This window comes from Chiloscyllium plagiosum, unplaced genomic scaffold, assembly GCF_037043375.1.
Source record: "Chiloscyllium plagiosum isolate Xiang-an unplaced genomic scaffold, Cpla_swu_hap1 HiC_scaffold_15, whole genome shotgun sequence".
Classification (NCBI taxonomy): domain Eukaryota; kingdom Metazoa; phylum Chordata; class Chondrichthyes; order Orectolobiformes; family Hemiscylliidae; genus Chiloscyllium; species Chiloscyllium plagiosum.
This window is the reverse complement of record NW_028270153.1, coordinates 47,157,314-47,301,492: the sequence shown is the minus strand read 5'-3', so window position 1 is coordinate 47,301,492 and position 144,179 is coordinate 47,157,314. Positions and strand designations below refer to the sequence as shown.

Sequence of the window (144,179 nt, the reverse complement as noted above, 5' to 3'; positions counted from 1 at the left end):
GCAACAAGTGAAGTATGAGATTTCTATTTGGATGAGGAGAAAATGGTAAGCCCAAGTTTCAATAATTGAAGAGAAGAAAAGGAAGATTTTATAAATTCACACTCCTGAGTGAATTTCAGTCAGTAATATATATCAAAAAACTTGGATAAGGATATGGAGGTCACAGGACCTTGAAGATTTTCTACGCTTTTTTAAAACTCAGGTGGGTAATCCCTGCAGGATATTTTACAAGAAGATTTCCATTTTTTAAACTCATTCCCCTGAGAAATCATTGGTAGCTGTTCATTAAACACAAGACATGTATGAAGAATCTTTGATCAACTGAAATAGATAGCGTTTTATTTCCTTTATCAAAGGACAGAATGGGAGAGAGGACAGAGCCTGGAGAATGTCTGTCTGGATTGATGGAGAATGTATCATCAACCCTCGTTCAAATTAAAGGATTGGAAAGTAAACCAGATTGTGAGCCAAGAAACCATGTTTGGAAACAAACAGGCAATCATGAAGTAGTCTAGACTTTAAACTGGGTGCTAATTTGAGAGTTGGAAGCATCATTCATGATTTATTGACATGAAGACAATTTGGGAATTGATTGAATGTAAAAAGGATCAGCCTTCTCAGGTAAAGGGTGAATATTAGAACATTAACAAAGGAAAAACAAACTAGACTTGCTCAAAAATATAGATTAGCTTGGAAATACACTGGTCAGTACTATATAAAGCTTGAACCTGCTATTTTGAATTAGCTGATCATACACAGTGTAGCAGTTGTACAGTGTCCCAAATTACGGAGGGAAAATTAGTTTGGAAGTCTCCTCCTCCTCACTATAATACTAAGAGCTTTGTGGGAGATGTGTAAATGTGCAGATTAGAGGTAGTGCAGAATATAGCACTAACTACTTTTTGAAATGGAAACACTATGAAAGATATGTTCATGAAGAGAGTGCTTTAGCCTTGAAAAGAGACATGAAAGATATGTGATACTTGACACAATAGGGAAAATCGGCTCAAAAATAAAATTTCGTTCAAAACAGAGAGACAAGATGAGACAAGACAGGTTAGTGCTATACAAATATGAGACAGATCCCAGGGAGTATTTCACTCCGAGATGGGAACCAATAGCAATAATGGACTGTCAAGAAAGGAGGATGAGGCCAGATATCAAACTCATTTAGAAATTAATGTGAAATTGTGACAAAAAGACAGTATGGTTGCTCTTCTTGAAGCATAAGATCAAATGGGATGAAAAAGATTTTCTTCTGGATTTGTTATGAGATTGCTTTATTTTTGCAGCAGCAAAACAGCACATATATTTGGATCGAAATTGGAATCTAGCAGATCCAGTGGTAGCTGAAGCCTGAAAGTGGATCTTTAATGCCAACTAGAATATTTTAAATTAATTTTTCATTACCAATTTTTCTTTTTCTCACTCTGACACCTGTGCCTTAATTAATATCAGTCATTTCAGCAAATCTATTATGTAGGTAATCTAATTTGCTCTGTGGTAAATGCCAGACAAGGAAATCTAAAGGAGAAACAAAGTTATCGGTCTTGCACATCCCTCACCTGCATGGTTCAACTATCCGTGATTCAATATACATGCTGAGCCACAATCTGTTATATTGGCAAGAAGGGTGAGAATAAAAACAAGTCAAAAATAGCAAAGAATCTTCATCAGGAATGTAGCTTCACTGAATTTATCCTGTAATCTGGAAACTGAGCTATATCACCAGACCAATCATCAGTACAAAGAGATTGACTGACAACTACAGTTGGATCATTGCTGGTAACCAAGAAGTCAACTTTGCCAGTTTGAGAGGAAATGTGCAAAAGCATTTGACGTCTGTGGAATTGTATAATTTTCACAGCATGTTTTTACAGTCCACACAAATTTATCATTGATTTCTTCAAACATTGCAGTCACGCACAACTCTGTAGAAATCACTGCTGGTATAGATTCACTACAGGACCAGTAAAGGAAAATTAATCCATTGCTGAAATTATAAATTAAGGCAGAAGAAAGTGAGGACTGTAGATGTTGAAGATCAGCGTCAAAAAGTGTGGTGCTGGAAAAGCACACTGGTCAGGCTGCATCTGAGGAGCAGGAGAGTCAACGTTTCAAGCATAACCATTTCATTAGGAATTACCACACTTTTTGACTCTTAACAATTAAGCTGTGAAGAATGGTAACTTTAGCACAAGAAGCATTTCAGGGTTAGTGGTTTTTATTTGGTGACCTCTCAATGTTTTTAAGCAAAATTATCATTCAGTTAAGATTTTCTTACATTAAATGACTCCCTGTGTGAATGAAGGTGTTCCCTAAGTCATGCATGCCAGAAGATCCTAAGTTTGATTCCTAGTTAATGCTTAACTAACAAGAAAAGAACACAGTTGATTTTAAACCATTACGCTTTTGGAGAAATTTATTAACAGCTATTAACAGATTTTCTAGTACAGGTCATAACAAGAAGCCAGTTATAAAAGAAAACAAATTTCAGCATGCGTCATGATACTTAAGGATGTGAAGTGGTGAGATACAAGTCAACACATCACCAAATGTACTGAATACACGTTGCATTTCTGGACTGTGAAAATGTCCTGAATAAAGACCTGTTACTGCATCACAAATTGTCACTTCCTCATTTTTCCCACTAAAAATTATGTCCAGTTCATAGAAACCACTTTTTGAGTATTATTGCTAAAAGCATGAACTCTTTCTTCCCATCTTTGACACAGTTATGTATGTACATAAAGCCAAAAAGCTAATATTGTGTGATCCATGAAAATCTATTGAAAGCCTGCATGTGCATGTTATGGATTTTTTGGATCTTTTAAATAAGCAGACCACACAACAAGGATTTTAAACTGAACTGAATTGAAGCTGTACACTTTGATTAACTTGCTTATTCCTATTTGAGACCAGGGTATTTTACTCAGTCATAACTGGAGGAACTTATGCATGGGTATATTATTTCACTTGGACAACATGCTTGTTTTTTATAGAATTTACTTGATCAGGATAGTGAATTGGGGTAATGAGAACTAAAACATGACAGCTGAAGATATTACATCTATAATTAGTACTTTCAACCCTTTATTATACATTTAACTCTAACTTGCCTTTGGCAAATGACAAACAAGAAAATCTAAAGCATGTGCAATGTAATAATACGAATGAAAATATGCCTCTTGTATATATGTTAATGATTAACAAACAGATGTTGGCACTAATAATTGGCCTTAGTGTTCATTTAGTGCATAGAAGCCTTTTACAAATTTAATGATTTATAAATCTCATTTATACTGATGCTTTCAAAATATGGTCAATACTGTTTTCTGCCAGGGTTCTGCCATCTGCATTATAGTTCTGGGAAGTCTAGAGTCAATGCTTTAATAGTGCTATGATTACAGTGATCATTCTATAATATCTTTGTCAGGTAACTATTCCTTACCTGTGAGGTAAGATGTTGGAGTGATAGAGATCCATTTGAATGCAATGGCCATACAATCAAGTTCAACTTCATCATTCCCCAGTAACTACATGCCCTGCCTCAGCATGGTATCTGAAGAACATTCAAGAGCTACCATTCTCCTTGAGTGTGGAGGCCATTCATGCTGCTCTTATAGTTTAATCAAAATCAGCTTATGCAACGATTGCGACTATGGTCTTATTAATATGCAAAGTTTGGTTTACTTAAATTATGTTTATAGGTATTTTCCTTTCAAAAGATCTAAAGAAAAGAGAGTTTTACATAAGTGAGTTAGAGTCAGAGTCATACAGCACAGAAACAGACTTTTCAGTCCAACCAATCCATGCTGATCATAATCCAAAACTAAACCAGTCCCACCTGCCTATGTTTGGCTCATATTCCTTCAACCATTTCTTATTCATTTACCTATCTAAAAGTCTTTTAAACGTTGTAACTGTACCTGCATCTACCACTTCCTTGAAGTTCATTCCACACACAAACCACACTGTGCTCCTAAAAACAATTACCCTAATGCCTTTTTAAAATCTTTCTTCTCAACTTAAAAATATGCTCCCTGCTCTTGAAATCCCCTGACCCCAGGGAAAGGACACCTGCCATTCACCTTATCTCATTAGAGGGTGATGGTTTCATCCGAGGGGCAAAATTGAGAAGGTAGAAACTTCATGGCAATTTCTGTGGTATGGAAAATTAACCAAGGAGGAGGAAGTTGGCTGCAGTAGATTGGAAAAATACTAGAAAGATTTGATGGTAGTTTTAAAAATAGCGAGCATTTAAAGAATTAATGCTTGGTTTTCAACAAACATACCTTGCTTTAAATTAAAAATACTCAGGAGGTAAAGTAAAAGCACCATGACTATCAAAGGAAGTGAAAGGTAGCATTAAATCAAAGGAGGAGGCTTATGAAGTTATAAACAAGCAGTTGTAAACTAGAGGATTGAGAGAATTTTAGAATTCAAGGCAAGTCCAAAAAAATTGATTAATGAGATTTAAATATGAATATTAAATAGCAAGAAACATAAAAGCTCATATAAAATCATGTAAAATGAAAAAATTAACAAAGACAAGTGTGGGTCCAAAATCCTGGTTAGACCCCACTTGGTGCAGATCTGGGAACCACACTTTAGGAAGGATACATTGGCTTTGGAGGGAGAATGAACAAACTAGGTCTACAAGAATGATACCTGGATATCAGGGGTCAAGTTTGAGAAGAAATAAGTTTGAGGAGACGTAAGCTGCGCCACAATTGACATCATTACCTGCCTGGTTTTTGAACAACCGTGAAAATTTCAGATAAATAAATCACGGTAGCCAGATGTGTTATAATCAAATACGGAAATGCTAATTATGCTGTAAGTATTGATGGTACTCTGACATCAATAGAGCAAAGCAGAAGAGAACACAAGGAGCAGACTAGAGAGAAACATAGAGCAGAGCAGGAGGAAAAGACTATTAGGAAACACAAACTAACCATCCAGCCAACTGAGCTAACTGAACATTTAGTTGCCTAGATAGCTACCATACAATGCACAATGATGTCAGCAGCATGGGTTTAATTCCCGCACTGGTTGCCATGATGGACTCTCCTTCTCAACCTCTCCCCACACCTGAAGCATGGTGACCCTCAGGCTTATCCAGCATCAACTGTCTTTCTCTAATCATAGTGTTGTACTCTGGGACAAAGGTGACTTTATCTTACGTCTAAATGCAAAGTGTGGATACCAAGTACCTAAATCCCAAACAAGATAACCAAACTATACACTTAAAGGATCCTGGCAATAATGCAGGAGGTCAAAACTCATACAGTCCCCCCTGCAGTTAATGGCAAGCTGAAATCAGGGATTAAGTTCTCAGATGTTCAAAGGCAGGTGATGTAGATGACAAGCATTGGGATGTCCTTTTGCACAATTGCTAAGGCAGGAAGGCAGGCTGTATCTTAACTGCACAGGGCATTCCTGATGAAAGGCTTACACATGAAACATTGATTGTCCTCCTCCCTGGAAGCTACCTAACCTGCTGTGCTTTTCCAGTGCCACACTTTTTGACCCTTATCTCCAACATCTGCAGTCCTCACTTACTCCTCCAAGCTCAGGTCAGGGGCAGAGACATGGTCCAAAAACAGGAGGAGAGCCTTGATATCTGTCCTAGGAGCCAGATGTCTCTTTGACAAGGATAAAGAAGAAGCTGCTGCAGCTGAGGGAGTGGATGATATGGATGTAGCGGCAGATGCCATGGCAACAAAGCAGAGAGGCCTGTAACATCCTCACTGTCAGATTCCAGCCACGTGAGGCACCATAATATCTCTACCCACTAGCAATTAGCAATGTCTAGTAACTGAGAGCCTGAACTTCTACTGCCTGTGTAGGCATCCTTATTTCAGTGCAATGTACATTCATTTTGGTGGCTGCATTAAAGTCAATATTTTCACCTGAACACTGCTGGTACTTGGCAAGTAGTGAACAGTGGCAGAAAGCAAGATTAATCAGCCTTAGTTGGATGTTGGATATGACTGAATTGTTGTGGATGAATGGAAGTGAATGTGCGGGGAGAGTGTAAGACAACCGAGGCTGGCATACCAGGATGACAGCAGATCTCACTACAAGCAACAAACAGGCACTTTATGATGCTGTTATGCACCAATCTAAAAAGAAACACAGAGTCATATAGCACGGAAACAAACCTCTTGGTCCAACACATCCATAGCCGAACACAATCCCAACATAAACTAGTTCCACCTGCTTGTGCTTGACCCATTTCCCTCCAAACCTTTCCTATTCATATATCTATCCGAATCTTTTATATGTTGCAACAGTACCTACATCACCACTTCCTCTGGAAGTTCATTCCAAACAGAAACAGCTCCCTGTGTGAAAACGTTGCCCTTCATATCCTTCTTAAATCTTCTCCTCTCACCTGAGAAATATGCCCCCTAGTTTTAAATTTACCCATCCTAGGGAAGAGACCCTTGCTATTCACCTACTCTATGTCAATCCTGATTCTAAAAGGTCACCCCTCAACCTCCTACACTCCAGTGAAAAAAGTCTCAGCCTATCCAGCCTCTCCTTAGAACTCAAACCCTCCATTCCTGGCAACATCCAGGTATATCTCTTCTGAACCCTCTCCAGCTTAATGATATCCTTCCTATAACAAGGTGACCACAACTGTACACAATACAGGTAGACGCTGGAATAGACTCAAACAGCTGAATAGCCCCTCTCGCTCTCAGTTTCCATGATTTCAGAAGAGGGTTGGTATCATTGCAGCTGAACTCCCATCAAATTGGGAAGACTTTCAGAATCGGTATCAATTATTGGAGGACAATCTCAAATAGTTTCACAAAGAAAGCTGGACAAGGGCAAGTATATAATACTACAAAGTTGAAGTGGCATTATTTACATCTTTTCAGAAAACGTACAGGATCCCCCTCAGCGTTGTATATTCAGATACGCTGTTCTGGAGCCTCAATGACAGTCCAGTGCCAGAGACTGTCTGGAGTGTTAAAGGCCCAGTGGTGAGGAGTGTTACAGAATGGCCAGTGTAATTCATTGCTGACATCAGCTCTCCAATCAAATCAGCACCCTCCATAGCAGATGTACACAACATTCCCAGATTACTCCTTGGAGTTAGAGCACACTCGGTCAGGGACTCACCAATAGGACTTTCCTTGGAGGTTTCTCAGGTGGCACTGTGAACTCAGTTTCATAGCAGTTCTCATCCCACTGGAGCTAAATGTTCAGTCAAAATTGTGGTGTTAGTGCCGTCAGGATTAGATCTCTACCTATACAATATTTCCCACAACCTCTGGCACTTAGAAGTGGAAATGTAGCTGGTCCTTGGCTTTAGCAAGCCCATAGTCACATGCACTTGTAACTTGTCAGGAAGTCACACAAGTGTCTTAAAGATTAGATTATTTACAGTGTGGAAACAGGCCCTTCGGCCCAACAAGTCCACACCGCCCCGCCGAAGTGCAACCCACCCATACCCCTACATGTACCCCTTACCTAACACTACGGGCAATTTAGCATGGCCAATTCACCTGACCTGCACATCTTTGGACTGTGGGAGGAAACCGGAGCACCCGGAGGAAACCCACGCAGACACGGGGAGAACGTACAAACTCCACACAGTCGGTCGCCTGAGGCGGGAATTGAACCCGGGTCTCTGGCGCTGTGAGGCAGCAATGCTAACCACTGTGCCACCGTGCCATCACTGACACACTGTCCAGATTGGGGCATTGCCTCACAATAAACTCTGTCATGTAGGCACCAGCAAACTGTTAAATGACTGAGCTTTTGATATTGCTCAGGCAGCAGCCTCAATGATCAGTCATCTGCTTTTGATTCTGAAATGGAGTCTCCGAAGGATGAGCATCAGGTGAACACCACAGGCTGGATTATTAGACTTCACAAATGATACCGAAGGATTTACACACAAATATCAGGATACTCCAAACTGCTGACTCTCTTGACATGACACAATAAATGGCATGTCCACAAGCCCACATCTTTACAGATTGGTTGGAGATGAGGCGCACTAACCTTAAACATACACAACCATTGCTGCAACTAGCAACATAATGAAAATACAACATCCATGAATAAGGTAAAATTAAAAGTTGTATTTACATCTGTTTCAAATACAGTGTTACTAGTACTACCTTTGCTCCTTGATAATTTCTTCGTTTTTCTTTATAATGTCTAAGTGCTGCCCCAATACCTACAGCTGAGGTTGAGGTAACCTGCTGAATGCCATACCTTGTCGCCTCAGATGACCTTGACAAAAATCCTCCAGCCTTGACAGATCCAAGTTAAGAGTGTGTGCTGGGAAAGCACAGCAGGTCAGGCAGCATCCGAGGAGCAGGAGAATCAACATTTCGTGCATAAGCCCTTCATCAGGCCGATGGCTGGGGCTGAGAGATAAATGGGAGGGGGGTGGGGTTGGGGGGAAGGTAACTGAGAAAGCGATAGGTGGATGCTGGTGAGGAAGAAGATGATAGGTCTGGGGGGGATTTATTGTCAAGTCCGGAGGGCGGTGTTGAGTTGGAGGCTTGGGACTGGGATACCATTACCACCCGATGCCTGGAGGAAGAATGCCTCATATTCCACTTTGGGACCCTGCAACCACGCAGGATAAATGTGGATTTCAACAGCTTCCTCATTTCCCTTGCCCCCACATTATCCCAGTCCCAAGCCTCCAACTCGGCACCCATCTATCACTGCTCCCTCTGACCTATCACCTTCTCCCTCATCTTCATCCATCTTTCACTTTCTCAGCTACCTTCCCTCCAACCCTACCCCCCTCTGATTTATCGCTCAGCCCTGGCCCACAAGCTTCACTCCTGATAAAGGACTTATGGCAGAAACTTTGATTCTCCTGCCCTTTGGATGCTGCCTGACCTGCTGTGTTTTCCCAGCAACACACTCTTGACTCTGATCTCCAGCATCTGTCATCCTCACTTTCTCTAGTTGATTTTAACCTTGACAGATCCAAGGCCTAGAGTGCCTTGGCTTCCTGAGTGTCAACTGCAGGTGCTCCTGCTCAATCTGATCGACTGATTGTGATGGGAATCACTGATGAAGGAGAGGTGGAGATCCAGGGGACCGTTGAAATGTCCTGACATGAAAACCCTTTGGGTGGTTGCTGGCACACCTCATCCGTATGGGTACACTTTGATAGCAGAAGGGGCGCATGGACTGCATCCTAGCTAGAGTTCCCTTCATTGTGTTTTTCTTTCATGAAACCTTCAAGATCCATACTGGAAGTCAATGCTGTGATCCAGGTTGGAACATCAACCATCATATACACAGCCATGCAGCTTAGAAGAAATGTTGACCATGGCTACAGCGATGGAGTCCAGTCCAAACACATATTCAACAGCCAAGGTATATTCCACTGGATCTGCGTTTCCAAGGTTCCCTCCTTTCGCTGGAAGTAGCTGAGTACTCACATGCTGGAATTATGACTCCAGTCAGAGCTTGAGTATACTCTACCAAAGTTTGCTCAAGTGTGGATTTTGCCTCTGGTAATTCTGCCAAATGTTCTCTTTCCTATCTCTGCATCTCCAATAGGTCTTGAATAGCCAAATCCAGAGGTTTGTGGGCGGCATGGTGGCACAGTGGTTAGCACTGCTGCCTCACAGCGCCAGAGACCCGGGTTCAATTCCCGCCTCAAGTGACTCTCTGTGTGGAGTTTGCACATTCTCCCCGTGTCTGCGTGGGTTTCCTCCGAGTGCTCCGGTTTCCTCCCACAATCCAAAAATGTGCAGTTTAGGTGAATTGGCCATGCTAAATTGCCCGTAGTGTTAGGTGAAGGGGTAAATGTAGGAGTATGGGTCTGGGTGGTATACGCTTCGGCGGGTCGGTGTGGACTTGTTGGGCCGAAGGGCCTGTTTCCACACTGTAAGTAATCTAATCTAATCTAGTTTCTCATTTGCAAGGGGCTGATTCCATTTTTGTTCCAAGATTTAGTGACCTCAGTGGTCATCTCCTCCCTCAGTTGCAGGTGCATGACTGCAATTGCTTACTAGATTGTGACCCTGAATCTAGAATGTGCACCCACTGAGGTGAATCCCTGTCCTGGTGCAAGGTGCCTGGGAATAGTATGGCAAGTGCTTCCTCTGAGATTCTAAGTCATCACCCTTAGTGAAGCTTGAAGTGGACCTGGAGGTCATTCCTTCCTCTTGCTACATGAATATGCATTGGAGAATAAAAAGAATTAGCTGATGGTGATAAGCAACCACTGTTCTTAAATGTTGCAGCTGTTACTCCTCTGTCGTCATTCCTGAACACCAGACCTGAGTGATACTTTAAATTCTAAATCACTGTCATTTCTCCATTGCTTCATGCTTGGTGACAGTCATCCACAAAAATGGTACAGCCTCCTCCTTGGAAAGGGTCAGGATTGTTCCTCCTGCTTTGCCATGCACTATGATTATGAGGGGTTTTTTCCTGCAGTCAGACAGAGGGATTGAATGTCAATCCCATTGCTGTGTAACCAGTTTATCAGTTATCATGCCTATGCCTGCTCCAGTACACTCCCTAGTAGGTGTTCCATACCCAGTCTATCCTTCAATGTTCATGACTCTCAGATATTCAATATACACGTTCCTTCTCATAAAGAGCCTCCTACCTTATGTGTGTCACTTTGCTGCTTTAACTTGCCCTGGTGATGCACAGATGATCATTCAGCTGCATCTAGCACTGGACTAAGGTTCTGGATTTTGCCCCACAGCCACCAACCGAGCATGCACCCACCTTCCAGAATTTTTGGTTAGACGGGACGACCTCCTGTTACCATCCCTGGAAAACAATACCTTCCAGAAGAATCTCAGGAAAATCTCAGAACTCTTACAACACAAAAGGAAGCCATTTAGCCCAATCTGCTTGTGCCTGCCCTTCAAATGAGCACAATTACCAACCTCTCACTTTTTCCCTACACCTTTGCACAGTATTTTTATCCAAATAGTTGTCCAATATGCTCTTGAATGCCTCAACCAAACCACCAGATACCCATAATGCATTCATACCCTAACTACGTGGTGATTGAAGAAGGTTTTCCTCACTTCACCCTTGCTTCTTTTGCAAATCAGTTTAAATCTATGTCTTTTCTTTCTTATTTGTTTGACAAGTGGGAACAGTTTCTCCCTATCCACTCTATCCAGCCTGCTCATGATTTTGAAAATCTCCATCGGATCTCCTCTCAGCCATTCTCTCCAAGGAGAACAATCCCAACTTCTTTAATCTACCCTCAAAAATAAAGTTTTCCATCCCTTAAACCTGTTCTTGTAGATCTTTCTACACGTTCCAATGTAGTATATCATCATCATCATCTTCAGCGGTCCCTCGCAGATGAAGCTGACTGTCTTCCCCTCTCAGGGTGTGTCCATACATGGCTGTAGAGACTGATATGGCTACCACAGGCTCTGTTACATTTGGGGCAGGTAGGAGTCACGAGAAGGAGTGGGTGAGGTGTTGGTGTGGCAGTGCGCTCCTTACGCTGATTTTGCCTGGCTTCCACCTTTTCCCGAAGGCAGGTCTCAAGGTGCTTCCTGACTTTCTGGATGCCCCTCCTCCACTTGGGCCAGTGATTCCCAGGTGTCTGTGGGAATGCTGCACTTCGCCACTGAGGGCCTGAGGGTATCCCCAAAGCACTCCCTCTGTCTGCCTGCGGCTAGCCTACCATTTTGGAGCTGGGAATAGAGCACCTACTTGGAAAGTCTCATCTTGGTCACACGGACAACATGCCCAGATCACCACAGCTGATCAAGGGTGGTCAGTGCCTCAACACTGGTGATGATGGCTTGGTCGAGGACACTGGTGTTAGTGCATCTGTCTTCCCAGCTATTTCACGGGATCTTGCACAGACATCATTGGTGTTGCTACTCCGTGCCAGCTAAAGTCCAGTAAGCATTTTATCCAAATGCAACATCATTTCCCTGCTGTTGTACGCTCTGCCCCATTAAGGAAGCTCTATTCAATACACTCTTCATCTGTCCTGTTAACTCTAAATAGAGTCAGAGAGACACAGATGTACAGCGTGGAAACCGACACTTCAGTCCAACTCATCCATGCCGACCACATATCTGAACGTAATCCAGTCCCATTTGCCAGCACTTGGCCCACATCCCTCTAAACCCTTCCTATTCATATCACATCCAGATGTCTTTTAAATGCTATAATTGTACCAGCCTCCACCATTTCCTCTGGCAGCTCATTCCATACACGCACCACTCTCTGCATGAAAAAGTTGCCACTTAGATCTCTTATATGTCTTTCCCTTCTCACTCTAAACCTATGCTCTCTAGTTTTGGACTCCCCCACCCCAGGAAAAAGATCTTGTCTGTTTATCCTATCCATGCCCCTCATGATTTTATAAACCTATACAAGGTCACCTATCAGCCTCCAACACTCCAGGGATAACAGCCATATTCTATTCAGCCTCTCCCTATAGTTTACACCCTCCAATCCTGGCACCATTCTTGTAAATCTTTTCTGAACCTTTCAAGTTTCACAACATCCTTTCGATGGGAAGGAGACCAGAATTGCGTGCAATATTCCAAAAGTGGCCTAACCAATATCCTGTAAAGCCTCAACATGATCTCCCAACTCCTATACTCAATGCTCTGACCAATAAAGGAAAGTATACCAAACATCTTCTTCATAATCCTATCTATCTGCTATTCTACTTTCAAGGAACTATGATCCTGCACTCCAAGGTCTCTTTATTCAACAACACTCCCCAGGATCTTACCACTAAGTGTATAAGTCCTGCTCTGATTTGTTTTTCCAAAATGCAGCATCTCACGTTTATCTAAACTCCATCTGCCACTCCTCAGCCCATTGGCCCATCTGATCAAGATCCCATTGTACTCTGTGGTAACCTTCTTTGCTGTTCACTACAACTCCAATTTTGTGTCATCTGCAAACTTACTAAGTATACCTCCTATGTTCATATCCAAATCATTTATATATAAATGATGAAAAGAGGTGGACCTAGCACCGATCCTTGTGGCACACCAATGGTCACAGGCCTCCAGTCTGAAAAACAACCCTCCACCATCATTCTCTGTCTTCTACTTTTGAGCCAATTCTGTATCCAAGTACCTAGTTCTCCCTGTATTCTATGTCATCTCACCTTGCTAACCAGTCTCCCATGAGGAACTTGTCCGAATGCCATGTTGAAATTCATTTGGATCACATTTACCATTCTGCCCTCATCAGTCTTCTTCAAAAATGTCAATCAAATTTGTGAGACATGATTTCCCACACCCAAAGCCATGCTGACTATTCGTAATCAGTCCTTGCCTTTCCAAATACATGCACATCCTGTCCCTCAGGATTCCCTCCAACAACTTGCCCACCACTGATGTCAGGCTCATCAGTCCATAGTTCCTTGACTTTTCCTTACCACCTTCCTTAAATTGTGGCACCACGTTAACCAATCTCCAGTCTTCTGGCACCTCATCTGTGACTATCGATGATACAAATATCTCAGCAAGGGGCCCAGCAATCACTTCTCTAGCTTCCCACAGAGTTCTAGGGTACATCTGATCAGGTCCTGGGGATTTATCTACTTTTATGCGTTTCAAGACATCCAGCACTTCCTCCTCTGTATTATGGACATTTTTCAAGATGTCACCATCTATTTCTTTACATTCTATATCTTCTATGTCCTTCTCCAAAGTAAACACCGATGCAAAATACTCATCCAGTATCTCCTCCTTCTGTTGTGGCTCTACACATAGCATGCTTTGCTGAGTTTTCAGGGGCCCTATTCTCTCCCTAGTTTCCTGTTTGTCCTTAATGTATTTATAAAATCCCTTTCGATTCACTTTAACCCTATTTGCCAAAGCTATCTCATGTGCCCTATTTGCTCTCCTGATTTCTCTCTTATGAATATTCCTACTGTCTTTATACTTTTCTAAGGATTCATTCAATCTCTCCTGTCTATACCTGACATAGGAGAAAGTGAGGACTGTAGATGCTGGAGATCAGAGCTGAAAAATGTGTTGCTGGAAAAGCGCAGCAGGTCAGGTAGCATCCAAGGAGCAGGAGAATCGGTGTTTCGGGCATAAGCCCTTCTTCAGGAAATCTGACATACCTGACATACGCTTCCTCCTTTTTCTTAACCAAAACCTCAATTTCTCCAATCATCCAGCATTCCCTATACCTACCAGCCTTTCCTTTCACCCAAACAGGAATATACTGTCTTTGGACTCTCATTATCTCATTTCTGAAGGCTTCCCAATTTCCAGCCGTCCATTTACCTGCGAACATCTGCCCCCAATCAGCTTTTGAAAGTTCTTGCCTAATAACGCCAAAATTGGCCTTTCTCAATTTAGAACTTCAACTTTTAAATCTGGTCTATCCTTTTCCATCACTATTTTAAATCTAATAGAATTATGATCGCTGGCACCAAAGTGCTCCCCCACTGACACCTCAGTCACCTGCCCTGCCTTATTTCCCAAGAATGGGTCAAATTTTGCACCTTCTCTAGTAGGTACATCCACATACTGAATCAGAACATTTTCTTGTACACACTTTACAAATTCCTCTCCATCTAAACCCTTAACACAATGGCAGTCCCAGTCTATGTTTGAAAAGTTAAAATCCCCTTCCATAACCACACTATTATTTGGAGGAGCCAGTGTTTGACCGGGGTGGTCAAAGTCAAAAGTCATGGAACACCAGGTTTATTTGGAGGCACTAGCTTTCAAAGGGCTGCTTCTGCATCAGGAGGTTGTGAAGCAGGGTCATAAGACCAGATTTTATAGCAAAATATTATAGTGTCATGCAGCTGAACTGATAGTGTAATTTTTAACTTTGTCCACCCTATTAATCTGACAGTTAACTGAAATCTTGTTACAAATTTGTTCCTCAATTTCCTGCTGACTATTAGCAGTTCTACAATACAATTCCAGTAAGGTGATTGTCCCTTTCTTATTCCTCAGTCCACCCAAATAACTTTCGTGGATGTATTCCCAGGAATATCCGCCATAAGTACAGCTCTAATGCTATCCTTATCAAAAATCCCACTCCCCTTCCTGTCTTGCCCACCTTTCTACCCTTCCTATAGCATTTGTATCCTGGAACATTAAGCTGCCAGTCCTGTCCATCCCTGTGCCACATTTCTGTAATTACTATGATATCCCAATCTCATGTTCCTAAACATGCCCTGAGTTCATCTGCCTTCCCTGTTAAGACACTTGCATTGAAGTAAATGCAGTTTAATTTATCAGTCCTACCTTGTTCCCTGCTTTGTTCCTGTCTGCCCTGGCTGTTTGACTCACTCGGTTTCTCGGTGTACCAGTCTCAGTTTGATCTGTTTCCTCACTGCCTCCCTTGGTTCCAACCCCCCTCCTTACTAGTTTAAATCTTCCTGAGCAGCTTTAACAAATCTCCCTGCCAGTATATTAGTCCCGTCCAATTCACCTGCAATCCATTCTTCTTGTACAAGTCACTTCTACATCGGAAGAGATACCATTGATCCAAAAATGTGAACCTTCTCCCCTTCACCAGCTCCTCAGCCACACATTCATCTGCTCTATCTTCCTATTCCTACCCTCACCAGCTTGTGGCACCGGGAATAATCCAGGTACTACTACCCTCGAGGACCTCCTTTTTTTTAATTCCTGCCTAGCTTTCTATATTCTTCCTTCAGAATCTCGTCCTTTTCCCTTCCTGTGTCATTAGTTCTAATGACCTCCGGCTGGTCCCTCTCCCTTTTGCTAACATGCTGCACCTTCTCTGAGTTATCCTTATTCCTGGCTCCAGGGAGGCAACACACCATTCTGATTTTTCACTGCCAGCTGCAGAAAAGTCTGTCTGTGTCTCTGACTAGACAGTCCTCAAGTAATCGCTTGGAACCCAATGTACCCCTTATTACATTGGAGCCAGTCTTGATACCAGTCTTGATACTTGGCTGTTTGTGTTACATTCTCCTAAGAATCCATCACCCCTGCATTTTCCAAAAGAGCACGTGTGTTTGAATGGGGATAACCACAGGAGATAACCTCCTGCATTACCTGCAAACCCCTCCTATCTTTCCTGGAGTTAACCTATCCTCCTGACTGTTACTGTGGCTTTTTTCCCTTCCTATAACTGCCATCCATCACACCTCCTAGTTCCTGTAAGTTTCTCATTGTTTCTAACTGCCGCTCTAACCGATCCATGTGATCTGATAGGATTTGCAATCAAAAACATTTCCTGCAGGCATAATCATCAGTAACATGGAAACTTTCCATAAACTCCCACATCCCGCAGGAAGAGCACATCACTCTACTAAAGGCCATCTTTGCTCGTTCACAATCTACAGACCCAGAAAATAACACCTTCACATTGCTCTAAAAAAATGTGCTCCATGCTAACTTAATAATGATGCCTTATATTTTTAAAATTTAATCAAGAGACAGATCTCAATAAAACATACAATTAACAAAGGACCCACTCTACTCACTACTGTAGACTTAAGTAAGGTTACATGTTAAAAACTATGCACTTACTTGTTCCTGCACTGTGAGCACTCCCACACAGATTCCTACATGGTCAGCTGTGAATTTCGCTGTCTGTTACTTTTTCCTTGACACTGTCTGATGTCCAACAATACATGAACTCAAACAGCAGAGGTAGTGACTGTGGAGATTCATTGCTGTGTCAGTTAGCAGTGTAGGTTTCTTTCTCTCTCTCCCTCGCTGACCATGTGGTCGCTACGTTTTGTCTTTCTTCCTCCTTTTAAAAGTGCCGTTGTTTTGAGCTTTTTTCCCTAAAGCTCCAAAACAAAATAACAGCTTATAAAACAGTAATTCTAAATAGGAGAAAGGCTAATTTTGAAAGTATTAGGCAAGAACCTTCGAAAGCTGATTGGGGGTAGATGTTCGCAGATAAAGGGACGGCTGGAAAATGGGAAGCCTTCAGAAATGAGATAACGAGAATCCAGAGAAAGTATATTCCTGTTAGGGGTGAAAGGAAAGGCTGGTGGGTATAGGGAATGCTGGATGACAAAAGAAATTGAGGGTTTGGTTAAGAAAAAGAAGGAAGCATAAGGTATAGGCAGGATACATCGAGTGAATCCTTAGAAGAGTATAAAGGCAGTAGGAGTATACTTAAGAGGGAAATCAGGAGGGCAAAAAGGGGACATGCAATAGCATTGGCAACTAGAATTAAGGAGAATCCAAAGGGTTTTTACAAATACATTAAGGACAAAAGATTAACTAGGGAGAGAACAGGGCCCCTCAAAGATCAGCTAGGCGGCCTTTGAGTGGAACCGCAGAAAATGGGGGAGATATGAAACGAGTATTTTGCAATAATATTTACTGTGGAAAAGGATATGGAAGATACAGGCTGTAGGGAATTAGATGGTGACACCTTGCAAAATGTCCAAATTACAGAGGAGGAAATGCTGGATGTCTTGAAATGCATAAAGGTGGATAAATCCCCAGAACCTGATCAGATGTACCCTAGAACTCTGTGGGAAGGTAGGGAAGTGATTAATGGGCCTTTTCCTGCGATATTTGTATCATCGATAGTCACAGGTGAGGTGCCAGAAGACTGGAGGTTGGCAAATGTGGTGCCACTGTTTACAAAGAGTGGTAAGGACAAGCCAAGGAACTATAGACCAGTGAGCCTGACGTTGGTGGTGGGCAAAATGTTGGAGGGAATCCTGAGGGACATGATGTACATGTATTTGGAAAGGCAAGGAACTGAGTAGGGACAGTCAACATGGTGTTGTGCATGGTAAATCATGTCTCACAAACCTGATTGAGTTTTTTGAAGAAGTAACAAAGAGGATTGATGAGGGCAGAGCGGTAGATGTGATCTATATGGAGGCTGGGACAGTTATGGCATTTAGAAGCAACTGGATGGGTATGTGAATAGGAAGGGTTTAGAGGGATAACGGCCAAGTGGTGGCAAAAGGGACTAAATTAATTTAGGATATCTGATTGGCATGGATGAGTTGGACAAAAGTGTCCGTTCCTGTGCTATATATTTTTATGACTCTACGACTCTGTGACGTTGTGTAGCGCTCCCTTCAGCGTCGAGGATTTCTGACCCTTTCCAGAAATCTGAAATTGGACCTGCAGGGAGATTATGCTGAACCATGGAGCCACCCCTGTTGTCTTCTCAGAGACATTGCTTAAGGTTGGAGGGGGGGGTTGGAGGTAAGGGAGCAGTAATCAGATAAAAGGTTTTGCTGCTTTCTCAATGTGTTCATGCAGACATGATTTGGAGCTGCCCGGCTTTCAGGAAAATACCATACAACCTTGTCACGGTGGACGCTGAAAGACGTGTCAGAGTGTCAACATGGATGCCACCATTACGTGTGAGGACACCTCCCACCATGTACGTGGCAGGTACTTATGCGATTCAGCCAACATTGTCAACTCATACGCTGCAGGCAAGGATGCGCTGAGGCATGGTACATTGGTGAGATTAAGCAGAGGCTACAGCAACAGATGAATGGTTACCACACAACAATCAACAGACAGGAGTGTTTCCGTCCCAGTCGGAGAACACTTCAGCGGTCCAGAACATTCGACCTCGGACCTTCGGGTGACCCATCCTCCAAGGCGGACTTCGAGACAGGCAACAATGCAAAGTGGTAAAAACAATGACTGCAGATGCTGGAAACCAGATTCTGGATTAGTGGTGCTGGAAGAGCACAGCAATTCAGGCAGCATCCGAGGACAGGTAAAATCGACGTTTCGGGCAAAAGCCCTTCATCAGGAATAAAGGCAGAGAGCCTGAAGCATGGAGAGATAAGCTAGAGGAGGGTGGGGGTGGGGAGAGAGTAGCATAGAGTACAATAGGTCAGTGGTGAAGGAGATGAAGGTGTTAGGTCAGGGAAGAGAGGGTGGAGTGGATAGGTGGAAAAGGAGCTGGGCAGGTCGGACAAGTCCGGACAAGTCGAGTTGCTGGAGGTTATAAACTAGGATGAGGTGGGGGAAGGGGAAATGAGGAAACTGTTGAAATCCACATTGATGCCCTGGGGTTGAAGTGTTCCGAGGCGGAAGATGAGGCGTTCTTCCTCCAGGCGTCTGGTGGTGAGGGAGCGGCGGTGGAGGAGGCCCAGCACCTCCATATCCTCGGCAGAGTGGGAGGGGGAGTTGAAATGTTGAGCCACTGGGCGATTTGGTTGATTGATGCGGGTGTCTCGGAGATGTTCCCTAAAGCGCTCTGCTAGGAGGCGCCCAGTCTCCCCAATGTAGAGGAGACCGCATTGGGAGCAACGGATACAATAGATGGTTTTAGTGGATGTGAAGGTAAAAATTTGATGGATGTGGAAGGCTCCTTTAGGGTCTTGGATGGAGGTGAGGGAGGAGGTGTGGGCACAGGTTTTACAGTTCCTGCGGTGGAAGGGGAAAGTGCCAGGATGGGAGGGTGGGTCGTAGGGGGGCGTGGACCTGACCAGGTAGTGACGGAGGGAACGGTCTTTGCGGAAGGCGGAGAGGGGTGGGGAGGGAAATATATCCCTGGTGGTGGCGTCTGTTTGGAGGTGGCGGAAATGTCGGCGGATGATTTGGTTTATGCGAAGGTTGGTAGGGTGGAAGGTGAGCACCAGGGGCGTTCTGTCCTTGTTGCGGTTGGAGGGGTTGGGTCTGAGGGCGGAGGTGCGGGATGTGGATGAGATGCGTTGGAGGGCATCTTTAACCACGTGGGAAGGGAAATTGCGGTCTCTAAAGAAGGAGGCCATCTGGTGTGTTCTATGGTGGAACCGCTCCTCCTGGGAGCAGATACGGCGGAGGCGGAGGAATTGGGAATACGGGATGGCATTTTTGCAAGAGGTAGGGTGGGAAGAGGTGTAATCCAGGTAGCTGTGGGAGTCGGTGGGTTTGTAGAAAATGTCAGTGTCAAGTCGGTCGTCACTGATGGAGATGGAGAGGTCCAGGAAGGGGAGGGAGGTGTCAGAGATGGTCCAGGTAAATTTAAGGTCAGGGTGGAATGTGTTGGTGAAGTTGATGAATATCATGTTGTGGCTGTACAATGTGAACATAAATGTGGGTGCCAGCTCACCACCTCTCCCACCTAACCCATGCTTGGATACTCTCAGCATCATCTTCCCTCTCCATTCTCTTGCCTCATTGAAGTTGATTGTGCACGTCACACTCTTGCCCTTGTGCCCTTTGTGTTATTGTGATGGCTGTTGAGGAAGTGGCAGTGCTTGTGTGCCTAAACACAAGAAGGTGGTGAGGAAGCTTAGTGAAAAGGTGAAACTGTTGGATAAATTGCAAAGTGGTATGTCAACTAGTGCTGTAGGCCGAGTTTGGCCTCAATGAGTCTACCTTATTCTATATATATTGTTTCAACCAAAAAGGAAGAGGTGAACAGTCATAATCCTGGGGTCAACTCTCCATGCTTCAGGCTCTCTGCCTTTATTCCTGATGAAGGGCTTTTGCCCGAAACATCGATTTTGCCTGTCCTCGGATGCTGCCTGAATTGCTATGCTCTTCCAGCACCACTAATCCAGAACAATGCAAAGTGGCCGAGCAGAGGCTGATAGCCAAGTTTGGTACCCATGGGGATGGCTTCAACCAGGACTTTGGGTTCATGTCACAGTACAGGTGACCCCACTGCACTACACACACACAGACAGATGCACACACACACACACACACACACACACACACAGACACAGACACTCCTACATACACACACATACACTCCTACAGACCCAAACACACACAGACTCGCTCTCATATGCTCACACATACACTCGCACACTCACACATGCACCCTCTCACAGACTTATATCCCTTTACACTCACACTCACATGCACACTCTTTCACAGATACTCATAACCCCTCCCCCAATCCCACACTTACACACCCACATAAACACACACACATATATGTTTATGGGGCGAATTTGTATGTGCAGAATTACATTTTACTTTGCTCAAAAACTGCATGAATCCATGTAAGATTCTGTAAATCCATTTTTTAGATGAGAATCAGTCTGAACATTGTGGCACAGACAGTCTCACACAGGGCAGCTCACACCTTCAATGCATTATCTGGGCCAACATGACACCAATTGTTAAAGTCCACTTGAGAATGTAACTTTTAAATGTTCTGCGATATACGTATGAAAGAACTGAAACCAATATGTTCATTCTAAAAGATCAGAGACTTAACAAGAAATCCAGGTCATTTTCAATGTATAATTTCAGTTACATTTACATTTGCTATAAATTCTGTGTCTTATGATCTTATACTCCACAACCACCTGATGAAGAAGCAGTGCTGCAAAAGCTAGTGCTTCCAAATAAACCTGTTGAACTGGTGTTGTGTGATTTTTAACTTCGTACATACAGCCAAAGTGATGTTCCTGCCTTGCAAGAAATTAATTCTTGTTTGGATGACCTGCAGATATGGTGCTTGGACATTCGACCTTTACTGTGAGAACATTAATTTGCTCAAGCCTCTGAGCAAATTAATGTTCTCATTGTAAAGCTGGTTGTGAGATTTTATGCACTTGTCATCTGAGTATAACTAATTAACTGTTTCTTTATTGTTGTGTGCAGCCAGCCATCTTATCCCCAGATACAAGTGTTGCTCACTTCCTGTCCCATGGCTAGTAAACTGGCCACTACCAGAAGCTTTCACCCTACCTTTTCAAAAAAGTGGGAAAAATGGCTCAGGGAATATATAAACAAGTCACTCAGACTGAAGGGAAGAAATTGAGAATCAGAGGAACAATAATTCCTGTTGGAGGCCTAACTATAAGATAGATTTTCCTTAACTGCTCTCAAGAAATCCAGGACTAGATATGGCACAAAATATGCTATTTGAAGAAATTATTGCAGGCCACAACTAACGGATAAGATTTCAAACTATAATTACCTGAATGTGAAATTTAGAGACAGCATTGGTCTCAAACCGCATGCAAAGAATAGCAGACACTGCCTCTGCTCCATATCACCCACTGCTCTACAACTGACATTGCCCCATGTGCCCTCCTCAATCACTGGTATTATCACCCCAGATTGTCAATGTACTTTCCAAACATGACTGCTTAGTTTCCTCCATTTGCATACAATCATGGAGGGATTTCTCTAGCTACTGCTGCCTCCTCACTTGTCTTCGTGCAACACTAGGCTACTGTTGCTGTCCAAAGCTCTACAATTCCATTAAAAGACCCAATGTTGAGGGAGATTCAGCCTCACCATTCTGAGCAATCTTGATTTGCTCAGAAATACATTTCAATTAACATAAAATATGGGGCCATTTCTACAAGACGGATCAGCAAAGACCATGGATTATTACCTGAAAAATCATGAGACAAACTTAACAAAATATGTTATTGAAAAGAAAAAGATTCCATCAACACCAGAAAGGACACATTCATTGTCAGAATAATGAAGAGTGATACAGAAAATCACATAACCAGGATCTAAAATACCAGTGATTTTATGATATTATAATTTAGTTTTATACCAGTTGCACTGTTAAGATTTTTTGGCCATTAAATTGGGCGTTCTTTGGTTGGCACTGTGGGTGATACAAAGGTACTGTCTGCCAGATGCATTTTGCATGACACAGACCACATGCAGTCTTGCTGAGGACGTTAGTGCACATACTAAAGGAGCCTGAGGAAGTAAACAGGATAGGCTGATCATGGTGTCATCAGTGTGTCTAAACATGCCCTCACCCAACACTCACTTATTTACTTTTCCAGCAGAGAGCCATCAACAGCAATTAGGAGTAAGGGCCTTTCTTGTATATTTTTCCTGCAGTAGCAAAAGGTACTGACGTCGATTAGAGGTTTTTTAAAATCAACGTTGCCCATCTCATCAAGAACATCATGGAGAAGTTAGTGCTTTTCTATCTGTATGATTTATCGCCAGCAAAGTATCATCATAGTCATGTGAAATGTAGCAATGTTTTTCTAAAGATTTAAAATGTGTAATTTTCAGAGGCTTTTTGCAGTGCAATGTTTGTAGTCAAGACATTATGACATTGCAGTTTGCATGAGTTGGAAGTAAATTTCATACAAAAGCCCTTTGGCTAAATGACATAACAAGATTTGTATGAAATAAGTTGCACAGTATTCAAATCATGCCACTGAAAAAAAAACAAGAAGATAATTTGTGTGTTATCCAAATCCAAAACTTTATCATGTTTAAAAACCTGCTGAGGGGATCTAAGATGGCAGCGATCTGAGAAGATCACACTGTGGAGCTTCGCATCGCAGCAGGAGCAGGACGGTCCTTTAACCCACCCAACCTAGGTCATCAGGATTTCTTGGGGTGTTGGAAAGATTGTGGAGCCCCAAGAAACATTTAAAAATTACCTGTATTTTCAGCTGTCTAGAAATGCCTAAAAAGGGAGGAGGAGCATCTGAGGCCGGGCCTGCAGCTCAGCCTGCAGCAGCCTCAGAGCAGATTACTCTTCAGGACCTGGTGAACCAGCTCTCGAAATCTCACGAGATGTTGGGGAAACAGATTGAAGAGAAGCTGGCTCCAGTCTCTCTCATTCTGCAGAAGCATGAGCAGTAGCTGGGAGACCTGGAGAAGAGGACAGATGAGGTGGAGCACAGGGTCACAGTGGTGGAAACTGATGCCAGTTCATTCAAGGAAGAGATCCAAGCCCTGAAAACGCAGGTTCGTAATTTGCGTGACCAAGTGGATGATCTTGAAAACAGGGGCAAGAGGAAAAACATTCGGATCATCGGTCTGCCTGAGGGTAAGGAGGGTGAGCGGTCGCGGAACTTGTTGAAGATTGGCTTCCGAACTTCCTTGACTTGGAGACTGGCATGAGAGGATTGAAGATAGAGAGGGCTCACCGGGTCGCAGCACGGAGGTCGAATCTGGGTCAATGCCCTTGTCCTTTCCTGGTGCAGTTCCATCATTACCGGGATAAGGAGAGAGTTACAGAGGCTTCCAGACTCCAGGGGAAGGATCCAAAGGCCCTAATTTACGAGGGGTCTAAGATCATGTTTTTTCAGGACTTTTCAGCGGCGGTGATCCAGAAACGAAAATCGTATGATGGTGTCAAGAGAAGATTGAAGGAGCTTGGGATTCAGTACTCCCTGAGATATACGGCCCCATTACATCGATTAAAGAAGAGTCTGGAAACCTAACATGTGATTCTAAAAAGATTAATGTGGCGTTCCAGAGATTCTACTCTAAATTATATCTGTCTGAGAATTGTGAGAAGGGGCAGGCCAAAATGGAATCCTTTTTTAAGAGATCTTAAGCTCCCGGGTGTGACTCCCGAACAACATGCCCCATTGTCAGAGCAAGAAGTGCAGGAAGCTGTGAGGCAGCTTCAGAGTGGAAAGGTCCTGATGAACTTCCTAGTGAATTCTATAAGGAATTTATAAGTATACTGTCAGGCCCGATGCTGAATATGTTTAAGGAATCATACAGTCATGTTTGTCTCCCACCATCTCTGAGAGAGGCCAATATTTCACTTATCCTTAAAAAAGGGAAGGATCCGGAAGAATGTGCTTCATGCAGGCCCATCTCACTCTTAAATGTGGACTTTAAGATCCTCTCTAAGGCTGTTGTGTTAATGCTGGAGACTGTGTTACCCTCTATTATTAAAGAGGATCAAACAGGCTTCATAAAGGGTCGCAGGTCCTCCAATAATGTTAGGAGGCTGCTTAACGTAATTCAAGCATGCCAACAGCAGTCAATACAGGGATTGGTGATTTCTTTAGATGCAGAGAAGGCATTTGACCGAGTTGAGTGGCCGTACCTTTTCTATACTCTAGACCGGTTTGGTCTGGGCGAAGTTTTCGTAAGATGGGTAAAGGTTCTCTACCGTGTACCTCTCACTGCGGTCATTACCAACGGGGTACGATCAAGCAATTTTAATATTTCTAGGGGCAGCCGGCAGGGCTGTCCCCTTTCACCATTACTTTTTACGTTGGTGATTGAATCGTTGGCAGAGGCCATTCGTGGGGATCTCAATATATCAGCTCCAGAAGTGGGGTCAAAATTACATAAGATCTCACTGTATGCAGATGATGTTCTAATTTTCTTGACAAATCCAGCAGTTTCAGTGCCTTGCCTGATACAATGCATTCATGCGTTTGGCGCTTTTTCAGGGTATAAGATTAATTCTGGATTGGCTGTTCAAAGCCAATTTTAATTATTTGAAAAAATTAAACAAGATCTCCAAAAATGGGAGGCACTTCCAGTGTCATCGTTGGGTCGGATAGCACTTATTAAGATGAATATTCTCCCTCGTTTGCTATACCCTATACGGATGCTCCCCCTGATTTTCAATAAACAAACAGTCAGGAGACTGAACAGTTGGTTCAGCTCCTTTATCTGGCACCGTAAACGGCCCCTCATTAAATTAGCCAAACTGAAGTTGCCTCACAGATTGGGGGGAGTAGACCTTCCGGACATTAAAAATTACCAATTAAGCTCACTTTTGACCTACGTAAGTGATTGGGTTTGTGGGGACCCTCTTTCAATATGGCTAGATATCGAAGTCTCCCAGGCAAGGTGCCCCCTTACCAGTTTGCTGTTTTTGGACAAGGTGAGGACAGTTAGGGAATATTGTCATATCCCAATAGTCAAGAATACTGTTAAAGCATGGAGGGCAATTTGGCAGAGAGAAGGTAATATTGGCAAAACATCTTTGTTTATACCTTTAGTGGGTATGCCAAGTTTTCAACCAGGTATGATAGATTCAGGATTTAAACGTTGGGCAGGTAGGGGTATATCTTGCATTGGTGATTTATTTGAGGGACATGTAATGATATCCTTCGATCAGTTAGTACGGAAGTACGAGTTACCTAAATGAGACCTCTTTTGTTTTTTTCAAGTTAGGGATTTTATTCAAAAAAGGACCACACTTTTGACTGATCCCTACAAATCTGACATAGAAAGAGGAGGACTAAGGGCTAAGAGTACACTCTCTGTCAGTACTCTATATCACCAATTGGGGGGTGCCACCTCAGATGAGTCTGATCGACTCTGCAAGATGTGGGAAAGAGAGCTGGGTGTGAAAGTTTCTTCAGAGGCATGGGAGGATATTTGGGAGAATGCAAGAAGATATCAATTTGCAATAGGACCCATGCTTTACAGTTGAAGATTCTCCACAGGGTACACTTAGCCCCCCGTTTGTCAAAATTTAAACCGGGGTATCTTCAGCATGCCCCAAGTGCAAGGTCAGTATGGGTACTCTTACCCATTGCCTTTGGTCTTGTGACAGGCTTCAAACATATTGGAGCGCTGTGGTGGGTGCAATGGAGAGGATTTTAGGTGTAGGGGTGGAGAAGGACCCTATTTCGCTCCTTTTGGGCCTACCCATTATACTTCCTGCAGACTTGCATAAGGCAAAACTGTTCAATATTCTTACATTCTGTGCAAGGAAGAATATCTTGCTAGGTTGGCTATCCGAAAAACCCCCAGGCCTGTCGGGTTGGCGGAAGATTGTTATGGAGCATATTCCGCTGGATTTTCTCACAAATATAGTACACCACAAAACTAAGAATTTTTACAAGACATGGCAGCCCTTTTTGAAATACCTGGACACAGATTTATCTGCCACACTAACAAGGGCTTTTATATAGCCGTAACGATTGTGTTTCATGAGTCCAATATCCAGGGAGGAGGAACTGTGAATGTATGAATGTTTTGTTTGACTGGGCTGATTATTACTATTTATTTGTTTGTAGTTAGGTATTTATTTAGTTAGTTAAATAGCTAGTTTAAGTTTTTTATTAATTTTATACTTCTCTATATATGTTTATACATTCGTATAGGAAGATGGGTTGGGGAATTTTTTTTATTATTAGGGTTTAGTTTTGTACTATTTTTGTACCGTTTTGAATGGCATTGTTTTGTATTTGTTGTAATATTTAAAAATCTATTTTTTCTTAATAAAAATAAATTATATAAAAAAAACCTGCTGTAGCCAGGAGCCACGTGTCTATTTTTCATTGAAAGCAACATTTCTTGTTTAGCTCACATTGTGACTTTTGGGCATCAAACAGAGTCATAGAGTCATAGTCATATAGTCACATAACATAGAAACAGGTCCTTCACTCCAACCAGTCCATGTTGTCCAAGTTCCAAAATTAAACTCGTTCCACTTGGGTGCACTTGGCCCATTTCCCTCCAAATCCTTCCTATTCAGGTACTGATCCAAATATCTTTTAAATGTTGTAGCTATACCTGCGTCCATCACTTCTGTGGCAGCTCTTTCCACACATGAACCACTTTCTGTGTAAAACAATTTGCCCCACATTTCCCTTTTAAATCTTTCTCCTCTTACCCTACAAATATGCCACTTGGTTTTGAACTTGCCCACCTTAGAGAACAGACCCTTGTCATTCACCCTATCTATGCTCTTCATGATTTTATAAACTTCAATAATTGAACTAGATAACTATAATGAATGACATTTTTTTTTATTTCCTGAGACAGATGACAAAACATATTAGCAACCTGCAATGGTCAGGTAATCTACTTGTTTCTCCTCAACTGAGTATATGCTTTAAGACAGCAATGTGTGGCTGAATGTAATCACACTGCTCAGGGAGGGAAAAATAAGATCACTGCTGAAATGACTCTTGCTGGGGACAAAATACATGTGCCTGTCATGTGAGAAGAGGATGGGAAGTGGACAACATACCTTTCCATAAAAGACAGCTGAAGATTAACAGTACAAATGGGAATTCTATACCAGTATGACAGGAGGGTGAGAAAGGATACTATATTGTAAACAAGAAAATAAATGCTAAAAAATCTATATCAAGGTTTAAAAGGTATGATCCTTAAGTTTCACTCAAACTGACAATTTGTAGAGAATGCAGTGGAAAGGTATGACTTAGTTTCTGATCCAGATACACTGCATCCAATGTTTCAATTAAAGCTCCCATTTGGCCTTGTGCCTCTGCACCTCCTTTCAGCAAACTCAGTTGCATAGAAGAGGACACATCCAGGGCATCAAAAACTCCTGGCCTGTGAGTCTCCGTGTCTCCTGGTGGATTATTGGGAGTTGGTACACCAAATGAGGTCAAGTGTACCTGTTGTCTAGTTCGCCTTATAGAAGTGCAGCCACTTGATAAAACAGCCACGTTCCAGCTTAGACACCTAAAAATATCTATGTGTATTTCTATTTTTTGGTATTCATTGTATTACAAAGCAAACTCTTGGATAAGGAGGGGAAACAAGCCAGATTTCTGATTTCCTGATTTAATCTCCTGATCTCCCCTGAAATATAAGCAAGTAAGCAAGTTCACCATAGTACCAGAGGAGCAGAGAGCTGCACACTCACTAGAGAGAGATGACTGGTTAACTTGAGGGACATTGCACATCAGACAAGGGACTGTTGGGAAGGTGGAGTTCTCATAGCAAACTCAACCAATGTGGGAATTGATTCTATGCTGTTGGTGTCACTCTGCATTGCAGACAAACTGTCCAACTAACGGGGGCTAACTAGTTGCCAGTTGATGTCTTAGCTTAATGCCTTGTACCGTCAAAAATGCTACTTGGCCGATATACTGGAGGGTATACTAAATTTGTGGAACTATTTGTAAGGTTGACTTACAACATTTCTGTCGGGAATAGTAAAATCTGGAATTTTTAAGGTTTTTCATTTTCTTTTCCTTCCCTGATGAGAGCATTGAGTTTTGTTGCTCTATTTTTCAGCAATAATATTTGATTACCAATCAAGATTAGATGATCTGATGGATTTTGTTTTCCCCCGCCCTATCACAGAGTGTACTCACAATGGCCCAAGCAGATCTAAGCAATGATCATTCAGTCAGCACAGTGTCAGCAAAGCCTCAGAATGTCTCAGCCCAGTTATACATTGAACATTATAAACAAGGGCAGGAGTAGCACTCAAACCTGCCCACCATTCAACAAGATCATGGCTGATCTGCAAGATTCTGCTTGACCTGCTGCGCTTTTCCAGCAACACATTTTCAGCTCTGATCTCCAGCATCTGCAGTCCTCGCTTTCTCCTATAGAACCACCCGCCATGACAGACGGAACGGTATAAATTCGGGGCAGATCACAACAACAGTGCTTCATCCAGAGGCTACACAGCATTGGAGATGTCATCCAGTTGGGGGACGGGACATTTTCAAAAAATTAAATGGGCTCAGCAAACCAACCAACAACTTCAACCACAACCCAAGCTATAGATTGTCAGGAAAACTTTAAATCATCTGCCAAGTTTTGGCTACCCACTCAATCCATCTCTGTAATCTTGTGGTTTCCTTATGTCATCATATGATTTGATCATCAGCAACTTTGATACAGTACGCTCTGTCCCCTCCTTCCAGTCATTAATATACACAGAAACTAATTGAGGTCACGGGTCTCATCTTTGTGGCATTCCACTTCTCACGTCTTTCCAATCTGAAAAAACCCATAATCCCCACTCTCAGTCTTCTGTATATTAACCAATGCTCAATCCATGTTAATATTACACCCAATACCATGAGCTCCTATCACGTGCAATAACCTTTTATATGGCACCCTATTGAATGTCTTCTGGAAAACCAAATACGCTACACCTACAGATTCTCCTTATCAACACTGTTTGTTATATCCTCAAATAACTTTATCAAATTTGTTAAACATGGTTTCCTTTTCACAAAACCATGTTGACTCTGTCTGATTGTGTTAAACTTTTCTAAATGCCCTGCTATTTCTTCCTTAATAAAGAACTCTATCATTTTCCCAAAGGAAATAAAATTGTTAGGGGAAAAAGAAAGAGCTGGAGAAACTGAACCGGTCTGGCAGCATCTGTAGAGAGAAAAAGATTCAATGTTTCGAGCCCAGTGGCCCTTTGTTTCAACAGTCCATTTCTCAACTCAGGCATCACAGAAGATATAACTTTTTTTTGCCTTTTTATTTCCCAATTCCTAAGGATAACAACCATTGATCAGGAGTGAACTTTTACAACAGACTCTATGTTAAATCATCTATGTTAAATCATGTTGTAATAAGGTCCTCTGATTCCTTGCATTGTCTGCTTCTCTTTAAAGGTTCCTCTGCATCATCTTACCTCTCTGTAAATATCCGGACTAATGAGTCTTTTCGGTCTACTCCATTGTGAAGAGTACTACAGTGTTCCCCGTACCTCCTCCTTTTTGTAGATACTTTTTGACAGGGGCAAATGTATAATAGTCATGAGAAGAAACATCGGGAGATTTTACGCTTTCCTAACCAAACATTAATGCCCTGCAGAATCTATACTGCATTTCTTATTCATTTTGAAAATGAATTTTGTGGTTATGTTTCAAAAACCTTTGATCCTGTGGTCTTAAAGTTATTTTCAATGTTGCAGTACTAGGAGATTGTGAGGACTGGAGATGCTGGAGAATTCAGAGTCGAAAAATTGTGCTGCTAGAGAAAGTACAGCAGGTCAGGCAGCATCTGAGGAGCAAGAGAGTCAACATTTCGGCCTTAACCCTCCCCAGTCCTGATATAGGGATAAGCCCAAAACATTGATTTTCTTGCTCCTCAAATGCTGCTTGACCAACTTGCAGTAGTTCACGTTTGAAAAAGATTTAGAGTCAGGCCAAGTACACATTCTATGCCTGTATACCTGTGGAAAGATTGGAAAGATGCATGTTATTGGGCCAAGGTTTGGGCCTGGAAAACAGTAGAGACTCTCTCTAACTGAACATATTGGAATATGATTTTCTGATGTGTGCAGCCTGTACTGGAGGCTCTCCAGTGAATTACCCTCACGCCACATCTGCAAGTGCAGCTTATCTGAGAAAACAATACATTGAAGTAATCCTACAGAACAACACAAACCATTTCCATGGTTTATAACCAAAGGTGGTACGTGATCAATATTTCAAATAGGTTTTCATTTCAAAATATTTTCAATATTGGAAGAGATGCTTTTACTCATGGTATGAAACAGATTCCTTCCAAAAGAAAACAAAGTGTACATACATTCAATAAAACGATCAGATCCATGCAGTCACAACTTTTTTCATGAAAAGCTGAAAAGCACAGATAAGCATATCACTCCATGAACACAAGAGTAAGAGAGTGGTTGTAAGCAAGATTCCAACAAAAAAAACTGGAATTCAAAGGTCATCAATGATTGTGAAGTTATGCCCTGTTTGCTTTATCGCACATCAGCTGAATATCTCAGTTCATGCAATCAAGGAGGGGTCAGATTCCAAACATATAAACTGGCCACATTATATTTACAATGTATGTTGCTCACCAGTTTCCTCACTTGCCACCTTCTCTTGAAGCTGCTGAGTCCATGTTATTGTAGCCACAGTGATAGTATCCCAAATGCCCACTCCTGGTACCTTGTGGTAATTTCCACCTTTCAACCGTACATGTTACTCTGTAAGGATTGTTTGAAATAGCTCATTGCTGCCAATTTTACTTTGTCTTTGTTTTGTCTTGGGCCTTCCTTATGATTAGAGGTTGAGGATACGCTGCTGTAAAGAGCTAGTTTTACATAAAAAACATTTTATTGCAAGTTGGCAATAAATACAACTACATTTAGCCAACTATAATTACTGGGATCTTAGGCAACTCATACAGATACATTTGCTCCCTCCAAAGAGCAGAACTCCTTGTCTGCACCACAGATTGTGTATGGCATCAGTAGAATGGGTGATGTTAATGTAACAATGTAGCCTCTCCAGATCTATTCCATTATACAGCAGCTACCCATTCATTCCTCACTAAGATGACCTTCAGCAATAAACCTTAATACTGAGAATTTTAAATATCAGCCTCCAGGCAAACTGACAATTTCCCAAATTCAGTGATTATGTAGACAGCACTACATTGGCTTCAATATTTTTTTTAAAAGCGTCATGCAGACACAGTTAAAATCTTACTTTTAGCTACTCTGATTGTATTCATGGACGGAGGAAAGTGGATCACTGCATTTACTAAACTTTATTTACCTTCAGCGAGCTTCATGAAAATTGATTTTGCCCATTGTTCGCAATGCAGTCATGTTCCCCTATCTCAGGCCTAACCCATTCTAGATATCAGGGGAAATAAATAGTTAATTCCATTACAAAAAGTATCATATTGCTGTTCTTACTCATGTGCATTTTCCAACCCAATATTCCAAATGCAGTCTGATCAGATCCTGATACAGCTTTTACTGTTGTATTCTAGCCCTCTTGAAATGAATGCTAACATTGCATTTGCCTTCCTAACTGCCAATTGAAATGCCATGTTAACCTTAAGAGAATACTGAACTAGGATTCCTACATGTCTTTGTGTTTCAGATTTCCAAAGCCTTTTCCCATTTAGAAAATAATCTAGGCCTCTTCTTCCTACCAAAGTGCAAAACCTCACACTTTCCCACATTGTATTCCATTTGCTACTTCTTTGTCCACTCTCCTAGTCTGTCCAAATCCTTCTAAAGCCTCCTTGGCTCCTCAACACTACCTGCACTCATCTATCTTTGTTTCATCTGCAAACTTAGCAACAATTACCTCAGTTTCTTCATCCAGATAATTAATGTATAACATTGTAGTCCCAATACTGAGCCTTGTGGAACTCAAATAGTCATGGCTGCCATACTGAAAAATACCCCTTTATTTCTACTCTCTTCTGTCTGCCTGTCAGCCAGTCCACTATCCATTTCAGTACTTTGACCCAAACACTATAAGCTCTGATCTTCTTTTGCAGCCTCTTGTGCGGCACATTTTTGAAGGCCTCCTGGAAATCCAATGGCTCTCCTTTGTCTAACTTGCTCATTCCCTCCTCAAAGAATTCCAACAGATTTGTCAGGCATGGCCTTTCCTTAATGAAACTATCCCGACTCAATCCTATTTTATCACACAGTCTAAGTACGCTACAATCTCATCCGTAATAATGGGCTCTAAAACCTTAACAATGACCAAAGTCAGGTTAACTGATACATAGTTTCCTGTCTTCTGCCTCCCTTCCTTCTTAAACAGGGTTGTTACAATAGACATTTTCCAGTCGGCTGGAACCCTCCCTGACTCCAGTAATTCCTGAAAGATCACAACTAATGCCTCCCCAATCTCATCAGCTATTTCCTTCAGAATGTTGGGGTGTAGCCCATCTGGTCCTGGTGATTTATCTACCGTCAGATGTTTTAGTTTCCCAGCACCTTCTGTTTTGCAATGGCCACCTCACTCAACTCTGCCCTGGCTCTCTTGAAATTCTGGTATGCTACTAGTGTCTTCCACTATGAATAGTGATGTAAAGTATCTATTCAGCTCCTTTGCCATTTATTTAGGCCTTGTATCTAAGGAAGGATGTGCTGACATTGGAGAGGTCCATGGAGGATTACAAGAATGATCCTACAGATGACGAGCTTGTTATATGAGGAGGAATTGAGGATTCTGGGTCTGTTCTTGATGGAGTTCAAAAACGTGAGGGAAATCCTTTTGAAACTTACAGCGAGCGAGCTGGATAAAGTGGACTTGAAGAAGATATTCCCACTGGTAGGAAAGATTCGGACCTGAGAGCAATAGCCTCAGAATGAAGGGTCAACCCTTTAGAACTATAAAGAGAAGGAATTTCTTCAGCTAGAGGATGGTGAATCTGTGGAACTCATTGCCATGGTAGACTGTGAACAACAAGTCATTGAGTGCATTTAAGACATAAATAGATAGATTCTTGATTGGTAAGGGGATCAAGGGTTGGTGGCAGAAGGCGAGAGAATGGTGTTGAGAAACATATCAGCCATGGTTGACTGGTGGATCAGAAGCAATGGGCCAAATAGCCTAATTCTACTCCTATACCTTATAGATTTATAATACTGTGGGATCCTTACTTAAATTGCAAGCAGATTCACAGAGCTCCAAGAAACAGAGAAATGTACTTCTGTGTGCTATTTTTTGAAAGCTGATGATTATAATCCTGGATATAAACCATGGTTATAGAGTCATAGAGTTATAAAGCATGGACACCAGACCATTTGGTCCAACTTGGCCATGCTGACCAGTTATCCTAGATAAATCTAGTCCCATTTGCCAGCACATCCCCCTAAACCCTTCCTTTCATATCCCCATCCAAATGCCTTTTAAATTTTGTAATTGTACCAGCTTCCACCACTACCTCTGGCAGCTCATTCCATACACACACCACCCTCTGTGTGAAAAAGTTGTCCCTTAAGATCCTTTTATTTCTTTCCCATCTCACATTAAATCAATACCATCTACTTTTAGACTCCCCCATTCTGGGAAAATGAACTTGCTTATTTACCCTATCCATGTCCTTCATGATTTTATAAACCTCTATAAGGTCACCTCTCAGCCTCTGACCTCCAGGGAAAACAGCCCCAGCCTATTCAGCCTCTCTTTATAACTCAAACCCTCCAACTCTGGCAACAGCCTCATAAATCTTTTCTGAACCCTTTCTAGTTTCATAATATCTTTCCTATAGAAAAGAGACCAGAATTGCATGCAATATTCCAAACATGGCTAAACCAATGTCCTGTACAACCACAACATGACCTCCCAACTCTGATGCTCAATGCTCTGACCAATAAAGGAATTTAACAGATTACGGCGCACAGTGAACTTCTCTGCGTGTTGGGTTTAAAATTAGTAGAGAGGGTTACCCCGTGTCGTAACAATAAATACTTACAAAAATGAAAAAATGTAATCTTGGCTTCTTCTGCTTATTTGGAATCAAAGGTGTGACTAAAATCTCACTTTCCCAACCCCAAAATTATCCACTTCACCCATCCTGGAATTTCCAAGTCAAAGTGTTTGGTTAGTGTCAAAAATTGATTTGCAAATATAAAGATGTTTCATTAATAGTCTTACAATTAAAATCAGTAATTATTCCAGAAGTGGTAGAACCCCCACTCAGATATAGAAAACAACCATTGCTCTCTCTTAGATTTTCCCTGTCATATAATATCAACACAGACATTTCAGACATTAAAAATATTGTTTTATAACTAAATTTACTAACCTCCTAGTCAATGTTGTTACATTTTCAATATAGTTATAATGCTTATTCCCAGATGTCCGAGATTAAGCTTGTGGAGAATGATAATAGTAGGTGCGAGGAATTTTACATTTTTCCAGTAATGATTTGATTGACTTTTATTTTGATCACAATTATTACTAGCTGTTGCTGACTGCCAAGTTCTGATTTAAATTTTATTGGTAATTTTCAATGCGAGCTGCTCTGCATTGCTTCATGTATTCCTGCTTATTAAATAATGATTTGTTGCCAAATCAAAGATGTACAATTTGAACCAATTAGTCACACAGTCATATCAGTTTACCATTCTAAGATGAATTCTGTACTGCATATGAACTTAAGAACTGCTAGTGAAAAATGACCAAAAGCCACCTAGTTCACCCTCTATAATCCTGATAATCTCCTGAAACACTAACGATTGAATTGTTGAGATGGGGCCAGCAAAACTGCATGGACAGCTTTTGGAGCTATAGACATGAAGTCAGTAATTCTTTCTAAGAATGCTGCACTGATCTTAGTCCTTGTCTCAACTTACTTAGATTTGGGATGATGTATAATATTTTATTATGTCAAGAAGGAGCTATGTCCTTTTAATGCTACAAGTTCTACTTCTTCAAATTCTTCAGTAAAAATGTCTTGCATCATTCAATTTATGTACTGTTCAGTCAGGGAACTAAAGCAGGTTATAATCTATTTATGAGTTTTGAGGAACACCCAATGGTTTAAGCTGTTTTACATCAATAACATTGTGCATTGGACCCTTTTTTTGGTTCATTCAGTACATATGGTCATTGCTGGCCAGCCACCATTTATTGTCATCATGTTTGGGCCGCTAGCAGCAGCAGAGCAGACTCATAGTGGTGAGGGTGTTTGTGGAGGCAAGGTGGTGTCAAAGAATGGCAACTTTCATTCCAGCCGCGGTGCAGCAAAAAGGACTCAGCCTGGCCACCAGGCCCATGGCCCATAGCAGAGCACTTAATAAGAAGGACTGTAAAGTTGAACACTTTTTCATCATTCCTTCATTTTTGTGCCTTTATATTCTATGTTATGGTTTATTTTTCTGAATTTTAAAATGGCGCAGGAGAGTAACGGCTCTATACAAAGTGGTATTTTGCAACAAAATACATGTGACAATAAATAAATCAAATCAAATCAAATCAAATTGCCCTTGATCTGCAGTCCACCTATTGTGGGTTGACCCATAATGCCTTTGAGGGAGAGAATCCTGCAGTTTAACCATATCAAAAAGTCCTATGCTTTGGCTGTACTGGTAGATGATCCTGTACTTGGCAGTGGGAGGACTAATGTTTGCCAATATCATACAAAGGAACTTGAATTGGGAGATTGAATATGAGCTTTGGTTCACAGATGGATGATATAATGGATGGATGATATGGGGAAAGGGGAAGCACATGGACTAGATACTGCTTGGAGAGGGAAGTCTACACATATAGCCTATTTGGTTTGTTAATTTGTAACAGATCCCTGCAAAGATATTAGTATCAATATTTACAGGGAAACAGGGGAGTAGCAGAGGATTCTGAACGTGAAACCCAAAAGTAAAGGGGTCTTACATGTTGAAATTACATGTTTTCACCAAATGTCTGACCCAATAGCCAGCCTAATTTATTGGTTTGTTGCCCGTTGAATGAGAAAGCCTATATAGTAGGCCACAGACAAGCAACAGAGAGGAACAGGGAGAGCTTAGATGGATAGGGAACTCATGCAGTCTGGAGGGTGCTTACAGTCAGAAGAGAGACAGAGATCAACAGGGAAGGAACAACATGATCTGTGCATGAGCATAGCTCATTGACTTGGGGAGACTATGTGTTGAATAATACATGGTTTTACGTATCGCTGTAAAATCAATTCCTAACCACTTGGGTGAAAGCAGCCCCCATATAAGAAAATCTCTGATTGAGAACTCAAAAGAATTAACAAGTAACTTTTTAAACAAAACTGTAAGTAGTTCAGGAGATAAAAAAAATCACATGAGCATTTAAAAAAGACAATGCATTTTCTTAGAATGAGTTTCTTGATTATGTATTTGCATTGGATTGTTGGATTGACTGCCAGTCAAGATTTATTAAAACAAGTAACAGCCTGTTTGTTTCAGTCGGTATGTGAAATTGGTTGGCCAGGCGGATAGTCAGAATCCAAGGTAGGGCAACTGGATCAGAGAGGTCATGGGATGGACCCTCCAGGAATACCTCCAGGTTATGTCAATAATGCTGCTGTAAAGAGGTTGCGCTGCATCTCGAGCTGCAGCAAACTATAGCTGTCACAGTTGGTACGGGGCATTTGCCTTCCTGATGAAGAACTCATGATCGAAATGTCAACTCTCCTGCTCCTCGGATGCTGCTTGACCGGCTATGCTTTTCCAGCACCACACTTTTCGACTCCTCCCTGTCATCTGCTGCACAGTAGCTGCAGGTGTCAGTAGATGGCACTTCATTTTGACTCCCTGAAGATGTGAATCATATGTGGATTGCTCCTATAATCATTATCTAGTAGGTCCCAGGCTGCCTGAAAAGATTTCAAACAAATGTTTACCCCCAGAAAATAAAAATGCTTCAACATCATCTGGGTGTTATGATTATGTGCTCTTTAGCAAAATACATCAGTAGCTTTTTGACTTGAAATAAAGACAGTCCCTCTTCCTGTGAAGACTTTGAGCTTTCCTTTCTCCGAACTGTTTGAAACAAGGTGCAAATGGAAGCTTTATTGCAGATCATTTTAAAAAACTGTCAATTTCATAGAGTCATAGAATCATAGAGATGTACAGCACAGAAACAGACCCTTCGGTCCAACCCGTCCATGCCGACCAGATATCCCAACTCAATCTAGTCCCATCTGCCAGCACCTGGCCCATATCCCTCCAAACCCTTCCTATTCATATACCCATCCAAATGCCTTTTAAACGTTGCAATTGTACCAGCCTCGACCACTTCCTCTGGCAGCTCATGCCATACACGTACCACCCTTTGTGTGAAACGTTGCCCCTTAGATCTCTTTCATATCTTTCCCCTCTCACCCTAAACCTTTGCCCTCTAGTTCTGGACTCTCCGACCCCAGGAAAAAGACTTTGCCTATTTACCCTATCCATGACCCTCATAATTTTGTAAACCTCTATAAGGTCACCCCTCAGCCTCCAACGCTCTGGGGAAAACAGCCCCAGCCTGTTACGCCTCTCCCTATAGCTCAAATCCTCCAACCCTGGAAACATCCATGGAAATCTTTTCTGAACCCTTTCAAGTTTCACAACATCTTTCTGATAGGAAGGAGGTCAGAATTGCATGCATTTTTCCAACAGTGGCATAACCAATGTCCTGTACAGCCGCAGCATGACCTCCCAACTCCTGTACTCAATACTCTGACCAATAAAAGAAAGCATACCAAACACTATCCTATCTACCTGCAACTCCACTTTCAAGGAGCTATGAACCTGCACTCCAAGGTCTCCTTGTTCAGCAACACTCTCAAGGACCTTACCATTAACTGTATAAGTCCTGCTAAGATTTGCTTTCCCAAAATGCAGCACCTTGCATTAATCTGAATTAAACTCCATCGGTCACTTCTGAGCCCATTGGCCTATCTGGTCCAGATCCTGTTGTAATCTGAGGTAACCCTCTTCACTGTCCACTACACCTCCAATTTTGGTGTCATCTGCAAACTTACTAACTGTACCTCTTATGCTCACATCCAAATCATTTATGTAAATGACAAAAAGTAGTGGACCCAGCACCGATCCTTATGGCACTCCACTGGCCACAGGCCTCCAGTCTGAAAAACAACCCTCAGCATCACCCTCTGTCTTCTACCTTTGAGCCAGTTCTGTATCCAAATGGCTAGTTTAGATTAGATTAGATTAGATTCCTTACTGTGTGAAAACAGGCCCTTCGGCCCAACAAGTCCACACCGACCCGCCGAAGCGCAACACACCCAGACACATTCCCCTACATTTACCATGGCCAATTCACCTGACCTGCACATCTTTGGACTGTGGGAGGAAACCGGAGCACCCGGAGGAAACCCACACAGACACGGGGAGAACGTGCAAACTCCACACAGACAGTCGCCTGAGTCGGGAATTGAACCCGGGTCCCTGGCGCTGTGAGGCAGCAGTGCTAACCACTGTGCCACCGTGCCGCCCTAATTCTCCCTGTTCTCCCTGTATTCCATGAGATCTAACCTTGCTAACCAGTCTCCCATGGGGAACCTAGTCGAATGTTTTACTGAAGTCCATATAGATCACATTTACCGCTCTGCCCTCATCAATCCTCTTTGTTACTTCCTCAAAAAACTCAATCAAGTTTGTGAGACATGATTTCCCATGCACAAAGCCATGTTGACTATCCTTAATAGGTTCTTGCCTTTCTAAATACATGTACATGCTGTCCCTCAGGATTCCCTCCAACAATTTGCCCACCATACACCTGGGGTTTTTAGATTAGATTAGATTACCTACAGTGTGGAAACAGGCCCTTCGGCCCAACAAGTCCACACCGATCCTCCGAAGACAAACCAACCCCCCTATATTTACCCCTGACTAATCCACCTAACACTATGGGCAATTTAGCATGGCCAATTCACCTAAGCTGCACATCTTTGGACTGTGGGAGGAAACCGGAGCACCCGGAGGAAACCCACGCAGACACGGGGAGAATGTGCAAACTCCACACAGACAGTTGCCCGAGGCAGGAATTGAACCCGGATTTCTGGCGCTGTGAGGCAGCAGTGCTAACCACTGAGCCACCGTGTTTTATTCACCTTTATGTGTTTCAAGACATCCAGCACTTCCTCCTCTGTAATAGGGACATTTTGCAAGGTGTCATAATCTATTTCCCTACATTCTATATCTTCCATATCCTTTTCCACAGAAAATACTGATGCAAAATATTCATTTAGTATCTCCCCCATTTTCTGTGGCTCCACACAAAGGCCGCCTTGCTGATCTTTGAGGGGTCCTATTCTCTCCCTAGTTACCCTTTTGTCCTTAATATATTTGTAAAAACTCTCTGGATTCTCCTTAATTCTATTTGCCAAAACTATCTCATGTCCCCGTTTTGCCCTCCTGATTTCCCTCTTAAGTATACTCCTATTGCCTTTATACTCTTCTCAGGATTCACTCGATCTATCCTGTCTATACCTGACATATGCTTCCTTCTTTTTCTTAACCAAACCCTCAATTTCTCTTGTCATCCAGTATTCCCTATACCTACCAGCCTTTTCTTTCACCCTGACAGGATTCTTGTTATCTCATTTCTAAAAGCTTCCCATTTTCCAGCCGTCCCTTTATCTGCGAACATCTGCCCCCAATCAGCTTTTGAAAGTTCTTGCCTAATACTGTCAAAATTGGCCTTTCTCCAATATAGAACTTCAACTTTTAGATCTGGTCTATCCTTTTCCATCACTATTTTAAATCTAATAGTATTATGGTCACTGACTTCAAAGTGATCCCCCATTGACACCTCAGTCACCTGCCCTGCCTTATTACCTAAGAGTAGGTCAAGTTTCGCATCTTCTGTAGTAGGTACATCCACATACTGAATCAGAAAATTGTCTTGTACACACTTAACAAAGTCCTCTCCATCTAAACCCTTAACACTATGTCTCTTTCTATCATGAGCTGTAGTTGGGCAAAGTTTGTGATAAATGTACCTGAGATGGGCAGAATCCATGGTCTCTTTGCCACCAAGTTAGAACAGAAAACAAAAAGAAACCATTGTCTTAAAGTACCATTTTTGAACCTTTGAAGTATTTTTGTATGTTGGAAAAATTACATAAACAATGTACTTCTGAGTATGTTATGTGGTAATTTCTGTTATGCATGTTTATATTTGTTAAAGATAATATCAGTTGGCAAACTCAGTAATAGCACTAAATGCTTTTAGACAGGAACCAGACAACTGTAGGGAGGCACTAAGATAAGTGGGGTCAGGGTGCCCTAACACTGTAAAAAGGCCCGTGGATTAATTGAGGAAGCAGTTTAACAAGCAGGCACATTTTGAAGAGGTGGTGCTCATCTAATGGTCAGAAACAGTCAGGGCAGTGTGGATCCCACTTCTTTACACAGTATTCCTTAACTCACAAGCTTGTTATATCCTAGACCGCATGGTCTCAAATGCCTTCTCATTTCAATTGGAGTATGGGAACTCATTACCCTGTTAGCTACCTGTTGTTTCCACCTATTTTCTCTCAGTGATCACAAACTCCAGGATCACAATGCCAATATTCTTGAATTCCAGAGATATCCTTCATCTTGTCAAATTGTGGCATGTTTTTCTCTACAATGCTCCCAGATTCCAAGGTTGTTCTCCCATTTTTTCCAGGTCCCAGAATTACTCAGGGTAACTTTTCATGAGCCTAATCCCCAGCACCTCAACCATCCTCTACAATGTTACTGGAAGTCAGTAATCTTCAACTTTGTTTTGAATTTTGTGAACCGCGCCCACGTCTCCACCTACTCTAAGAGATGCTAATCCTGAGACTTTTCGATACTTTTTTAATTCCAACATTCGCCAGCTGTTGAACCATATTATTTGTACCATTTTGTCTTAAATCATCTCCAGTTCATCAGTTGTGATTTTGTATGAAGCTTACTCGTGACAGATGAAAAGTGTTGCATGTACTTCTGTCCGTGTAACATTTACTTTCTGTTACACTTTCCATTTCCTCCACACTTTTTCCAATATGATATTTTGTCATGCCTGTCACACTCGAACCTGTATATTTATTATACTAACTTTTGATTGAATACTACCAACTGTCAGCTAAGAAGGTAGCAGAATGGTACTGCTCTTCATCATTACTAACCTGAAGTCAAAGACTGAATGACAGAAATAAAGGCCCAGATAGAATGTGGTGAGGGAAGCAAATTATTGTCTAAAAGAGAAACCCAGAAATATTCCAGAATTTGAAAGTGCCATTGAATTTGAGAGCAAGAACTTATTATTTGGTTTTTTGCTTCCATTTTCTAACTCCTGGTAATGGTGAGGAAAGGAGGAGAAGAATGGGGCTTTGTGCATTTTAGTGGTAGGGTATGTTTAGAGCCCAAAAATTACAAGGGATGGAATGTTAAGATTGAGTTAGGTCAGAGTTGGTGAAGAGGGGAGCTGTGATCTTTAGGTGACCAAGGTTTGCTCAAGAGATTGTGGGGTGTATTTTAGCCTCTTCTAACCTACAGCTGTTACACTAAATAGCATAACCTTGTTAACACTTGTTGATTCCCTCTCTGTTATGCTCTGGATTACCCAAGGTCTGGAAAATGAGGCTGGCAGTTAAATTTAAACAGCCTCCTCTAACATCATATTTTAAGTGTGCAGCTTCTGCAAAATGAAGGAGACACGCTTCATAACCCTCTGTTACTACACAACCAAAAACAATTGGTTGGAAAGGAGTTTTCCAATCTTTAAAATTTTAATCAGCCAACCTTCTCCTATTTATCTTAGGGAATCAACATTGACCCCAGAAAGAGTGAAGGAAGAGAAGTAGGTAGTATGTTAACTATTATATCTTACTTTCAGAGATCCAAACCTCATTTCAGCCCATACTTGATTTACCAATTTACGTGTTATTTGTCCCTGCCTCAAGGAACTCCTATTGCTTCCACATGCTTCAAAATAGGTTTTTAAATTAATCCCTGCCTTATCAAATGGCCTCCACTCATCCTGGCCCTTTTTCCACCATCCACAATCACCCCCATCATCGATTTCAGAACTTACACGTACTCAGCCACCCCTATTCACCCAAACGTGCACAACTCCTCTTCTATCAACAGTTTTAGATTCTAGCAATCACTACTCACTGATTCTATGCTATACATCTTCTTCCCTACTCCTCTACAACTCTACACCCCTTGAATTGTTTCTGAGCACATCATTTGAATTCTCACTTGTACATGCAGAAATATTCCAAAAACCAACCAATATTGGTCCAATTGATTTCACACTGAAATAACTGCCAGAAACCGGAGCAGTACTTTTGCAGCACCCCCTGCCCCCATTCTCTCCACAAGCAACTTCCAGAATATCCAAATCCCTCTCATTGTTGCAGGCCTTTTGATTACTTTAATAGTTTTCTTTTATTCATTCACAGAATGAGGACATTACTGTCTGGGCCAACATTTATTATCCAGAGGGCAGTTGAGAGTCAACCACATTATTGAGAGTCTGGAGTCATATGTAGGCCAGACCAGGTAAGGATGGCAGTCTCCTTCCCTAAAGGACATTACTGAACCAGATGGGTTTTTACAACAATTGACAATGGATTCATGGTCATCATTAGACTCTGAATTCCAGATTTTTTATTGAATTCAAATTCCACTATCTGTCATGGTAGAATTCAAACCTAGGTCCCCAGACTACTAGCTGGCTCTCTGGATTAACAGTCCAGCAATAATCCCATTCAGCCTCCCCAACACTGTTGACTAAGATGTCACCGAGTGAATCAAGACACACACAGACAAGCATATAATAATGATTGGGCCACCTGTTTATATTTCCAGAGACATAATTAACAATAAAAAAGTAGTTAACGTTAATAAGGAAACAAGTAATGTTTGTTAATTAATTGATGAGTGGCTGTATAAAATCCTTCTGTAAGAAAAAAAATAAATAAATAAAATCCTTCTGTGACACAGTTGGTGGTTGGTTCAGGACTCATTCCACTTGTGTGTGATAATGCTTTGGATACAGAAAGCAAACATTTTTTTAAAATTAAAACAGACTGAGAGGGCATTTGTGGTAGTGTCCCTATGTCTGAGTTAGAAGGCCTGTGTTGAAGTCCCATGTGCTACGGTAAAAGAGAAAAGACCTACTCCAGAATATGAACATAAAAATGAAAGGATGACAAGCTAGTGCCGTGCTGAGGAAGTGCTGCACTGTCAAAATTGCCAGACACAAAACTGAGACCCTGTCTGCCACTGAAGTGAATGAAAAGGATCCAGTGAATATATAAATTGGGGACGACTGGAATTGGAGAGTGAACCATTGAACGGGTATAATCAATAAACTCATTGCCCAAAGAAAGTCTATTTCTCTTGGTTTTAGTTTGGCCAGTCTATAATTTCATTTGATCAATACATTAATTTGTATAACAAATCAAATATTTTGTATGACTTATTATTGACAGTTAAAGGAGATATGCTTGTAATAAAGCAAAAATATCTTGGACACTTCTTTGATAATAACATAAAAAGCTTGTTTGAAATATAATGTTTCCTTTGACTCATTAATAATAAAAATAATAATGTAATATACTAAAAATATTTATGCATATATCCTGTCCATCTTACCTTCTACTGTAAGATCACCAGCTTCAACCTTTATGATACTGCCTGCCTCCATCCCTATCTCAGCCAATTTCCCACTGAAATGCTTATCTATTAGTTTTGTCACCTTCAGATTTGACTGCCTTTATTACCCAAATTTGATCCTTCACCCACTATAAACTTTGGCTCATCTAACATTCAATATCCCTTCCTTCCAGTTCCAAGAAGGGATTGCCCAACACCTTTTGTCCTCATTGATCTGCATTGGCTCTTCACCCCCAAATGCCTGAAAATTCTCTTTTTCCTTTAATCCTCAGCTTCCTATTTGTGGAAACTCCACCAGCTTTACCTCTATTATATTCCATCTGGCTCTGAACTCATTTGTATCTTCTTCATCATCTCTTCAGTCAGCTCTTGGTGACAGTATTTACACAAACTTTGGCTGAACACCTTGAAATTCCTTGCCAAACCACAAGAAGAAATACTAGGTGCTTGTAATAAAGGGACAGCACTAATTATTGATGATATGAATCGGCATGGTGGCTCAGTGGTTAGCACTGCTGCCTCACAGGATCAAAAACCTGAGTTTGATCCCAGCCTCGGGCAGATGCTTGTGTGGAATTTACACCCCCACTCCCCCCTCGTGTCTGCTGGGGTTTCCTCTGGGTTTCTCACACAATCCAAAGTTGATTTGGAGGATCCGTTGTTGGACTGGGGTGGACAAAGTTAGAAATCACACAACACCAGGTTGTAGTCCAACAGGTCCAACTAGCTTTCAGGGTGCTGCTCCTTTATCAGGTGATAAAGGAGCAGTCATCTGATGAACCATCGGATGAAACAGCAGCGCTCCAAAAGCTAGTGCTTCTAACTAAACCTGTTGGACTATAACCTAGTGTTGTGTGATTTCTAACTTTGTCCAAAGATGTACAGAATAGGTGGATTGGCCATGCTAAATTGCCCATAGCATCCAGGGATGTGCAGGCTAGGTGCGTTAGACATAGGAAATGCAGGGTTACAGGGTGAGGGTGGGGGGTTGGGTCTGGGGGGAAAGCTCTTTAGAGAGTCGGTGTGGACTTGATGGTCTGAATGCCTCCTTCCACACTGTTGGGAATCTATGATAAATATAAAGTAGAAAAAAACATATTTGTAATTCACATTTGTAACCTTAATGAAGACTTTACAGAATGCTATTAAGGTTGTCTCTTAGAGCAGCATATCTGCAACTTGCCAGACAGCAGCATAGACTAGACTTGGAACAGTTAAATGTCTCAAAAGTAATTAAGATCTCAGACTGAAAGCACTGTTAGGTATCAGTGATCACAATATGACTGAATTTTACATCCTGTTCGAAAGGGAGAAAAGTGGGTATAAAAATGATTTTTCAAAAAAACTTAAAACGGCAACAATGTGGTCAAAAAGGTGATTTCACTGTGCTTCAATGTATCGTGCAGTATCAATGATCTTCTTAGTGGCCTTAACGTAACCGTCCTCACCCATGTACATCATGGTGGCCCAGCAAGCAGCAATGATCCCCCCTGGTCTCGATCCAGCGATTATGGGTGATGCATAGATCCCTCCCTGCCAGTCCGGGGCCACAAAGAACTGGTAGTGACGGTACTTCTTGTTGCTGTACAGGACAACTAAAGAACCTTTGGGAGAATAGCCGTACTTGTGTGTGTCGGCAGAGATGCTCGTCACTCCCTTAACACGAAAGTCAAAGGGTGGCAGTGAGTAACCAGCTTTCTCCATGAAGACAATAAGAAAGTGAATTATGATACTAGGCTAGGCAATAAATCAACAGAAAAGCTGTAAACATTTCAAGGGATATTTCAGAATACTCAGAAATTTCAGAATTAAGTACATTCCTACTATAAACAAAATTTCTAAGTGGACAGTCTACCATCTGTGGTTAACTAAAGAAGCATCAAACGTCTATATAGAGCATCAAACTTAGCAAAAGGCATATAATTGTGCAAAAGATGAGTGGCAGGTCAGATGACTAATCAGAATGCAAAGAATGGCTGACAGGTTAAACAGGACAAATAAATTGGAATATGAGAGGAAGAAAGCTCAAAATGTAAAAATATACAGCAATATTAGTATCTAAAAAGGAAAAGAGTACATAAAGTGACTGTTGTTCTTTACAATGTGAGAATGTAAGTTAATAGTAGTTAATAAAGAAATTTTAGATATGATGAATAAATATTTTGCATCTGCCTTCACTATACAGTGTAAAACAATTCCCAATAATATGTGTAAAACAGAAGGTTAAAAGAAGGAAGGAGTTTGGTGAAACTTCATCAATAAGGAAATATTACTGAAAACACTGATGTATTTAGGGTTGGCGAGTCTTTGAGTCCTGATAAATTTCAACCTCAATTATTAGATGAGATGGCTAACAAAAATGGCTAATAAAAAAGGAACTATGGATGCTGGAAATCTGAAATAGTGCTGGAGAAACTCAGCAGGTCTGACAGCATCAGTGGAGAGAGAAGCAGTTAACGTTTGATTCCAATGATCCTTCTTCAGACTTGATAGCATCTAAGCATCTTGATGAGAATGGGTTGGGGCATTTGGAAGGGAAATGAGTGACCACACAGATGGAGTTGGAGCCCAGAGAAAGAGAGAGGGGAAAAGTTAGGTGGACAAAGCTAATGTTGATAGTAAGCCAGAGAAGAAGAAAAGCTAGATAAGTAACAATGGGGACTATGAGGAGGTGAAAACGAATTAGGTATGCTGAAAGCAGCCCACATCATGAGAGGATCTGGGATGTGGGGGTGAGTAAAAGAGATGGTAGGATGTGTTCAGGGTCTAAACTTCTTGTACTTAATATTGAGTCCTGAAGGCTGCAGAAGTAAATAAGTTGCATTAATTTTCCAAAAGTCATTAGATTTTGGAAGAAAAAATTATGTTTGACTAATGTATTAGAATTATTTAAGGAATAACATGTTCAGTGGACAAAGCCAATCCAATGATTACATTTAGACTTCCAGAAGGCATTTTACAAGGTTCCAGATAAAAGTTTATTGTGCAAAGTAAAAGCTCATAATGTTGGGAGTAACATATCAGCATAAATAGAAGATTGTCTGGCTGACAGAAAACAGAGAATGCACAAATGTAGGATGTGATGAATAGGGTCCAACAAAGGGCTGTGGTGGGCTTTTAACTTTTACAATTTATATCAATTGTCTTAGAAGTAGGACTCAAAGTCATGGTGGCTATATTTTCAAATGACACAAAGATAGGTAGGGTAGTGTATTGTGAATATGGCCACTATTGGAATATTGTGTGCAGCTCTGGTCTCCCTCCTCTAGAAAGGATGCAGCGAAACTTGAAAGAGTTCAGAAGAGATTTACAAGGATGTTGTCAGGTTTGAAGGGCTTGAGCTATCGGGAGAGACTGAATAGGTTGGGGCTGTTTTCCCTGGGGTGTGGAGGCTGAGGGGTGACCTTATAAAGGTTTATATAATATGATGGGCATGGATAGGGTAAATGGCCAAGGTATTTTCCCTGGGTTGGGGGAGTCCAAAACTAGATGGCATAGGTTTAGGGTGGGAGGAGAAAGATTTAAAAGGGACCTCAGTGGCAACTTTTTCATACAGTATGGAATGAACTGCAAGAGTAAGTGATGGAAGCTGGTACAATTACAATATTTAAAAGATATCTGGATGGGTATATGAATAGGAAAGGTTTAAAAGGATATAGCCCAAGTGCTGGCAAATGGGACCGGATTAGTTGAGGATATCTGGTCAGCATGGACATGTTAGACTGAAGGGTCTGTTTCTATGCTGTATATTTCCATGACTCTGTGATATAACAAGAATTCAGACCTATAAAGCTTATCTGAGTGGCAAAAATCTGACGGATTTTTAATGTGAGAAAATGTAATAGTATTCACTTTGGCAGGATGAATAGAAAAAGAGGATTATGTAAATGCTGAATGACTGCAGAATGCCAAGATGCAGAGAGAGAGAGCCAATCACAAAATGTTGCCATGAATGCACAGAAAGGGGTTAAGAATGCTTTCTGTTATACGAGGAATATTGAACTTAAGTCAGAAGTCACACAACACCAGGTTATAGTCCAACAGGTTTATTTGAAATGACAAATTTTCAGAGCACTACTCCTTTGTCAGGTGAAGCGGAGAGAAGCAAAGAGGCACAGAATTTTTATGCAGAGAGATAATGGTAAGATATTGTACTTAAAAGTAAAGACGTTATGTTCTAGTTATACAGGGTATCAGTGACGTAGATGGCTTTTTGTTAAGTAAGGAAATCAAAGGTTATTGAGGTAAACAGGAATGTGGAATTCAGAACATTGTCATATCAGCCATAAACTTACTGATTGGCACATTAGGCTTTAAGGGCTGACAGACTACTTCTGCTCAAAATTAGTATTCTGCTGTGTATGGTTCAAACTCTTCTCTTTTTGCTTTCCACCTCTTGTCATTTTTGAACAAGGTTTTGATCATATGTGCCAGAAGGGAAGAAAGAAAGAAGGGATCAAAATGATGTCCTGGGCAATTGAAGAGGGGAGAAATAGCTGTACTTTTAAAAGAAGTTCTTGTGTTGTCCAACTGCTTCTATTGTAGGTTAAAGGCTGGTTCTGGTAATGATAAGGTGGTAATGGTGAAACATTTCCCCTTTTTTGTACTAATGTAAAGACACTGATTATCACGTGCTAACATGCATATTTGAGCATGACGGCCACTTGGCCAGAGAAAGGTTTAGCAAAGTTTGGATAAGCTATCTATTGAAGAACAAACTTGTGTTGTATAATAGTGCAACTTTAAGAGTCTGTGTCCCTTGTCAGGTCAGATGACCTTCTGCTGAACCCATGAATAATTATTTGGAGGAAACGGCAATAATCACTGTCCATAACCAAGTGATTTTTCATGCTTGTTACTGTTGGAATTTCTACTCAGTAGAAGGGATAAGTGGAATATTCACACACGTGATATTCTGCTATGTTAATTGAGTACAAGGTATTTTGAAGTTCTTCAGAGATATCCTGTGGAGAAGTGTGAATTATAGCCAATAAACAGCAAAAGTAGACTGTCATCAGTTCAACATTCTTTACAGTGGAGTTACTTACAATGTACTAACAAGTTAGCAGCCAAAATCAGGATGTTAACAAGCAAATGACAATAAAAGCAATGGAAATGTCATCAACATAAGTCAATTTATCATTTTACTATATTTCAAAAAGTATTTCATCAGCTCTAAAGAAATTTAGAATATCCATAATTTGCGAGTTCCTTTGACACTAATTGTTGTGGAGATCGTTACACTATATTAGTGATGAGATGACCTCTTCAATTTATATTATTTCTTTGTTGGGCCCAAAAGATTATTTTCTGTGTCGCTGAACCTCACAAACTTGTTTGATCACAGATTTTCTCATCTTGAAAATGATTTTAGTTAAGATAGAGGTGCCACTGTAGCTTGGATTAAACAAGGGAAAATTAGTCATTCCAGTTTGTAAAACTTGCAGAAAATTTGTCTGTGTGGATTTTTTTTTATTTACTGGATATGTCCATCAGTCGCTATGCCAGTATTTATTGCCCTTTGAGAATGTGACAATGAACTGCTTTATTGAACAGCCAATGATCATGAGGGTAGGTACACCCAGTAGTAGTGAACTAATGACAATATAATTCCATGTAAGAAGGTGTGTGGCTTGGAGACGAATATGAAGGTTCTGTTGTTCTCATGAATGTGCTGTCCTTATCCTTCTAGCTGGTGGAAATGAGCTTTGGAAGGAGCCTTTGTGAGCTGTTGCAGTGTATCTTGTAGTTGGCATGTACTACTACCACTGTGCCTTTATTGTGGGCAAAACTGAATGTTGAAGGTGTTACCAATCAAACAAGCTGCTTTGTCCTGAATGCTTGTGAGCTTGTTGAGTGTTGATAGGTTCAGGTAAATGGAGCATATTCCATCATATTTCTGGCTTGTGGCTGTTGGACAGGCTTTGAGAGTCAGGAGGAACGTTGCTCATTGCAAAATTTCCAACAGATGAGGACAGGATCTGACTATAATGACCTTCACAATCAATCTGTTGATATCCACAGCTGAGGTTCACAGGTGAATTATGAACACTTAGGAATGGTAACAAAAGATATTCAGGATAGTGGAACCATATTGAAAGTTTACATGAAAGAAGAATGGAAGCATACTGGAGGAAATTGTTAATGAGAATAGGCATAATTAATAATCTTCATAATACATTAATCTTATTTATTGAATTGCAAATATTTGCACTCACAAGTACACTAGTAGCTAACTACATAATAATCATATAAATAGTAGAGAAAGTTATGGAGAAAATTCTGAAGGAGAAAATTAATCTCCATTTAGAGAGGTGAAATTTGATCAAGATAGTCAGCATGGCTTTGTCAGAGAGAGGTCATGCCCAATAAATCTGGTTGAATTTTTCAAGGATGTGACAAAGCTTGTAGGTGAGGGTGGTGCAGTTGATGTGTTCATATGGATTTCAATAAGGCCTTTGATAAAGTCCCAGAAGGTAAAAGCACCTGGGATCTGAGATAACTTGACAAGTTGGATCCAAATTTGGCTTGGAACAAGGAACAGATAATAGGAGTCGAAGGCTGTTGGTATGACTGGAGGGCAGTGTCCAGTGGTGCACCACAGGGATCCCTTATTGTTGGTGTTATAAAAAAACAATGTAGATGAGAATATGAGGGGTATGATATGTAGGTTTGTGGATGACATTGAGATTAAATATGTAGTCAATAATGAGGACATGGACAGATTAGGTAGATGGTCAGAACAGTGGCAGATGGAATACAACCCTGTTAAGTTTGAGGTGATGTATTTTGGAAGAACTAACAAGACAAGGGAGCACACAATGACTAGCAGGACACTAGAAGTTCAGAGGAACAGAGGGATCTGAGATGCTTGTCCACAGATTCCTGAAGGCTAATAAGATGGCTAAGAATCTTTGTGGTTGGCACGGTGGCACAGTGGTTAGCACTGCTGCCTCACATCGCCTGAGATCCGAGTTCAATTCCCTCTGCAGGCGACTGACTGTGTGGAGTTTGCATGTTCTCCCCGTGTCTGCGTGGGTTTCCTCCGGGTGCTACGGTTTCCTCCCACAATCCAAAGATGTGCAGGTCATGTGAATTGGCCATGCTAAATTGTCCGTAGTGTTAGGTAAGGGGTAAATGTAGGGGCATGGGTGGGTTGCGCTTCGGCGGGTCGGTGTGGACTTGTTGGGCCGAAGAGCCTGTTTCCACGCTGTAATGTAATCTAAAAAAAATCTAATGTAAGACACTTGACTTTATCAGTCAAGGCACAGATTACAAGAGCAGGGAAGTTATGCTGGATCTGCACAGGACTTTGGGACTTTGGTATGGCCACAGCAGTTTGGTTACTACACTATAGGAAGGATCTGATTGTACTGTAGGAAGTGCAAAGGACATTCACCAGGACATTGCCTGGTTTGGAATGTTCAGCTATGAAAAGAGGCTGGATAAGCTCAGATTGCTTTCTTTAGAGGGGCATGGACAGGGTGGATAGAAAGCAACTGTTCCCTGATTTCCTTTTTTTAAGGCAGGAGGGTGGTAGGGCTCTGATGAACACTGCTAAGGAGGATAGTTGAGGCAGATGACCTCACAACCTTTAAAAAGCACATTGATTCACACTTGAAGTGTCATAACTTTGAAGAATATGAGCCAAGTGCTGGAAAGTGGGATCAGTGTAGGTTTTATGTAATTTTGGAGGTACAGACTCAATGGACCAAAAGACCTCTTCTGTATTGTGAGCCCCTGTGGTACTATGATTCTATGAAATGACTCAAAAAAACCTGACAAATTCAGCAGGAGAAGCTGTGAGGATATTGTCACTCATGATTTTGTCCATACGTTGCTTAGTGAAAATGCCCTGCACAAAATAAAAAGGTTAGTTTTAATGATCCAGGAGAAAAACAGATGTCAAATTTGTCTGAATTTCCATATAGTTTGCTTTGAATACTAATATGTTATTATAATTAGGTAAGTGTAATGGGACATGTGATATTGAGCTCCTTTGCTCAATATACATTGTAATAGATGGATATGGTGGGGATTGATACAAAAGTATGCAGACATATCAAGCTGTTCTCAGAGTGCATTTGGATTGTCCACTCGCTAAACCATGCAATGATTGAATGTGTATTTGTTTGAATGGCTCTGCACATTTTTCAGCATAATCTTGTCAGATCTGATATACAGTGTGGGTGTTTTCCTTCAAAGCAGAAAATCAAATGGTATCATTTTTCGTTACTCTTACACACCTACATACTTTCATGAATCTGATTATTGAAAATGATTGAAACAGAACTGAAAGGCTCACCTGACTGAGAACAGGACCCAGAGAAAACAAAGATGAGTAGATCATGCATGTGCTCAACCTACTATCTTCCTCTTCAGTAAAGGCAAGGGAGATTGCTCTGCCAGTATGATACTCCTGAGTCACACCAGGCATTGCTTAACACAGGGATGACACATCACAGATTAACATGTTGCAAGATGGAAGACGTCCGCTATTTAAATATCTATAGCAAATGATTACCTATCATCGCAGTCATAATGTTTGGCACAGTCATAATGTTTAAGACAGTAACTTTTATAAATATGGGCATTTGTTTAGGTTTACGCAAAATATAATGACTGTCTGCAGAAGTTGTGGTTCCTCTTGTATATAAACCTTGAAGTATAGGGTCCTCAACTGGTGTCAAACATTTATAATAAAACAAAAGCATATGGCTGCTTGCATCGAGCATAAACAAGTTTTTCAACTGAAACTTTGGTGCAAAGAATATGTTTTGGCCTAATAGCTGTAGCATGCTATCAGTACGTAATGTTCAAATTCCAGGTACTTAATCACTTCCTTATTTAAAGAAATGTGTTATAATAAGGAGGTTAAAGCTGTCAAAGAATGCAGAGTAATCCTAAGGAGATTCCAATAGCTGCCACTAAAGGGCATGGGATGCATTGAGAGGCAAACAATCAGAGTTGATGGGAATGAAGGTAATTTGGGAGAATGCTGCAAGGTAGGGTGGAAGTCATGTAGCAATTGATAAACAAGGACAAGGATAAGAGATTTGATGCATTGGTGAACAAGTAGCCAGTGTAGATCAAGAGGGATTGGAATGATGGCTGAGTGAAAACTAGAAGGATGCTGAAAAAGCTGAATCTAGAGATAATGAAGATATCAGTATTGGTTTTGGTGGCAATGGTTGTAAAGTTGGAAATAAATAGCTTTGCTTTTAGAAAAAATGCAGCTTAAAACTCAGATCAGAGTCAAACAGAGTGCTGATGTTGAGCTCAATCATGTTCAGAAAGCTTATCTTAGTTTCAGGAACATTGTCTCAGTTGATTTAAAAGTCTCAAAGCCCTCTAGTCCTCACACCTTATACTCCCTAACCTTTCCACTTCATATGTCTCTTCCTTACCAAATAATGGCACATGCCACGCCATACTCCCTCATGCACACTTGTTTTTTATACACCAACATATGATGGCTCCATACTACATTCAGCCCCAAACTATCTAAATAACCATTCACCATAAATTCAATCTGGGCCGATCTCAAGAGCCATGTTGAAATTTTTAAAAAATTTAATTGAGCTCTCCCTCAGACACACTTGGATGAGAATACATGTCAGTCTCATGAAACTGAAGAAGGGCTTATGCCCGAAACATCAATTCTCCTGCTCCTTTGATGCTGCCTGACCTGCTGCGCTTTTCCAGCAACACATTTTTAAGCTCTGGTCTCCAGCATTTGCAGTCCTCATTTTCTCCAAGTCTCATGAAACTCAAAGATTTTAAATCCCTTAAGGATTCAACCTGTTCTAAAAACAAACTTCTTTCGGAATCAACATTAAAGACAACTCATCTTCAAAAAGTCCTTTCAAGCTATCAATCAAAATAGCAAATCAAACTGATATAAGTTCTGTTGGAGCTTTTGACATTCAACAAAATGTTCCTAATTCGCTCAGCCGTAAGAAAAGCTCCAGGAAGATCTAAACAAAAACCTCAATGGAAATGGTAGGAACAGATAGTAATGTTTTATTCTAACCTACATCAGATGGTCTGTTGATCAAAACAGTCCAGCGGATTGTGTTTTTTTAAAACCCAACAGCTTCAGTCCGATTTTTTTCTTTCATGTTTAAAAGGCAGAGACTTCTGAAAATCTTCAAGTTTGGACACTTAAATTGACGCATTAATGTAAATTTGTGATTCCTGCACTGCACATTGAGGTCATTGCAACAGTGAAAATAGAGTTCATTCAACTCAGACCTATTTTTAAATGACCAAATGAGTCTTACTTTCCCACTTGTGAGATCTATGCCCTGACCCTTTTCTCTTCTGGCAGAAAAGGAATCTATTGGAAATGGGGGTGGGACTTTCATGCAGTAATTGTAACAAAGTCAGCCAAGTGGACCTCATAGAACATGAGTTCCCTGATTGGGGCTGTTAACCCTGTCCAATCATGGAGCCCTGTCTGACAGATATAAATAAAAGATTCAGAGATTCTGTTCACTCTGAGGAAGCTGGGTCAGTGTCAAATACTATGCATGTCTAAATAAAGGGTGACTTGTTGATGGGATACAGGCCTCTGTTGAGTTATTTCATTTCATATTCAGGATGTCATTTTTAAATGTTTCTGGATCATCCCAAATTTCTGAATTATATGTCCCTTGGAGCCTGGCAAGAGAGAAGTCAATATGGTGTCTAAAGAAGGGGTAGTAAGTTAAGCTAGGTGACATCAACATACGCATACCCTTGTTTCTGTATCATTTCCGTGAAGATGAGGAAGTGGGTGGGACCAAGGACAAGTCATTTAGAAAGTTATGAGATGACCATGTACAGATGGAGCTGGAGGAAAAGCCATTGTTCAACATATAGGTACATGTAGGCATGGAACCATATAAACAGAATGTCTCCAAAGTCGATAGTGAAGGAAGGAGAAGCTATGGACAGGATGGTAAAGAGTCATAGAGTTATAGAGATGTACAGCACAGAAACAGACCCTTCGGTCCAACTTGTCCATGCCAACCAGATAGCTCAATCCAATCTAATCCCACCTGCCAGCACCTGGCCCATATCCCTCCAAGCCCTTCCTATTAATATACCCACTCAGATGCCTTTTAAATGTTGCGATTGTGCTAGTCTCCACCACTTCCTCTGGCAGCCCTTTCCACACACACATACACACATCATCCTCTGTGTGAAAAGGTTGCCTGTTAGATCTCTTTTATATCTTTCCCCTCTCACCCTAAACCTATGCCCTCTAGTTCTGGACCCACTCCAGGGAATAGACCTTGTTTATTTACTCTATCCGTGCCCCTCATGATTTTATAAGGTCATCCCTCAGCCTCAGATGCTCCAAGGAATACAGCCCCAGCCTGTTCAACCTCTCCCATAGTTCAAATCCTCCAATCCTTGCAACATCCTTGTAAATCTTTTCTGAACCCTTTTAAGTTTCACAACATCCTTCCGATAGGAAGGAGACCAGAACTGTATGCAATATTCTAAACATAGCCTAACCAATATACCGGACAGCCACAACATGACCTACCAACTGTGTACTCAATACTCAGACCAATAAAGGAAAGCATACCAAATGCCTTCTTCATTATCCTAACTACCTGCAACTCCACTTTCAAGGAGCTAAACACCTGCACTCCAAGGTCTCTATGTACAGCAACACTCCCTATGACCTTACCACTAAGTGTATAAGTCCTGCTAAGATTTGCTTTCCTAAAATGCAGCACCTTACATTTGTCTAAATTAAACTCCATCTGCCACTCCTTAGCCCATTGGCTCATCTGACCAAGATCCTGTTGTAATCTGAGGTAACCTTCTTTGCTGTCCACTGCGTCTCCAATTTTGGTGTCATCTGCAAACTGACAAATTATATCTCTTAAGCTCACCCTTAGTGTGGAGCTGCAGAAGTTGGGGGAGATACTAAATGAGTATTTTGCATCAGTGTTTACTGTGGAAAAGGACGTGGAAGATATAGAATGTAGGGAAATAAATGGTGACATCTTGAAAAATGGCCATATTACAGAGAAGGAAGTGCTGGATATCTTGAAATGCATAAAAGTGGATAAATACCCAGGACCTGATCAGGTGTACCCGAGAACTCTGTGGGAAGCTAGGGAAGTGATTGTTGAATCCCTTGCTGAGATATTTGTATCATCGATAGTCACAGGTGAAGTGCAGGAAGACTAGAGGTTGGCTAACGTGGTGCCACTGTTTAAGAAAGGACAAGCCAGGGAACTATAGACAGTGAGCCTGACGTTGGTGGTGCGTAAGTTGTTGGAGAGAATCCCGAGGGACAGGATGTACATGTATTTGAAAAGGCAAGGACTGATTAGGGATAGTCTACATGACTTTGTGCTTGGGAAATCATATCTCACAAACTTGTTTGAGTTTTTTGAAGAAGTAACAAAGAGGATTGAGGAGGCAGAGCAGTGGACGTGATCTATGTGGACTTCAATAAGGCGTTCGACAACGTTCCCCATGGAAGACTGGTTAGCAAGACTAGATCTCTTGGAATACAGGGAGAACTAACCATTTGATACAGAACTGGCTCAAAGGTAGAGGGCAGAGGGTGGGGGGGGGGGTTGTTTTTCACATTGGAGGCCTGTGACCAGTGGAGTGCCACAAGGATTGGTGTTGAGTCCACTATGTTTCATCAGTTACATAAATGATTTGGATGTGAGCTTCATCAACCATGTCAGATACTGCAGACAATCAAAGATTTTAGAAGATTGCTACAGCTTTTTTTTTAGATTAGATTACTTACAGTGTGGAAACAGGCCCTTTGGCCCAACAAGTCCATACCGACCCGCCGAAGCACAACCCACCCAGACCCATTCTGCTACAATTACACATTCACCTAACACTACGGGCAATTTACCATGGTCAATTCACCTAACCTGCACATTTTTGGACTGTGGGAGGAAACCGGAGTACCTGGAGGAAACCCATGCAGACACGTGGAGAATGTGCAAACTCCACACAGTCAGTCGCCTGAGGTGAGAATTGAACCTGGGTCTCTGGCGCTGTGAGGCAGCAGTGCTAACCACTGTGCCACCCCTACTTTCTTTAACATAAAAGATACAACCCATCCAGTCCAGAGGACTTATCAACATTTAAACCCCAGTCGTTTCCTAGTATGTTTTCTCTGGTGATACTTAAATGTTTGTTTCCTCACCATTTCGACCCCTGGATTATTTAGGAATTTTAAAATGCTATTAATATGCTCTACTATGAAGACTGATGCAAGGTATTTATTAAACTTTTTTGGTATTTCCTCTTTCTTCATTGGTGCTTCACCAACCTCATATCTAAGATGCCAATGTTCATTTAGCTTCTCTTTTCCTTATATATTTAAAGAAGCATTTATTGTCCATTTTATATGATGTGCTAGTTAGCTCTCATAATTTATTTTCTCCTTAATTATTATTTTTTGATCATCTTTTGTTGATTTTTAATACTTTCCCAATCATCTGGTTTACTACTAATATTTGCCACATTGTATGTTTTTCTTTCAGTTTGGTAATATCCTCAACTCAGAGGCAATCTTATTGAAATGTATAAGATCTTCAGGGGGCTTAAAAGAGTGACTACTGTAAACATGTTTACAGTTTTGGGAAAAGATTAGAATTAGGGGAGAGCATTTAAAAATAATAGCTTTCTCATTTAAATAGATGTGAGGAAAATTATCTTTTTCTCTCAGAGGATCTTTAGGCTGTAAATTATTTTCTTCAGGGAGCAGTGGAGGCAAAGTCATTGGATATTTTTGTTTGAGTAAGACAGGTTCTTGACTAATAAGGGAGACAAAGTGTATCGGGTAGAGCAGAAAGAAAAGGCCTCGATGAAATGCACCATGATCTCATAAAATGATGGAAGACACTAGGGTGGTTAGACAGACCACTGCTGCTCTTAATTAGGATCATTGTCTGAAACATCTAAGAATCTAAAGGGGATTAACAGGGTAGATACTGAAAGATTTTTTTTGCCTGACTGCAGAAGCTAAAACAAAGGGTGGGAGGAGCAGTCTCAACATAATGGGTCAATTATTTAGGTCTGAGATAATGAGAAATTTCTTAGTCAAAGTTTGTGAATTTTTGGGATTCTTTATCGCAGAGGATTATGGATGCTTCATTATTGACTTTATTTGACTTCAGGAATCAAAGGATATGGAGAACTTGCAAGGAAGTGAAGTTAATGTCAAAGATCTGCAATGATCATATTAAATGGTGTCTTGACCAGCCATGTAATCTACACCTGCTCTAACATCTTCTGCTTTTCTGTTCTTGTGCCACAAGCAGTCCAGCTTCGACCCAGTTAAAGAATAAAGTTTGTTCACTATTTGATTTAAAGAGACAATGTAACTTAGGTAATTTCCGTCACATCACTTTTCATAATGCCAATGCACAACAGTTTAAAAAATATTAAATACAGCAAGATTTTTCTATGCAATTTATTTACAAATAAGCAAACAAAATATTTTCCTTTTTTTATTTGGAAACTTCTTTCTTCACATCGACATACAAGTCCACTGTGACACCTCCAAATTGATTGTCAGGCCAGATCAGTACTAGCCAAATTTTAAAACCTGATCCAGCCACATGTAGATTTTAATACTAACATTACAAGATTGGATAGATCAAATACTCTCTAGAATGATGATATAAATGTTACTGGAATGTATATATTGCCTTCCATCTTGATAATAGTTCATCAAAGTGGGTGGAGAATTTAATAGGGACCTAAAGGACAACTTTTTCATGCAGAGGGTGGCATATGTATGGAATGCGCTGCCAGAGGAAGTGGTGGAGGCTGATACAACATTGAAAAGGCATCTGGATGAGTATATGAATAGGAAGGATTTAGAGGGATGTGGGCCAAGTGCTGGCAAATAGGAGTAGGTTAGATTAAGATATCTGGTTAACATGGACGAGTTGGACTGAAGGGTCTGTTTCTGTGCTGAACATCTCTATGACTCTATAACTGTTTAAACTAAGATGTCGGGAATTTAAAGCTGAGAAGTGGTAAATAAAAATGTTGCAATTTGAATGAAATAATACATTGGCCAATATTTCAATGCACTCAAGACCTATCCAATTACACAAAGTTAAAATTGGGCCCATTATCTCACTGTTGTGATCATGATACAGGCCTTACATGAAGAATACATCTTTCTGCTCCTTTTCTGATTAAAAGAGCTATGTGATCTCAGAAACATGCAAAAAACATTGTCAACTGATACAGTCTGTAAATAAAAGGTGCTGGTATCACATTTACTGCAACAAGGGCTTTGTATGCTACTATTGCTGATGTGACATTGCTGATTAAAGCTATTATGGTTAGTGAACTCTCAAGCCACACAGTCACATTATGGATTTACTTAGCCTTAATAGAGTTGAGTTTTTCTGCTCATTAAAAAGAATGGAAATTTGGCTTTGAATATTATAGTACCTCAGCAAAACACTGCCGCCAGAATATATGAACCCATGTCTTGGGTGTTACTGTGGTGTCTTCTCTTATTAGGCTGCAGAAAACACAGTTATTTTTATTGTCATTGAGAACCTGCATTTTAATCTATAATTACTGATCCAAAGTCATGACCACAATTTATACCACATATGTAGTGTGTCTGTGTAATGCAGCAAGTTATTTTCCATTTGTTATTTTTAACTCAGATGTAATTCTGATAATGTCACATGACATAGAATCATAGAGAAGTACAGCATGGAAACAGACCCTTCGGTCCAACTCATCCATGCGACCAGATAACCTAACCTAATCTAGTTTCATTTGCCAGCACTTGGCCCATATCCCTCTAAACCCTTCCTATTCATATACACATCCAGATGCCTTTTAAATGCTGTAATTACACTAGCTTCCATCACTTCTTCCAGCAGCTCATTCTATACATGCACCACCCTCTGTGTGCAGATGTTGCCCCTTAGATCCCTTTTATATCTTTTTCCTCTCATCCTAAACCTACGCCCTCTCGTTCTAGACTCCCCCACCCCAGGGAAAATACCTGGTCTATTCACCCCATCCATGCCCCTCATGATTTTATAAACCTCTGTAAGGTTACCCCTCAGGCTCTGACGCTCCAGGGTAAACAGCCCCAGCCCATTCAGCCTCTCCCTGTAGCAGAAATGCTTCAAACCTGGCAATGTCCTTGTAAATCTTTTCTGAACCCTTTCAAGTTTCACAACATCCTTCCAATAGGATGAGCTTCGTTTTATCTGTCACCAACATTTTTTAAACAAAAAAAATTATGTTCATCAACTTTAACATTATGTACATAACTTAAGATACACCAATGATGAGCTATGGTAAATAACTGTAATAAAAGGATGCACATAATCCAATTGGCCGCTGCATATTTTCCTTAAATATTGTTAAGGGATTAATATTTTTTATTGCTCATTTAATAATGCTAAAGGCAACCTTACAGATCACAATTTTGATTGCTTACAAGGATGGAAGCCCTATTTGTATCAAGTGACTATCAAGAACTTTGATGATGATTTCAGATGTTTTTTAGTGGTAATCAAGACAGCCATGCACTGGAAGGCAGCATCTCGACCATGGAGAGGACTGCATATGCTGGAGAGTCAGAGTTGAAAAGCATTCTGATGCCAATTAGCCTGGACTTGAGATACTTGCACTGTTTTCTCAAGGAAAATCAAAAGACTTGGGTAAATCATGGCTTCAGTTAGGTATCACCTGTACACACTAGCTCTGTTCACTTAGGACAATAAACATGGCTTTGACCTAAGTCATGGAAACATGTAGAATTCATGGATTTGCATAAAGATGAACTGCTCTTTTGTGAGCAAAAGACATCTATTCTCCCTTGAGGAGTGGCAATGTGCATATTCTGTAGGTTATAGAAATCATTGAATTTTACAGCATAACGGGAGGTCATTAGACCCATCATTTTTTGTGCTATGTGTGAAAAAGTTGTTCATTATTTTCATTCCCTTGCTCTTTCCCCATAGGCCTGCATCTTTTCCTGCTTTATTATACATCCAAATATTTTTTGAAAAGTATTATTGGATTTGCTTTTATCTTCCTTTCATTCTAGAACATAACAATCTACTGCAATTATCAGAAGACTTAATCTCCTTTCTGGACTTCTGCCAATTATCTTAAATCTGTGTCCTCTGTCAATAGACTTACTGTCAGTGGAACATTTCACTTTTGTTGCTCCAGCACATCTATTAAACCTTTCCTCAATTGTTCTTACTCTAACGAGAATAATCCCAGTTTCTCTAAACTGTTCATATAACTGCAGTCTCTTTTTCTTGGGATAGTTTTTCTGAGTCTGCTTTGTAACCTCTATCCTCTTCAAGTCACGTTCTTCCTAAGGGGTGGAATGCAGAATTAAACTCTATCTCTTCCAATCTTCTGGACCCTATAACTTCAGAAGATCCAAAATGTTCCACCCTGGATTAAATCTCACTAGTCAATCACTCCTTTTTTTACTTACATTAGTTTGCAATATCTTAACTTGAAACAACTCATATTTTAAAAATGTTTGCATCTCCTAAAGAAACAGGATAAAGTTTACAATTGTGATGCTTCCAGCAATACAGTCATGCATTCTCTCACTCAAAGTCTCCTACCACCTCAATTCCCTTTCCAATCTCAGAAATCATAGCTTCATTCCTTCTTTCAAAATCCAATTTTGCATTTCCCCGCCATGCCTTTTTCATCCATATGTTTGTGCGTGCTCTCTGGTACCCTGATAACCAACTACTTATTGTTTTTCAAGATCTCTGCACCAAAATGTTGGCCACTATACTAGCCTCTGAGCCCTTGATATCTGCTCCCTATATAGCTCACCCTTCCTCTTTGCTTCCAAAACCTTCCAGCCCTTCGCTTTGATCATATCTTTGCTCTGACATTTTCCTTTTTTCTTTCCCTCTCCTGTTGAGCACCCATCTTTAATGTGTACAGTATATGAGCTGCGCTTTAGCAATGAGACTATTTTTTGACACTCAATTTTGTGTTTCACATGGGATTACCTTGGGTTTATTGTCTCACAGTATTTATAATATGGTTTAAATTTCTTAGTGTATAAGTCATCCACCCTTTATATCAGCAAAGATGGCACATTTTCTATCATAGCTGTATAAAACAATAGTAAAGGGTAAAACAAATAATGAAATAGAATCATACAAGTGTTATGGTGCTGAAGAAGACCATTCAACCCATTATGCCTACATTGGCCTGTCAGCAATACCAATCTCCTGCTTTCTCCCTAATTCAATGCTTATTATTTTTGTCAAATGATCACCCAAAACCCTCTTGAATGTCACAAAGATCATAAGCAACAGAAAGAGGAGTTGGCTCTTTCACCCCTTGAACCTGCTCTGCCATTGATTACTGATCTGATATTCCTCAAGTTCATTTTCCTGTGTTTTCTCTGTAATTCTTCATTCCCCTACTGATTAAAAAAAACCTTAAATATACATGAGGACACTGCCCCTGCAGCTCTCTGTGGCAAGGAGTTCCAAAGACTCAGAAACCAAATTCCCCCCCTTTTCAATCTTAAATTGGTGCCATGATGTGGAGGTGCTGGTGCTGATGTTGGACAGGGGTGGACAAAGATGGCTCAGTGGTTAGCACTGCTGCCTCACAGCATCAGGGACCCAGGTTCAATTCCCACCTTGGGCAACTGTCTGTGTGGAGTTTACACATTCTCCCTATGTCTGCATGGGTTTCCTCCAGTGCCGGTTTCCTCCCATAGTCCAAAGATGTGCAGGTTATGTGAGTTAGCCATGCTAAATTGCCTATAGCGTTGGGTGCATTAGTTAGAGGTAAATGTAGGGGAATGGGTCTAGGTGGGTTACTCTTCGGAGGAGAAAGTGAGGTCTGCAGATGCTGGAGATCAGAGATGGAAATGTGTTGCTGGAAAAGCGCAGCAGGTCAGGCAGCATCTAGGGAACAGGAGAATCGACGTTTCGGGCATTAGCCCTTCTTGGAGTCAGTGTGGACTTGTTGGGCCAAAGGGCCTATTCCCACACTGTAGGGAATCTAATCTATTCTAATAAAAGAAAAGTCATAAGTCACATAATACCAGGTTGTAGTCCAACAGGTTTATTTGAAACCACAAGCTTTTGAAGCTTGGCCTCTTCATCACTGATGAGAAACCAAATACTCAGAAAACAAATTCATTCTCTTTTCAGTACTATTTGGTGCCATGATGTAGTGGTGATGGTGTTAGACTGGGGTGTACAAAGTCAGAAGTCGCATGGCACCAAGTTGTTGTCCAACAGGTTTATTTGAAATCACAAGCTTTCAGAAGTGGCTACGCTCAGTAAGCTTGTGATTTCAAATTAACCTGTTGGACAATAACTTGGTGTTGTGTGACTTGTGACTTTAAATTGGTGCCCCCCTTCATTCTGAGACTATGCTGAGAACAAAAGTTGGGACTGTAAAAAAAAATGTCAGTGATGACCTCAAAGAGATCTTGCCATGAACTCGAACTGATCAGACCGACGAGGTGTTTGACAGTGCAAGGGGTGGGACTATGGTTTGGGACACAGCTGCTGAAGTTGAAGGAGGGAGAGGTGGGCAGCTTTGTCAGCCAGGACTACAGTCCCCAGAGTGCCCCAGCGCGGGAGCGCGTGCGCGTTCGCAGGCTCCCCCTTTTATTTGAATAATCTGAGAGCCCTTGGCTCCAAGCCAATCAGCTGTCAGGAGCCTATGATAAATCGCAATGCATTATTGATAATCATAATTACCATGACACATGCGCACTCCACTTAATGGAGTAATTTGGCAACTCCAAGAATTTGTTTGAATTTTTTTTTGTATTTGTTACTGATGCATCTACCATGTCGCGTCGCAAGCAGGCGAAACCCCAGCACATCAACTCGGATGAGCAGCTCATAGTTGGAAATGGTAAGATGCATTTCTCTGGAATATTAGAGAAAACCTTCTAGTTTCATCACTCATGGTTTGTTTGATAAATAAATAGTTTATGTGAAGAAAATAGTTATGTGTTTTCTCTCTCTCTTGGAGTGCGTGACCGCTCCGTGTCTTGGATCGTCACATCTTTTTGAACTGGTTATCAGCTATGAAGATCTGAAAAAGATCGGAATAGTTTCTCTGTTTAATCACTGAGGGACAACCTGGGATGAAAGAGAAGAGTGATTTTTTTTTTAAAAAAACCAGAAGTTGTTCAATTCTTTTCAAGATGTAAAAATTGGGATGGTGAGGGGGTGGGAAAATGACCAGTGCTCATGTCCTTGCCGTGGCCGCAGGGAGCAAGACCCGGGCTCTGACCGCTGACCGACTGCAAATCCCTCCCAGAAAAAAAATCAAAGAGCAGACCCTGGTTGCCCTGCATTTCAATTCAAGTAAACTTTTATTCTCCATCGGTGCGATCAGATTTACTGTAAAACCAGCATTTTTAGGGGGTGTTTGACTCAATTATGGGACGGGTCTGATGCGCACGCTAAGCGTGACTCACTCGTATTGATCGAGGTAGGTATAAATAGTTACAACATGTAACACAAAGAAGCTCCTATCTTATCTTGTCACAATTATGTTACATATATTTCATTTTCCTGTTTTTGTTTTAACCTGCCTCTCGTTTATTTTGTAATCATTCGGAGCTTCGTTTATATCTCTATGCGGCTCGCTACCAGTTGATGTTGCAACTTGTTAAAAGGCTTATCATGTTTCGCGATTGTACTATTCAGATTTGTTTGCAATAAACGTTCACGATATTGTTTTATGTGCAATTTTTAAAAATAACGTTTTGATCAACTTTTCTTTAAAGAGGAAAGTGTGTTGCTTTGGTTCTGTCTCGCACTTTCTTGAAGAAAAGAAAGCTGTTGGTTGTTTTTAATTTGAAAGGTGGTAGTAGGGGCTTTTTTGTGTGTGCTGTGGATAGGGCGAGATCGCGATCACCCTGGACTCCGAGCCATGACCTACAGCCATCTTTGATTTCCGACTTCCTACAGCCACTCAATGGACGCATTTGTTCTATTTTAAAAAAAATGTCACAGAAGTTGCAGTTGTTTTGCAAGTGGGATTCAGGTTAGATGTTAGCCCTTCAAAAGAGATGAGACTTGGGATACCTCCAATCTACTGATGCCAATATGGATTTATATGGGTTATGCAAACTTTAATCCGTGAGTCAGTAAAACCTTATTTTTAAGAGTATACAGTACTCCGCTGCAAGCGTATTATCAATTCTGGAGTGTATCGGCGTGAGATCGAACTGAACTACAATATCAAAGACCTTAAAAGCCACACGCACAGCCTTATTGTTTTGCAGCTCTAGTCTTGGGTTGAAAACGGTATGCCGTTTATCACTGATAACATTCAAACTTGATTACATCTCCTTTAAATTGGTTTTACAAAATTGTAACTGCAGATTGTTTTAAAAATGCGTTGCATCACGAATGATTGATGGAGATCTAATTTGGAGCACGTGGTGGTAGTTTTTCGGATTGGTATCTATCTGCACATAAAAATATCTTTTCACGTTTAACATTTTAAGTGTCTTATGGTAATAATATTGAGTATTGATATGTTTTTTTCAAAACAACTTTAAAGTTTATATTTATATCAATAATAAAACATTGTTACATTTACCCCAGTGTTCCTCTGGAATGGGGTTTTATTTATATCTCCCCTAATGTAATACAGCTGGAACCCATTAGTACTGCAGTTAATTGCAGTTGTGTGCAAGAAGCATGGATGGCCAGACTCTCCAACACACTTTTAGTCATTTGCTTGTAAAATTAAATTAAACAGAGTTACTTGCTCAACAGTTATGCTGGTGGTAGAACTCTGCCCCCTCCCCTCCCCCCGACATTTGTTATTGTCCAAGTGCTTAACTGTCCTGCGACCCACCCATTGTTTGCAGTGGCAAATCCTCAAAGAACCATTTTGAATGTTAATGTGCTCTGAAGAATCATTCTGTAACTTCTACTTCAGTGCTTTATATCTTGAGTGCAAGTGGGGGATGGAATGGTAGTGCTTGTATGTGTACTAACACATGGCACAAAAGCTTGTGAAACCCCTGGGTATCCCTTTAGCACAAAGGAGCTCATCTGCATGCCAGCTTTAAAAAGCAAGTGTCCCTTCCCTTTCTATGTGGCCTGGACAGCAGTAATGTACAGGGTAGCTGAAGGTAGAGGGAGAGGGAGATATGTTGAAGAGGAGTCTAGAGAGACCCTTGTAGTGTAGGGTCTCTGGTTAAAGTAGAGATCCTTTGGCTTTCTTCTATTTACCAGTCCCCTCACCATGCATTCTTCAATTTGCAGTGTGAATTTGATAATTTAGTTTATGTCTTCAAGCAGTTTTATGAATGCCTAGTTTGACTTTAAACTTAAACATGGAGGGGGTGAAATTAAAATGAAATCTTATTTTAGAATGTTTTGGTTCAAGTAGTTTCTTTCTCCCTGACTTGTATTGATACTACTGCAACTCTGTTATAATGAAAGCTGTCATGTTTACCGTGCAGCTGACACTGCTGTCACTTCAGTAATTTGAACAAATAGAAATTGATAAGCCCAGAAACTTGCAAATTAGGCACCAATGTTTTCCTTTTGACAGTATTATGCTGCTTACTTTGCTTCCACTTTACATGCCGATTACCATTTGCATTTTTTATATAGCCAATGCAAAATAACCGAACACTTTAAAAACTAAATAACCTACCTGTTGTGAATCTCAGTACAAAGATGTATTGCAGTGTCAGACAAGATTGTGCACTGTATCTGTAAATCAGTCTGTCCCTTGTGTTAAATTAGGGTTTTGTAGAGCTGTGGTGGAGGGGTTGTTTTAAAATTGTTGAGCATTTCAGCATCACTCTTGATGACATTTTGAATGACCATTCAGTTTATTCCGCTTGCTACTTTGAAGGAAATTTTCTCAGTTGGCTGAGCATCAATTTGAGCTAGTCTGATTTGGTAAATTTATATGTAATGTTAAAAGTCAATAACAAGATATTGACAAAATGCACTGTAGTCTGGTGCAGTTATAGGTTGAAAGTAACAAAACACTACACGCAAATAAAGTAATGTTTTGGTGAGGCATCCACCAATTGATTCCTTTTTTTTTTCCTCTCTCAAAAAGGGAAATTGAGATGAATGTAGCTGTGTAAAGAAGATTTTTGAGAAAAACCTACCTGCATTCCAGTCTTGTTTAGTGCATAACATTTTTAATTAGGAAATCTCAAAGTTGGCATGTCCAAGGTCACCTTACTCTTCACAATGGGGGAAGGGGAAGAAACATCTGGAGTGATGTTACAATATTTTATGCAAATTGTTTTTGGATCATTCCATATCTGTTCAAAATGAGCATTCTAGTCTATATTACTTCAAAACATTTCTTAATGATTTAGTGCTTGTAAATTTGGACAATTTACAAAATTTAACTTTTACATTACAACAGTAACTATACCATAATAATATTTCATTGCTGCAAAGTGAGTTTGGGACTTAATTTTCCTTCTTGACTAAGAGGATGTTTTACGACACCAGATACCATTGTTTGGATCAGAGAATTATCCAAGACTGTACAGTGATAATTGCTGTTTCATTGTTAACCTGAAAATTGTGCTTTATCCAGCTACCTCAAGACCAAACAGTGCAATTTCACACAATTCTGTACACAAGAAGAACTGTAATATCATTATTGTGATTACCACCAAATGAATAGAAACTCAAATGCCCCTAGAGTCTTTGTGAGTTACTTGTTACTGTCCATTGTCCTTCTCAGAACAAAGATACAAGTGGAAATGATTCAAAGATATTGTTGTCTTGTGTAGGGATCTTAATTTTAATATTGCTGAGGCTAATCTGTTGAACACCACACAAGGGGAAGATGATTTGCATACTGGCTACATTTTAGTCAAAAATTCATTTTTACACCCAGTTTGTGCTGGCATATATATCTTTAGGTTTAAAGTTGGAGAATATTCATTCTTATTTCTAGAAAATAAGATTCCTTTTCATCCAGTATACATAAATATCGATTCCCTAGTTGCTCAATCCATAAAATTTTATCACGTTTTTAACTGATTTCTGTTCGGATATGTAGTGGGTTATCCCTATCTATAGACTATATAAATACTTGACTCCAATTTTGTCAGGTTGATTTTCCTTGCTTCATTTTAGGTATGTAGTGAATTATTTTGCTTTTTTTCCTTAGGGAAGGAATTAACAAAAGTCAGCCTGTTGTCCTTTTCATTGAAACTTTGAATTTGCAGGGATCATTGTGGTATTTTTTTAAACTGCTGATTTCCTTGCATATATTTGACGACTTCTCAGGATTATGCAAGTGATGTGTATAGAGCAACATTTTGAAGTCCCACCCCAGAAAACAATGCTGTTTGCAATGTATCCCTTCCCTCACCTGAAGGGAAATTAGCTGCACCAGAGTAACCAAAAAAGGTGACAATGAGTAGAATTAGACAACTGTTATCATTACTTGGTATGACATAACTTACTTAGAATCCCTACAGTATGGAAACTGGCCCAACAAGTCCACAATGACCTTCTGAAGAGTAACCCATCCAGACCCATTCTCTCCCTACTCCACATTTACCCCTGATTATTGCGGAGAAAGTGAGGTCTGCAGATGCTGGAGATCAGAGCTGAAAATGTGTTGCTGGAGAAGCGTAGCAGGTCAGGCAGCATCCAGGGAACAGGAGAATCGACGTTTCGGGCATAAGCCCTTCTTCAGGAATTATTGCACCTGTCCTACACATCCCAGAATGCTATGGGCAATTTAGCATGGCCAATTCACCTGGCCTGCACATCTTTGGATCTTGGGAGGCAATCTCTGCAGGCACAGGGAGAATGTGAAACTCCATACAGATAGTCTCCTGAAGCTGGACTTTGCTAACCACTGAACCAAATTTGTTTGCTCTATCAGGCATGTTTTAAAATGGGCAGTGTTAGCTTCTACATGAAGGAATTTAGATTTTTGGAACAAAAACTATATTCAAGTTGGGGTAAAGAAAATTCTGCTTTGAAGTATTCAAAGTCTTCAAACTTAAAGTAATATATAAAAGATAAATAGCTTTCCAAATCTGAAGTGAGAAGGGTTGTTGGGAGGCTCTAGTAGATCCAAATTAATTTTAGTATTGGTGATAATCACAGCTTTCCCAGAAACCTATACTAACTTAAAAAGATGATTAATATTTTCCCCATCAGCTAGTTTACCTTATCAGGAGATATGAAAAGCACAGATTACTTGAAGTCATTTTCCTTCCACAATCTACAGTACAAGTGGCTGTTAGGAGTTGATTTAACTGGGGAGGGGGGAATACTTTTTGGTAAATGCACAGTAATTGTAGACTTTGCTTCTCGTACAGCCTTTCATTCTTTTGTATCCAACCAGCTGTGGTGCAATAAAGAGATGCTTGGAAATGTGAAACTTAAATGTTTTTTTCTCTAAAAGATTATGGGGTTGTGGGACTTTCAGTGGCACTAATCAACTAAAAGCTGTGTGTTTTTATCTGGAGTTTAGTATTGTTTTGTCTTGACTCTAAACAATTGTTTACAAAAAACACTAAAGCTGCCTTTTTTGTTATCAACCTTTATAATAATTAGATTGATTGGATACATGACCTCCCTCCAGGATGGGGAAAGAAAAGAGGAGAAAATTGTCACCTTTTTAAAATTTTTCTTAGGAAAATATATTTAAAATCAAATCAATCTAGGTTGATTGTTGGAAGATTTGTATTGAGCTTGTCAACTTTCATTCCAGTCTGTAACTGGCAGGAAATGTCTTCCAAGAACAGATGTGTGTTTTCCTTCACTTCCCATTCACATCCTAACTCTCTCAATTTTAATCCTAGACATTGTCATTCTTGCAATTCCTGTTAAGGATGGATGGTTTTTATTTGCCTGTCTTCATGTATGGTCCATCAGTTTGGCTGAAAAATCTTTGCAGTCTGCAACCTTAGAGATTTTAAGTAAATCAAATGTTGAGCATTGCTGTTTTAAATACTGTGAATTGACTAATGTTTTTCATAAATTTATTCTGATAATACTTCATGAAAACTATTAAATTTTGATATGTTTTTTTTTGAAGAAATATTTTGAAAGCTGCAAAGAGATGTCACCATTAAGTTTAAAATATTATGTTATTCAGTCCACATGGCGTTAGGGCAGACGTTGCATGATGTTTTGATTGTTTGCTCATCCATATTAGTTTAATTTAAGATGTGTAGAATAAAACTGTCCCTAATCCCTCAAACCAAACTCAATTGTTTCCTGTGTGAAGTCTTCCAATACAAAATCACCATGCAGATCTGAAACAGTGAAAAAGTCTTTTGCAATGGCTTATAAAACTAATTGGTTTGTACCAAGCCTATAAATTGTTACCAATGACAATTCCCAGAAGAGGATCTTGAGAGATTTTCTTTCAAAGAATATCTATTTAATTTGGATTTTAATTTTAGTTCTGCCAAACTCTGAAATCTGTTGGAATCGTAGATTAGTAAAAAGCCAGATGATTTGAATTAGCTAACCAGTGCTGGTATTTGTTAGCTTAACGGATTTTTTTGTTGAAGAAAGAGATTCAGCAAATCGTCTTATGCATGTTTTTTTTAATGTCATACTGTATAGCAGATTCCTACAAGAGCACCAACGTCTTCATGAAACTGCTGATGTAACCTTTGCCTCCTTGGGCCTGCTGGGTGGCAAGTTGATGTCAAGCTAACAATTAGGGCTCCCAAGCAATTGACCTTGGCAGCAGGGTTTTGCGTTGTTTAGTTTACTGTTAACACCATGGTTGTGTTAAGCATGACTTGGAATAGCCTGTGTACCAACTTGAGTCTATTGGAGGTGCTCACCAGGAATGTACAGTTCATTAGTTCCTGAGTTAAATTTCCTGTCTAATACCTTTTTCCTGGGGAAATTTTGAAAATTTCATTGTTTAACATTTTCTTTCGAAAGCCTCCTTTTTCTAGATCTTTAAGTTATTCAGCAGCTATCTTGAGTCACCGCTTTCTTGAGAAAATGTCAGTAGATGTGCTCTCATCAGCTTTTAAGAACTAATTAATTTTCTAAGCTACACTATAGTCTTACATCAATATTAAAAATTTACTCATGCAAATAATTTTTCAAGATGCTTAAACTTAAAATCCTTTGTGATCAGGCATACAAACTGTTTTAAATTGTGTTTTTTAAAAATAAAAAACCAAGGTTAGAATCAATAAGAAAACATTTTCATGTTGTCTTGCATACTGCATGGAAAAGGTATTTTCTTGCATCATTAATTCAGAATACCATAAATGTCTTTTGACTATGTAACTTTTAACACAATGTATTAGCCATTGTTTTGGAATCCTGGTGATACTAAATATGTGATTTTTGTAAGCTCTTGTACAAGTATTCTGATAATTCCTTCAGTAGGTTATTTCATAAATCATTTGAACTGTTTTACATTCAGTTAAGCACTATACCTCTATAACAGTAAAAAAAAACCCTCTAAACTTGTTGGGTTTGCTTAAGTTGGTTGCTGGAGAAAGCTGTTTTGCTGCTGTCAGCCTTAGCAACTTGGTAAATTTACTTTGTTTGTTGTTGACTGTGCGAGACCCATGCCTCAAATGTGAGCAGAACTAGCTGACAGTGTACAAGTAGCTTCAACAGCATGATGTATTTCATAAACAGCACCATACACATCCGAAGGCTTAATGGTGCTTTCATCAATGAGTAGTACATTTGGATCTAAGTCTAGGGAGGAAGAACTTAATGTTTTAATACTATCACCATTCACTGGTTCTGCTGGAAATATGGGTGAAACCTGCTTGCATTTTACAGTATTTGTGTTCAGCTCATCTAGTTGTCTTACCCTTGACTGTCCTTTTGGTATTAATCAAAAAGAACGGTAAGTTGAGTGAACTGCTGAAAGCAATTGTGAAACCACGCTGCAACTAGAGTCAATGCTTACCTGCTCTTTGCTAATCGAGGAAGAAATCACTGTAACCTATGTGTTGTGAAACTTGAGCATCTTACCCTCCATAAACTTGAGCTTACCCAAAATTTGTATCCTAACTCTCTCTCTCGCAGTTTTTCAGTGATTATTCATACTGTCAAATGCCTAAATGGTGTTAATCTTCATATGCCTTGCAAATGTTATAGACAATATACCAGCACCACACAGCCAACAATTGTGTTCTTGTGGTTCTGGCCTTATATAATCAGTTTTTAATCAACATTACTATTAGAATTCCTACAGCATGGAAACAGGCCCTTCGGCCCAACAAGTCCACCCAAACCCATTCCCCATTACTCCAGGCATACCGGAACATTGTGAGCAATTTAGCTTGGCCAATTCACCTAACCCGCACATCTTTGCATTGTGGGGAAAAAACCAGACCACCCCGAGGGAACCACACCAACACGGGGAGAATGTGCAAACTCTGCACTGACAGTCACCCGAAGCTGGAATTGAACCCAGGTCCCTGGAGCTGTGAGGCAGCAATGCTAACCACTGAGCCACCATGTCACCCATGCCAAGTTTGCTGCCTTTTGACTCTTTTATGTCTGAAATTCCCTCTCTAAATCTCTCATTTTTAAGACACTGTTTTTAAAACCAAACTAATTATTTACATTAGGTGTTACCTGTCTAGCTTTCTCCTTATATGGCTTGGTTTGGTGTTGATTGCTGTTTTGATAAAACTGCTATGATGTGCTCTGAGATCTTAGTGTTTTAAAGGAACAATATAAATGCAAATTGTTGAATTGTTTGCATTACTCGTGGCATATATTTGTACTTGTAACCATAATATGAAAAAATGCAAACTTGACACACCTTGAGCCCAAGTATTTTATTTGACTTTTGGATGGCATGATGGCTCAGTGATTAGCACTGCTGCCTCAGTGCCAGGGATTCTGATTCGATGCCAGTCTCAGGCAACTATGCAAACTCCACACAAACATTCTCCCTGTGTCCATGTGGGTCTCTTTCCTCCCACAGACCAAAGATGTGGGATTGGCTGTATTGAAGTTGTCTGAGGTGTTCAAGGATGTGTAGGCTAGTTGGATTAGCCAAGGGAAATTTTAATGTTATGGGATATGGTAGAGGACTGTGCTTCATTGCCTGTTGGTGTAGGAATGCTGTACGTGAAGTGGAATAGTTATTTGGTCTTGAAAGTTTTTCTTTCTTTTTCCTCACTTATTACTTCATTGCATCTACTCGTAAGTTTCTAGCCAGTCCACCCGATTCAACCCAATGAAAGTGATATCTACAATGTCATCTCAGGTGGGTGGTAAAATATCCAAGTGACAGCTTTTATGTATTATCCATTATATAGTGAGTCTTTATAATATCCTGTTGGTGTTTGCACTGTGTACACCTTTATCTACGAGCAACTTGACTTCTAAATGTCAATGGTTTCTCATAGGCATGATTTCCCAATTTCTCCTTTTCTTGATCTCTCCCAAACTATTAAAATTTGAGTTTATCAAAATGAAGAATGTTGTGGGAGAATGGAAGATTTGCCATTTGAGGCACTTGTTGTCGGCATGGAGTACACCCAAGTTAGATACAGCTACCCTTGCTTTTGATGATATATCATCATGTAAGAGCTGATCCTGAGTTCTGTGATGCTTCATCAGAACTCCATGTTAACTCTGCTGTCTTCCTTCAGAGTCAAAAAGTGTGGCGCTAGAAAAGCACACCCGGTCAGGCAGCATCTGAGAAGCAGGAGAGTTGATTTTTCGAGGATAAGCTCCAATAAGCTTATTTGACTCTGATCTCCAGCATCTGCAGTCCTCACTTTCTCCCTATCTTCCCTCAAATGCTGCCAGACCTGTGTAATTTCTCCAGCAATTTTTGTTTGTTTGTGTGGGAAGAACTTATTTCCACACCAGTCATGCTATAACCTGTTGAGTTAAGATTGTCAGTTTGAGCTCGTTTGTACTGTAGTTTATGTTCACACTACTAGGAACCAAACTGGAACTTGTCAAAGTTTGCTTCACATCATCACCTTTTAATTATCAATACTTCCGCCTGATCAATCAAGGCTAGGTTTTGTGCCATGGATGAAAGGCTAGTGATTTGTTAAATGGCTCTAACCAAGTCTCAGAAATTTGAATGTTGTCCTAAACTGGAAATTAAGCCATTGTTAAACTTTTGAATTTTGTGTCTGTGTCAGTACCTCTTTACCTGTGAACATTTAGCACAATTTGCTTGACTTGGGTGCCCTCCTGTGTTAATCCTTCTAGTTGCAGTTATTGTGTAAGCAGCACACCAAGAAACCAGATGTTTATCTTGAAAGATTTCAGCATTCTGCCCCCAGCAGGTGGTCCAATCTGTTCTGTTTACAGGGATCGGACATGCTATGTATCAATGTAATTCCACCATTTTTAACCTTTATGATTTTACACAAAAGTTGATGTAATTTTTAACAATTGCCATCTTTTTGTTTGCGTAGTGTGTAAATTTTATATTGCCCCACTTAAATTCTACTTGCTTTGACTCTGGCAAGGGCAGTTTCTTTCCTACTGTATATAATGGGAGGATTTTAGACATAAACAAAAAGTTGTAGTGTATTTGGAATGTAAGCAATAGAGAGCATTTCTTGGGTGTCTATGCCCAAAGTGGTGATTAGACACCGAACTTTCCTTCATTTAACTGAAATGTTTCACTTGAGTTGCTTCTTGCAGTAATTGTCATTTAAAGTCTTTAACATTTTTACCTTTATTGCTTTTGAAGAAAAGGTCAGTTTACCAAGTACAGGAGCTTTTACTTGTCATTTTTACTATATACAACTGATACAGTAAAAGAAAGAGAGACCAGTGTCCCTCCAGGACTGAGGGTGCTACATGTACAGTACAAACTACAAAATCGTACACAGCATGAAGTGCAAAACACACAAGTTAGTGTAATAGAAGAATAATAAATAATAGACATTTTTCTAGCTGCCATTTGAAGTCCTGTAAAGAATTCCAGATGGGAAAGAGTCTGAGCATACTGTATTAAGGAGCCTGATGGCTTGTGGGAAGAAACTGTTGCACAGTCTGGCTAGATTAAGGGAGATTGAATTATATGCTTGCATTTTAACCAGGAGATTAAGGTCACGTGCTTATACTAGGTCAGGTATTCTTGTGTAAAATTTAGGTTGTAAATGGAAATATTTGGGGTGAGTTGTTGGGAAATAAACTTGTTCAATAGGAGGAAAATGATGCTAGTTTCACCATTAAAATATGACCTATTCCCTTGTCAGAGATTTAGATATGATCCTAATACTGTACTTGGCAGAAAGGTTTGCTTGAGCCCTAACTGAGTTTGACAATTTTTCAAACCATTCTCGAAGGGTTATTGTATATTATTGAATGTTAATATTATGCTTACATCACTTAAAGAAATACTGCCAATGTCCTAACTTTTTAAAAATTATCTAACTTGTTCATTTGAAAGTTTGTGAAATCTGATATATGTACACACATTTTTAAGTATTCCTTTTTTATCTTTATTTCCTTTCTTCAGGGTATTTTGTTTGCGTTTTAGATGAAGGTTTATGCTGTTGAAAGGGTATTAAAACTGTTAATTTGACCATCTCGTTAATTGTTCTGTGAGTTGAAGTTGAATGTAACCCTTATCTTTGCATTGCCCTGTTGGAATCGCTTAATGCTTTCTTTTTGTCTTAATACCATTTGGCAACAGTTGAGTCTCAATTCCCTGCTGAGCTTGGTGCATTCCCAACATTTATTGGATTACAGGATGCTTGGAGATTACATTCTTGAAATTCTAGAATCCAGATAAAAGAATAATGAAAAAAAACAATCAAGTGAAGTTTGAAGAGAACTCTTCCTTTAATACGTCTGAGTATAGCTTTTCACACCGTGGCCTGGGCTAATTTGTTCTCGGTTTTAATAGTTAAAATTGTACAACTTTTTTATTGTTGGAGAGCTTCACTGTTGCTTAATTGTCTAAAGCTAGGCATGTCCTTAAGTTTCTGAAACCAACCTGTATTATTAGAGGGTGTTTGACCTCTTTGTGAAGTGGAGCATGAAACACCTAGTCAGTGTAGTGTCTGCTACTCTAATCCATAAAAAGAAAAACTGCTTTACAACAACAAGAAGTGTTCTTTGAATCTAGCTCACTTCAATCTAATTTGGCTATTTTTAATGGTTGTCTTGTAAATAAAAAAAAATTGTGATTTTATTGAAATCATACTGGTACTTGGTTAATGAAATGTATGTATACCTAACTGCAGTGTTGCTGAGACTTAGTTATCCAGCACCATATAAAAATATTTCAGTTTTAGGATCCTGCGGTAATATTTGGACTTGAACTTGGTGTATTTCAGGCTTGGAGTAATGCAAGGAGTTTTGGGAAGTTGTTGAACTATATGACTTTATCTTTTTATCTGGCTTCCCAGCGCAGACTCTTTTGAGGAGAAGGCCACTATTCCCAAACTCTAGATTTTAATTATGTTAAAAACTTGAGCCCTTTTTTTTATGGTAGGTTAGTTTCCATTGTGAAACTTGCTGCTGTTCTGTGTGCTGGTTTGATGCATACTGTACAAGGCCATTTATATGTCTGTCTAAATGTTCTGCTTAACAGTTTCCAAATCAATAAATTGCTTTCATTTATTTGACTTTTTATCTGAGAAATTGAAGCCAATAAGGACCAGGCCAACAGCCTCCAGTGTGGGTAGGAATACTGATTATGATCTGTGTAGGAAGTTCACAGAGCCTCACTAATGAGACAAAGACAACTGTTTCTTCTCAGCCTCTTAACTGGTTTACCATGTTTGCCTTGTTTCCTTTGGACTGTCTGTCTGTGAAGTGTACACATTGAAGAACTGTGAAGCCTGAATAACTTTTATTACAGAAGGCTAAAAGGAAAAGGATTTGATTTTGTTAACTTTGGTGTTTGTGTGGAGTATATGGTGATGTTCTGGCTGCTCTTATGGCATTGTGTTCTCTGATAGACTGGGAAAACATTTTGTTGGGGATGGGGGGGGGTGAAGGAGGGGAGCAGGGAGGTAATTCTATTATTGTAATGGCTGAAATATATCTCTTGTCTGATTGGCAGGCTTCTCATTGAAGTATAATTGGGCAATTTGTTGAGCACATTTGACTGTATTCTGTGAACTGTGGCTTTTGCACTCATCGTACATCTGTGTAACCTTCATTCTTTTATAGTAGGGAAGTATTTTTTTTTAAAAGTCCTTCTTTCTGGGTGTTTTTTTTTCTCTTCGAATCTTCCTTCCCATACCTTGAGGGCATTTTCAGTTCCATGAATCTTCCAACACTTCATTTTTTTTGTAAGTCAAGACCATAAGCATTGACGCAATATTGCAAAAGGCAAGTGAATTTTTTATTTCTGAAGTGATATCTGGACGATTTGAGTTAGAGCTATTGCTTAGCAAGCTCTTCCTGTCTCTCTGTCTCTATCTCTGCAGCTAGATCTCAAGTAAAGGTGCTGAGATCAAGTGGTGTTGCTGCCTCAACTTTGCACAGAGCAAGGTAAAATTTTAGAATCATCTTTAACATGTTGGACAAGGTCACTGAGCCCTTTGCAGAGTTTTTGTGTAACAGTATTTGGCTCTGCATAATAAATTCTTCAAAAGCTGTCTTTATGCTCTGAGCAGCAAAGATGTAAATAAGCAAACTTATTAAAATATACCAACAATATATTGTCTCTGTCAAAACTAAGACTGATCTCCAGCACATGAAACAAGCAAGAAGGTGCACCTTCTTCATGGCTTTGGCACATCCCGAAACAGTTTAAAGCCAATGAAATACTTCAGTGTAGTCCAGTGTTGTAAATAAGCAGGAGAATGATATCTACACGGTATTTCTCAGTCCTAAAAGTGAATTCATATACAATAGCAAAGTGGAATTGGATAGTTATGCTATTATGGTATCTGTTGTAGTGTGGTCTGAGGTTCTTTTAAGGTATACATTTTTTAATTAAAAAGCTTGCCCACTCCAGCTGGCATTGACAGACAAGCATATCTATTGCATAGATAGTTTATTATCCTGGTCACTGGGCTATTCAGTTTGTTAGCAAGCCTTTTTCTTTCGAAGCTCCTTGGCTGCTGCCTCAACTGCTGTGCTCTTCCAGCACCACTAATCTGGTTTCCAGCATCTGCAGTCATTGTTTTTACCTTGTTGATTTTAACCCTACTGTGAATCCTCTTGCAAGGATGCCTGCCTTGAAGAAGTTTTCCTCCTCTCTCTCCAAGAATTTCAGGGAGTCCCTCTCTTCAGGCTCACTGCCTTTATTCCTGATGAAGGGCTTTTGTACGAAACGTCGATTTCAAAGCTCCTTGGATGCTGTCTGAACTGCTGTGCTCTTCCAGCACCACTAATCCATTTTTCTTTAATAATGCAACTCTATGTAAATACGTACTATGTTTTCTACCTGATGACTACCTTGCAAAAAATGCCCAATGTGCATATAAAATCCATTGCTTCTGGTTAAATTTACACCCTCTGACCTCATTACAAAATTAAATGAGTTGGATTTCTAATCCAAATAATGCTATTTTCCCATTCATTTCCTTTAAAAACGTATCATTTTTATAGCTGGACATTAGATAGCATAACAATCATGCAGACTGTATATCTCAATGACTACCACCCAGTAGCTATAAAGTCTGTAATTATGTAGTGTTTTAAGAGGTTACATGAGACTCCTGTCAACTCCAGCCTACAAATTGCCTTGATCCTTTTGGAATTCATCTAGCAACAGATCCATAGCCGGTATCACTTCCCTGGCCCTACACTCAAGCCTGGAACATCTGTATAACAAGGATATCTACATTAGGCTCCTACTTATTAGCTATAGTTCTGCTTTCAACACTGCAATTCCAATCAAGCCCATCTCTAAACTCTGAGCCTGGGTCTCGGTTTCCCCCTCTGTAACTGGATCCTCAACTTGCTGACCCATAGAGTGCAGTCAGTAAGAATAGGCAGCAACTTCACCTCCACCATGATCCTCAACACTGGTGTCCCACAAGGCTGCATACTCTATATGCTCCATGATTGTGTGGTGAAATTCCACCCCAATTCCAATAACAAGTTTGCTGATAACACCACCATTGTAGATAGAATCTCAAACACCGAGTCAGTACAGGAAAGAGATTGGTGCCTTTAGACCATACCATGAAGCACTCAATCTATCCAATATCAGCAAAATGAAGGAGCTGGTCATTGGCTTCAGGAAGCAAAGTGGAGGGCATGCCCCTGTCTGCATCAATGCAGCTGAGGTGGAGATGGCCGAGAGTGTCAGGTTCCAGAAAGTGAACAGTTTGTCCCCCCACTTGTCGATGCAGTGGTCAAGAAAGCACACTACCATTTCTCTTTCCTCCAGAAAGCAAAGGAAATTTGGCAGGTCCACAAGGACTCTTTCCAGTCTTTATATGAACACCGTAGAAAGCATCCTATCTGTGCATCATTGTGTGAGATGGCAATGGTCCTTCCCAAGACCCGCAAGAAACTACAGTGTAGTGAACTCAGTCCAGTCCATCAAGAAGACCAGCCTTCCATTCATTGACTTCAACTATACTTCCTGCTGCCTTGAGAAAGCAACCAATGTTATCAAAGACTCCTCCCACCATGGATATACTCTCACCCTCTTCCAATGGGCAGAAGATATAAAAGTTTGAAAGCATGTATAAATAGATTCAAGAATAGCTTCCTCCCCTTTGTTGTCAGATGTTTTGAACGAGCCTTTCAAATATTAATTTTGATCTCTCCCATTCTGCTCTCGTGCTGTCTACACATTCTCTGCACCTGTAACACTATTCTGCACTGTGTTCTGCTACCACGAAGGACCTTGTATGGTACGATCTGCCTGCATAGCACGCAAAACAACACTTTTTTTTTCCCACTGTATCTCAATACATGTGACAGTAAATCAACTATTGTGTGTACAAAGAAGGAATTAATTTTTCCTGTGAAGTTCTTCGCTAATTTTTTTTTTTGACTTTGTAAGGGGTGAATAAATACCTCTATTGCCTTAAACCTGAAAAACCTCAGCAGTCCTGGCAGCAGCCATGGAGAGAGAAAAACAAGTTACCACTTGAGAGTTCAGTGTCTTCAAAGAAGAGTCCTATTGGACTCTATATATTGACATTCTTTCTCTCTCTGTGGATGCTGTCAGCATCTCCAGAACTTTGTTTCTACTTCAAATCTTCAGTGTCTTTTCATTTCAAATCTACACTAGTTTCATCTTAATGACACTTACATCCTGGTGTGTGCCACTCTCCCCAAACACCTTTGAGATCGTGTGTTTCATGATCAATTAGTCTCTGAACATTGACCATGCTATAGTCTCCATAATTCCTTTTGTTTGTTATAGACCAGAGTTAGAGCTGAAAATGTGTTGCTGGAAAAGCGCAGCAGGTCAGGCAGCATCCAAGGAACAGGAGAATTGACGCTTCGGGCATAAGCCCTTCTTGCCCGAAACGTCAATTCTCCTGTTCCTTGGATGCTGCCTGACCTGCTGAGCTTTTCCAGCAACACGTTTTCAGCTCTGATCTCCAGCATCTGCAGCCCTCACTTTCTCTCGATAGACCAGAGTTATCCAAACAGAAGGAAATATAGGAAATGTGTGCAGATCTGTCTGTATTTTATAAAACCTGTGAATGGAATCTGACTTAGCCACAGTGTTGCCATTGAAATGAAGTACAAAAGCTGAGAAGATCTCCACAACCAATATAAATTACATGCGCATTCCATAGGACATCCATTTCTTCATGGCAAAGGTGTAATTGATCTGATTTTTTAAAAAAAATTCATCCCCCCCCCCCCAATAACTTGTGCAGTGCCAGTCAATCCTGACAGCAGTACTTAGCGCACAGTGTCTTGGCTGGTTACAACTGTTCAGAAATCTGTTTCACAGTAAAGGTACATCTTCAGAAAGGGTCAAAATCTCTCTTCACTCAATGGCTTCTTTATTTACAGGAGTGTGACAAGTAGTCTCAAAGAACGATACTACTTTAGTGCCTTTCACCACGTCAATGAACCAAATACTTCTCGGCCAGGGAAGGGTTTTAAAAGAATGATCATTACTGCAGTGTAGGAAATACAGGACTGAAAATGGTTACAGTTGGAATACTAATGTAGTAAGTGAGGGTCCTGTGATGTTTCTGGAATTTTGTGTTGCTACTGGACATCTGTTTCTTTTCATAAAGAATTGTTTAGCTAAATAATATTGGAGGTTTATGAGGAATCTGAACATATGGAATTAGAACTGCTTCCTAGGTGGCCTGATGGTGTTATAATTTCAAACTTGTTTTGCTCAGCACGTGTGCATGCAGATAATTAATTTTCCCAATCATTGACAGTTAAATGAGTGAAATCGTGTTCAAATCCGATGTTAATACTGGGCATCGTACACAACAGGTGGTACTCTGCATTACGTCACCTGCAGATTTTAATCACTGACACACTTCTCCTTTCTGAATAAATTTATTTTCTCAAAAAAAACTTGGTATGCATTTTGGAGTAAAATACCGATTATGTAATCCTAGTTGTGACGACTTGTGGTAATTTAATCATACCACTGTGTGTCTTTTTTTTTAAACAAAATTTAGATAAAATGAACCTAAATGCACTTGTATCTTTTTCAATGTAGGATGGTAAGTTGATCCTTCAGTGTTGTAACAGTAAGAAACCAGGTAGCTAGTCATCTTCGTTTCCCAATTGTTCACTTGAAGCTCTCTAATCAATGACATAGTAATTGCTGCAAATTACTATATTAGTTAAGTTGATGTAAAACAAAAGTGGAACGCTTTTTTGCTTTTTGTATTGCTGAGGAGATATGTTTTCCTTTCACTCTTAGAGCTTTTGAGGTTCAGATATATTGAGGGGCCACATAGAAAATACCTTTTTCAGCAGTTCTAGCCTGGGGAGGTTTGCTTCCATCCCTGCACCATAGCAAAGGAAATCTACAAGGGATTGTCATCTCTGATCACTATGCACTATGTCTGGCTGAAGTGCACATGGATGCATGTTGGTTGAAAACTAGATTGGGAGAACGTTTTCATAATTGCTTCTCCCTGACTCTCCTTCCTCCTCCATCCTCCATCCTTGTCCTCGTCCTCGTCCTCATCCTCATCCTCATCCCCATCTCTCCAGCCAACTGTGTTTGAATAACTTAGTTGTGCTTGCAGTGCAGATCTGGACATTTTAATAACCACTGTGATCCTCTAATATTATATTTACTTCATCTTGGACACAATTGAGGTGGAGAAACTGTTCTAATCAAAACTTCTCCTAATAAAAAAAAAACTATTTTAGGTTTTTATACGTGAATTCAACAAAATCATTACTGGGCAGCGACATCTTCTCCAGACAAGCATGCAGGAGATTCTATTCACTTTGGCTAAAATTGCTCAAACCCTATTCAGTAGACCTGAGCATATAATTAACTTTTATGGCTGCATTGCCATGTGTAAATTTACACCGAAGCCCCAGCTGTGTTGTTTTTGGTAAATGTAAAGTATTCCACGGCACTGTTTTGAAAAAGTGAAAGGGAGTTGTCCAAGGGTCTCCTGCCAATATTTTAGCTTTTAAGCAGAAAACCCAATTATTTTATCTGTTATTTCATTGCTGTCATGGAACCTTGATGTATACAAAATGGCTGTTATATTTCCAACACTGTCCCAGTGACCATACTTCAAAAGCACTCATTGTCTCTGAAATGTTTGGTTCATTAAAGTTGTGAAAGGTGATATATAAATGTTCTTCCTTTTGAAATTACTTTTCACTGGTTTTGTCACACACTCAGTGAATAGAAGATGTTTTTTAGCAGTGTATCTGTGCTGTGAAGCATAAATTTCTGAAGTGTTTTAACAGTTTCTTTCTTACACAATGGTTGACTTGTATAATTGAGCTGTATAGGTAAAAGCAAGGACTGCAGATGCTGGAAACCAGATTCTGGATTAGTGGTGCTGGACGAGCACAGCAGTTCAGGCAGCATCCGAGGAGCAGTAAAGTCAACGTTTTGGGCAAAAGCCCTTCATCAGGAATAAAGGCAGAGAGCCTGAAGGGTGGAGGGATAAGCTAGAGGAGGGTGGGGGTGGGGAGAAAGTAGCCTAGAGTACAATAGGTGAGTGGGGGAGGGGATGAAGGCCATAATTGAGCTGTATTCCTGATGAAGGGCTTTTGCCCAAAACGTCTATTTTCCTGCTCCTCGGATGCTGCCTGACCTGCTGTGCTTTTCCAGCACCACTCTAATCTAAACTCTGGTTTCCAGCATCTGCAGTTCTCACTTTTGCCTTGTATAATTGAGAGCATTTTCAACTTGTTTTTAAAGCGGTTTCATTATTTAAGTTTCTTTTGATATGTTTTAAAGGAAAAAAGGTGAAATTGGGTTGTACGTTTCCAGGCTGGATAAAATTGTGAGGCTTTACTACATTCAGATTCTACATGGATTTTGAATGTTTGTAAGCAGAGCTTTGAAAAAAAATTGCAAAACTTCCCAGATAAGCTGAAGTTCAAGGAACATTCAGTCACTCTGCAGGCATAACCTGTTTATAGATATTTATCATATGAAAAGTCAAAAGTGTATTTTCATGATCTAAAATGCATGAGACGCTAACTTTTTAGTCAAATCTTCTTGGAGCATTCATTTTAGAATCCATAATCTTTGCTGAAAGAATATCTGCCTTGGGAAGAATATTGCAGAATAAAATACCCTTAAATGATTTTTGAAAACTCAATGGGTTATTTTAATGCCTGCCATACATAGGTCTGTCGGGTTTTCTTTATCACATCTTCCTTGTGGTTGTACATTTCTGAGTCGATTGGTCTTCTTTAAAGGCTACTTTCCTTCTGTCATTCTCTCTTACCAAGTTACAGGTCTTTGATAACATTACACTATTTTTGCCAACTGACACTGTCTTGGCAGGCTTTTCAACTGGGAGTTACCACAGCAAAGCCTACTGTTGTTTTTCTCTGTGCTTCAATCTTCTCCTTGAGACTGTACAGAGTCTGCCAACACATTTCTAAGTAGTTAATTTGTGTGATTGTCAATCAATCTCGCTTCTTCCACTGTATTGTAGACTTTAGTTTCCACACTTAGAATCTCACCTCCCCAAAAACTGTTATGCTTATTTGTAGGTTTCTTCATTTTTCACATTGACTTTTGGCCAAATATATAAATAGATAGTAATGTCTGTGGATGTTTCCATTTTTCATCACACAGATCATTCAGTTATGTGACTTATTATTAATAATATAATCATCATCTTACCAGGAAGTTGCTGTTTCATAGGTGTGTTATCAAATAAAATGTGACACCAAATTGCACATATTGGGGTAGGTGACCAAAAGCTTGGGTGAAGAAATTTTGTGTTTTAAAGAGAACAATAGAAAGGCAGTAAGATACGGGGAAAATGTTCGAGAGTTAGGACTTAAGCAACAGAAGGCACAGGAGTGGTAATGGAGATATGCAAGCAGCCAAAACTGGTAATGTGCAGCAATGTCAATGTGTTATTACATCCAGCTGTTGGGGATATGGAGAAAGCACCAAAGCCAAGCTGGTGTTTGAACTGACCCTTTTTTTGACCAAGTGCATAAAAGAACAGTGTTTCTTCAAATTCTACAAAGATAATATTTCTTATGCCAAATATCTTTAAAATCCAGGAATTAGCTTTTTTTTTTGGACTGGCCACTAGGTGGTTATATCTGGGACAGGAGAGCCAATACACTTTATGCAAATGCTTTCCTTTCCCTTGTGTACCTAACAACAGTATAGCACTGTTGTTCACCCTTGGAACTGCCACATAAATATATTAGTACCCTTATAGAGGAATTCCTGAGGATTATTTCGGAGACATTGAGACCAACCCAACTTGTGACTTCCTGTGCAAGTGCATATTGGACCTGCTGAAGCTGCCTCAAAAAACAAAGTAGTATGAGCTGATTATGCATTACCTTTGATCACATTTATTCTATTAAGCATGAAGCTGGGATATCAACCACAAGTGACTTGTGGTTGGAATGGAGTGCTGCAACCAAACCTTAAGGGGCTGTTTAGTAGCCTGTGTGGTGAAGGATGGGCCATGAATAAGTTTCAGCAGAAGAAACAAAGTTTTGTGATGCATAACAATAACAACAATATAAAGGTTACATTAACTCTTGGGTTTGTTAAATGTTACTAACAAGAGGTAGATAAGATCCATGTGCCTGTATTAGGAGACATGCCAGAATCCAGTAAACTGATTCACTTCCAGAGTCTGTGTCTGTGATGTCAGAGCTTAACATAACTCAAATATTAAGTCTTGCACAACCATTTACTTTGCACTACAAAGAACGCCACCAACTGACAATTTATTTTTCAAAAAGCTAAGACAAGACTTCAAACTCCACACATCCAGCCAGAAATTCCATAGTTCCTACTGGAACACACTCCATAACTTGATGCCAGTGCCATTTCTCAGGTCCATATACTGGTTGACTGCAATCATTATAATTCACAGCATAGTAACTGATCCATAAGACCATAAAACATAGGAGCAGAAATTAGGTCATTCAGCCCATCCATTCAATCATGGCTAATATGTTTCTCCACTCCATTCTCTTGCTTTCTCCCCTTAAACCTTGATCCCATTGACAAAGTCAAGAACCTACCTATCTCTGTCTTAAGTATACTCAATGACCTGGTCTCCACAGCCTTCTGTGGCAGTGAATTGCACGGATTGACCACTCTCTGGCTGAAGAAGTTTTTCTCCTTTCTCCATTCTAAAAGGTCTTCCCTTTTACTCTAAGGCTACGCCCTCAGGTCCTAGTCTCTCCCACCAATAGAAACATCTTCCCAACACCACCTCTCTTCAGGCCATTCTGTATTCTGGAAGTTTTAATTAGATTTCTCCCTCTTTCCCCCCACCTTTCATCCTTCTAAATTCTATCAAATATACACCTGAGACTTCAAACGTTCCTCCTATATTAAACTTTTCATTCCTGGGACAATTCTTATGAACCTCCTCTGGACATACTCCAGGGCTGTACATCCTTCCTGAGATCCAAGTAGTGAAGTCCCAAATTTCAGCCTTCTGTGAAAAATCTGGATGACCCTTGGAATTTGTGGCCACTTTCTCTGCAAGTGGAACATGAGGAGCAGCCCATCTTCAATCAGACCACTGCGGGAATGTGAGACGCCATCAAGAATGAATTACAATTATGTTGGTCATTCTCAATTGAAAGATTTGTTAACCCTGAGAGTGAACACAACTGCTTTCCCAACTGGATGAGTAAATAAAAGCCCATGGATTATTTTTTGTTTGAGTTAACTTGTCTCGACTCCAGTAGCTAAATATTTTTGAAATTCAACTATTCATAATGTGTCTGCTGCCCCCTAAAGGGTAAATTTACTATAAGCCTCCCTCTGCAAAAATTCATTTGAACTTTTATGCAAGAGAAAAATATGGAAGCTGTCATGCATGGTTGGGGCGGGGGGGGGGGTTGAATTAAAAAAATTTAATTCATTTTTTTTTTAACTGAACTTCTTTTGTCTTTTTCAGTTTCCCGTCTCACCAATCCCTCCCCTGCCCCCAAACCGCAATAATTCATGATGCCTTTGGTCTGTAACAAACTACTCTTTAGTAGTTTGGTTGGTTAAAGTTACTTCGTTATTTCTCTCATACTAGAGTAAAATTCCATGGATATTGACGATTATCTTGTCATTTGCCTTTGTGGTCTTTTATTGATGTGTGACCTTTTGACCAAAATTGCTTTGCTGTCATAAAGCAATCTTCAGTATAAATTGTGTATTATGTTTCTCACCGAGGATGAAACTGTCTGTCTGTGGATGCTACTTGCTACAGCTTGGTCACTCTTTTTAACAAATTACGCTTCTACTTAAAGTTCCAAAACTGCTAGCAAAACTGAGGCTTTGTTCATCAGGTGGTATTTGTAGAAAAGAAAGGTGAAGAAATAACTTAGAAGGTCTATAGGCATTTCACATTGCGAGAGAATAAAATACCTTAACCATTAAATGTCTGGGCATTTATTTGGTGTTACTGACGGTACCTTCAGGCATTTCCTAACAGAATTAACTGGCAGTAATTAAGCAGATCTGTTTGTTGTTTTAATTTTAAGTTTCTTCCATTTTAAAAGCATGTTGTCTTCCTTTCACGTTAAATTCCAGGCAAGTGGCTAATAGTTGTAAACACAAACAGCATCCCTTGTAAAACTCAACTTGTAGAATGGCTTTCAAGGTAAAGCATTTAAGAATTTGTTACCACTTTGTAACAATTCAAATTTAACTTGAACCTGCTAACTTTTTTAAACTTTTGTTTCTGATATCTGATTCACTCCAAATTTTATAGCATGTATCTTGGTACAGAGTTTTATGGATACTTGTGAAAGAAAGCTTGTCCAATAGGTGCCTCTTCAATTGGGATTATAGTTTTTCCAGTACTGAGCATTTTGGGTAAGTTAATAGATGATGCAGTGCTGAGCAGAGCTTCAAGAAGGATCTTATCTGCGTAAAGTTAGTTGATCTTGACCGCGTAATATTGGTGCTACAAGTTGAGTCACCATTAATGACCTGTTGCTGGACAGCAAAAGTGTCTGTTTCACAGAATCCCTACACTGTGGAATAGGCCATTTGGCCCAACAAGTCCACACTGACCCTCCGAAGCTTAACCCATCCAGACCCATTCCCCTATCCTATTACTCCATGTTATAAAGGGATTCTGGGTAATCCAAGATGGAGGACGGGAAACATTTTTGGCTGTAAGAGCTGCTCCTTTCTTTTTAAGGTATTTTAGGTGTTGGAGGTGATTTCCTCGAATTCCAGGAGCAGCAATTACTGTTGTAGATGCTGTTGCATTGTTTTGGAACTTTGGGGAAAAAAAGTCAAAACAACAGTTTAAAAGGGAGCAGAGCAGACAAAGGAAGCACATGGTGAGGACAGTTCAGGAGAGAGAGAGAAAACACCTGCACGGTTACTGCATTTGCTGTTTGAATTCGGGTATCGCTGGACATCAGAGTGCATCTGGAAAAATTAACTAACAGTGACATTCACAACTAATCTTGGAGGAACTGTTGGGGGACGGTCATAGCACAGAATCAGATAACTTAATTGTTGTTTTAAGTCTGTCCGAGAGAGGCTGCAGTAGTGTATAGTGGATTCTTTCTTGATTATATATTTTTTGGAGATCAGTCTCTTGATTAAACTTAAAATATAAGCCATAGCTATTAATTTAACCTGGGGCAGTGTTTGTAGAGGAATAAGATGGTGTTATTTTCTGGGTCTGTAAATTGTGAAGGAGCAAAAATGGCCATTGCAGTGCTATGTACTACTTGTCAGATGTGGGAGTTTAAGGGTTACTGCAGATTCTATCTGCCATAAATGCTATTGTATGCTAATCTTATCAGATCGAGTGGATCGGTTGGAGAGACGGACAGAAGCGATGAGGAATTTGCAACAGCAACAGTATGTGATGGATGGCAGTTATAGGAAGGGGGAAAGTCTCAGATACAGTCACATAGATGGGTTAACTCCAGGAAGGGTGTGAGAGGTCGGCACCGAGGGCAGGAGTCTTTTGTAGATATACCCATTTCAAACAGGTATGATTTTGGAAAATGTAGGGGGTGATGGATTCTCAGGGGAACGTAGCACGAACAACCAAGTTTCTGGTATTGAGACTGGCTCTAATGCAACGAGGGGTATGTCGGCTTCCAAGAGATTAATTGTGTTAGGGGATTCGGTAGAGGTACAGACAGACGTTTCTGTGGCCAGAAGAGAAAAAGCAGAATGGTGTTGTTTCCCTGGTGCCAGGATCAAGGATGTCTCAGAGAGGGTGCAGAATGTTCTCACAAGTGAGAGGGGCCAGCAGGAAGTCATTGTCCACATTTGTACCAACGACATTGGAAGGGAAAAGGTTGAGATTCTGAAGGGAGAGCACAGAGAGTTAGGCAGAAATTTAAAAAGGATGTCCTCAAGGGTAGTAATATCTGGATTACTCCCAGTGCTACGAGCTAGTGAGGGCAGGAATAGGAGGATAGAGCAGATGAATGCATGGCTGAGGAGCTGGTGTATGGGAGAAAGATTCACATTTTTGGATCATTGGAATCTCTTTTGGGGTAGAAGTGACCTGTACAAGAAGGACGGATTGCACCTAAATTGGAAGGGGACTAATATACTGGCAGGGGAATTTGCTAGAACTGCTTGGGAGGATATAAACTAGTAAGGTTGGGGGAGTGGGACCCAGGGAGATAGTGAGGAAAGAGATCGATCTGAGACGGGTACAGTTGAGAACAGAAGTGAGTTAAACAGTCAGGGCAGGCAGGGACAAGGTAGGACTAATAAATTTAAACTGCATTTATTTCAATGTAAGGGGCCTAACAGGGAAGGCAGATGAACTCAGGTCATGGTTAGGAACATGGGACTGGGATATCATAGCAATTACAGAAACATGGCTCAGGGATGGGCAGGATGGGCAGTCTAATGTTCCAGGATACAAATGCTACAAGAAGGATAGAAAGGGAGGTGAGAGAGGAGAGGGAGTGGCCTTTTTGATAAGGGATAGCGTTACAGCTGTGCTGAGGGGGGGATATTCGCAGAAATACACCCAGGAAAGTTATTTGGGTGGAACTGAGAAATAAGAAAGGGATGATCACCTTATTGGGATTGTATTATAGACCCCCCCAATTGTCAGAGGGAAATTGAGAAACAAACTTGTAAGGAGATCTCCACTATCTGTAAGAATAATAGGGGAGTTATGGTAGGGGATTTTAACTTTCCAAACATCGACTGGGACTGCCATAGTGTTAAAGGTTTAGATGGAGAGGAATTTGTTAAGTGCATACAAGACAATTTTCTGATTCAGTATGTGGATGTACCTACTAGAGAAGGTGCAAAACTTGACCTACTCTTGGGAAATAAGGCAGGGCAGGTGACTGAGGTGTCAGTGGGGGAGCACTTTGGGGCCAGCGACCATAATTCTATTTGTTTTAAAATAGTGATGGAAAAGAATAGGTCAGATCTAAAAGTTGAAGTTTTAAATTGGAGAAAGACCAATTTTGACAGTATTAGGCAAGAACTTTCAAAAGCTGATTGGAGGCAGACGTTCGCAGGTAAAGGGACAGCTGGAAAATGGGAAGCCTTCAGAAATGAGATAACAAGAATCCAGAGAAAGTATATTCCTGTCAGGGTGAAAGGGAAGGCTGGTAGGTATAGGGAGTGCTAGATGACTAAAGAAATTGAGGGTTTGGTTAAGAAAAAGAAGGAAGCATATGTCAGGTATAGACAGGATAGATCGAGTGAATCCTTAGAGTATAAAGGAAGTAGGAATATACTTAAGAGGGAAATCAGGAGGGCAAAACGGGGACATAGCTTTGGCAAATAGAATTAAGGAGAATCCAAAGGGTTTTTACAAATCTATTAAGGACAAAAGGGTAACTAGGGAGAGAATAGGGCCCCTCAAAAATCCGCAAGGTGGCCTTTGTGTGGAGCCACAGAAAATGGGGGAGATACTAAATGAATATTTTGCATCAGTATTTACTGTGGAAAAGGATATAGAAGATATAGACTGCAGGGAAATAGATGGTAACATCTTGCAAAATGTCCAGATTACAGAAGAGGAAGTGCTGGATATCCTGAAATGGTTAAAAGTGGATAAATCCACAAGACCTGATCAGGTGTACCCAGAGCTCTGTGGGAAGCTAGGGAAGTGATTGCTGGGCCTCTTGCTGAGATATTTATATCATCGATAATCACAGGTGAGTTGCCGGAAGACTGAAGGTTGGCTAATGTGGTGCTACTGTTTAAGAAGGGCAGTAAAGACCAGCCAGGGAAGTATAGACCGGTGAGCCTGAACTCAGTGGTGGGCAAGTTGTTGGAGGAAATCCTGAGGGACAGGATGTACATGTATTTGGAAAAGCAAGGACTGATTGGAATAGTCAGCATGGCTTTGTGCATGCGAACTCATGTCTCACAAACTTGATTGAGGTTTTTGAAGAAGTAACAAAGATGAGGGCAGAGCAGTAGATGTGATCTATATGGACTTCAGTAAGGCGTTCGACAAGGTTCTCCATGGGAGACTGATTAGCAAGGTTAGATCTCATGGAATACAGGGAGAACTAGCCATTTGGATACAGAACTGGCTCGAAGGTAGAAGCCAGAGGGTGGTGGTGGAAGGTTGTTTTTCAGACTGGAGGCCTGTGACCAGTGGAGTGCCACAAGGATCGGTGCTGGGTCCTCTACGTTTTGTCATTTACATAAATGATTTGGATACGAGCATAAGAGGTACAATTAGTAAGTTTGCTGATGACACCAAAGTTGGAGGTGTAGTGGACAACGAAGAGGGTTACCTCCGATTACAGCAGGATCTGGACCAGATGGGCCAATGGGCTGAGAAGTGGCAGATGGAGTTTAATTTAGATAAATGTGAGGTGCTGCATTTTGGGAAAGCAAATCTTAGCAGGACTTATACACTTAATGGTAAGGTCCTAGGGAGTGTTGCTGAACAAAGAGACCTTGGAGTGCAGGTTCATAGCTTCTTGAAAGTGGAGTTGCAGGTCGATAGGATAGTGAAGAAGATGTTTGGTATGCTTTCCTTTATTGGTCAGAGTATTGAGTACAGGAGTTGGGAGGTCATGGTGAGGCTGTACAGGACATTGGTTAGGCCACTGTTGGAATATTGTGTGCAATTCTGGAAAGATGTTGTGAAACTTGAAAGGGTTCAGAAAAGATTTAGATGGAGGATTTGAGCTACAGGGAGAGGCTGAACAGGCTGGGGCTGTTTTCCCTGGAGTGTTAGAGGCTGAGGGGTGACCTTATAGAGGTTTACAAAATTATGAGGGACATGGATAGGAGAAATAGACAAAGTCTTTTTCCCTGGGTTTGGGGAGTCCATAACTAGAGGGTATAGGTTTAGGGCGAGAGGGGAAAGATATAAAAGAGCCCGAATGGGCAACGTTTTCACGCAGAGGGTGGTGCATGTATGGAATGAGCTGCCAGAGGATGTGGTGGAGGCTGGTATAATTGCAACACTTAAGAGGCATTTGGATGGGTATATAAATAGGAAGGGTTTGGAGGGATATGGGCGCGTGCTGGCAGGTGGGACTAGATTGGGTTGGGATATCTGGTTGGCATGGACGGGTTGGACCGAAGGGTCTGTTTCCATGCTGTACATCTCTATGACTCTATTTACCCCTGCCTAATGCACCTAACTTACAACTCCTTGAACACTAAGGACAATTTAGCATGGCCAATTCACCTAAATCTGCACATCTTTGGGTTGTGGGAGGAAACTGGAGCACCCAGAGGAAACCCATGCAGACACTGAGAATGTGCAAACTCCACCCAGACAGTCACCTAAGGCTAGAATCAAACCCATGATATTGGTCCATGGCACTGTGAGGCAGCCGTGCTAACCACTGAACCACCGTGCCACCCATTATCTATCACCTTTGCCGTTTAACCACTTCCTATTCTCCACTCCACACTTTTTGAGTCACTGTGTTTCTTTTTTTTGCGTGTTTCTCATTGTCTTAATTTTCGTGTTGTTTTGAAATAAAGTGGAAATAATTAATTTGCAATTTATATGTCTGACTTATCTCCAAATATTGGTTTTTTTTTTAACCTCTTCTTTTCAATTCGAGATTTATCTTTCAAACATTTTTTTTCTTTGTATTCCACAGACTTTCAGGATGCTAGAAGCAGCTAGCTATTTATGTGAAACAGAATTCAGTACTAAATCAGACATGCCATTATGCATTTTGTGCAGCTATACTCGCTGTGAGCACTTGCTTATCATGTATTGTGACTACAGGGGCAAACTAGCTGTCTGTGCCCTTTCAGTGGCTGTCATCACTGCCAGCAATGCATCAGTGAGGTGCCTGCATTAAAGAATAAGAGCAATAAAATTAGTGTTGTCAGATGAATGCAAATCCTAGGTTAGTGATTTGCTCATTGCCCTACACAATGCTGGTGTGTACACCTCACTACCTCTCTCCAACTTTACAATGTGCTGCCTTGTTGCATATTGTCTCTGGAAGCGAGGCAGTAGAGTATCCAGATAAGAGGTGACCATGATACTGAACCGGGGAGTACAACTGAGGATGCCAAGTGGAGTGGGAAAGTGGAATGCTGATCAGAGTTGCAAGCCCGGTTTGTAAGTTTGCTCACTGAGGTGGAGGGTTTGTTTTCAGATGTTTTGTCACCATGCTAGGTAGCATCATTAAGCCTCCAGTGAAACGCTGGTTTTATGTCCTGCTTTCTACTTATGTGTCTTGGTTTCTTAAGATGGGTGATTATTGTTTCCAGTTCTTTTTCTCGGGGGATGGTAGATGGTGTCCAAATCCATCTGCTCATTGATGGAGATTCAGTTAGAATGCCAGGCCTCCAGGAAGACACACCAATAGAAAGCAGGACATAACACCAGCCCTTCACCGGAGGCTCACTGATGATGCTACCTAGCATGGTAATGAAACATCTGAAAACAAATTTTCCACCTCAGCGAGCAAACTTACAACCTTAACCTAACTTAAGCTGCAAATCTTCTCAAAAGTTACAGTTGCAAGCTGCATGAGGTTTGTACCACAAGTGCACATATCGGTAGAGTTGCTGTCAATGTCTGACAGGAGGCAGCAGCGCCGACAACCTCTGACATAGTGGTGATAGGAGATTCTTGTAAAGTTGTATTGATTGCTTTTTTTGGTGAATTCTTGCAAAACCATTTTGGATTTATTTACAGGATTTAGGAGATTGAAACTAATTGACAATTTGATTACCTTTTTAATGAATTTTAGTTGCCTTTTGCTTTTATTAACTGACCAATATTAAAATTTAACTAGTAGGGCACCCAGAAGAAATGTGGCAATTAGGTTGAGCATTGGGAAGGGAAATAGCTTTTGAACCAGACTGTTAAAAATGATCAATAAGGATTGGCTCCAGTGTGTTTTTCTTTTCCCCTTTCTGGCTGCTTAACCATAAAACATGTGGGGGTCTTGATCAGAGATATTGGTGCCTCCAAAGATTTCACTGGACATAAGTGAATATCTATTTGCCGTGAGTGAGGGAACTGGTCTTTCGAGAAGAGATGATGCTACTTTGACTGTGGAACTTGGATCATGGGGTTAAAACAGCTCAAAAATCCTATCATTGCCTAGAAATAAGTGACTAATGTGATAGTTTGCCCCTTCAACTTATGCTGGAGTTGATATATTTAGACAATGTTAAGTTTAAAAAAAAAAATACCTTTTTTCGTTCATTAAGTTGACAGTCAATTTAATGCTTCATACACTATTTGTGATATAACTGGCATGTTAATGAATTTCTTACTTGCGGTGACTTTAAATGGGCAAATTCCTTGCCATTGTTGATTCATTGTGAAAGTGAATATCTACCATACTTTTTACACAATGTAGTTACTGTGCTTTTCTGACTTCTCACAGGTTCTGAGGAATGTCAGGATGATGGAGATGGGGAAGTAAGCGCAAAGAAATGCAGGACTGAGGAAACAAACATCTGTAGGAAATGTTGTGCTGAATTCTTTGACCTCTCCAAGTTCCTTGAGCACAGGAAAAATTGCACTAAAAACCCACCAGTTTTGATTATGAATGAAGGTGAGAGGGAAATGTCTCCAAAAGACAGCCCGGAATCTTGTCCAGATAACTTTGCAAATGGCCAACTGAATGATCAATCAAAAACTAATGATAGCCCTGAAGAAAAGGTGCATGAACAGAGTGAAACTGCTGAAATGACCGTGGATATTGTAGAATCTCAAAAATCATCATGTGCCTCAAGTGCTGCCATCAGTTTACATCCAGCCTCTGAAATAAGCTACGTGTCCCAATCTAAAATACCAAACACTAATGTCACACTGGAGACTATTCAGAACACTAAAGTGGCAGTGACTCAACACATTTCAGACAGTGTGCCTACCAGCAATTCAAATGCAACTGGAAATGTCAATGTCATTCCTATCTTGCTTGAGCAATTGGTCTGTTTGCAGCAGCAACAACTCCAGCAGATTCAGTTAACTGAGCAAATCCGCATCCAAGTGGCAATGATGGCCCCTCATTCTCTGCATCCTTCCATCGTTGCAGCTGCAGACCCCCTTAAAGCATTAGGGGCTCACCTGTCACAACAGCTTTCTGCTGCTGCTGCTTTAATTGGGCAGAAAGTTGGTAGCCAGACCTTTACTATGGATGGTTTTAAACCAGTACAGCTACCTCATTCGTCTGTTGGTACAACTCATTTTAATAAAGGTTTACACCACTCTGAGTCAGGGTCTCTTCAAACGGCTAGTGCTTTAGCTACATTAACCTCCAAGCCTGATTCCATTTCTTGCTCTGAAAACTCCACCAGGCTTAAACATGGCAACCTCACAAGCCAAGCTGCCAGATTTCCAAACCCATTGCTACCTCAGTCTCCCAATCCAGCAACTATCCACAACCCACTGATTGGACTATCTGCAGCTTCGGCTGCACGAAATCAGAAAGGCAAGCCTCCAAATGTTGCAGTGTTTGAAACCAAGTCCAGTTCAGAAGAGTCCTTTTTCAAACACAAGTGCAAGTTTTGTGGCAAAGTATTTGGAAATGACAGTGCTCTGCAGATTCACATCCGTTCCCACACTGGTGAAAGACCTTACAAATGCAACATCTGTGGCAATCGTTTTACAACCAAAGGCAATCTGAAGGTCCATTTCCAGCGGCACAAGGAGAAATACCCCCATATCCGAATGAATCCATATCCCGTTCCTGAACATCTGGACAATGTTCCAACTAGCAGTGGAATTCCCTATGGCATGTCAATACCTGTTGACAATTCGGCTAACTGGGTGGACACCAAGCCTGTCTTGCAAACATTGTCCAATTCAGTTGGAATGAAGCTGTCATCTAGTTTTGAGGATACTTCAGAAAAGGTACCTGTGAGTGAGTTTCTGCAAAGACGATCTCCAGCAGTGAGTGAAACTGCTTCAATGTCTTCAAATATCAGCAACTATGAATCTAACCTAGAAATAAAGCCTACAAATGAAAATGGCAGTGCACCTACTTTGGCTACATCCATTATGCCAGAAACCTCAAAACCCAAGTTATCTTTTAGTAACATTCTTGATAATAGTCAAGCATCTGAGACATTCAAACTCCAACAGCTGGTAGAGAATATAGACAAAACATCCACTGACCCAAATGAATGTGCTGTATGTCATCGTATACTGAGTTGCCAAAGTTCACTCAAAATGCATTACCGTACTCACACTGGTGAAAGACCATTCAAATGTAAAGTTTGTGGCAGAGCGTTTTCCACAAAAGGCAACCTGAAGACTCACTATGGGGTACATCGAGCAAAACCACCACTACGAGTGCAGCATTCATGTCCTATATGCCACAAGAGATTCACCAACGCTGTTGTTCTTCAGCAGCACATTAGAATGCACATGGGAGGTCAGATCCCGAACACACCTTTACCGGAGGGCTATTATGATGGTTCTGATCCAGAGCCAGCATTGGCTGATGAAAATGCTGAACTTGACAGCAGTTTTACCGATGAAAATATGGATGAATCTGAGTTAGAAGGGGACAAAGGTACAAAGGTGCCTACAGTTGAGTATTCAAAACCAGTTTTGCCTTACAGTGACTTGCCAGCCAACTCTCCTTTGTTAGTATTCTCAAATATAGCTGCTTTAGAGAGTCAGATGAAAATGATTAATTCCAGTGTGAACTTACAACGTCAGAGCAGTTTGAAATCTGGTGAGAATGGCTCCCCAGAAAATGAAGGTGTGACTAATGATTCTCCAGCCATCGGGGCTCAAGAATACCCGAATAATCCGAGTCCAGGTGCTTCAGAATCTGCATTGTTCCAAGCTTCATCTCCTGTGAATAGCTATAATGGTAGTCATCTGTCAAAGTCGCCAGGATTTCCAATGCCTTCTGAGAGTTCAGAAACAAAAACTGAACCTGTTGAGACATCTGAGCTACCAAATGATGGTGCATTAGATTTAACATCTGCCAATATTCATCGCAAAATTAAGGAAGAAGTGCCTAGTATACCTTTTACTAATGGGGACTGCAGTAAGTATGCAAAAACATTAATAGTGTAAACATTATAAATAGCTCTCGTCTGTTGTCTGAGTCTGTAGTTGAAATTTCATAAATCCAGTTAAGTGTCTATCTTGAAATAAGAATACTCCTTCGAATAAATCCTGCTAATAGTTAATTAGGACTTTTTTGTATTTGAAATTTAAAGAAAAGAATAATTGTATAGATAATTGATTCTTAAATGTGCTGTGATCCTTTTCTCTTAACTGTTTTAAACCATGATGAATCCCTGGGTGGAATTTCCCCTCCCTGGAGGAGAAAAGATTGGGCAAGTTTACTGTGGAGAGACACTGGTCCCTTTTTCTTGCCACCTCCCCTTTTTAGTTCTGGATAAGAAGGTCCATTGGGAAAGTTTTGACCTATCTACCAGTTAAGACTCCTAAATTAACAGTCACCTGAGGGCTTCTACTTTGTTGTAACCCTGGATGATGGAGGCATGAGTTGGGGTCTGGCAGGTAAGAGGTTGCTGCTGAAAGCCATCCACTTCCCTTGCCTCTGATTTCCTCTCCTTCCCTCAGTCTTGCTTTCATCTTCTCACTATTGGATTACCTGAAGAATGGACCTGAACTGGTCTTTGGCTGGCACCTACTTAGACGCTGGGACTTGTTATAAGAGTAAGATACTCACCTGAAGCTCAATAGGCAGCTCATAGCAAGCAGATTTGGTCTGAATTTAGAGTTTGCTGTTATAGATAGCAATGTAGTCAATACCTAGACTGCAGTTTTTAGACTGTTGAGATGACAATATTTCTGTTGCATTAAACAGTTATTTAATTACGCTATTGGAGTAAAACAGCACATGATTGCTTTACTCAGTGTTTTTTAGATTTTGTTTTCATGCAGTAGAGGAAAGGAATGATAATGATCTTCACTTTGTGTTTCTCCTTCAGTTTTGTGTGTGCTGATTTGAAGTTGAGGCATTGAGGTCAGCATTCATGGGACTTTTTTCTTTTGTGTCTGCAACTAAGCCTGCACTCATCTGCATGGTTTCCTGGATGATAATGAACATGAGCCTGATTCCTCCTTTGGAGATGGCCTATCTCCAGTATCCCAAAGGTTTTGGAACCAATTGTAGCATCCCTATTACTGGGCAAGCAAAGATCAATGAACTGTGGCATCTGAGTTTTTAAACCTGAGAAATAGCACACTCCATTATTAACTGCACTTAACTTTTTTTTTTGTCAGCCTTAGCAGTAGTAGAAAGATGTGTGTATTTTGGCTTTGTACTTTAAAATTTGCCTGACTAAATCTTATTAATATTTTGAAAAGTATAACCCAAAGTCTGAAGATTTGATTGCTGGTGCATATTGAGTTAACTTTATATCAGCTGGGAGGCTAGGGATACCACAGCTGACTTCAGCTCCCTTAGTTGAGTGGAATTTAGCCAATGCTCCTTTTTCTTGTCAGCCCAACTGGCAAGTCATTTATTTTGATGTTCTATGAGACAATCTGAGATGTCTTTTTGTAGTTGAAGAATACTTTTTGATGCTTATTAGATTAGATTCCCCACAGTGTGGAAACAGGCCCTTCGGCCCAATAAGTTCAAACCGACTCTCCGAAGAGCAACCCACCCAGACCCATTCCCCTACATTTACCCCTTCACCTAACACTACAGGCAATTTAGTATGGCCAATTCACCTGACCTGCACATTTTTGGACTGTGGGAGGAAACCGGAGCACCTGGAGGAAACCCACGCAGACACTGGGAGAATGTGCAAACTCCACACACAGTTTCCTGAGGCGGGAATTGAACCCGGGCCTCTGGCGCTGTGAGGCAGCAGTGGTCAACTGAGCCGCTGTTTTTATATTGCTAATTTATTTTGCACACAATGTGATCAGTGATTGACTAAGCCATTGTCAAGGACAATGTCAGTGGCTTATTCATTGTACATCCTTTAGTCTGTTCCATTCCTTCCTTTTGCCATTTTTAACTTTTTTGTTTCTCCTCCAGTTTTTATATTTAGATACTGTATGGATTATATTCTTACCACTGTTTTGGCATGATTTAATCTGTCTTCTAACCCTTAGCACATTAAAAATTCTGCTCGTATCTTCCTTCTGGAAATGATTTAAATACCTGCCCTCTGGTTTCCAATTCACTAATCAGGGAAACCATCTTGATGTCTTTTTGTACTTTTTATAAAAAACTTTTCCTAATCATATTTAATATCAGTAGAGTCAGTTTTTTTTCTTTTTAATACTAATCTCAAAGAATAACTTATACTTTAGCATCCTTTCCATTGCTTTGACCTCCTGCTTCCAAAATGCAAACTCCTTTCCAACAAAACTTTTTGGGGATTGTAATCGGAGCTAGATTAGGATTGTTGAACAGATTTTTCACAATCTAATTTGAAATGATCGTAGCTATGTAGAATAAGAAAATGTGCATGGGTTTTCAATTGAGTATGTAAATCAACTATTGTGGCTTTGGTGCCTTACCCAAAACATTGGATATCTGTGATACAGATATTACTATTTATGGTGGCTCAATACTCTGATATACAACTCTGGTTTGGGGATCAGCTATCATCAGTCTGCATGTGATACGTTCAGGTAGAGTTTACTTTTTGACCACGAGCATCACTCATCTAAGCAATAGAACACTTTCTTTTCTAATGGACTAATTACAACATAGGCCAAATAAATACTAGTTCAGAAAACTGGGGTTGTTACAGAATTATTTAAAATTGATACAGTCAGCTACAAGCATTTCAATTTAGTTCACAACTCCCTCTTGGAATCTGCTCTTTTCTTCCAAGCTGGTGTATCCTAAGCATTATGGCACTACTTTTGCAGAACTTTTTTGCTTCTTTGATCACCTTTTTAACTGTTGCAAATTTCAACTTTGCTCACAATGATCTGGAGCACTCTGATACTGATTAAAATCTGAAGATCAGAACCGTATTATTGCATGTATAATATGATCTTGCGCAGATCATATGTGTCCTGACTTCAAAATAGCTGAAAAGTATTCTCTAGTTATATGAAACTGATGGTATATGAAAGAAGCCAGTTTGTTTACCAATGTATGAATGATCAGGATATGGGTTACAAATAAGCTGTATCTATTTTCTTCCAATCGGTAACTGTGCACCTTGTTCCTATTAAAGGTCTGAACTCGCTTGTAAATTAGTTAACCTTCTAGCCCATCACAAAGAAAGTTCATGATTCGTTGCTTGGCCTGGAGTGGTTTTTAAAATCTCTTTTCAATTCGTGGGGTGATGGTGTAATGGCAATGTTGCTGGACCAGTAATCTTGAGGCTAATGTTCTGAGGTCATGGGTTCAAAACTGACTAAGAAAGCTGTTGGAACATATGACTAAATGAGAATTATAGCATCATAGAGATCTACACCATGGAAACAGACCCTTCGGTCCAACTTGTTCATGCCAAACAGACATCCTAAATAAATCTAGTCTCATTTGCCAGCATTTTGTCCATATCCCTTCTCTTACTCATATACCCATCCAGATGCCTTTTTAAATTTTGTAATTGTACCAGCTCCACCACTTCCTCTGGCAGCTCATTTCATAAGTTTCATGAAAAAGTTGCCCTTTGGGTCCCTTCTTTTAAATCTTCCCCCCTCACCTTAAACCTATACACTCTGGTTTTGGACTCCCCCACTCTAGGGTAAAAGACCTTGTCTATTTATCTTGTCCATGTCCCTTGTGATTTTATTGAGGTTTATAAGGTCAGCCCTCAGCTTCAGAAACTCCAGGGAAAACCACCCCAGTCTATTCAACCTCTCCCTATAGCTCAAAGCCTCCATCCCTGGCAACATCCTTTGCAAATCTTTTCTGAACTCTTTCAAGTTTCACAACATCTGTAGCAGGGACACTAACCTCAGTCATGTGACCATGAAGCTGGTTTTCATGATAATCGCAATCTTCCCTGAAAGGGGTAAATTGGGAAATCTGCTGTGTACAACAGGTCTGGCATAGCCTAGATATGACTCCGTATTCTGTAAATGGGACTAGATTCATTTAGGATATCTAGTTGGTATGGTTTCTGTGCTGTACTGCTCTGCGACTCTGAATCTAAGAATAGTAGGCCTTGAGCGTGTTCCACAATTGAGTGAGGTCATGGCTGATCTGTGGCCTAATTCCATATACCTGCCTTTAACCCATATCCCTTTTAAAAACTCTTTCTTAAATTTAAATTGGAGATTTTTTTTATTAACAATTGATTTAGCATTGGCTGCCATCTTGTGGAATAGAGTTCCACCCTTTGTGTGTAGAAGTGCTTCCCAACATCTGTCTTGAACAGTCTGTTCCTAATTCTCAGGTTGTGCCCTCTAGTTCAAGAACCTCCAACCAGTGGAAATAAAAATAAATTATTTACTGTCTTTTCCTGTTCAGTATCTTGAAGGCTTAAATCACATCATCCCTTTTCAACATTCTAAATTTTAGAGAATTCAAGTCTAATTTTGTAGAATCTCTTCTCAAACTTAACCCCTGAAGTCCAGGTATCATTCTTCTTAAATTTATGATGTACTCCATCCACATCTAACATTTACCTTCCTAAGGTGTGGGCCCAGATCTGCTCACAGTACTCCAAATGGGCTTTAACTGGGGTTTTATATAGCAGCAGTATAACTTTTGTATGTCATATTCCAGTCCTCTAGATGTAAAGGTTAGCATTCCATGAGCTTTCTTGATTATTCTCTGCACTTGTACATGGCAATTTGAAGATCTTTGCACCTGAACCCCCAAGTCTCATTGGACATCCACTGTATTTGCTGTCATGCCATCTAGAAAGTACCCTTTTTTTGGGCAGCACAGTGACTTAGTGGTTAGCACTGCTGCCTCACACACAATCAGGGATCCAGGTTTGATTCCAGTCTCTGTGCAGACTCCATACATACAGTTGCCATTCTCCCGGTGACTGGGTGGGTTTCCTCTGGGTGCTCTGCTTTCCTTCCATAGTCCAGAGACGTGCAGATTAGATGGATTGGCCATGCTAGGTTCCCATAGTGTCCAGGGATGTGCAGGCTAGGTGGATTAGCATGGGAAATGCAGGGTTACAGAGATCGGATGGAGATGGGTGTGGGTGGGATGCTGTTCTGAGGTTGGTGTGGACTCATTGGACTGAATAGCCTGCTTCTACATTTTAGGGATTCCAGGTTTTCAGTCCAAAATGGATAACCTCACTTTCTTTTATTGATCTCTATCTGCTCCATTTTACCCATTCACCTAGTCATTTCTCATCAAATTTGGAAGTATCTTTTTCTATGGCATTATCCAAGTTGTTGCTAAATAACGTGAATAGGGCAGTATGGTGACTGTGGTTAGCACTGCTGCCTCACAGCGCCAGGCACCGGGGTTCAGTTTTAGCCATGGGTGCCTGCCTGTGTGGAGTTTGCACATTCTCTCCGTGTCTGCAGAGTTTCCTCCAGTTGCCTCCCACAGTCCAAAGATATGCAGGCTGTGTGGATTAGCTATGGGGAGTACAGGGTTGTGAGTGGGAGGAGGGTTCTTTGTTCTTTGGAGAGTCGGTGTGGACTCGATGGACCAAATGGTCTGCTTTCACACTGTATGGATTCTATGAACGTGAATAATTAAGGCCCTAGCGCAGATTCTTGTGGGACACCACTAGTCACATCCTGCATATAGGAGTATCTACTCTTTTATCCCTACTTTCTGCTGCCTGCCATTCAGTTTCCCAACCATGTCAGTAATTTGCCCTCAATTATGTGGGCTTCCACATTAGTTAATGTTGTCTCCTATGAAGGACTTTATTGGCTTCCAGAAGGCATTTGGTATAAACAACATCCAAAGACATTCTCCATCCATTTTCTCAGTCACCACATCAAAAGTTTAAATAAGGTTTGTCAGATGTAACCTACCTCTCATGAATTGTAAGCTGCCTTTCCCTGCTTAACTGAAAATTTTGGATGTGTTCAGTTACCCTATCTTTGATTTTTAGACTGCAAAAATTTATCCAGCACAGATGTTGGGTAAACTCATCTATAATTCCCTAGTTTTTCTCTTCCCCCTTTTTTTTGAAAAATGGAGTGATGTGCAATTTTCCAATCCAAAGGGCAATTCCTGAGTCTAGGGAACTCTGAAAGATTATAGTTGGCAGCTACAATATGTTCCCCTATTTCCTTTTAACATCTGATGGAAACGTTCAGGTCTTGGGCATTCGTCATTCTTTTTTGTATCATTAGTTTCCTCAGTATTGATGTTTTTAATTGCTTTCCTTTAATTGCTGTCCCTGACTGACTATTAATTTCCTCAGGACTTCTAACAAGCTATCCTCCTTTTTTCTACTGTAAATACTTCGGCAAAATAATTATCCAACATGCCTGCCATTTCCCCGTAGTCACTGACAAGATTTCCACTTTGGTTTTTGGTGGGCCAACATTGCTTCCCCGACTACCTGCTTTCCCTTGATGTAACTGTAAAATTTCCTATTGATTTTGATGTCTCTGGCAAGTTTCCTTCCATAATCCTTGTTTAGTTCCTACAAGCTGCTCTGTAGCCATTGTATCTTTGTATCTACCCATTTTGTCAAGATCTGTGCTTTCTTTCTGCATTTTGTAACCCCTTTTTTTCCTTCTGCTGTCCCTTTTTATCTTTTTTTTTGTGTTTTTCTGTGAAATGCAGCCCCCACACACCCCTCCCCTCCCCTCCCCAAGAACAAACTTGTTCTGTATTGCGTTAAATGTTTCTTTAAGCATATTCCGCTGTTGTTCAGTTCACACAATATGCTTTACTCTTAACTGACCTCTGTAATGGCCTAAGGGATGGGGAACACATGCTTGCTCATAATTCCCACAGAAGAAAATCTGAACAGTTAAGATTTTTCAGTGTTTTACTTGCTGTGAATGGTATGCTAATCTAATGAGCTGTTTTAGGAGTGGAATTTTTACTGTAAATTTGAGCTGCCTCTTGCATGTAATTTGAAAACTTATTCCATCATAATAGCGTCAAATACTCAAGACCCACCTTTTTAATCAACTCCATTGTCCCAAAACAAATATACTGTTATTTAGTTTATTTGTAACCTATGGTGGCTGGGTCTGTGCATTTCTGTACTTTTAAAATTGCATCTAAGTAGCTTGTACATACATTTTGGGGGTGAAATCCTATGTAAGGTGAATCTAATTTGATAGCATTATGGTAATCTAAATTACCTGAACACCCTTCCATCACTTTCAGGTATCAATTTCAAAATATTATTCTCCATCTTTATATTCGTCCAAGTCCTAGTTATTTGAAAATTGCAGACTGAATAATAAAAGTTAATATAGCACACAACATATTTAAATGCTTTGACCAGCTCAATAGAATATGTAATAAAAGACTGAGTTATCGCTTGATTGTTTAGCTGTACAATAACTTAATAGAGATTTAATTAAGAACAATCCAAAAATCTGTTTAGTACAAAAGCAGAAATTGCTGGAGAAACTCTAGTCTGGTACCATCTGTGGAGAGAAAGCCACGGTTCAGGTCCAGTTCCAACTTTAATTGATGTCCCCCACCCCATGAGGTTCAGATACAACTTTTTGGGTGTCCCTTATTCGCTTTTATTTTAGAAACCTGTTCTCCGGTTAGTCAGTAGAAACATTGTAATCCACTGTGGTGTATTGTCCTTGACACTGGCAATTTCTTTGACTTGTGCTTGTTGGGCTCTTTATGAAAGGACTCTTATTGTATGAATTATAATCATTTTGCACCCAATGTTTTTGATTCTATTTACTGGTGACAAGCTTGGAGGAATGAGTGTGAGTGTGTTTTAAAAGGGAGGTGGAAGATAGATGACTAATTTCAATCCACTAAGAAAAGGATCAGTTTTACTTGTGGAATGATGACTAATTCCTGCTAATCTATTTCTTTTACCTACTTAAAAATATGCAATGCCTCGATCACTGCAAACTGTTAATGCTTTTAAGAGCCTTTATTCTACAGAAATGAATAGTAAAAGGTGATTGCTCTGTTTCAGTGTTGTTTACCCATTCATCATTTCACACAAGAGTGCTGTCTGTTGGTAGTTTTAGGACCAATGTTTGTTTTGAAGTAGAACTTCAGCTTTCTCATTTTTCATTTCCTCACATAACTGAGTGGAAATTCACAATGTAAATGAGCATTTATGGAGAGGCAAACATTTTTCTTAACATTTAAGTTCATGAATGTGCCCATTTTTGTACATTTTCATTCTTAAAAGACCATTTTATTAAAGTATCCTGGGCTATTTTAGGAAGATTCAGTTTTGAGGGCAGGACATTGGGGTTGGAGTTCCTATATGTTGAGCAATGTATTCAATCCTCACCAATTTCACAGGTGATCGTGCAAGTGATCTATCTATTGTTTACAATATATTTCAACATACTTTTGCCTGGACAGGTTACAAGTATAGAAGGAATGAATGAGTGGATTTGTATTTGTGCTTCTGGTTGCCGAAACTTGGCTGCTTTTGCTCCTTTTCGTTTGAATAGCTAGTTATAAAATACCAGTATTTAGAGCTGAGATCTTGAAGTCTGGCATGGCAAATGAGTAAGGGATCCACCATGTATAATTTACAACCCTATTAGACTAAACAGTGAAAAACCATTGTATGTTTTTAGGTGCTGTTCAAGTTCCTGCAGGTTCCTTTATCAGGGCTCCTCCTTGTCTGATTAAAGTGGAAGTAAGCGACCATGGAGAACGACCAGCAGGAACCACTGCACAGTTTCTTGCCCCGTCAGCTGTGGCTCCAATCATGCCACCTATTTTGGCACCTCCACCCCGTCGTACACCTAAGCAACACAACTGCCCTACTTGTGGAAAGAGCTTCTCCTCAGCAAGTGCTCTGCAGATTCACGAACGCACGCACACTGGTGAAAAGCCATTTGCATGCACCATCTGTGGAAGAGCTTTTACAACGAAAGGAAATCTCAAGGTAACTTGTTCAGATTGAGAGAAAAATGCTACAGTAAATATTAAATTCGAAGTAATGGCCCAGATTTTGGCAGTCAGTGGAGAAGGAGCGACACCTGCTCTTCTTCTCCCTGACAGGTGCCCACAAAGTACATCCAGTGTAAATTTGCATGAGTCCAGCGCAGTGCCTTCCGCATGGATAGAGTAGATTCTCTGAGCAGAATGAAAAAAGAGCCAGACTTCTTAACGACACTGATTTTGAAGAATTGTGAAGCACTTTAAATATAGAGCAGATTTCAATAATGTCTGAAAAACAAAATACAAACTTTATGAAAGAAAGATGGGATTAAAAGTGATGAGGTAGAAAAGATTTTAAAATCCTTGATTTTTAACTGATTGAAGCAATACATGTAAAAGTAGACTTTCTGGTCTAGAGGGGATGTTTGGCAACAACTATCACTTATTATGCCATCTGAATAAACATACTCTTGAATGCATCACTAACTTGCTTCTGGGAATCTAGGTGGCAAGGGCCCAATTTTTATTCTGTGATTTCAATGCTGTGTTATTGCAAGGGCTGTTGCAGTGCACCCTGTGGAGGGGCAGGATATCTCTGAAAGTAAATTCTGATTCAGGAATGTATATGTGTATTGCGGAGGTTGGTGTCAGATTTTCTGATTGTAATAGTGAGCACTGTAGATCTTACTGTTATTGCAAAATCCAGGCCACTATTTGCAACAGTAGTTGGAATACATGGGGCTAGTTTGCATTATGCTGAAAGAACACTTTCATTAAAAATCTGGGCAGATTTTTACACCAGTATTTCAGTGCGTAAAATGCACAGCCTTTATATATGAAACTGGAAAGTTTGGATATAAAAGGCATGGGTTTGATCTCTGGTTTGTGCTAAAATAAATAATCTCCAATGTGTTTTTGGGCAGAGGCCCTAGAGTTTGATTCAGTGCTTAAATGGAGAGAATTTTTTCTAAGTTTTTGTTCCTTATTGATCTCCAATGTTTGAAAGTGCCTATGTGGATGTTGAGTAAGAAGGTGTAGGTCAGCCATGCTCTACAGGCATGAAAGTTTCACCAAAGCCAACTTCTGTTGATAATGAGATTCTGCCCTTTGCAAAGTTTTTTGTGACCTGTACATCCCCTTCTCCATAGTCCTTTGCTTCACTTTGCTTAGACATAATCCAGAAAGTTTTGTTCTCTCTTGTTAATATAGACTTCATCCTGTATCACACACACTAATTGCATTGAATGTTATTATGCTGAGGTCATCTTTAGTAATTTTGGTTCAAATGTATTGGTCCGCGATTTTGGTTGTAATAGAAAGTAAACACCGAAAACTACTGTTTCTACCCACTCAGAGTCTGATAGTACTACTCATTTGAAGTGGCCTAAAAGCAACTGCATTTCATTACTGATCACAAAGCCCTCAGATTACAGTGCGTTTGCCACCTTTTTTTAAGCTTATTCATGTACTTATGTATATGAATCCTTTTGACAAAAACATCTTCAATCTTTATTTGTCTTCACCTACTCCGATCCTTGGCTATGCTTTACCCCTTCTCTCCCTACCCAGCCTCCTGTGGCTCCAAAAAGCCTTTTCAGTGAGTCAAGGGTGTAGTGATTATTGTTGATTATAGTACACTAACTGATGTAGTTAATATGGAAATTGATCAGTATATATGATTATTGGGAAGGGAGGTGAAAGAAGAATGTTGTAGTCCATAGGAAACTCTTAAGATGTATTTTAACTTCAGTTAATTCTGACTAGGGAATGCTTGATGCTAAGATTTTGAAGTTGGGTTGCACAACCTGATCAGGTTAACGGTAAACTACTAAGGTGTATTTTATTTTTGTTTTGCAGGTCCATGTTGGAACGCACATGTGGAATAATTCAGCCAGACGTGGAAGACGTCTTTCGCTGGATAGCCCTATGATACTGATTGGAAATGATCCAAAGAAGATTTCAGAAATGCTCCCGAAGGAGCTGATGGCTCCTACAACAAACATTGAACCAACCATCTGGAACCAATATACCACAGTACTTACGAATGGCTTAGCTTTGAAATCAAATGAGATCTCGGTGATTCAAAATGGTGGTATTCCTATCACCGTTTGTATGGCAAGTGGTTCTGTTGTGAGCACCAGCACTACAGTTTCCAAAGTGGATGCACCCCAGTCTGGCATTGGTCCAGCAATCACTGAAGGAGAGAAACCTAGTTCTGAAAGTGTTGCTTTGCCTCCCGTCCCCCATTTTGTGGAAGAAGGCAAAATAGCTGTTAGTTTAAAGAAAAATGACATTCTGTAGCATCTGTTCAGAGTAGAGTAAATTTTAGTCTTTAGCTTTTATGACAAGCAACCACAGACCTCAATATGTGCTATTTTTCATAATCCCCAAAAATGTAAAATAGATTTTTTTTTACTTGTAGCTGTCTCTAACAAAACTGCTTGGTACCTCCTGAATTTATGTTATGAGTACAATCATTGCTTTGCAAATTTATTGTATAAAACTCTGGGATTTATCTAAAGAATAAAATAATAAAGCGGGTCTTGCAAAGTGAAGCGTTTACAATATTAACTTGAGTTTACAATATTTGAAGTGTACAGCTCTTTCTCATGAATTTTTACTACAGAATCCTTATGAAAATCCAAAGATTGAAATAAATTCTGTTATTAGGGCTAGTTTTGAAATAATGAGTAGAAACTGAAATGAATCATTTCCATAAACTACTAAATAGAGATTTGTGTTTGAGAATGTGTGTAATTGTATTTACTGTTTATACATTAAAACCATTTATGCGGGTAATTGTTCTAGAATGTCACTTGGTGCCATCTGTTTAGATTTCTAATGACAATTGTTGCTTTAAAGAAGTCTTGAATGAACTCTTGTTTTAAGTGAAACCCCAGAAAAAAGGCAAATTTACAGAACTACTTTTTCAGTTAAATTAGTTAATTTTACTTGGGATTAAATTCAAGCACACTTTTGTTCAGGCTGCATGTGCTGTGCCATTTATGGAACCAAATCAAAAAAAAAAGGTGGGTTGGGGTTTAGAAGAACAACTTAGCTGACTTTCTTTTTAGCACAAGTAGTAATTACAGGACAACAATGGGCATCATCGCTTCTGGGTAGAAGCGACAAATAAAACCAGTCCTGAGTCTTGATCACCATGCGATTTATACCTGCTGGAAAGAGTGGGTGAGGGCAGTGTTGTCTGGAAAGCTTTATAGCTGACACCAAGTAGTGTTAGCTACCATGTAAAGTGGCTACTTGGATAAAGTATAGAGGTCAGCCAGTATCAACAGAATCCTAATCCAGACCAAATTGGTGCCTTTTTAAAACAGGACAAATTTGGTTTAGAAGATCAGAGTGGATTGCGGGAGGAGGAAAGAAGGAAGGAGATGCAACCTTTTTTATAAATCCAGATATTTTTGACCATCTTCTCAATTGTGACAGCTTGAATTCTGGAGAATGCAGGAGCCACCCAGTTTTGAAAGAATGGTGTGACTTTTTGTTTAAACAAATCATTATTTTTAAAGTCAGTTGGAGAATCCAAAAGGTCAGACAGTTAACTGGGGTGTTTCGACTTTCTTAGCTTCATTCTGATAAAACAAGAGTGCATTCTTGATCAATTAAAACATTGCCTACTTTGGTTAGTTTTAACCAAGTAGCATGTTTTGATTTGTGGATGGTACACCATTTATGCTTTAGCCAAAGGAGACCCACGTGTAGCATATGAGGAAAGTGGGGAGGGTGGGCCCCAGAACTTGAAGAAATTTTGTTAACTACCTCACTTTCTAATTTTAGTTTTTGTTTTTTGTTTTGGTCATACTGGTTATTTTTGTAGAATATGACTTTTGTAAAATGAACTGGCTTGAAGTAGATACCTTGTGCAGTTGCTTAATGGTTACATCAGTAAATGGACCAAGCTTTGTTGACAGGGAATTGAGAGCATTACATGAACAGTTTTCTATATTTAAAAAAAAAAGACATTTCTGCGTGCTATAGTTTAACACTGAATGTACAACTGGAGTGCTGAGAGAGTGGACATTTGCCTCTTGCTTTGCAGATGGAATACTTTGGGACTTAGTAGCCAGAGTAAAACTTCAATGCCAACATTTGGAAGAGTAAGCTACCGTGTCAATGCAGTGTTTTCTTTTGAAGTTCTGAAATGACTGCTTCACTTTTTACCTTTTGATTTCAGTTTACCACAAAAATGATTCTCATGATGCTTTCACATGTAAATGGACTGACAAGGGTAACTGAATCTGCAGAATCTATATGGTTTACATGAAAAATGGATATTTGTTACATTGTTTCCTTGAAAATGCTGTCTTCTCATGAATGTTTTAGTGGCTCTCTAGTACATCTACTGAATGTAAACTTTGATTTTTCTTTCTGGCATATGGGAATAAATGCAGGATAGCATTATCACAGTTTTATGGTTATCCTTGTTATTCATATACAAAACCAATTACAAATTTCAATGAGAACATTCAAACCACCAATTGATACTTCTTGTCATTATGGCTTGATATTAGAAAGTTCCAAGTTTGATTCCTTACATTGGCTGAGCTCAAAGGGCAGTTGGGTGGACAACAGTTTGCTTCAGTGCCCCTGGTAAAATGAAGAGACAAAAAAATTAGCAATGGTTTGCACTTTTCAATAAATGGTTGGAACTTTGCAAGAAAACCTGGATATATTTTGATGAAATGAAAATGGAATATAGTTTTTCAGTGATATTTCACTGAATAGCGATCTTGCAGGTAAGACACATTTGTTCCAGAAGTCAGATCAACAAAACAGATACTGCTAAAAAAAGCTAAGAACTGTGTCAGCCACTTTTCATCCTAGAAAAGGTACAATGGCCTTAATGACAAAAATATTGGATCAATATTTCAACTGACCTTGTACATACTGTCCATAAGATTCCTACCAGAAATATACAGTTTTAGTTATGCAATGACTAATCTTAAGGAAAGCATTTCCTTTTTTTATGCAATTAAATTTAACTATTGGAGTGTAGTCTTTTAATGCCTTGGTTGAGATTTCTTAACTCCCGGATCATGGATTGAGTGTGGCATGTGACTAGTATGCATAGGTGTTATCCACCATGTGTATTACATGACCCTTCAACTTATTAACAGAGTCCTTTGTGCTTTGCCTTTTATACATCACTATATAAGTAATCCTTATCAGGTAGATAGGATAGTGAAGAAGGCATTTGGTATGCTTTCCATTATTGGTCAGAGTATTGAGTACAGAAGTTGGGAGGTCATGTTGCCACTCTACAGGACGTTGGTTAGGCCACTGTTGGAATATTGCATGCAGTTCTGGTCTCCTTCCTATTGGAAGGATGTCGTGAAACTTGAAAGGTTTCAGAAAAGATTTACAAGGATGTTGCCAGGGTTGGTGGATTTGAGCTGTAGGGAGAGGCTGAACAGGCTGAGGCTGTTTCCCCTGGAGCGTCGGAGGCTGAGGGGTGACCTTATAGAGGTTTACAAAATTGAGGGGCATGGATAGGGTAAATAGACCAAGTCTTTTCCCTGGGCTGGGGGAGTTCTGAACTAGAGTGCACAGGTTTACATTTGAGGGGGAAGATCTAAAAGAGACCTAAGGGGCAACTTTTTCATGCAGAGGGTGGTATATGTATGGAATGAGCTGCCAGAGGATGTGGTGGAGGCTGGTACAATTGCAGCATTCAAAAGTCAACTGGATGGGTTATAAATAGGAAGGATTTGGAGGGATATGGGCTGGGTGCTGGCAGGTGGGACTAGATTGGGTTGGGATATCTGGTCAGTATAGACGAGTTGGACCGAAAGGTCTGTTCTATGCTGTACATCTCTATGACTCTATTGTACCTGCACTGTTAGATTGGAAAAACTTAAATAAAGTAAATGTTTTTAGACAGATAAGTCATTTTGAAAAGTAACATGTTAGAACGTTTTAAATCTTAAATCAAACTTTTAGGTTGCGCACACATTCAGCATTTGATTTACTAATCCAATGAAAAGGAAATACCTTCATGTAATACCCCTTGAATTTAGAAACTGAAGGCATATTTGGTGTCAGGTTCTGACCAGCTCCAAGGAGAAGCAGCTCTGGCTCCCAATCTTTCCCAAGGTTGGTCCTAATTGGTTGCAGAGAGGATTTGTGTGGGTGGAAGCAGGAGTCCAATCATTTGTAAAAGGTATCATTTGAGTTTCGAAACTGGTGAGGCAGAGACCAGACACTATGGCCAGGGTTTGCAGTGTATTTGGAAGTCTTGAGGGTGATTGTAAAGTTGCTTGACCAAACTAAAGTAGCCTGGTTGGAGGTGGCTGAACATGTCAGCAGTGAAAGTGTTGTCCAAGGAGTTGGCTTTGTGCAAGGAAATTGTTCTGACAAGTGAATGTAGTGATACCCTAAAGGTGAGCCTCTGGGTTTACAGACACAACAGCTGAGTAGCCTGAGACTACATGTTGCTCCTGAATATGACAGAAATATGTGCCCAAGATAAATACTGACCCATACACAAGGATCACAGTCATCATACTATTGAGGAAGTGGCAGCACTGATGATAAATGCAGCATTTTATTTAAAAGGCAATCTTGGAATTAGTTCAGAATTTCTCCTGGGCAGTCTTGGTCATCCTCCCATTGCCATTCCTGCAGAAGAGGGCATGAACTGAGGGCACATGGAGTGTCTCAGATCACCATCCAGACTGATTCTTTAAATAGCCTAGAAAGCCACTGAGATATATCTAACCACATAGAGAAAAATATAAAAGGAATTTAAATTGGATGGACCAACCACTGTTAACCTAGGCACTGTAGTCAACAACAAAAGCAAACCCAGCCTGCAACATTGTCCTTCTATTAAAAGAAAATCTGGGGGCTTGTGTTAAAATAGGCAAGCTGTCCTACAGACTAGTCAAGCAAAAGCCTGGCCTAGTCAAATTCATGGAATTTTACTTTACACTCTGCTATAAATCAGCATCCCCTTCCCCAAATATGGCCTGTCTCACCAACAGGATAGACCCAGCAGAGGTGGCACACTTGGTAGTGAGTTGCCCTTCGAATTTCAAGGAATTGGGTCAAATGAGCAAGGCAACCTTCTGATTTACCACTGATTTTTCCACAGCTGAGGCACCAGTACTCCTTTACGTTAAAACACGTACTTAGAAGAAGCACTGAGCTAGGGGACTTTAATACCCATCACCACGAATGACTTGGTAGCACCACTACTGACCAAGCTGGCTGAGTGCTAGCAGACATAGCAACAGTTGCAAACCCAGTCTAGTTGCTCAGTGAGCCAGTATGTAGCAATACCCTACTTGACCTTGTCCTCGCTAATCTTCAGCAGAGATGCACGATGCATTATAATATTTGTAGGAGTAACCACCACGTAGTCCTTTTGGAGACATTCAGGATGCTTGTGTTTTCTGGTACTGCCACTATGCTAAATGAGATTGATTTCAAACAGGTACAGCAACTCAATTGAGCATCTGTGAACTGTAACAGAATTCTATTCAACCATAATCTGGAATCTCGTGTTTCAGTATAAACCCCCCCCCCCACTCCCATCACTATCAAGTTTAGAGTCAACCCTCGTTCAGTTTAACAAGAGTGGATGGCATTCCAGGAGCATTACCAGTTATACCTAAAAATGAGGTGTTAATCTGGTAAAGCTGCAATACTGGATTACCTGTATACCAAATAGTGGAAGTAACATGTATTGGACTGGGCTAAATGATACCATAAGCAATGGATCAGGACTGAGCTCTGCTATCCTGGCACACCCAATCATGAATGGTGATGGACAGTTAAGCAACTCACTGGAGGAGATTGAGCCCCATTGTCAACGATAGGGGAAACCAGCACAATGCCAAAGATAAGCCTGAAAAGCATTTACAACCGACTTCAGAAGTGCCAAGTAGCAATGTATATGCCAGTCTTTCATTCAATTCTGCTCACTACCCATGATATTAAGAAGTGGCTGAAGGCATTAGATACTGCAAAGGCTATGGACCTGGAAAACATTCTGGCATTAATACTGAAAACTTGTACTCCAGTACTAGTCACGTCCCTAGCCAAACCATTTCAGTATATTTACAACACTTGAGAAAATTTGTCAGTATGCTCTGTACAGAAAAAAGGACAAATCCAAATTGACCAATTATTACTCCAGTCTACTTTTGTCATCAGCAAAGTGATGGAAGGTGTACAAATAATGCTGTCATGCAACATTTAGTAATAAACTTGTCAACTGATGCTCAATTTGGGTTCTGCCAGGACCACTCAGTTTCTGAGCTCGATACAACCTTGGTCCAAACATGGATAAAAGAACTGAACTCGATGAGGTGCTTGATAACGAGCAGTATTTGGTACTGAAGAACCCTAACAGAACTCAGGTTGGTTAATTTAAGGAGGGAATCTCTTCACTGGTTGGCATCATCTCGTTAAAAAAGGAAGACGGTTATTGAAGGATTTTCTCTTGATGCATGTTTTTAATCAACCTGTTCAGATATGTTATGACACACCACTGGAGCAGCTGAGACTTGAATCCTGGCCTCCCGATCCAAAAAAATGGACACTGCCACTGTGCCACAGAATCCTGAGTTCCCCAGCTTGGATGTTTTCTAATCAACCTGTTCAGAGATGTTTAGGCACCTGCACCAGGTACACCTTGAACCCAGGCCTCCTAGCTCAGAGATAGGGACAGTATCATCAGCCCAACTAGATTCAGCAGCTTTATTAATGACCTTTAATTATAAAATGAGTGGTGGGGTTGCACAATCATCAGCGACAATGTTCAGCACTGTGTGGCTCCTTAGATACTGAAGGGGCCCATGTTCCTATATAGAAAAACCTGAATTACAACAAGACTTGTGTTGATATGTGGCAAGTAACATTTGTCCCACACAAGTACCAGACAATGACCATGCCAATGAGAAGGAATCCAACCACCACTGCGTGAAATTCAATGGTATTACCATCACTGAATACTGTTCTTATCAACATTCTGTGGGTTACCATTGACCAGAAACTAAATTGTACTTCAATTACTCCCTGAGTAAATAAGTTTCTCCCAAATTTCTGGTTGGTTTTATTTGTGATTATCTTATATTTATTGCCTTAGTTTTGTTCTCCAACACAAGTACAAGCATTTCCTCCACTATATAAAATAGAAAATGCTCTAATTCAGCAGGTCAGGCAGCATTTCTGCAGAAAAAAAAAGTTAATGTTTCAGATTTGTAACTTTTTCATCTGGCTGTCTTGATGTCAGGTCACAAAATTGAAATATTAGTTCTTTTTCTCTCGGGTGTAATGAACTGTTCACCCCCAAAGATTAGACAGTGGCAAAGAACATGATGGTGCTCTACAACCAGAACTATCCAAATTCACAGATTCACATATACAATGACTGCAACAGCAGGTCAGACATTGGAAATTCTGCTGCAAGTTTCCCACTGCTTTCAAAGCATGAGTTAGGAGTGTGATGGAATACTTACTTACCACTTGTTTGAACGAGTGCAGCTCCAACAACACTCAAAAGATTTGACACCATCCAGGACAAATCTCTTGTCCCTTGATTTGCACCACTTTTACCATTCACTCCTTCCACCACTGATGCACAGATTTAACAGTGTGCAAAATGTCCAAGATGCACTGTAACAACTCACCAAGGTTCTTTTGATATCACCTTCCAAACCTGCGATCTGTAACAATTAGTAGGACAAAGGCAGGGATGCAAGGGAACTTCAAGTACCCTGCCAAAACATCCTGCTTTGAAACTATATCAACGTTCCTTCACTGACATCTGGAACTCGCTTTTTAACAATACTGTGACCCCATCCCTCCCCAATATGGACTTCAGCAATACAAGAAGGCAGCTCATCAGTGAAGGTGAAACTACAGATGGTCTGCACGAGATGTTCACCTTTTGTGAATAAATAAATCAAGAATTCTAGCACTCAATGGCTCCAGCAAAGTAGATAAGGGTTGTTATATTTCCATTGAAGAACCTTGCAAATGACTAATCTGTGAATTTGGATAGTTCTGGTTGTAGAGCACCATCATGTTCTTTGCCACTGTCTAATCTTTGGGGGTGAACAGTTCATTACACCCGAGAGAAAAAGAACTAATATTTCAATTTTGTGACCTGACATCAAGACAGCCAGATGAAAAAGTTACAAATCTGAAACATTAACTTTTTTTTTCTGCAGAAATGCTGCCTGACCTGCTGAATTAGAGCATTTTCTATTTTATATAGTGGAGGAAATGCTTGTACTTGTGTTGGAGAACAAAACTAAGGCAATAAATATAAGATAATCACAAATAAAACCAACCGGAAATTTGGGAGAAACTTATTTACTCAGGGAGTAATTGAAGTACAAAAACTCCCTAAAGCAGATAGTTGAGATTAATAACGCATATGTATTTAAAGAGACGCTACATATATACGAAAGGAGAGGGAGAGAAAGGAATAGAAGTTAGAAGCAGAGTGAATGGAGGCTTGTGTGGAATATTGACACAAACTAATTCAATATCATAGATGGTGGAAATCCAAAATAAAAACAAAGTGGTAGAGAAAGTTAGCAGGTCTAGCAGCATCTGTGGAGAAAGAAACAGAAATAATGCTTTGAATCCTGTATGCATTCTTTGAAACCCTATAGACAGAGGCCAGTTGGACATAATTCTGTAAAATTAAAGCCTGCGAAATGTACAAATTACATAACTCATGTATGCTCTGCCACTACTTTTAAAATATGAATTGCTGGCACTTTTAATACCTTTCACAATCTGTGCTCAGACATGCATAAAATTATATATTTGAGCACTAAGATAAAAACTTCTGAAAACCTGAAATAAAAACTAATATTGGAAATACTCAGCAGGCCTAGCAGTGTCTATGGACAGAGTAACCGTTAACAATTCGAATTGAATTTGACTGTACCTCAAAATATGAAGATGATTTATTTGTGTCATTTTTGACTTGAAATGTTAACTCTGTTTCTCCCTTCCAGAGATGCTGCCAGACCTGTTGTATATTTCCAGTGCTGTCTGCTTTTACTTCTTATGTATTTGAATGCCAAGGTCACTGTTTGTTCACATTGTTCAGTCTCTTTCCAACAGGATTTTACTCCCACATCTTGTTTTCCTTGCAAGATGTATTGCCTCGCAAATCCACATTTAGTAATATGTCACCAGTCTATGAAATCTCTTGAATTCTTTCTCACAGTTTCCCATGATCTTCACCTTAATTGTATCAATCTCCGATCACTGAATTGTTATGGTGCAGATAAAGGCCATGATTGGCAAATGGACACATTTTTTGCTAGTTACTTTCACATAAAATTCACTAAGTGGAATGCTTTGAACCACCCAAAGGGTGTTACTGATTCTATATAATTGTGAGATCCATTTCTTCTCATCATTGGTTTTATTATATTTGATTAGTGCTCATTAATCTGGGCAAAAAGGGGTTGATCCAAATGCGATGTATTTAGTAGATTTTGTTTGAACAGATAAATCTCAAGAATGTCTTTTCATGGACCAACTCATCTTGAGTATATATGCTAAGCATTAGGCATTTAGGGATCTAGCCAATGGTAATCAATCTGACAGGAAAATTAAGTTTGCAATATTGTAAGAATAAGAACAAATAAAGCTCTAAGACTGAAAGACAGCAACCTCATGCAAGCCCTAGATTTAATGCCTCTGCTGAAAAGATCTGTTGCTGTTCTGTTCAGCTGTTTACTCCGAATGTGAGCAGTAAAATGAAAATCTGTAAATAATAGAGAAATACAGTTGGTAAAATCCTGCACAGAATCATAATTCTTCTCCCCAACCACCTGTTCAATCCACTTGGACATAATTCTTCCTTTCACAAAGGACGAAATGCTGTAATACTGGATTATATTCAAACATGAATCATAAATAGGAAAAGAAAATTGTTCAAATAGCTGCTTTAAGGCATTGTAAGTAAATGCCTTTTTTATGAATTCATGAATGGATTTGTGTAACCAATATAGAAGTAAATTCATTTTAAAGTTACAAAAATATAGACATAACCATTATTTATTAGTAAAGCAGTAACTATTCTCAACATTGAACACAGTATAAAAGATTGAAAACTGGTCAATATGTCTCAGTTAACAGATAGTAATATCCATTAATTTAACAAGTCTGTATTAAAAGACAACTTTAAAAGTATATTATCTTCTACTTTTCTCATTTTTTTCCGCTGGTACCTTGTTTGATTGTTGAAACAAGCACCAACAACATTCCTGTACCTCAAGCAAATGAGTAAAGGTACCCTACTTAACTAAGGTTGGGTGGAGGGTGGTATGAGGGTCACTGTCACACAGAATTTAAAATTACTCATCTATATTTCCCAACAAGTGTGAGCAGATCCTGCTGACAAGTGGGAAATCTGATTTTTTTTTTTTGTTTTCCTTATTGTCAGAGTATGGCACCAAATCTAAATGTTCTTGTTGATCAGGAGGCTGTGTACTGGAGTTCACTTGCAATGAAGAATCAAATGTACCGCATCTGCAGTGGGTCTTCAATCAACAATCTTCTAGTTTAAGGATGGAGTACTTCTAATACTGCACCAAACTGATTCTAAGGGAATTCAGCTAATGTTGTTTATTTCTCTCACAAGTAATCACTTTAACACCTCATTATAACATACTTTGCTCTTAACTTCCAAAAACAGTTTTGAAGAATCCAGTGTATTAAATCCTGAACAAACATACACATGGATAAATGAGAACAAATTATTTCCTTGGCAAAAGTTATCAAATCTGGAATTCCAAAAACTGAATGAGCATTCATTTAAAGCTATATTTTTATTTTGAAACAAATTGCTGGAGAAACTTGGCAGATCTGGCACCATCAGTGGAGAGAAATCAGAGTTAAAGTTGACAATGAAGTCCTTGAAGGAACACTGGGCTCAACTCTGCTTTCTCTCCACAGATGCTGCTAGACCTGCTAAGTTTCTCAGCAATTTCTGTTTTTGTTTCAGATCTTCAGCATTTGCAGTTCTTTGTTGTATTGGATTTCCTGGCTGTGGAATATTTATTATGAAGACAGATTGGATAGACTGAAATTTTTGTTTTCCTTGGAGCAGAGGAGACTTGAGGGAGTGAGGTGCCTGATTGAGATATATAAAACTTTAAGAGCCGTAGTTAGGGTAGACTAGGGTCATAGATATAAGTGACAGGAACTTTAGATGGGATATGAATTTTTTTTGTCCACCCAGAGACTAGTGGGAATTCTGGTAGGTGGGATAGAGACAGAACCCCTCATAACAAGAGCTGGAAACTAGGATTAGAATAGTTAGGTGCTTGCTTTTGACCTGCACAGACTTGATGGGCTGAATGGCCTTTTCCGATTCTGTAAACCTCTGTGAATGTGTAACATTTATGATCCAATGAGAGCCATAGATTGCAAACTCATTTAAAATGTTAAGGAATGTTCAAATGAAATCAATGAGAAGTTCTGAGGAAGTTATATCAAAGTTTCACAACCTTGGTGAGTGAAGCCCAACAGTGTAAGACCCAAATATTGGTTTTCATTGTTACCTTTTTGGTTAGTTGTAATTACCTGCATGGTCAAACCAGACCTCAGTCTAAATAATTTTGAAGTGTGTAAGTTCTTTTGTCTGTTATGATACTGTACTAAGCCTTAGAGAATAGGATACTCCTTAAATAGTTGATTTTCACAGTGGCCACGAGCTCAAACCAGTGGTAGGGGGTGGTGGACTTGGCTTCTGCCAGGGGCAGGAACAAAAATAGTCTAGTTATTACCTATAATAATTCAGCAACTGTTAGAAAGGGCATGCCGACCTTGGATAAGAACTGAATGGATTTAAGTGTGGAACAGGCTGCCAACACTCAGCAAAATCACATTTTACTCAGATTATCCGTAAAATCCATTCCAGGAATTGTTCCCTCAGTGCAGGTCGGCGGAAAATGGGGCGCATTTTCGAGCAAGAGTGATTGTCACCGCTTTGTAGCGAGAAATGACAGCCCAGTCTTCTGTAATTGTCCACTGGTGTCCATGAAATGCCTTAAAATCGTTGCCATGGCTGTATCCAAATTGTACCTTTGACCCTGGCAAGCTGACAAACAAGGAGAGAGAGAGAGAGAGAGAGGCTGCCGGGTAGAGCACACCACCCAGCACCAGACAGACACAGACAGAGTTAGTGCTGCAAATATGTCGGATAGTATCCCTCTGCAGCCTGTCCGCCACAAGAAAATCCACGATTCCAAACAGAGGAGCGGGTAAGAGACAAGCTGGGAGCCCCGGCCGGGCGGCTGCAGGGTAGATCAAAGGGGAGGGTTTGTTTTTTTATATATCGGGATAAAGGCATGGAATAAAACAGGGTGTCAGATCCCTGTGTTGTTCGGAAGCGGGGGTGGCGATGGCTGTTGGTTTCTCGGTGACATTGCTTGGGGGAACAATGCTGTGACCACCCAGCCCTCTAGGAAAAGGCACAGAGTTCCCCCCTCCCCAGCAGTGCCCCTTCGTTAGTATCCTCCCTCTCTATCGCTCCAACCGAGTGAGGTGATGATCCATTTCAGAGTGAAGACGCCTAGCCCTCAGCCTGTAGCAATTTCAGGCGCCTTCATGAATAATTTACTGCTTACTGGGAATGCGAACCGCCGGCTTCCTCCTCTATTAACATCGAGAGGCAAATCCGTGTGGGGTACGAGAGGCAGAGATTTATGCACAAATCGTTTTGTTGTTGATTTCTGTGAAAACAAAAACCCGTTTTGGGGGAGGGGGCACGGTGTCAGGTGTGGTGTGTTAATCAGACTCTGTCTTGAGTTGAAAGATGTTTAAGTCGTATTTCCTGGACGGTGTCCGCTGTCCTGGGTTTTGGGGGAAATGAGTACGCTCGTTATGTTACCCAGCTCCTTCCTGCTTTCTCTCGCCATTGAGAGAGTGTGCCGCTCCCTCCGTCTGAAACACTTGTTCTTGTGAAATCAACAATCCAGGAATTCTGATCTTCAGGCAGGGCCATCATATTCCTAGTGCGGGGGAACAGTGCTGCTGAAAGATTTTTGTTTTTGTCTCTGGCTACTGGAACTGGAAGAAGCCCAGGGGATGACCCGCTGCTCAGTGAGCTCATGGGGTTGTCATGTCGCCTGGTTTCAGGGTGGAGCTTCTCCTTGTCCTCAAATCAACACCTTCCCTCACAACGAAATATCAGGCACAACCTTTCTCTGGCAAGAGCACTTATTATTAATAAATACCAGAATTAGGTGGAACCCCAAGCAAATCTTCTCCAACGACAATTTACACACAATAGGCTTCTTGTAGAACATTCTGTCCGAACACTGAATATGCTTTATCATCGTGTCCCCCCGACCATGATACACAAGTGTCAAGAACCTGACTGCAGTTGGAGTTTTCCTTCAGGTGGAATGTGTTTGCTTACAATGTGCATGGTGGCGCCATTTGTTACCTTAGCAAAAGAGAAGTTAACTAGCATCTGCTGTAAGAATGGCATGTTTTGCTCTGGGGCGTAAACCTTTGCTTTTTAACTGACTTTGTGGAGGTGCCGTCGAACGCAATGGAAGAATGATAGGGTGTTGCACCAGAGACAGCCCCTCTGTTTATTGGGTGCTCCGTCAGACAGATTGGCTGCCTGCACCAGGGATTTAATCTCTGCATGTGAGGCGTGAGAGCGAAAAGGTGAATAGAGACTACATTTATTGTGTGGGCGTTGGAGTCTATACTTCATTCAGTGGGGAATGTGCTGGCCAATAATTGGCTATAGCAGCAGCATCTACAACTGTAGAGAGATGGGGGAGAAGTGCCATGGTTGTCCATTGGTCCTTCGGCCCTTCTTATAGTCTATATTTGTGGCTGGCCGTCAGGACTGAGGTGACATCATGCCTTCTAAATTACTTCAGCAGTGTCCACTCGTGACAGTGTAACCGCTGACCTTTCAGTACCGGATAGCCTCCTCTTAACCTGCCTGATTTGACAGTTGCAAGCTTAGCTATTAGGAGGCTACCTTTTAGAGGAGAAAAAAAGTCCGGTATTCTCACCCCCAGCAAGTGTGGACTCAAACTTCCATTTGATAATTTACTAAAGGTTGTGAGAATATTGTATACATAGTGCAACATTTTAAGTCAGGAGGTATTTTATTCATATCTGCAGCAACTAACTTGGACGTGAGTTTCATTAGCAGCTTCCTGTACAACAGATAAGATGCGATGCGTAGACCTTCAAAGGGAGTGCATCTCCATTGTTTTTGGAGCAGTTCTGACTGGTTAATTTCATTTTCTTTGGGTTGGCTTGAAATTCTAACATGATACACTTTTAGAACCTTGTCTTGAGATGTAGCAGTGGTCTGACAACCAATTGTAAATACACCAGAAAATATAGTTATATAAGATTTTTTTAAACAAAATTGAATTAGAGATGGAAATAATTGGAATAGAAGTGAGTTTAGATCCTGGAATGCATGCAACCATTTCAACTAGGATAACCAGGAAAACAGCTTGACAGTTGCCAGTACAATCAGACTGGTGTAAACAGCTAAAGGTGGAAAAAGAATATGGGCAAATTATATCAGCAAGTGCTTGTTGCTTCTTACAGAAGGAATAGTCTGAAGTTTGTTTCTGGTTAAAAATTATGATCTGCGTTCAACCTTTGTTACTTTAACCTTGGGGCTGTTGTTAAAGTGTCTGCACATTTGTTTGATGCTTTAAATTTATATAGATATCACTGAGTTAAACTCTGAATATTTACGTTAAGATACATGTATGATATTATTTCTATTTATGTAAATATGAAATGTGGTTAAAATGAGCTATGTGATCAAATTTTGCCTTTGAACATAATTTTGGTGTTTACATCATTAGAAACTCCTATGAAAAGTAAGTGCCATTGAGAAGAAAAATTGCTGAGTTTACCCAATATATGGGGCATTGAAATACTAATATTTGATGTCTTAAGTGCTGAAGTTCCTGGAGAATACATGTAACTAATGTATCTTATGTTGTTTCCATGATAACATTGTTTTTTGTTATTGTAATGTAAGTGCACTGCTTCTCCTGAGGAGCAGGTGGGAGTTTAGAATGGAGCATGTGTTTAAAAAAGGAGTGGAAATAAATATGGAGCAAAGATGAAAACAAACAAAAATGATTGTGAAAAATACAGAAAACTACAAGTAAGTAAACAGAAAAAGGAATTGGCAATAAAGACCTAAGGAAAAGAGAGTCAACATCAGCAACCAATAAGCAAGCAATCCAGTGTGAAATAGACGAGAGAGGGATTCAGTTTCCATGTTTTATCTGTGTGTTTGTATTTATTTGTGGAAGTTAGAAAAGGAAAAACAAAATATGATGATACACAAAATATTTAAATATGGAAGATATTGATGAAGGCCGAGCTGTGGACATTTTCAAATGGACTTCAGCAAGGAATTTCACAAGGTTCTGCATGGTAAGGTCGTGTGTAATCCAGGGAGAGCTAGCCATTTGGATACAAAATTGGCTTGAAGGTAGAAGAGAGAGGATGGTGGAAGGTTGTTTTTCGGACTGGAGTTGTGTGACCAGCAGTGTGCCGAAAGTGGACCCAGCACTGATCTGCTTTTCACCATTTATATAAGTGATTTGGATGTGAACATGGGAGCTATCGTTAGTAAGTTTGCAGATGACACCAAACTTGGATGTGTAGTCAACAGCCAAGAAGGTTATCTCTGAGTACAACAGGATCTTGCTTAGATGAGCCAATGTGCTGAGGAGTAGCAGATGAAGTTTAATTTAGATAAGTGTGAGGTGCTGCATTTTGGAAAGGCAAATCTGAGCAGGACTTATACATTTAATGGTAAGGTCCAAGGGAATGTTGCTAAACAAAGAGACCTTGGAGTTCAGGTTCTGTTCATAGCTCCTTGAAAGTAGAGTTGCAGGTAGATAGGATAGTGAAGAAGGCATTTGATATGCTTTCTTTTATTGGTCAGAGTATTGAGTATCGGAGTTGTGAGGTCATGTTGCAGCTGTACAGGACACTGGTTACACCAGTTATGGAAAATTGCATGCAATTCTGGTCTCCTTCCTATCGGAAAGATGTTGTGAAACTTGAAAAGGTTCAGAAAAGATCTACAAGGATGTTGCCAGGGTTGGAGGATTTGAGCTACAGGGAGAGGCTGAATAAGCTGGGGCTTTCTTTTCCCTGGAGCGCTGGAGGCTGAGGTCTATAGAAGTTTATAAAATCATGAGGGGCATGGATAGGGTAAATACACAAGCTCTTTTCCCTGAGATGGGGGGAGTCCAGGACTAGAGGGCATAGGTTTAGGATGAGAGGGGAAAAATTTAAAATGGACCGAAGGGGCAACTTTTTCACGCAGACAGTGGTGGTATATGTATGGAATGAGCTGCCAGAGAAAGTGGTGGAGGCTGGTACAATTACAACATTTAAAAGGCATCTGGATGTGTACATGAATAGGAAGGGTTTAGAGGGATATGGGCCAAGTGTGATGGTAGGTGGGACTAGATTATGTTAGGATTTCTGGTCGGCATGGACAAGTTGCACTGAAGGGTCTGTATCCATGCTGTACATCTCTATGACACCAAAATTGTTCATGCCATGGACAGTGAAGAAGTCAGAGTACAACAGGAGCAAAATAGGAATTGCTGGAAAAGCTCAGCAGTCTAGCAGTATCTATGTAGAGAAATCAGAGTTAACATTTCAGGTCGAGTGACCCTTCCTCAGAACTGATGATATTTTCCTAGCTACCAGTTTATGTACAGAAGGAAGGCTTTGGAGAAGGGGTCAGGAGTAAACAATAGTGGGGATAATGAAAACCTCATCAGAGAGAGGAGCAGAACTTCTTCAAGGTAGGCTTGCACAGAAGAGAAGTGACAGTTAGTACAATGAGACCTTAATCAGATGGGCTAATGGGCCAAAGGAGTTTAATTTAGATAAATGTGAGGTATTGCATTTCAGTAAGGAAAGTCAGGGCAGAACTTAGTGGTAGAGTCCCGGGGAGTGTTGTCAAACAAAGAGACCTTGGAGTGCAGGTTCATAGTTCCTTGAAGGTGGAGTCCCAGGTAGATAGTATAGTGAAGAAGGTATTTGGTATGCTTGATTAGATTAGGTTACCTATTGTATAGAAACAGGCCCTTTAGCCCAAGTTTATACTGACCCTTGCTTTTATTGGTCAGTACATTGAGTGTGGGAGTGGGGAAGTCATGTTGAAACTGTACAGGACATTGGTTAGGCCACTTTTGAAATATTGTGTTCAGTTCTGGTCTTTCTGCTTGACAAAAGGTGCTGTTAAACTTGAAAGTGCAGAAAAGATTTACAAGGATATTGTCAGGGTTGGAGGCTTTGAGCTATAGGGGAAAGCTGAATAGGCTGGGGCTGATTTCCCTAGAACTTTGGAGGCTGAGGGGTGACCCTATAGAGGCTTTATAAAATCATGAGGGGCATGGCTAGGGTGAGCAGCCAAGGTCATTTTTGCAGGGTAGGGGAGTCCAAAACTAGAGGACATAGATTTAAGGTAAGAGGGGAAAGATCTAAAAGGGACCTAAGGGGCAAAGTTTTCGTGCAGATGGTGGTGTGTGTATGGAATGAGCTGCCAGAAGAAATGGCAGAGGTTGGCGCAATTGCAATATTGAAAAGTCATCTGGAATGGTACATGAAGAGGAAGGATTTAGAGGGATATGGGACCAAATTAATTTTGGATATTTGGTCAGCATGGATGAGTTGAACTGAAAGGTCTGTTTTTGTGCTGTACAACTCACTGACTCTATAAGTGTTCAAAATGTTAGATTTGTTATTTCAGTCTTATTTCTCACCTAAGATGTTGCTATGTTAGAAGGAACTTCAGGTTTGTAAATTAAACTGTCTTGTGCACTAACCACAGGGAGCCTTTAACTGTAATTGTAGTTTAATTGTTGAGGTCAGATTTGGTAATACAATTTTGTTGATTGTGAAAGAACAACAATCCCTTTAAGTAAGTGAAAAGGCATTAAATACAACATTTGTTTTATAGTGGGTGGTGATTTGGTGTGATATGGAATGATTTATAAAACACTTGATCACAACTTTCAAACTGGGTTTCCATCTTAAATCTTCAGTCTTCTATATCTTCAAGTATCAGTTTTAATGGATGTTATTGCTTGAGGATCTTGCAATGTGTTTTCTCAATACTGTCACACTTTTCAACAATTTCAATGCAGCATTGCATTGCTGAGTTGTAGACAGCTCCAAATTGCAGAAGTACCAAAAGTTGACTTTTATGGAATGACAACTCGAGCTCCATTAATATAGTGGGTAAAGTTTTAAAAAATTAGTCATCAGTGTGTCAAGACCCAGCATTGTTCATCAGCTATGATAGCTTGAAGTAAATTAATTTATTGAAGAAGAATTTTCACTTGTTTTTAGTCACTTATTGATTTTTTTTTTCCTGGTCCCTGAAATGAACAGAATGCACAACATCTGTAATAAAAAGAGAACTACACTCCAGCTCTGCCAGACTCCAGAAAGAGAAAATGTAAATTGATGCTTCAGTGTAATGCCTGTGTCAATATGATTTGGTGATGATTCCATTTTGTTAGTTCAAAGTCCACCACAATAGCAACCATTTGACAACCACCTGATGAAGGAGCAGCGCTTTAAAAGCTAGTGCTTCCAGATACACATGTCGGACTTTAACCTGGTGTTGTGCAATTTTAAAAAATAAATATAGTTCATCAGCATTACGTGGAATCCAAATGGATAATGTAGGCTTTCTAGATGTGTATCTGCTGAAGGTGAATACTTGGAAAAGTAGCATCTGAGTAGATGTAGACCTGTGTACAGTAGGCCAGCAACAATTCGACAGGAATATTGATATTATTTAGTCCATTTGTGTTGCTAATATTGCTGCATTCTGTATCCAGATACCAAGAGCTTCGTTTATAGAATATCTTTGAGGGGCTCCAGCGTTTGATCCTTGGCGAAATGTATTCGAATGAGATGACTGTTTGAGAGTGGGAACATAGTTCAACTACTGAACTGCTGAGACAATCTTGAAATTTATTTTAATTCTTACTGATGTGTAACTCTGTCAATGCATACCAAATGTCAACCTGTTCTGCTGGTTTATGGTCATACCATGTGGCAATGTAGTTGAATGAATTAGTGAATTAGCCTCAATCAACAGTAATAGAATTTACCAAATACTCAACAAGTTTAAACAAGCCTAATCTGAACTTGTTCAGCAGTTCATAAATTAAACTATTCGTCTTGTCACTTCTGGAGACCCCATGGCTCCATCTTTGAGTGTTCTTCAACTTTGGCATGTTTGACATTCAAAAAGCATATAAATGAAACTCTATTTTAATGACTTTGAGACACACTTAATCTCTTCAATATATTTATAGTTGATTATATAGTTTTGCTTCATGTTGTGTTCCCCAGTGGACTTAAGTTGAATGGGGAAAAAAATGTTAGGAATTCAAAGTTCCATCCTATCCTTGTGGAATGATATGTGAACAGACATGGGTTCTATTCTGCATTATGTTACAAAATGCCATTTCAGATGAATTCTATCTAGACTGCAATTGGAAATCTTTGAAATTGGAGCAGTTGATGTTCCTGATTTCCTTTGTGTTTGTAGATTGATTTCCAAGTTTGCTCTACATGGAAACATTTCATGGGTAATGGCTTAAAAATTCTGTCTGGTCTGTGCAAAGTATGTGATAGCTTGCTGACTCATCATTTTTCATAGAGGCGGTGGTGTACCCAGAGTAAAATGTAATTCCTCAGGTAGGCATTTATTTTTCATTTCCCATCTAGAAGAGCAATGAAAATAATTCTGAGATAGTAAGGACTGCAGATGTTGGAAGTCCGAGTTGATAAAATGTGGAGCTGAAAAAAATACAGCAGGTCAGACAGCATCAGAGGAGTAGGAAAGTTGACATTTCAAGTTGGGACCCTTTATCAGAACTGGGAGGGAGCTTGGAGATAAATGGGGGTGTGGGGCTGGAGCAAAGGTGAGTGGGGAAAATAATTTATATTGGTAACCAAAGAGAGTTTGGAGTTTCTTCAAAGACGTGTCTGTTATAATAAGCCTGATTTGAACTGAGGTCAGAAGCTGTTTGGACAAATATATCAACTACATCTTTTGACCATATCTTGTTTGGTTGTTTTAACTATTGATTTGTACATTGCTCACAACCTTTTAGTGGAAAGGAATGCTCCAAACATCTGTTTAAAACAAAACTATCTAAATTGAAAAATGGGCTTTATTTTGACTTAGAAATTGGTTTACTGGTCCAGTAAAGCTATATATTGTACTGCTGTTTGCTGCAAAATTATTTTTGTTCTGAATGATGTCCATCTTCCAATAAGTACAATTAACAGTGTGCTCTGAAATTTGAGTTGGTAGGGCACTTTGAACATGATGAGTAGCTTGCCAACATTTTTGGCTTTCATGTTTTTTTTTTCTGCTTTCTAACTCAAGAAATGAGTAAATATTAACCGCATAGCATAGTACTGGGTCCTTGTAATGTTCAATTCATAGGCTTCACAGGTGGAATGGTCCTGTTTATGGAAGCTGCTTTGCTATCACAGATAGCGTTGCGAGAAACCAAAATCATAACGGAAAGATTTATCCTTTTTTTGTTTTTTCTTTCTCTGAGAACTTCGTAATATATGGTGTGTGCAGTTCAGAGGATGGTAATTGGTCTTGGTTACCATGCTTGTGTGTCTTTTATTCAAGCATGTGTTTGAACACCAGGGATTGATAGGCTATTCAACTGTGTAACACCATTAAAACCAAGCTATATTCTGTCTTCCTGCAAGATTTGAGATTCTTCCAGGATCTGAGCAGAAATGTGAACACAATTTTTTTTACTGAAGCCTGCTCTGAATCTGAATGAATTAATTGTAAAACAGTTAGTGATCAGTGATCCAAGCTTTAGAAATGATTAGGGTTTTGTCTTGACAGAATGTCTATATGCACAGGGTGCAGTGGATATTGAGCTACCTAGACAAGTAAGTTGTCAAGGACTCGGTTTGCTGACCCTACATAGGATAATGGCAGAGTACACTTCAAATTAGTGGGGAAGAAAATTGACTATGACTGCTGTCAGGAAAATCCATCCTACAAAATGTTTCTGTGTGGAACAGGAAGAGGCAGTGATAGGTTCAGATATTTTGTTGAATCTTCCATGAAGAAAAGGGGAAATAATTTAGTATCAATGGATTCTGATTCTGGATCATCCAAGATGGAGGATGGGGAAAATTTCTGTCTGTAACAGCTACTCCTTTTTGTTTTGAGGTATTTTAGGAGCTGGAGGTGATTTCCTCAAATTCCAGGAGCAGCAATTACTGTTTTATATGCTGTTGCATTGTTTTGGAACTTTGGGGGGAAAAAAAAAGTCAAAACAACAGCAATTTTAAAAGGGAGAAGACAGACAAAGGAAGCACATGGTGAGGTCCGTGCAGGAGACAGGGAAAAAAAACTGACACCAGAGTGAACCTGCACAGTTACTGCCTTTGCTGTTTGAATTCATGTATTGTTGGACGTCGGAGTGCATCTGAGAAAATTAACAAACAGTGAAATTCACAACTGATCTTGGAGGAACTGTTTGGGTGAAGATCACAGCACAGAATCCGATAAGTTAATTGTTTTAAGTGGCTACAGAAAGTCTGCAGTAGTGAGTAGAGTGGGTTCTTTCTTGATTATGTTTTTTGAGATATGTCTCTTGATTAAACTTAATATATAAGCCATAACTATTAATCTAACCTAGGGCAGTGTTTTGTAGAGGAATAAGACTGTTATTTTCTGGGTCTGTAGATTATGAAGGAGCAAAAATGGCCTTTAGTAGAGTGATGTGTGTTTCTTGTCAGGTGTGGGAGTTTAAAGAGAGTTTAAGGGTTACTGTGGATTATATCTACAATAAATGCTGTTGCAAATCTTATCAGATTGAATGGATTGTTTGGAGAGACAGTTAGAAGCAATGAGGAATTTGCAACAGTATGTGATGGATGGCAGTTATTGGAAGGGGGGAAAGTTACAGATACAGTCACGTAGATGGGTTAACTCCAGGAAAGGTAAGAGAGGTAGGCACCTAGGGCAGGAGTGTCCTGTGGCTACACCCATTTCAAACAAGTATGCTGTTTTGGAAAAAGTAGGGGGTGATGAATTCTCAGGGGAATGTAGCACGAGCAGCCAAGTTTCTGGTATTGAGACTGGCTCTAATGCAATGAGGGGTGTGTCAGGTTCCAAGAGATCAATTGTGTTAGGGGATTCTCTAGTCTGAGGTACAGACAGACGTTTCTGTGGCCAGCAGAGAAAAATCAGAATGGTGTGTTGCTTCCCTGGTGCCAGGATCAAGTATGTCTCAGAGAGGGTGCAGATTGGAACCAATGACATAGGAAGGGAAAAGGTTTGAGATTCCGAAGATTGATTACAGAGAGTTAGGCAGGACTTTGAAAAGGAGGTCCTCGAGACTAATTAATATCTGGAATACAGCCGGTGCTACGAGCTAGTGAGGGCAGGAATAGGAAGGTAGAGCAGATGAATGCATGGCTGAGGAGCTGGTGTATGGGAGAAGGATTCACATTTTTGTATCTTTGGAATCCCTTTTTGGGTAGAAGTGACCTGTACAAGAAAGACAGATTGCACCTAAATGGGAAGGGGACTAATATACTGGCAGGGAGATTTGCTAGAGCTGCTCGGGAGGAATTAAACTAGTAAGGTGGGGGTGGGGGGATCCCAGGGAGATAGAGATCAATCTGAGGCTGGTACAGTTGAGAACAGAAGTGAGTCAAAGGGACAAGGTAGGACTAATAAATTAAACTGCATTTATTTCAATGCAAGGTGCCTAATGGGGAAAGTGAGGTCTGCAGATGCTGGAGATCAGAGCTGAAAATGTGTTGCTGGAAAAGCGCAGCAGGTCAGGCAGCATCCAGGGAACAGGAGAATCGACGTTTCGGGCATAAGCCCTTCTTCAGGAACGGGGAAGGCAGATGAACTCAGCATGGTTAGGAACATGGGACTGGGATATCATAACAATTACAGAAACATAGCTCAAAGGATGAGCAGGACTGGCAGTTTAGTACAAATGCTACAAGAAGGATAGAAAGGGAGGCAAGAGAGGAGGGGCAGTGGCCTTTTTGATAAGGGATAGCATTATATCTGTGCTGAGGAAGGATATTTCTGGAAATACATCCAGGGAAGTAATTTGGGTGGAACTGAGAAATAAGAAAGGGATGATCACCTTATTGGGAATGTATTATAATTTTCCTGACTATTAGGGGGTCTAAGAAACAAATTTGTAAGGAGATCTCAGCTATCTGCAAGAATAATAGTGTGGTTATGGTAGGGGATTTTAACTTTCCAAACATAGACCGGGACTGCCATATTGTGAAGCGTTTAGATGGAGAGGAATTTAAGTGTGTACAAGAAAATTTTCTGATTTCAGTATGTGAATGTACCTACTAGTGAGGGTGCAAAACCTGACCTACTCTTGGGAAATAAGGCAGGTCAGGTGACTGAGGTGTCAGTGGGGGAGCACTTTGGGGCTAGCGACCATAATTCTATTAGATTTAAAATAATGATGGAAAAGGATAGGTCAGATCTAAAAGTTGAAGTTCTAAATTGGAGAAAGGTCAATTTTGACGGTATTAGGCAAGAACTTTCAAAAGCTGAATGGGGGCAGATGTTCGCAGATAAAGGAACAGCTGGAAAATGGGAAGCCTTCAGAAATGAGATAACGAGAATCCAGAGAAAGTATATTCCTGTCGGGGTGAAAGGGAAGGCTGGTAGGTTTAGGGAATACTAGATGACTAAAGAAATTGAGGGTTTGGTTAAGAAAAAGAAGGAAGCATATGTAAGGTATAGACAGCATAGATCGAGTGAATCCTCAGAGTATAAAGGCAGTAGGAGTATACTTAAGAGGGAAATCAGGAGGGCAAAAAGGGGACATGAGATAGCTTTGGCAAATAGAGTTAAGGAGAAACCGAAGGGGTTTTACAAATACATTAAGGACAAAAGGGTAACTAGGCAGAGAATAGGGCCCCTCAAAGATCATTCCTGATGAAGGGCTTTTGCCCGAAATGTCGATTTCGCTGCTCATTGGATGCTGCCTGAATTGCTGTGCTCTTCCAGCACCGCTGATCCAGAATCTGGTTTCCAGCATCTGCAGTTATTGTTTTTACCCCTCAAAGATCAACAAGGCAGCCTTTGTGTGGAGCCGCAGAAAATGGGGGAGATGCAAAATGAGTATTTTCCATCATTATTTACTGTGGAAAAGGATATGGAAGGTAAAAAATGTAGGGAAATAGATGGTGACATTTGCAAAATGTCCATATTACAGAGGAGGAAGTGCTGGATGTCTTGAAACGCATAAAGGTGGATAAGTCCCCAGGACCTAATCGGGTGTACCCGAGAGCTCTGTGGGAAGCTAGAGAAGTGATTGCTGGGCCTCTTGCTGAGATATTTGTATCATCGATAGTCACAGGTGAGGTGCCGGAAACTGGAGGTTGGCTAACGTGGTGCCACTGTTTAAGAAGGGTGTGAAGGACAAGCCAGGGAACTATAGACCAGTGAGCTTGACGTCGGTGGTGGGCAAGTTGTTGGAGGGAATCCTGAGGAACAGGATGAACATGTATTTGGAAAGGCAAGGACTGATTTGGGATAGTCAACATGGCTTTGTGTGTGGGAAATCATGTCTCACAAACTTGATTTAGTTTTTTGAGGAAGCAACAAAGAGGATTGAGGGCAGAGCGGTAGATGTGATCTGTATGAACTTCAGTAAGGCGTTCAACAAGGCTCCCCATGGGAGACTGGTTAGCAAGGGTAGATTTTTAGATTAGATTACAGTGTGAAAACAGGCCCTTCGGTCCAACAAGTCCACACCAACACTCCAAAGAGCAACCCACCCAGACCCATTCCCCTTCACCTAACACTATATGGGCAATTTAGCATGGCTAATTCACCTAACCTGCACAACTGGAGTACCCAGAGGAAACCCACGCAGACACTCGAATGTGCAAACTGCACACAGACAGTTGCCCGAGGTGGGAATTGAACCCGGGTCCCTGGCGCCGTGAGGCAGCAGTGATAACCACTGTGCCACTGTAGATCTCTTGGAATACAGGGAGAACTAGCCATTTGGATACAGAACTGGCTCAAAGGTAGAAGACAGAGGGTGGTGGTGGAGGGTTGTTTTTCAGACTGGAGGCCTGTGACCAGTGGAGTGCCACAAGGATCGGTGCTGGGTCCTCTACTTTTTGTCATTTACATAAATGATTTGGGTGCGAGCATAAGAGGTACAGTTAGTAAGTTTGCAGATGACACCAAAATTGGAGGTGTAGTGGACAGCAAAGAGGGTTACCTCCAATTACAACAGGATCTGGACCAGATGGCTCAATGGGCTGAGAAGTGGCAGATGGAGTTTAATTCAGATAAATGTGAGGTGCTGCATTTTTGGGAAAGCAAATCTTAGCAGGACTTATACACTTAATGGTAAGGTCCGAGGGAGTGTTGCTGAACAAAGAGACCTTGGAGTGCAGGTTCATAGCTCCTTGAAAGTGGAGTCACGGGTAGATGGGATAGTGAAGAAGGTGTTTGGTATGCTTTCCTTTATTGGTCAGAGTATTGAGTACAGGAGTTGGGAGGTCATGTTGCGGCTGTACAGGACTTTGGTTAGGCCACTGTTGGAATATTGTGTGCCATTCTGGTCTCCTTCCTATCAGAAAGATGTTGTGAAACTTGAAAGTGTTCAGAAAGATTTACAAGGATGTTGCCAGGGTTGGAGGATTTGAGCTATCTGGAGAGGCTGGAGCGGTTTTCCTAGGAGCGTCGGAGGCTGAGGGGTGACCTTTATAGAGGTTTACAAAATTGAGGGGCATGGATAGGATAAATAGACAAAGTCTTTTCCTTTGGGTTGGGGAGTCCAGAACTAGAGGGCATAGGTTTAGGGTGAGAGGGGCAAGATATAAAAGAGACCTGAGGGGCAGCTTTTTCGCACAGAGGGTGGTACGTGTATGGAATGAGCTGCCAGAGAATGTGGTAGAGGCTGGTACAATTGCAACATTTAAGATGCATTTAGATGGGTATATGAATAGGAAGGGTTTGGAGGTGATATGGGCCGTGTGCTGGCAGGTGGGACTAGATTGGGTTGGGATATCTGGTCAGCATGGACGGGTTGGACCGAAGGGTACTGTATATCTCCCAATGACTCTGATTCTCAAGTGCACTTTAATAATTGGTGTCATGTCGGCCCAGATAAGGTATTGAAGGTGTAACTCCCAGTGAAGGTGTCTGTGCCACAATAGTCAGACTGATTCTAATCTTTAAAAACAGATTTACAGAATCTTATATGGATTCATGCAGTTTTTGAGCAAAGCAAAACGTAATTCTGCAAGTACAAATTCACCCCACAAACTTGTATGTGGTTGTGAGAGTTGGGGAGGGATGTGAGAGGGTGTGTGTATGTGTGTGAGTGAGTGTGAAGGGGTTTAGGTCTATGAGAGGGTGTCTGTATGTGTGTGTCCGTCTATCTGTGGGCATAGTGCAATAGGGTCACCTGTAGTGTGACATGAACCCAAGGTCCCAGTTGAGACGATCAGCCTCTGCTTGGCCACTTTTTTCATTGCTGCCTATCCCGAAGTCCGCCTTGGAGGATGGTCACCCGAAGGTCCAAGGTAGAAGACCAAACAGAGGCTACGACAATGCACCATGCCTCAGGACCCCTTTGCCTGCAGCGTATGCGATAGACAACATTGTCCGAGTCACATGAGTACCTGCCATGTACAGGAAGAGAGGTGTCCCCACACGTAATGGTGGTATCTGTGTCGACAACGTCTACCATGACAAGGTTGCATGGTATTGTCCTGAAAGCCGGGCGGTTTGCTACGAACAATCATCTGTTTGAGATTTGGTGGCTGTTGAAAGGCGAGAAGTAGAAGTGTGGGCAAGGTCTTGGCAAGGTGCTCATTCTCATTGATAACATGTTGCAGGCCGCGAAGAACATGGCGTAGTTCCTCGGCTCCTGGGAAGTACTGGATAAACTGCCCAGCTTTCAGGACAATACCATACAACCTTGTCACTGTAGAATGTTGACATGGATACCACCATTACGTGTGGGGACACCTCCCACCATATGCGTGGCAGGTACTGGTGTGACTCAGCCAATGTTGTCTATCTCATAAGCTGCAGGCAAGGATGCGCTGAGGCATGGTACATTGGCGAGATCAAACGGAGGCTACGACAACGGATGAATGGACACCGCACAATAATCACTGGCCGGAGTGTTCCCTCCCAGTCGGAGAGTACTTCAGCAGTCTGGGACATTTGACCTCGGACTTTCGGGTGACCGTCCTCCAAGGCAGACTTCGTGACAAGCAACAACGAAAGGTGGCCAAGCAGAGGCTGATAGCCAAGTTCGGTACCCATGGGGATGGCCTCAACTGGGACCTTGGGTTCATGTCACACTACAGGTGACCCTATTGCACTAGTCACACACAGACAGACAGACACACGTGTGCGGACACACTCTCAGACCCTCTCATACATACACACACGCCCTTTCTCACAGACGTAAACCCCTTTACACTCACACTTACTCACACACATACACACACCCTCTCACAGACACTCAAACCCCTCCCCCACAAACACCCACATGTACACATATAAGTTTGTGGGGTGAATTTGTACTTGCAGAATTACATTTTACTTTGTTCAAAAACTGCATGAATCCATGTAAGTTTCTGTAAATCTTTCGATTTTTTTAGATTAGAATCCGTCTGAGCAATGTGGCACAGACAGCCTCACAGGGAGTTAACGCCTTCAATAACTTCTCTGGACTGACATGATACCAATTGTTAAAGTGTACTTCAGAATGTAACTTTTAAAAAAAGTTTTGTGATTTACATATGAAAGAACTGAAACCAACGTGGTCGTTCTAAAAGATGAGAGACGTAATAAACAATCCAGGTCTTTTTCAATATATAATTTCAGTTAGATCACACTGTAAATGTTTGCTATAAATTCTGTCTTAAATCTTATTCTCCACAATCAGCTGATGAAGGAGTAGCGCTACGAAAGCTAGTGCTTCAGAGAGTCATAGAGATGTACAGCATGGAAGCAGACCCTTTGGTCCAACCTGTCCATGCCGACCAGATACCTTTCCCCACTCACCATAAACCTATGCCCTCTAGTTCTGGACTCCCCGACTCCAGGGAAAAGACTTTGTCTATTTATCCTATCCGTGCCCCTCAATTTTGTAAACCTCTATAAGGTCACCCCTCAGCCTCTGACGCTCCAGGGAAAACCGCTCCAGCCTGTTCAGCTTCTCCAGATAGCTCAAATCCTCCAACCCTGGCAACATCCTCGTAAATCTTTTCTGAATCCTTTCAAGTTTCACAACATCTTTCCGATAAGAAGGAGACCAGAATTGCACACAGTATTCCAACAGTGGCCTAACCAATGTCCTGTACAGCCGCAACATGACCTCCCAACTCCTGTACTCTATTCTGACCAATAAAGGAAAGCATACCAAACGCCGCCTTCACTATCCTATCTACCTGCAATTCCACTTTCAGGGAGCTATGAACCTATGCTCTCAGGTCTGTTTGTTCAGCAATACTCCCTAGGACCTTACCGTTAAGTGTATAAGTCCTGCTAAGATTTTCTCTCCCAAAATGCAGCACCTCGCATTTATCTGAATTAAACTCCATCTGCCACTTCTCAGCCCATTGGCCCATCTGGTCCAGATCCTGTTGTAATCTTCGCTGTCCACTACACCTCCAATTTTGGTGTCATCTGCAAATTTACTAACTGTACCTCTTATGCTCACATCCAAATCATTTATGTAAATGACAAAATGTAGAGGACCCAGCACCGATCCTTGTGGCATTCCACTAGTTCTCCCTGTATTCCATGAGATCTAACCTTGCTAATCAGTCTCTCATGGGGAACCTTGTCGAACGCCTTACTGAAGTCCATATAGATCACATCTACTACTCTGCCCTCATCAATCTTCTTTGTTACTTCTTCAAAAAACTCAATCAAGTTTGTGAGACATGAGTTCGCATGCACAAAGCTGAATAAACCTGTTGAATTATAACCTGATGCTGTGTGATTTTTAACTGTGTACACCCCAGTCTAACACCGGTGTCTCCCAATTTTAGAATGTTGTGGGTTTGTTCAATTGCTGTGGTGGACTTTGTCATAGCCATTGAAATTTGAGCAGAATTTTCAGATTTGGAGCCTTCTCTGTGAAATAGAAGATTTTAATTTTATTTTTTCAGCTTTGTGGTTACAGAGCATTAACCAGACAAGGAAAAACCTTTTAAAGCAAAGCTGCATTATTGTAGCAATGCTGAGTTAATATATCGTGGCAAGGACTTGTGCTCTCCAGTATATTTCTTAGGGTATCCAAGAATGTGCCAGACATAATTACAGGATAAAGATTTTTGCTTTAAATGTGACATTTTAAAAAACTATTCACAGGATGTAGGTTCACTGGCTAGACCAGTATTGTTTTGCCCATCCCCTGTTGGCCAGAGGGGAAATATGAGTCAATTATGTATCTGTGGATCTTGAGTCATACATAGACCAGGTAAGGAGCCATTTTCCTTCCCTGAAGGATATTAGTGAATTAGATGGGTGTCTATGACAATCGACAGTGATTATGTCATCATCCTTCAATCAGCTTTTAATTTCACCATCTTCCATGATGGAATTTGAACCACTGTACCACCACCTCCCTTTTTAATGTCTGATGTCTCACTCACTCACTCGCACACACATACACACAGGATTTCCTTTGTCTTGGATTTGTCTTCTCTTGGCTGTTACATATTACCATCAATTATTTTTTTCCAGGCACCTGAAAAAACCTCAGCAAAGCTGTTTGGTTTATGTTTGCAGATCAAAAACAAACCTTTCCCTCTTTCCCCAGAGTTTACAGAGGAACCTTGATTATCCGAAGGACTCGGACGAGGAGTATTTTGATCAGTTAATCGAATTCCAGATAATTGAATTCTGGCTAACATAGTTTAGTCAAGCACCGGGACCTTGCGATCTTGCCAGATAATCAAATGCCAGATAATCGAGATTCCTCTGTATTTACTACTTTTTAGCAGATTCAACTATCTCTGCTTTAAAAACTGATAAAGGCTAGAAAGAAAAACAGAAATTGCTGGAAAAAGCTCAGCAGGTCTGGCAGCAGTGACCTCCGAATTGATGATAGCTAGGAAGATGTCAGTTTCTGTGCAGAAGACAGGATGGAGGAGAGTTAAGGGATAAACGATAGGTGGGGATAGAGCCCAAAGAGAGAGGAGAACAGTTGGACAGACAAATTAGTGAATAACATTCTGGTTAGAAGAGTGAATAGTTATTAATGGGGACTGTTAATGGCTAACAATGGGTTCTATGGAGTAGCCAAGTATGTGTTGACAAGGCCTGATGTTTTTGGTTTCTAAAGGCTAGATTAGTTGTGTTCCATTCAAAATTAACATTTAACATCTACCTGTTTTGGTCAATCATTGTCTTTGGGAGGGAAACTTGCACCCTTTTCCATTCCTTTTCTTTGACCTTCCCCCTCCTTCTGTCTCACAGTTGCTTGTTTCCACATTTAAATAAAACTGTTTACATTGGGCCTTGATTATATGCTTGCTTATTACTGGCTGGCTTTTCTTTTAACGATGTTAAGGTAGTCTCAGAATTTACTTTCATAAGGGGAAAAATTCTGAACAACATTAACAGTTTCTGTTCACATTTTATATTTGTATTTGCACTGAGGTGTGTCCATTAAATGCCATTGTCTACATACAAAACAGGGATGGCGATAAAGAAAGGGTGTAACTTTTGGCATATTTTAATACTATATATGGTATAAGAGCTCCTGGTTTAATAGTAAATCTAACAAATACCCATCTATAAAAATAGTTTGTCTTAATAGATGGTTATGTAGTTGTATGTAGTTTTGACATTTTTAACAAACTTTAGTTATAAAACAGAAAGCTGACATGTGCCACTGTAGCCAGTGTAATGCTTATGTGTACGTGGTCTTGTGATATGATTCCTATACGGATGGGTATGTTGCGTACTACTTGTACGTACACTGCAGGATAAGGATACTAACCCAATGTGATACCAGTAAGAAGAGTGTTTGCATTAGATCTGTCTTTTGTACTCAGTTAGCTGTACTGAATCAAACAGCAGTAAGTCTTCCTCTGACAAACAGTGAAATGGTAAGATAAAACCAGTCACGATTTTCATTGTTGATGGTTATCCAGTGACTTAAGTTGGAAAGTGTATGTGTGCAGTTATCCTATGAAGCAAGAATAACGTTGGCTGTGGTGCAACTAAAAACAGCCCCAATTGTGTAACACTGAAGGTGTTGGTCACTATTAGGACTTGTGTGAAGCTGGATTTGAAGAAGAAAATGAATACTGACCTTAACATGGGCCTCAGGAGTAGACTACTTGGCCCTTTGAACCGTTGTCTTCATTCATGAAGATTGTTGATGTTTTAATTGCAGTCTGAGTTCCACTTTCCTGTTTGCCCATACCTCTCAATTATCAGCAATCTATCTAACTTGGCCTTGCATATACCTGTATTCAATCACCAAGTCTCCATTGCGTTTTGGTGAGGAAATTCCCCAGACTGATGACCCTTTTAAGAGAAAGAACATCTCATGTTTGACTGAAAAGAGAGATCTCTTATTGCTAAACTTTGTCCTCTAGTTCTAGTTTCTTCCAAAAGAAGAAACCCCTTCCTGGCATCCACCCTTTCCAGTCCAATCAGCAACCTAATATGGTTCAATAAGATTATTTCTCACTCTTCTACACTCTAATTGTTATAGGCCCAACCTATTCACCCATTCCTCATTAGATAAGTCCATCAACCCAGGAAGGTATCTGCCAAACCTCCTCTGAACTCTAATACCATTCGATCCTTTCAAAATTAAAAAGACTATGGTCTGACCAAGGTACTATACAGTCACAGTAAAACATACCCAGTCTTGTATCCCATTCCCCTTGCCATCAGCACCAATTTTCATTTATCAAGAAAAACAACAGAGCTGCAGATCCTGGAAACCTGAAATAAAAACCAAAATTGCTGGAGAACCTCAGCAGATCTGGCAGCATCCATGGAGAGAAAGCAGAGTCAACATTTTGAGTCCAGAACTGATTTGTAGCTGGGAAAGTGCTGAAGATGGGATCAGGCAAGATGGGGAGGAATGAAATGATAGGTGTAGATGGAGCCTGGAGAGAGAGCACAGCAGTTGGGTAGATAAAGGAATGGATAATGGTAAGCAAGGGAGAAAGAAAAGCTGATAGTAGGGACTGTTATTGGGTGAAAACGTGTTGGCTGTGCTGAAAGCAGCTCATGTTATGACGGGGCCTCGGCTGTGGGGGGCTCAGTGGCTGAGTAAAGGACTTAGAAGGTGTTCTAATTCTAAAATGATTGAACTTGATGTTGAGTCCTGAAGGCTGGCGTGTCCCCAGCAGAAAAGGAGACGCTAATCTCCCAGCTTACACCAAGCCCTGTTCGAACAATGCAGCAGGCCCAAGACAAATCTTGATCAGGGAGCAACTGGGTGCTCAGGGTCATTTTTCCGCAGACAGAACATAAAGCAATTGCCCAGTCTGTGTTCTGTCTCCCCAGTGTCAAGGAGATCACATTGTGAGCAGCAAATACAGCAGACTAGATTGAGTGAAGTGAAGTAAATAGTTGCTTCACCTGGAAGATGTGTCTGGAGCCTTGGATAGGGAGGAAGTAAATGGGCAGGTCTTACCTCTACAGTTGAATGGGAAGTGCTACGCAGGTGTAGGGAGGTATTGAGAGTGGATGAGGAGTGGACCAGGATTACTTGAGGGAATGGTTCTTGTGGAATGCTGACAAGGAAGGAGAGGAGACTATATCTGGTAGTGGCATCATAGAAACGATATGAGAGATGGAGGAACTAGGAGAATGGTATAATCTTTACAGGTAGCAGGGTATGAGGATGCATAATCCAGTTAACTGGAAGTTGGTGGGTTTATAGTGGATATTGGTGCACGCCTAGCCCCAGAAATGAAAACAGATGTAGAGGAAGGGAAGGGAGGAGTCTGAGATAGATCAGGTAAGTGGGAGATTGGAAGCAAAATTGATTAATAATAAAATTGATCTATTTTGGAATTGGGAAATTGCAGGGGGTGGCTGCACTGATGATATCAGAGAAAGGGTTGTGGGGAGGTACCCGAATAGTATTGGAAGAGGAATGTTCCACAAATCTCACCAGGAAACTGGCATAAGCAGGGCCCATGTGGGTACCCATGGCCATCCCTTTGATCTGAAGAAAGTGAGAGGAGTTAAAGGAGAAGTTGTTCAGGGTGAAGATGAGCTTGGCCAGGTGGAGGAGACCGGTGGTGGATGGGGACACTTCAGGCCTTTTTTTCCAGCAAGAAGCAGAAAGCCCTGAGACGGTCGTGATGGGGGAATGGGTGTGCAAAAGGTTTACACGTCCATAGTAAAGAGGAGGTGGCTGGAGCCCACAAACTGGAAATTATGAAGTTGACAGAGTCAGAAGAATTGTGGATGTAAGTAGGAATGGACTGGCCCGGAGCTAGAAAAAAATATCGAGTGGAGGGAAGAAGAGAGAAGTTCTGTGGGGCAGGAATGGGCACAAACAATGGGTCTAACCAGGCAGTCCAGTTTATCGATTTTTGGGCAAGAGGTAAAAGTAAGCTGTGTGAGAATGAGGGGCACTGTGAGCTTGGAGGCTGGAGTGGGCAGTTCACCAAATGAGATTGTAGACACAATAGCCTAATGTCCAAAGGTCGGGTCATGACCTGTGATGGACACAATAGCCTGATATTCAAAGTGATTCAGACAACAAATGCTGTACCTAAAAATTAATGGTTTGTGATTCATACACCAGGACACCTAGAAGCCCATCTACTTCTGAGTTCTGCAATCTCTGTCCATTTACATAGTATACCATTTTTCTGTTATGCCGCAAAAATGGACATTATACCCCATTTGCCAATTTTTTTGTAAAGTTACTTCAGCTATCCTTATACCTTTACAGACATTATATTTTCTCTTAATTTTTTTTAACCTATCTTGCTGATATCACCAAATTTAATTACCATATATTTAGTCACTCATTAAAGTCATTGTTATAGGTTCTACACTGTTGAAGCTCCATTACTGATCCCTGGCCTTAGCCCCATGAGTTACAGGGTCTGCTTCCATGCAGTGCATCTCTATGACTCTATTTCCAGCATTTAAGTTCTGAAAGATTATATTTGAATCCCTACTTGGCAGTTTCTTAATTGATTTGTTTACTTATCTGCTGAATTGGTATCGTGCTCTATTCTTTGATTCTTTTGTAAAATTAACTTGTAAATAAATTTGAGAGTTTTAGCCACTTTGGGTTGCCACTTTGTTAGTTTTCTACTTTTAGGAAGAGTTAAGAATAAATTATGAACAACATCACGCAATCTCCAAGGCAATGTAACCAGCAAACTGACGTTGAATTGTTCATGTAGTGTATGTCATTGCTTGCACTACAAATTGAAGGGAATTAGAATCTGATCACTGTTTTTCCCCTACCTGGAGGTGCCATGTCAGTGAAATAAATGGGATAGATTGACCCTAATGAGATACTCCGTCCCTTCTCGCTACCTCACTAGTTAAGTTCTGGCTGAGAAGATCCACTGGTAACTTTCTTGACCTGCCACCAATTAACACCCTTAAGTAGTCAGTTCATGGCCAGTCAGGGCTTGGCTTTACTCCCTTCCTACTTTCCTGCCTTCTCAGCCAGTTAGAATGGTGGCTAGTTTCCCAAAACCAAGGCAAAATGCCTGCGTGGTTGGTGAGGTTGGACCTCCAATTTCCTCAATCCAGGGGTAATTGGAGGCTTGAATTGGCAGGGCAGGGGGGGGAGCAAGGCTCTGAAAGCAAACCCCGCCAACCTCATCCTTGACTCCGCCCTCCCTGGTCTGTCCCTATTCTTGTGAATCCCACCTCCTAAGGAGAGCGTTAAAATTAGTTACTTTCTTGGTGCAGTATCTCCGAGGTGCAGCTCTTGACCAGCCGTTCTTAAGACTCAGAAACCTGTGGTGTCCTGGGTCACCAGAAACTGCCAGGCAATGTCGAGACCTGTGATATGATGACAGACTCACCTATCTGCTCTATCTGCCCGCTCTTAAAGGTTGAATCCTTAGAGTTGGAGTGTCATGTCAGTTGCCACCCAGCATACCTACAACACACTTTCTTTTAAAAATAGGAAATCATGCCTTGTCCATTTATGAATCAGAATTTTATTGCAAACATTAAACATAAATGTTGGGGATCTTCCTGTATGAAATGGCAGTAAAACTTGGGAGTTACTTCACAATTGAATGATTTCACGTCCTGAGTGTGAATGGTATGAGAGTACAGGCTCAGAAATTTGATGAATCATTTTTATAAATGTTTTCATTTTAAATCAAAGTGTTGTCACTGTTTTTTTAAAAAAAAACAAAATTTGTATAAAATGGACTTTAGGAACTTTTGCTGAAGATTCTAAGCAATAGACATTGTCAGTCTGTTTCAACTGTTGATAAACACATTACTGTGATCTTGTAGGGATGTTTATACATGTGAACAGAGACTTTGTAAAAATAGCATCGATTGTGACTTCAGCAATGGAATCCGATCTCTTGAAAGCCGCCACATTTATAGCCACCTTTCAAACCATTCTGCAAGGTAGTTATTGGTGATGCTCTCTTCAAGCTGCACATGTATCGGCCTGATCATCCCTGGGAAGATAACATACAATTCACCCCCTTTATATTACTGCACAATCAACACATTTCCCATGGACTCCAAAAGAAAAATGAGCCAGTATATTGATAAGGAGTTTGTCACTTTGGTCAAGGACTGGCCAGCCCATTATGGAGAAAAGCCTGTACATTATCCTAATTATTGCTATGTATTTTCAACTTGGTATTGAATAAAATTAGCAAGGATTCCAATCGATCTTGGTTTTACCTAGTGTTTTCACGGCCTACTTTTGTTCTGAAAACAATAGTTTGAGACTCATCAGTTAGAGAAATCTGGAGTTGAAAATACTGCCCATAATAATAAAGAATCTCAAATTTTAACATATGAACATAACAATCTTTATCCAC

General features: G+C 40.5%; 2 protein-coding genes across 2 annotated transcripts in view; both read left to right on the top strand.

Annotated features, from left to right (window-relative positions):
* Positions 1-63,953: 63,953 nt before the first annotated feature.
* sall4 (spalt-like transcription factor 4) lies at positions 63,954-110,486 on the top strand. The gene is made up of 4 exons (XM_043710243.2): positions 63,954-64,089; positions 94,539-97,160; positions 105,755-106,068; positions 107,922-110,486. The coding sequence occupies exons 1-4, from the start codon at positions 64,023-64,025 to the stop codon at positions 108,363-108,365; spliced, it is 3,447 nt and encodes a 1,148-aa protein (XP_043566178.1). The 5' UTR covers positions 63,954-64,022; the 3' UTR covers positions 108,366-110,486.
* Positions 110,487-118,847: 8,361 nt separating this feature from the next.
* The window catches only part of atp9a (ATPase phospholipid transporting 9A), a 187,617-nt gene continuing 162,285 nt past the window's right edge, over positions 118,848-144,179 (top strand). Inside the window, exon 1 of the mRNA XM_043710245.2 lies at positions 118,848-120,328. Coding sequence (XP_043566180.1) covers positions 120,261-120,328 — 68 coding nt within the window. The 5' untranslated portion in view covers positions 118,848-120,260. The remainder of the gene's footprint in view (positions 120,329-144,179) is intronic.

Coding starts and splice junctions, on each gene's coding strand:
- sall4 (XM_043710243.2), top strand. CDS start 64,023: ATGTCGCGTCGCAAGCAGGCGAAACCCCAGCACATCAACTCGGATGAG. Junction 97,161..105,754: donor TTTTACTAATGGGGACTGCA/GTAAGTATGCAA, acceptor GTATGTTTTTAG/GTGCTGTTCAAGTTCCTGCA. Junction 106,069..107,921: donor CAACGAAAGGAAATCTCAAG/GTAACTTGTTCA, acceptor TTTGTTTTGCAG/GTCCATGTTGGAACGCACAT.